The sequence below is a fragment of the Aythya ferina genome (genome assembly GCF_964211825.1).
Source record: "Aythya ferina genome assembly, chromosome: 1".
NCBI classification, from domain to species: Eukaryota; Metazoa; Chordata; class Aves; order Anseriformes; family Anatidae; genus Aythya; species Aythya ferina.
The window spans coordinates 125181492-125310825 of NC_140296.1; the positions used below are offsets into that span (position 1 = coordinate 125181492).

The 129334-nt window shown below is 41.0% G+C and overlaps 5 protein-coding genes across 12 annotated transcripts; all 5 read right to left on the reverse strand.

The window, feature by feature from the left end:
- Nucleotides 1–3503: 3503 nt before the first annotated feature.
- CLCN1 (chloride voltage-gated channel 1) lies at nucleotides 3504–67878 on the reverse strand (the record flags this gene model as incomplete). 8 transcript variants are annotated; one of them, XM_084501899.1, is made up of 23 exons in its annotated part: nucleotides 3504–4834; nucleotides 5655–5741; nucleotides 7910–8014; nucleotides 8659–8697; nucleotides 9430–9512; nucleotides 11210–11315; nucleotides 11427–11653; nucleotides 12161–12294; nucleotides 12988–13201; nucleotides 13335–13445; nucleotides 15088–15157; nucleotides 17551–17700; nucleotides 18123–18207; nucleotides 19353–19454; nucleotides 23642–23726; nucleotides 27111–27236; nucleotides 33695–33788; nucleotides 34573–34650; nucleotides 34981–35114; nucleotides 35217–35345; nucleotides 36841–36972; nucleotides 37473–37626; nucleotides 67691–67878. In XM_084501899.1, 23 exons carry the CDS (start codon nucleotides 67739–67741, stop codon nucleotides 4436–4438), a joined length of 2895 nt encoding a protein of 964 aa, XP_084358025.1. In that variant the 3' UTR covers nucleotides 3504–4435. The 8 variants fall into 8 exon arrangements, with proteins under 8 accessions (XP_084358025.1, XP_084358028.1, XP_084358027.1 ...); XM_084501902.1 differs by lacking the exon at nucleotides 67691–67878 and adding an exon at nucleotides 48660–48779 and having other exon boundaries at nucleotides 12988–13132; nucleotides 33710–33788; XM_084501901.1 differs by lacking the exon at nucleotides 67691–67878 and adding an exon at nucleotides 48660–48779 and having other exon boundaries at nucleotides 33710–33788.
- Nucleotides 67879–73704: 5826 nt separating this feature from the next.
- Nucleotides 73705–90037, reverse strand: CASP2 (caspase 2). The gene is made up of 10 exons (XM_084508515.1): nucleotides 89653–90037; nucleotides 85210–85377; nucleotides 83484–83559; nucleotides 83059–83153; nucleotides 81329–81505; nucleotides 80284–80412; nucleotides 79756–79846; nucleotides 75804–75953; nucleotides 75601–75710; nucleotides 73705–74996 (listed from the first exon to the last, which is right to left on the reverse strand). The coding sequence occupies exons 1-10, from the start codon at nucleotides 89800–89802 to the stop codon at nucleotides 74862–74864; spliced, it is 1281 nt and encodes a 426-aa protein (XP_084364641.1). The 5' UTR covers nucleotides 89803–90037; the 3' UTR covers nucleotides 73705–74861.
- A 918-nt stretch (nucleotides 90038–90955) lies between these two features.
- On the reverse strand, nucleotides 90956–96865 carry TMEM139 (transmembrane protein 139). Its single transcript, XM_084519107.1, has 3 exons — nucleotides 96368–96865; nucleotides 94964–95272; nucleotides 90956–93577 (listed from the first exon to the last, which is right to left on the reverse strand). The coding sequence occupies exons 2-3, from the start codon at nucleotides 95236–95238 to the stop codon at nucleotides 93172–93174; spliced, it is 681 nt and encodes a 226-aa protein (XP_084375233.1). The 5' UTR covers nucleotides 95239–95272; nucleotides 96368–96865; the 3' UTR covers nucleotides 90956–93171.
- Nucleotides 96866–112494: 15629 nt separating this feature from the next.
- On the reverse strand, nucleotides 112495–119791 carry GSTK1 (glutathione S-transferase kappa 1). The gene is made up of 8 exons (XM_084502049.1): nucleotides 119524–119791; nucleotides 118763–118844; nucleotides 117911–118039; nucleotides 117475–117575; nucleotides 117012–117047; nucleotides 114680–114796; nucleotides 114097–114190; nucleotides 112495–112893 (listed from the first exon to the last, which is right to left on the reverse strand). The coding sequence occupies exons 1-8, from the start codon at nucleotides 119587–119589 to the stop codon at nucleotides 112844–112846; spliced, it is 675 nt and encodes a 224-aa protein (XP_084358175.1). The 5' UTR covers nucleotides 119590–119791; the 3' UTR covers nucleotides 112495–112843.
- A 472-nt stretch (nucleotides 119792–120263) lies between these two features.
- Nucleotides 120264–126046, reverse strand: LOC311425969 (uncharacterized protein). Its single transcript, XM_084502037.1, has one exon. The coding sequence runs from the start codon at nucleotides 126043–126045 to the stop codon at nucleotides 123181–123183; it is 2865 nt and encodes a 954-aa protein (XP_084358163.1). The 5' UTR covers nucleotide 126046; the 3' UTR covers nucleotides 120264–123180.
- Nucleotides 126047–129334: the final 3288 nt, after the last annotated feature.

Genomic DNA, 129334 nt, shown 5'->3' on the forward strand with positions numbered 1-129334 from the left:
TGCTCTGTCATGGCTTTTACGCAGACATATTAATTACTGGTCTCTAGCATTGACTAAGTTGTAGAGTTGTGCCCAAATCCTCTTTTATGTGGCCAGGAACAACTTAGTGCTTATTGTGACAGTATATTTAATAGTGTATTTTTAATTGTACCACTACCAGGATTGAAATAATTTGGCAGAGTGATCTTTATTTACTTAGCTAGTTATTGCCCTGGCTTGTATTGTCAGGCTACAAAACATGCACTTCTATACAGTGTTTGCATATCTGGTGTGTTTGTGTGCGTGTGTAGTTATTTTTTATGAACTCTTTGTTCTGTTTGTCTCTTTTTTTGTGTGTATATTAAGTGGTTTTGTCCATAGGGTTAGCAAACTAGATTTATTTTTTTATAGACTGAAATAATATGCCAACCAAAAACAGTTACATGTTGTTTTTTTTTTTCCAAGCACTTTTTTTTTTTTTTGGTTGTCTGATAGTTCATCACCTTGTGTTTTCTCCTTTACTGAAGTCATGACAAAGTCTCTTAGCCTTGTCATAACCACCCAAAGCCCAATCTGTTTTCTTGTTAATCCTGCTTTCCTTATTTTTAATGTATTCATATTTATGACTTTAAAAACAGGACTTCTGCTTTCAAATGTAAATGCCATGTAAAAGGAAGAGTTCAAATTCTTGCTAGATTAGAATTTCATAGATAACTTCTTGCACTTGTTAACTGAAAATCGGTAATCTGGCAATTAGTTGAGATTAGGACTACATTTTTTGTTGAAGATAGAAGGCAGAAGGGTGGTGGGTTTTTGTGTGTGTGTAGTGGTGGTGGTGATTTCCCAAAAATTTCTGCTCTGATAGGGATTTTTAACTATCGTGTTCTTCACAGAGTATTTCCTTATAAGTTAGATACCAAATGTAGTTCAGCAGGTGGTTGGAGCAGAAAATGCTGAACAAGATCAGCTCTATTTTAGTGCTTTGAGTGTTAGTGACTAGCTTAGTGTTACACGAATCTTTGCCCAATAGGAGTGATTCTAAGCAACTGCATAGGTTATTTAAGACAAAAGCAAGTTTTTGTGATTCAAAACAGTCTCAGAGCTTCTTGTTTCTCAAAGCTTCTGCTTGGATTTTTTTTTTTTTGTGTAGAGCTGAGGTTTGATTTTCTAAATAAGTAGGAAGGTCTTATTGATGACACAAAATCTGGGGGGGAGTTTGGTTGGGGAGAAGAATGATTTTTTGTAGGTAGGTAGCCAAGCCTCATACTTTGATAGGATGAGGGATGCAGGTTTTATAGTGACTGATCAATGTCACTTTGTATTTAGGACAAAGGTTTCAAGTTAAAACTTGGGGTGGGAGGCAGAGGATAGGAGTACTGGGTTGCCTGAGGGGGTGCAGGCTTATAGAGTTCTCGACAAAAGTCAGCTAACTGCACATTTCACACTTACTAAACTACTTGGCATCAACTCAGTGAAGATTTTATTAGTAAAAATGGAGGCGGAAACATCTCCACACATCACAAGCTATCTTTGCAGTACTTTTTTTTTTTTTTTTTTTTTTGTCTCCTTCTGGCTCCCTGTACACATTCATGTATGCATACTTTTTCTCTGGTGAGAAAGTGGCACAGATGAATACTGCTTCTGCTTGAAGGGTGGGGACAGGGCATACCTGTAATGGATCTTGAATGATGTCTTAAAAAAGCAGCAGTAACAACAACCATCTTTCTTCTTCCCCACAAAAAGAAGTCCAATTCATAATATTTCCTCTGGGACAGCTAAGGGCAATAGGAGCAGAGGAGATATGTGTGTGTGCATGTGCTTTCATGCATGTTTGTATCCTTATACCTTCAGGTGACAAAACATGAAATTTTCCAGGTTAGCTTGTGGCTTCCTGTGAGCTTCCCAAGCCCTTCCATGTGAATCATTTTTGTTCGAGCTTCATTTCTCCCAGCCCACAATCTGTCTGTCATGACTCACACACTTTCTGGCTTTGATTTAGACTCCATCTGCTTTCTCATCCAGTCAAATCTCTGTTCTTCTGTAACACACCATAAGAGAAGTGAGGAACTTGAGCAGAACATATATCTTTATTCAGGCTAGAGTTGGGGGACATGTATTGATTCTAGCCTCTAAGTTTCTTCCCATCTTATCTGTTTCATTCCAATTGTTTGGCTAAGCTGCAAAATGTGGCAGAACCAAGTCTGTACTTGCTGGTAATAAGGTAGGGGCAGACTTGGAGAAACTTATCCAGGGTGTGTGGACCCTCAGGTCAGATTTGGTCTTGGAGTGTTGTCACTCACTGTGCATTTATGGGTATATAAAAGAAATGTTGTTTCTCTGCTTATACATAGGAATATCACAGTTACCTGGGAAAAATAGAAGTTGTGTTGTCTCTTCTTTGCAGGCAGGGGTAAGTGACACAAAGGTAACAGGAAGGCTGTGTTCTAATGCCTGGCAATCACATACGTGCCCCAAACCACTGGGGGGGGGTGGGGCAGGCAGCTACTGTGAATGAGAGATTTGCCCTCAGATTGCCACTGTCTTCTCACAAGGACAGGGTGAGCCTCAGAGAAGTGAAGATCACTTTGGCAGGGAAAGGCTGTCCCTAGATAGCTTAAACAAAGGAACTGTGTGTAAAAGAATACACGGTAGGCTGGTGGGCTCTGAATTTCAGAGAACAAAAGCAAATCTCCCCCTCTCGAAGAGACCAGCTATGTAGATTTCCCTCTACCATCACTTGGTTACAGATTTCCCCATCCATGACTACCGTAAAAATGAATTTGGTAAAAGGTCAGTCCTTGGAATTAAAGCCAAAAGAGAATTTTCCTAGGGAGACTGGGCTAGATGTAACTATTTTTGACTTTCTTCTGAGACAGCCTTTGGAAAACCATCTGTTAAGGTAAACTGGTCACTCTGAATAAGATAAACTTTTATAAATATCAGGGAAGAGGATGTGACTCACTGTCCAAGGCAATACTCCCAAGAACATAGTCTCAGACACTAATTTTCTCCCCTGATCCTGATAAATGGAAACATATCCAAGGGACTGCTTGGGACTGTGTCTAAGTGTCTAGACCAAAAACATAATTGAAAGAGAAGTAGAATGCTAGAGGAAAGCTGCAGAATAGACAAAATCAAGTTCTGTATACTTACTGAGAAAACCCCACAAGGACATTGAGTTAAAGCAGCATCCTATCTTTGAATGCAAAGGTTTTGCATCTATGAAATGAAGTGACGAGACATCTCTTTGCAGGAAACAGATCAAAATCTCCTCCAGATCTAAATGTGGAATAGAGAGGGATGCTGCAGACAAGAGTTGAAGTCCCTACTTTTAGTACTTGTGGAGACATTGACAAAAGCGAGAGCTGGAATTCTCAGATCTGAGCTATGCAGAAATATGTGGAAAGTAGGTAGGGTTGAATTACCAGCAAAAAGAGCATACTTGAGAGATAACTTGTTTTCAAAGTGTAGAAAATGTGGCTTGCCTCTGCTGTATTTCTTGTCAGCCTGCTAACACTCCATAGTTCTTTATTTTTTATTTTATTTTAAGTTCTTGTATTTTAAGACTATAACTCTGTAAAAATTTCGAACAGTGCTTTAGAGAGACAAACACAGATATTGAAATACAGGCACATACATGCTGTTTTACTCCTCTTCTTCCAAGACAGAGGATGCTCCCACATACAATTTAAAAATTACAGAGATAGGAAAGCAAAGAGTCTTTCTTCCCTTCCAGTGCTTTTCTCAAAGCTGTGGCTGAATTCAAGACATGAGATGTAGACCGAATATATTTCCTCCCACCTGTTTTTAGGGCTTGGTTCAGCTAAAGGACAGAGGAGAAGCTCCTAACTGCACTTTCACCCAGGAAAATCCCAGAGTAAAAATTAAGAAAGAGGAAGAATGTTCTTGATGGGAATGTTTTGGGGAGTGCAAGGTAAGAGCTATCCAAAAGGATCTGTGGCAACATGGACAGAATTGCAGACCGAAGCAGCAATATGCTTTTTGGCTGGAGGTCTGGTTTGCACTGGTGTATGCAGGCCAGGTGTGACTGGAAGGATAACACCAATGGAGAATGAGAAGAGCTGCTACTCCTCCACTTTTTACATAGCAGATTGACCCAGAACATGCTGATTGTGTCCAGCAATATTCATGTCCTCTTATGATCCTTTGTGACACATTGTGTAGACACCTCACCTCAACTGAAAGCAGAGGCCTTAAACATTATGAGTCTGCCCCTTAACCACCTTGCAGTCCACATCTGACTCCTGTGCACACCCATACAGTCCAATAACCCAACTGGTATTTACACATAAAATAGCAAAAAAGGGCCAGTGCTGTGTTTCTTCCCCCAGCTGAATCAATCCTCTGTGGTTACCAAGAGCATCCAAAAGCTTCTGTTTGAGGAGCGTGCACGAGAAGACTGGCTCAACAGAAGATCATGATGGGCTCACGGCAGTTATAAAGGGACATCTTCATCCTCATCTTCATCCTCATACAGATCAGTGGAGCGTAGGCTTATGTCCTTGAGGATGTCTGAGATGTCTTCAGCAACTGGTCTTGTCAGCTCCATCTCTTCCAAATCGGTATCAGTGGCATAATTGGAGCACAGGCCTTCCCCTTCATCATGCAAGTGAGAGGGCTGTGGGGAGTTTGAGTAGGGAGGCAGTGGGCTTTCTGTCCCCAAGTCTGCTGCGTTCTGTGCTGCCACCATGCAGCTGTCCTGCTGGTTCCATGCCTGAGTAGCCTGGCTGATCTTCTCACTGCTGATTGAAGTCCGGTTTGTATCACGGAAACTGGCAAGGGGAGGGCGGAGGCGAACTCCAGAGCGTGTAGAGCCCTCTATTGCCTTCTGAAGCTATTAGAAGAGAAAAAATTCAGAGAAAAATGGATGAGAGGGAGACTGACTCAGCCCTACACTGCAGAAGTTCATCAGCTCTCAAGAATAAAGGGCTTTAAAAATGGAGTCACATCTCCACCTCTGGGGCCTTTTACACAGGTATTGTAATTTTTGTTCTGTGGTAAATAACAAATTCTGCACCACTGAGATAGTAATAGCCACTCAGTTAAGAGCTCTAGTTTCAGGAAAAAGACAAAACATTTAACATGCCTGTAGATCCCTGCTGCCTTCTCTGGAAATCATCCATTCCACTACATGGCTTCCAAAGTGTTGGGGTTGTTTAGTTTGGAGAAAACAAGGCTCAGGGGAGACCTTACCATGCTCTACAATTACCTTAAAGGAGGTTGTAGCAAGGAGGGGATTGGGCTCTTCTCCCAAGCACTAAGTGATAAGACAAGGGGAAATGCCCTTAAGTTGCTCCAGAGGAGGTTTAAGTTGGATATTAGGAAAAATTTCTTCACTGAAAGGGTTGTGAAGTATTAGAACAGGCTGCCCAGGAAAGTGGTTGAATCACTATCCCTGAAGGTCTTCAAAAAACACGTAGAGCTAAGTGACATGGTTTAACAGCAGACTTGGCAGTGCTGGGTTAACGGTTGGACTTGGTGATCTCTGAAGTCTTTTCCAACCTAAATGATTCTGTGATTCAGAACTCAGCTGAAAACATAGCAATCACAGTCCTATTCCTAGATCATATTCCTAGCTGGATCCACAACCTGTGTTTCACAATGATTCACAGGATGATTGCAGTTGATTAGGAGATGAGAGAATGCATACTTACCTCTTCCAAAGCCAACACTCCCTTCAGCTTCCCCATACTGGTTATGTAGGCATGGCTGAGTCCCAATAATGAGAACAATGTATGTGTCTAAGGAAAAACACACACACACAAAAACATTTTAGAGACCTTGGAAACAGGTAATGTGATATCTGGTGCTAGACCCGTGATTTAGAAATGGGAATCCCAAAGGTGTACAATACTGAAGTTACCCCAGTGAGAACTACTACTTCCATTCTCCTTTTGTAGATAGCAAATACTACCCGTTGGTCCTTCTGCTAAGCTGTGAGTTGGGAGTGTGTTCATGATGTAGAGCACATTCTGTTCCTATCCTCTGTCTCCTTGTACACTTAGGGACTTGTGGAGATCCTTCTTCATTTTGGTGCTGGAAGTTGAATATCACATGCACTGTCAGAACATACTTAGGTTATTTATTCCAGTACTTTCCTTACCACCAGAAGCCTTTTTTTTTTTTTTTTTTCTTTTTCTTTTTGTCCAGAATACTTCCTGTCAAAACTTCAGCTTCTTGCTTTTTACCCAGTGCAGTGGGAACACTGGAAACAAGTTACTCCCTTTCTCTTACAAAGACTTCTGAAAAAGACAGGTATCGCACTACTATCACCCTTCTGTTCTTCAGCCTAAATATACTCCATGCTTTCTGAAACTTTCAGCATTCTCAGTGCTCATCTGTGGAATATTTTTAACCTCTAGTTTCTTTAAACTGAGCTGTACTCTACCTGTGGCCTTACATGAAGTGATTCTTTCAGAGCTGTTATTTGCCTTTTTCTTTAGCATCACATGAGATGCTGAATGTCATGTTCAAGTGTAAATTAAGGAAAATGTCAGTCTTCTGGCAGAAGACATTTTATCCTAGCATGAAAGAAAATCAGGCTGGTTAAATACAATTTGATCACCATACGCTGTGCTTTTGATTTTCAGCATTGTTACACTTAGCTCTAACTATGCATACCTCAAGTAGCTTTTTTATTTCTTTATCATTTATTTATTCCTGCGTTTTTTTGTGCATCCAAGTCAAATTATGTCTGTTATTTCAGAGTTTATTTGAAAAAGAGCAAATTGCTCTTTTTAAAAAGAGGTATGGAACCTTCTTCATTTGCACTCTTCAGGTATCCTTTCTTGTAACCCCTAAACTCTCAAATGCTAGTATTTTTCAGATTGCTTCAATCAGTCCTTTAGAAAACACCAAACTCATCTTAAGTATATGCTAGACTGTTATTTTGCTAAAGACTGGGATAATAGTAATTAATTTAATGCAAGGCACCAGCTGACAGTTCACATTAAATAAATATTAATTAAAAACTTGCAGTGTGCACTTTTGCTTCAGTAGACCAATTTCCTTTTCCATTTAGTGAACCCCCAATCATCTCTTACTCCTGATATACTTATGTAATGATTGTTTTTCCTCCAGTCATTCTGCACTGACTCTAGAAGTCTTATCACAGAATACCCAAAGTTGGAAGGGGCCAGCAAGGATCAGAGTCCAACTCCTGCCTCCACACTCAGGAGTTAAGTCATTCGTCTGAGAGTGTTGTCCAAATACTTATTGAACTCCAGCAAGCTTGGTGCCATGATCACTTCCCTGGGGAGCCTGTTCCAGTGCTCAGCCACCCTCTTGGTGAAAACCTTTTTCCTAATATCCAGGTTGAACCTCCCCTCTTGCAGCTTCATGTTGTTCCCTTGGGTCCTATCATTGGACATCAGTATGACCTAGCTTCCTCTTTCCTTGTGCTTCAGGTTGATGAAGAGCCTATAATATAGGCTGGTTTGAAGAAACTTTTCTCACACACTGAGGCAGACTCCACACCCTGACAGAAACACTCTGAGAAATTCAGGAGTGTTCATTCCAGTCTTATGCACCAACAAACCAGGGTGTATTTCTCCAGCTAATATTCTTAGCATTATAGTAGCGTATACTGCTTCTGTTGGTGTAATGTCTGGAAAATCCTAAGTTGTGTCCAAAAGCTATTTTAATAAATGTACTCAAATGTCTTAACCTCTAACCTTTCATTTTCCAGGAGACTAGTGTCACACAGATACTGTATCACACGGAAAGGTATGGGAACAAAATTACTTCTGTGTCTGGATGTTCAAGTAGCTGGTGGTAATTATAATTGGATGAGGAAAAAGTGAGTCAGTTGGAGGTGAAGAAAAGGAGAAGAAATGTCATAGACTAGTCTTGCAATGATAGATGGGGTGGAGAAAAACAGACGATGCCTCAGAGAGAGTTCTGCACCCACCTTGTGCAGGGAAGTTCTCTCCACCAGTTGGAAAGGGGAAGGGTCTATGCGGCAGCAGTCAAAGCATACATCCTTATTCAGCTCCTCCTGTTCCCAAGCATCTATCTGACACAAGAAAGAAAGAGTATCACTCTTACAATAATTAGCAGTGTTGCTGGTTATGTATCCAAACCAGGTCCATTTACCTGTTAATCATTCCTCCACTCCACGTAGATTGTTTACCTGTTTTGCCCATTATATTACCCCTTTCATGTTTCCCACCCCTTCTTTGGCAGTATCTAGTCCCTATGTGAATAGACCAATTCCAGTACCTCTGAGGTTTTCTTGGAAGGTGAAGTTTTGCTCTTTCCTACTTAGAGAGAGTGAACATCTTAGCTTTCTTTTCTGAGTTGACATTTCCCTCGTCATTACAACATAATACTTCCTTTGTGCAAAGAATAAAGGAACAACAAAGACCCATAGATTTAAGTGAGAAGGGAAATATGGAGGTCTCTAGCCCAACACCCTGCTCACAACAGAGTTGACTTCAAAGCTAGATCAGATTACTTGGAGCCTTACTCAGTACATCTAGCAGAACAATCTCTTATTGTGTGAGACTTGCCCAGTGTACAAGTCTCAGAAGAAGAAAATGGCTTTATCTTTGGCTTTATGTGGTAATTGCTGATGTTGTAAGAAAGAATTGCAAATGATAAGGAATGGGCAAAAGGAGCACTCACTTGACATCAATCCCACTCAGCATCCAGTCTTACCTCTTCTGGTGTCATTGTATCAATGACTTCCACTGGCTCCTGTAGGAGAAAACGCTGGTCAGGATAGATGAAGTACACAGTTTCACAGGGTACAGAAGGAAAAGATGTACACAGTCTCCTTACCCATTGTGGTCCCCTTTTTATTCCAAATAATGACTTACTAAGTTATTAGGTTTTCTTCATACTGGTATATTAAAAGGTGCACTCTATACTTGCTCTTCTTCCCTTGCCAAAGAACACTGGTGGAGCAATTCAGGTGCCTAAACATGGTCATGTAATACTGCTTTAGATGCTCTCAGACATTCCACATGGGTTCCAACTACTGCCCTAGAGAGGATGGGTCTCCCATAGGCTTTATATGATATCTACCAACCCTGTACAGACATTTCAAATACATAAGGGCATCTAACATGGCACAAGACAAAAGCATCTTTTCATTTTTAAATACCTAAAACTGTTTGCCAAATGGACTAGAATTGCACTTTGTTCCAGGTTAGCCAAATTATGATTACTTGGAAAAAGATGCCCAGTCTCAGTCATGATGGTAGCCTTGACACCTGAGCACAAATGGCTCATTAGCAAGATGCACACTCTTTTACAGTAATTACATCCTTTCTTCTTGGAGGGAGCTCCCCACTGACACTGTTAGAATTCAGGACCATAAGTATGTACGCTCTTTGGCCAGATTCTGAATGGCTCTGTGTAGAGAGTTCTCTTCCTATTACATCCCTTCTCTCTTCAGGGTATTGCTAGGCTTTCTGTATCCCTAACCTGGACATCACTCTCTCTTTCAAGTGGACGGTTGAAAGGGCACAAGAGCTGCTGGATCAGTTGCCTCAAATTCCAGAAATTGCCTGAAGGATAAAAACAAATGTGGATAAGAGACAAGAATGAATGAGAGACAAAAATACAAAGCACCATGCCCATCTCCTTGCCCAAGGCAGGCTGGGAAATAGTATGAAGGACATGTTAACTGTGAATGACAGGGTTCAGCCAGCCACAGTCTAGCATTCAGTTTGTAAAACGGTGGCTAGGACATGCCAGAATAAACATTTCCATGCAATATCTTTTCCTCAAGGAGAGGAAAGAAACCATTTACAAAATAGCCCTTGTGGATGATAGTCATAGATCAGTGACCCTGAGGAAGAAACAGAAGCAAGACTACCAGGACAGTAAACAATGTGATACAAGGGAGAAACTGCTGTGAGTAGAGGTTTCTGCAATCTATAAGGAAAATGTGATTCAGAGGATGAGTATGAAAAGGAAATTTGAAAATTATTTCAAAGACAAAACATGTCAAAAGGACAGAACGTGACAGGTACAAAAGGGTGAGAAGTGTGCACTGGGCTAACAGTGTAATGGCTGAAATGAAAATGACTGCAGAACTATTCTCTTAGGAAGGGCAGTCAGGAATTAGAAAAGGGAAGAAGATAGGGTTTGGTGCTATTGTGAAGTGAACAAGGTTGTGGAGGAAAATCAGTCAGAAAAAATAACAGTTCTGAGCCAAACTAAAAATGATGGTAGGGAAAGCCTTTTGAAGTCACCCCTTGCTACGTTTCCTCTCGTCACTCCTTGATCCCTCAGCACTAGCTTCACTTAAAGTGTCTCACACAATGTCCTTGTTTTGATGTGATTATCTTTATGATTTGGTCAGGAGGGTGAATGGCTGTTCCACCACTCTACTGCCATGGTAGCATAATACAGATTTTCCTGTGCCTTAAAAGTTTGGTCATACATGAGTGGTGTTAAGAATCCAGAATGTGCTATATGGTACATTATATGTTAACCTTTAGGTGTCTAAAAGCATGAGCCAGAGCACTATTCTCTGTATTTGTTCTCAAGATTTGGCTACACCGCTGTGCTTACTCACTGTCTGCATATTTCAAGACACATAAAGGAAAACAAACAAACAAACACAAATTAAAAAAAAACAACAACACCATCCTGTATCAAATGTACATGATATAGGAATCATAAATGAGATATGAGTACAGTCTTGGAAACATAGGTCATAAAGGTAGAGCAGCACAAAAAGAACACAATACATCAGTATTTGTCCATCAAATTAATGTAGCTGAAACAAAGAGATGTGCATCCAAGGGAGGAGTTGTTCAGTTTTGGAGATGGGTGAGCAACTCCAAAAATAAGTACATCTGGTTAGCTCTCAGGCTTCTTTTCCCAGGAAGATTAATTCACAGGGTGAAGAGATGGGACCCTTCCATGCAGAACCTTCAGAAAAAGTCAAAGGATATGTTATGGCAAATGATGGAGTTGGGAATACTGACAGGGAGAGAGCAGCCTGAGTGGACCTACTTTTGCCATGCTCTCTGGGGGATCACAAACAGAAGATAATTTCAGGTATGTTACACTGACGGTGAGGTACATTAACAAAGTGCCTTTAATATATGAAAAATAGAGAAAGCTGAAAGACCAATTCCTTCTCTCAGTGTCTGGGAAGCCAGCACCTTGCACAGACACCTACACACAGCAAGCTTTAAAGTTTCCATAATCTAACTGACATACGGCTGGGGCATGCCAGAAGTTACCATACCTGGGGGTTGCTGTGGCTCCAAAATTTCATGTGTTTGTTTAACAGGACTTGTTGGGCCGTTGGGCTCCTCTGGGTAACTACAAGTGGGAGTTGGTGGCGGGGGCAGCTGTTATTGAAAGGAGAGAAAATTAGATCCACCCTGTGTCATTTCTTTCTCCGTCTCTCCAAATGCCTTGCTGCTTCTTAAGCAGTCTTTATCAAGTCTCTTTTCCCTCACCTCTGCCTTCTCATCTGTATCCTCATCCTCATCAACATAAGCAAAAGACTCATGCTTCAGCTTTGGCAGGGTTGCCCCTGACCCCTTACTGTGTCCATTGTAAGGTGCCTCAGCTAGCTTCTGCTGCATTTCTCTGTTGAGGCACCGTCGCCGTTCTGGGCTGATATGTCTCTGGAGGAGTGCCTGCAGTTCAGAGCGCTCCACAGACCCCAGTAGGATCATGGTCTCTGCATAACAGAATAGAGAAACAGTTAAACCCCCTCAAGGTTTTGAATGTCTCATGCTACATGCTGCCCCTTCCTCCTTCCAACCTTTTCAGAGTGCTCTGACTAGCACTATCACGAGCTATAAAGGAGGCATTGACCAGCCCTGTTAATTGCTGCTAGTATGCTGTGAGGCTCTGGGAGGCTAACCATCAAGCTATGCTACTTCTCAGCACCACATCAGGCTCTTTACTTATACAAGATCCCTCCCCATCGTCAAAGTTCCCCTACACCTCTTTTACCTGCTATATCTTCTTCACTCCCCACACTCCAGCCTCCCTTGCTGACAAAGCTGAAACAACCTTCTGTCATACATGATACATAGTGGAAGATATTTAGGATTATTATTATTATTTTTTTTTATGTAGTAGGTCACACTATCTTCTTCAAAGTGTATAATTTGAGAGCTAGTTTCTTTGATTCTGAGTTGAGACAGTGTTCAGGAAGGACTAGTTTCTCCACTTTGCTGACCTGGTGAGTCCACCAAAGGCAAAGTCTTAACAGTGGTGCTTTGGAGCAGAGTTTGCAAGTCTCGGTATTTACAGTTGGAGGAGACAAACTTCACATCTTGGACCATAATATCTTCAACAAAGACATTGTATTTGCTGTGAATTTATGGACAACAAAGTTAAGAGTTAGCGTATTAAAAATGTCTAGCAGATAAATTCCTCAAAGAAACACATAAAATGATGACTTCTTTAAAAAGTGTTCCCTATACAGTTGCTAAATATTCTTCTGTAAGAGTAACCAAGGAGGACTTTGCAACAGGATCAATACAGATTAACTAGATTTTCGTTACAGTTGTATTTCACTCCATTACTCCCCATGATAAAATTACATGCCTTTCTATGCACATACATATATGTTTTATATATACATACCTATGTATATTATATATACTATATAGAGAAACATGTATGTGAATAACTGAACTTTGTTTTAAGCTAAACATCTAAATAAAATACTTAAAACATTTTTGGAGAAAAGTATCCTAAACACCAAAACTTCCAAACTGATGCAATTTGGTAATATCTACAGAAATTCAGTAATATTGCAGATTATTCAAACCTGTGCTTTCTGTGAAAAAAGAGCTTTTCTCCATTTCTGTGTATGAACCTTACTTTTACTACACCTTTTTTTTCTTTTTTCTCCTCACCTCAGGTCTATTTTGCTTTTTTATTTTCTTTGTAGCTCAATCTCTCTGTCTCCTTTTCATGACCTTTTCTTCTGCCGTGATCTCACTGTTTTGTTTTACTTCTTTACCACTCCCTACATCCACCTCAGTTTTTCTACTATACCTTATATGATTCCAGCCCAGGTCTGGCAGGTAAGGCAACTTCTTCACCTGGATGATGCTGTCATAGAGGCTGGGTTGCAGACTCTGGGCCACCATGTTGGCAAGAATGACAGCTACCATCATGGGCAGGATGTGAGAAATTTGACCTGTCAGTTCAAAGCAGATCACAGCAGTGGAGACAGTGTGGCTGACTGCTCCCGTCAGAGCTGCTGCACCTTTCCCATGTAGGGTAGAAAAGAAAGTGGGAGAGAAGAGGAAAGACTGTCATATAGAAACAGAATATCAAGTCAGCCAGAAAAGACACAGAGATGAGACCAGGTGAAGAAAGAGAAAGACATAAAGACTCACCAATGACAGCATACCCTCCAGGTAAGATTTTATAAACAATACCATCAAAGAGGATCCCATCAGGAAAGAGTGATGCCATGATTTCCCCTATAAGACGTCCAAATGCAGCACCTGGAAAATATCACCAGCAATTATGGAATTAACATATAAGGAACACCCAGTCTGTGCTATGCAGAGATGCTGGGCAAGCACTGGAGTACTTTCTAACAGAAACAAAATAAAAACTTACATTAAAATGACACCAGGGATTAAAGAGTAGCTTTCTGTTACAAAATATGGAAGTTAAACTCCATAAACTCCTCATAAACTCCAAGGGGAAAAAAAATACTAAGATAAGTAAATACAGTTGAACCCTCATTTTTCCGTGGACACATCAAGTGTGATGGTATTTGTGATTCCCTGCCAGGAGGAAAGATTTTTTAAAAGGTGGTGTATTTTGTGTCGTGTCAGTTAAGATCACAGTTGGGGATCTTCATATACTCATTCTATGAATGTCTAAACACTAAAATAATAGGCTTACAGAAAGGTTTAAGTGGGAAGGGACCTCTGGAGGTCTTTGATCTGATCCCTGCTCAAAACAGGGCTAATTTAAAAGTGGTAACAGGTCACCCAGGACCTTGGCCAGACCATCTTTAAAAGCCTCTAAGGATGGTGATTCCCCATCCTCTTTCTGGAAACCTTAACCAGGGAAACATTCTTTTTCCCCCTATGTCTCTTAGAATTTCCCTTATTACTTGTGCCTTTTACCTCCTGTTTACTATGTGCCTCTGAGAAGAGTATTTCTATCCTCTGTATACCTTGCTGCATTAGATGGTGAATTAGATGGTGAAACCTAGAGTCAGACTTCATCTTGGCCTTCTCTTCTACACGTTGATTAAGCACAATTTCTTCACACTGTCCTTCATTTTGTGCTCCAGCTCCTCAGCAATCTCAGTGGCCCTACACTAGACTCACTGCACTTCATCAAAATTTCCTGCATAAGTGGACACAAAATAACATAATATTCCAGAATTGTCCCAAAAATACTGATTGCTGGGAAATAACCATTTTCTTTGTCTTGCTTTCTGGACTTTTCCTAGTAAACTCTTACTTGTTGTTAGCCTTTATTACTGCAAGGGCATGCTACTGACAGGTTCAGTTGTTGCCTTCAGGAACCCAGAGGCTGTTAACATAGTTCATTTCATTTAATAGCTATGAATATTAATGCTGATCATTATGAGTTTGTGTTTCTTAGTCTTTTTTTTTTCTTTCTTTCTTTTTTTTTTTTTTTTTTGTCTTGGAATTAAAAACTGTTAAAAAACAACAAACCCCCATACATCACCATGTCACCATACTCCAGTCAGAAGAAAGAGAAAAAGGATTATGTGGTATTGCAGGTACTAATTTTGAGGTTGTCTCTTCTCACTGGGCTTCAGGAGCAAAAGGAGCAACTATTACTAATTGTAGTATGAAAGTTTCTTCGTAGGTAGAAAGGCAGAGAAATGAGAAGGCCATGATACAGCATGCCTTTCCACAGCTTGGTTTCCCTTATGTAAAAGGACAGGAAAGTCCTCCTCAGCATTTGGATTTGAGGGCATGGGAAAGGACCCCTTCAGCAGAGGCTCAGAGACTCGTATATGAACTACTAACTGAGCTTGTCATAGGCAGTGATAAGTAGACTCCTCATCCCCTAAAAGAAATCTGCCAGGTACCTCTGCAGTATCTCTCTCATCCTTTTCACCTATCAGACCTATACACTACAACACAAACTCACCCAGAACAAAAACAGGCATGAAGCCTCCACAGGGGATTGGCATTGTAGTAGCAATGACAGACATCCAGAACTAGAAGAGAGGTAGAGAGGATGCAGTTGTTAGTGAGCAGCAATAGCATTTTCAGCAATCCCACCCTACTGCCAAGCTGGTGAATCCATAAGGAGACACATTCTGGGGGATGTGGCAGTTCAGCCAGGAAGTGAAAGGTAAAGGGTCTGTGAGGTGTGAAGGGTAGCTGGAAGAACTCTGACAACACACCAAAACTGATGTAAAAGACCTCTGGGTACTGCTATGGTGACAGGGAAGGCAAATTACCAGGAGAATGAACATGAGAATTCCTTTGCCACGGACCTTTGAAGGTGAGATTTCCTACTGCTTGGTTTTGTTTGTTTGTTTTTGTTTTGATGTTTTATAATAAATAAATACATTTTATTTTATAGAACAAGGTTGTCAACATTTCACAGACTCAGAAAATTTTCAGCGTGAGGGAACTTTAGAGGTCTCTCACTCAACTCCCTGCTTCCAGAAGGGCTAATTCCTAAGTTAGATCAGTTTTCTCAGGACCGTGTCCAATTGAATTCTGACCATTTTGAAGGATGGAGATTCCCCAGCTTTTCTGAGCAGTTGTGTCACTCCTGACTCACACTAAAGGGAGATTTTTTTCCTGAAGTCAACCTGCCATATGTTTCCCTTTTTATAGCTTGTGCTGTTGCCTCTTGTCCTTTCACTATGTTGGGCAAAACAATGAAAATCTGTCTGGATAGAATAGAATAGTTTATTTGGAAGGGTCCTATAAAATTGAGTCCAACTGCCTGAATAGTCTCAGGACTAACCAAAATTTAAAGCATGTTAAAGGCATTATCCAGATGCCTCTTAAACTCTGACAGGCATGGGGTATCAAATACCTCACTAGGAAGCCTGTTCCAGTGTTTGAACAACCTCACGGTAACGAAATTTTTCCTAATATCCAGTCCAAACCTCCTCTGGTGCAGCTTTGTGTGGTTTCCTTATGTTCTATCATCTGTTATCAGGGAGAAGAGACCAACAGCTTCCCCCTCTACTTTTGCTCCTCAGGAAGTTGCACAGAGCAATGAGGTCACCTCTTATCCTCCTTTTCTCCAAACTAGACAAACCAAGAGTCCTCAGCATAGGACATGACATCCAGCCCTTTTACCAGTTGGTTGCCCTCCCCTGCATGTATTTAAGTAACTTAAAATCATTTTTACATTGTGGAGCCCGGTACTGTACACAATATTCAAGGTGAGGCCACACCAATGCTAAATATCGATCACTTCTTTTGACTGGCTGGCCATGCTGTGTCAAATGCACCCTAAAATGTGGTTTGCTTTCTTGGCTGACAGTTAGTGCTGAGGCTGATCCAAATGCTGTCTTAGACCAGCACATACAGTCTTCTTCTGGAGGCAACAGCCTAAATGGGACTCAGGATAGATATACCACATAGTCCATCCTTCTTTTATTCAAGTAAATGAGACCTTATCTGTTTGGTACACCATAATCAGAATTACAACAGAAGCAGAACCCTCAGTTGCCTGTCAGAAATTTGATACAGTGTTTTACTTTAGATGGAATCAGCTTTGACAAACATTAATGCCCATTTCTGATCTACTGAAATATTCAACTGATACTTCAAGGTGGCATCAGCTCTTTTTGTTCTTAAGAAAAATCAGCATTTCTATGATATTTTTACACACACACACACACTGGCCTGGAAAACCTCTTTTTTTTTTTTTTCTTTTTTTTCCAGGATTTGGAATATAATTACTTGGATTTTGGAATATAATGACTACTTTCAAATCTCTTCTCTTGCTCTGTGATGTATCTGTTACACAGTTAATCCTTTCAAAGTCTGAACAAATGCAATTTCTATGGGCAATGTTAGGTCAGAACATTGAATCTGCTGCTGCTTTCCTAGAATTGAGCAAAGCAGGTCTCAGCTACATTTCTCCACTATGCTACAGTACTATTAACAAATCCTTGAGCCTCATTCACATATAGATAATTTTTGTCTCCTGTCTGGAGTCAGGAATATGAAGTAGACAGTATCACACTTTATTTAGGCCAAATATAAATTATCTGAGAATTTTTTTTACTCAATTACTTGTTTTACCAAATCTTGTGAGACTTGTCCTAATGTAGTCTTTTACGGCCAGCCACTACACAGTGGCTCCTGAAACTCATTCAGCAGGATGCTTGAGGATGATAAACTAGGGAGCAGTCAAGGAGGTAAGTGTAGTAAGGCCAGGAAATTATTCCCTAATGACACTGTTAATTTTGCACTCATGGTGGGCAAACATCATATCAAAAGTGTAAGAAGACTCCATTTCAGTTGCAGTGTTTCATTCAATGCCAAGCAGCTCCCCATTGTCAGATAACATAATTTTACAAAGTACAAGGAACACTCACTCTGACTAGAAAAGGCTTAGTGAGCTAGATTTCCTTACCTTCATGAGAAAGAAAAGCAGGATGATGATGAAGACACTGACTTTGGGGTGGATCCAGGCAGCAGATTTACCTAGGATCTGGGGGTCTCCTGTGTGTTTTGCCCAGGTATAGTTATCAAAGAGAGAGCTGATGGCTTCCCGTGGCATCAACTAGAGAGCAAAAAAAAAAACACAAAAAAAACAGGGATAAACTGTGAGATTAGACAGAATAAATATTCTACCTCTGTTCCAAGAAAGTGGAGATGTTTACTTCAGTAATTCATGATTATGAGACTTAATTCACATTTTTAATCTTCAGGAAGAGAAGAGTGACTGGAACTGGTGAAAGGATAACTAATTCTGCACATGGGGTAACATCTTTCTAATTATTCGCTTAGAAGAGTGGACCTTTTGCAAGTTTTATACAAAGGGGATAGCAGAGATCACAAGTCTCAGAGTACAGTCCCTCTTCAGTCCAAAGTTCTCCCAAGTTTTTCTTCCCCTTTCCAGGATGTAAGGTTATTGGGGCATAGGGGAAGGGGACACTGCTCTACAGAATTACACAGAAGTGAAAATATACTTCCCACTCTCACCTCTCCTGCCATGAACTGTCCAAACCCTGGAGGAAAGGTCACAGTTGCTATAAGGAAGGATATAACCCCAGGGTATATGAGGCGGCTGGAAAGAAAGAAAAGTCTGTTAAAATATAATGTCACATTTTTTTTCTTGTAGCAGTATCACTTCAGGATTATAAATGCTATTCCCATGAAAACTCTCTCTCGCATTTGTATCCATTACTTTGGAATTGCGTAACTGACAATTTAATGCCCTGCTCCACTGATCATCATCATTCATAGAGAGTTCAACTGACAGCAAAGCCATTTTTCCCATCGGGATTATTGTTAAGGGGAATAAGGGAGGGATGTACAAAATGCATAGCGTTGAATGTACAGTGGTGATGTGTTTTTACAATTGTGCGGTGACCCATTATCAAAAGTCAGCCTCTTCTCCAGTTGTGTCCTGACTCAGCTTTGCTTATTCATCCCTCATGCAATATATCCTGTCCTAGTGTGTTTAAATATGTTTCCCCTTCCCCCCATACATTTTGGCATGAATCCTTTGTTATATTAATTCTTATGGGAAAATAGTGCTTTACTTTCCTTTGAATTCCTGACCAACACACTTTTTGGGAAGTCTCTGTAAGGCCTTTGCTGCTAAGTGCTTTATTTCATTTTGTATTTATCTTCCATATTGCAATTCACACCTTTCAGTTGCTATCAGTTTCTCCTTCTGTTTATTAAGTATGCAGTGATTGCAATACTGTAGTACATTCTTTACATTGTCTACATTTTGATTTTAAAAGTATTTCAGATTTTAAAGACGCAGTTATATTTCAGTTAAGTTTCTTAAAATATAAATGTTAACTCTTTCTTTTGCAAAAAGAAAAAGATTAAAAACAAACAAACAAACAAACACAAAAAACAGTGCCTCTTAAGAAACACAATTATTGATTTTCTGATTGATTGGACATTTCCTGTCCAATCAGTAGTTTTCTTTGTCATCTTAATAAATATTACAGAATCCCTTTTCAAACAAGATGCTCTTTGAAATTATTGGGGCTGATCTAGAAGAAAATCCAGATTAGAATATCTTCTTTTGATATTTGCAGATATTTTACTGTGATATAAATTCAGTTTCTCTTAGTTTTACTATCTTACATTTGAAATAGTTCCACTAGCTTCCAGAAAGTATTTGTTACTATCCTATATCAGTAGAGTATCCAAATCTGGTCTCTAAAAGACAGCATCTTCAAAGGCACTCACTATTTGGTGAGAAACTGGCTTAGAGCTGTATGACGCCGGATGCATAGGACCACTTGACGATTAAGATAAACAAAAAATGCTCCAAGGAATCCAGAACATATCCTAAAGTGGAAAAAATGAAACAAAATCATACCAAACAACAGAAAACAAATAAACAGCCAACCAAAAACTGAGTTTAAATATTTTTCATCTTCATCTGTTATAACATCTTTTAACTTCATAATCTGCAGTAACTCATTTGAAGACTGACTCCCTGATGAAAGGAGAGAGGTGGTTTTGGATTTCTTTGTCACATGCTGAGATTTTTCTCTCGAATTTCCTCTTAGATGGAGAAATCTCATGTCAGGATATGATGTCCAATTCCAAGACATGGCAAGGTTGCTACTTATTTCTAGCTGTTCCCTTCCTTTTCTATGCCGTGGCCTAGAAAGGCTTCCAAAGATGCCTTGTACAGATGCACATGTACACAGATACACATGAATACATACAAACAGCTGTATCAGTGAAGAACAGTGAATAAACCATGACTCTGTAGGCAATATAGTGTGATAATGTTTTTATCTCAGCTACAATTTGTTGAATAGAGGGTTTCTTGGTAGTTCAAGTGAGAATGAATGTACAAAGAACTGATTAGTACTTGTGTTTCTGTGGCTGTCTCTAATTTTAACTGTTCAAATACTTGGATGACAGGAACAGTATTAGGATCTACAAAGAAAGACTGATAGATTTTAGTGTGGCCTGGAAAAGAACAGCTCATTGAAGACATGTATTGTCAGAACTTAAACATCAGGTTGGAATGGGAAATAGTAAAAAAGAAAAGGAGTTTGATTCAGCAAAATTGTACACCTACATCAAATATAAGAAGTAACACACTAGGAGTGGGCTTGGGAATGGGGGTGAAGTGGTGTCCAAAACCATGACATTTAGATGCAACAGGGCAGATGAGTGCCACTACTAGGGTATTAAGCACACCAATTCTCTCCATAGGCAAGAAACCTAAGCCCAGCCACCTCAAGAGCATGCATACCAATGCACATATTTTGGGCAACAAACAGAGGAACTGGAGTTCTATGTTGAGTCTGAGATTTATGATGTTATAGGAATCACACAAACTTGATGGGAAAACTCACTTGACTGGAAGACCACTATGCATGGCCACTATCCTTTGGAAAGACAGGATGGGAAGAGGAGGCGAAGTTGAACTTTATGTAAAAGATGTTTGAGTGTATGGAGGTAAGCTATGGAGACCATGAAATTGGTCTATTCTTAAATTTTTTGGTCTATTGGTCTATTCTTTAATTTTTTTGAAATTGGTCTATTCTATTATTAGAACTCTATTGAGTTCTTTGGATCAGGATTAGAGGGACTGTTACCAAGGCTGATCTTACTTTAGGTATATTGGCTGTAGATGTGCTCTACCTAGACTTCAGTAAGGCTTTTGACACCATTTCACACAGCATTCTCCTGAAGAAGGTGGCTGCTCAAGGCTTGGACATGTATTTGATTCGTTGGATGAAAAACTGGCAGAGTGACTGGCAGAGAGTCTTGGTGAATGGAGATAAATCCAGTTGGATGCTGGTCACTAGTGGTGACCCCAGGGCTCAGTATTGGGGCCAGTCCTTTCCATACCTTTATCAATGACCTGGATGAGTAATGCACTCTGCACTTTTCCTCATTGAACTTCATGAAATTGTTATCAGTCCACCTCTGCAGCCTGTTGAGATCCCTCTGGGTGGCTGCATGGCCCTTAGGTGAATCATTCACTCCCCCCAGTTTTTGTGTCATCCAGGAATTTACTGCTGGTCCGCTCTACCCCATCATTGAGATCATTAATGAAGGTGATCAAAGGGCTGGAGAGCCTGCCTTATGAGAAAAAACTCAAGGAGTTAGGTCTTTACATCCTGGAGAAGAGAAGGCTGTGGTGGAATCTCATCACTATATTTCAGTATTTAAGGGTTGGCTACAAAGAGGACAAAGGTTCTCTCTTCACCAGGAGACACATTGAGAAGACAAGGGACAATGAGTACAAGCTGCAGTGAGATAGACTTCATCTTGATATATGAAAGAAATTTTTTACAGTGAGATCAATCACTGGAACAGGCTCCTCAGGGACATGGTAGAATCCCCGTCAGTGAAGGTTTTCAAGGTGCAAGTGGACAGGGTGTTAAATAATCCCACCTAGGCTCCGTTTTCACACAGAAGGTTGGACCAGATGATCCCTTTGAGGGATTCAAGGTCCCTTCCAAGCTGGGTTATTCTATGATTCAGTGATCGTATGATTCTTGTGCCTATGATCCTAATTCCTTAGGCCTACGTTCCTGATCCTAATAGAGCCAAAAATGTATAGCATTCTATGATTCCTATACTCTACTTTAATTAGACCTGGGTAAATAGGACATAATACTCAACAGTGAAGTAAAAAAAAAAAAGAGTGCATTTAAATTTGGTAAGAGGAAGTGTTATTTTATGTGGCAAATAATTAAGCCACAGAATACTGACACACAAGTAACATATTCATTCTATTCATTTTAAAAATGAATGGAATTTTTCATTATTTTATGGCCTGCAGTTTTTTACTAAATCTCATTCAAAGATGATTTTAGCTTATATAAAAAATAATAATTGTATTTTGAAGAATTCCTGCTTGGTTACTTGAAATTGCATAGGAACAAGCTAAAACTAAATATAAAACTGCTCACAGGAAAACATTTGTTCAATGAGCTTCTCAAATAGTTCAAGCCTGCACTATCTAGCATTGCTGTTAAAATATGCCTTCTGCAACTGCAGAGTGAATTGAGTTTCTTTATAATACACTATTTTAAAAAGTACATTACTCCATTCCTGGCTATCAATTTGTCAATAAAATAGAGGTGCTCCTTCTGCATGCATTTTGCAACTTATCAACATTTGCTGACACAGAAGAACAAGATCTACCTTTTTATAGCGCTTAGTCTGCCTCTTTTTTTTTTTTTTTTGTGTGTGTGTGTGTGTGTGTGCTACTTGAAAGTGAAGAAGTATGTTGAATAGAAAGGGAGCTCGACTTTGAGAATGAATGTTAAGAGAATTTAGAACATTCCAAGTTGGCTTCAGGACTTCATCCAAGACTGTACAAGTGTCTCTCTTTCTCTCTTTGTTTTTAATAGCACATTGGACACCTAGATATTTGAAAGCATTTCACAACCATCTCATACACCTTTCATAGCCTGTGTGCAGTACTGCAAAAAACAAACAAATACCACCACCACCACCAAAAACAAACAAACAAAGCAAAGCAAAGCAAACCAAACCACCACCACCAAAAACTGAATGGCTGATCTTAACAATTTATCTGTTATCACTGGATCCGATTACAGTTAAGCTATCTTTGTCAGCATATCAAGTGTACCAACTTCTCTTGGAAAGGATACCATTTCTGATCTTGTAGAAAGGAAACTCCCTGGATAAATGTTTTGTCCCATTCCCCCCTATATTCTCTGAGTTTTTTTCTTCTCTGTTTTTCCTGTATGCTTTCAGAGCATTCCATTGGCATGTACTAACTGACCAGGTCTTAACAAACTAAATATAACTTTCTAGATATCAAAACTAAAGAAGTCTAGACCTTGGTTTCAAAACTAAGCAAGTTTTGACCTTGGCAGAGCTGTTCCCAAAAGGTAGAAAATAAAGATGCAAATTATTCTTGACATTTCAAGCAATTCCTTTTATTCGCCGACACAGGCTCTCATAGTATTTCTGCTTGGAGATTGCAGAAACCTAAGTTGCTGTTTTGTTTCTTCACAAATAGACTTAGAATCATAGAATCATAGAATATCCTGAGTTGGAAGGGACACATAAGGATCATCAAGTCCAACTCCTGGCTTCATCTCATCAAGGTCTGGACCCATAAGCTCAAGCTGAAGAAGATAACTGTCAAGTGAAAAGGCCATACTTGGATCAGGTCATTTGGCCATGCCCTCAAAATGGCTAGAGGGCCATTCAGTAAATTTATACCCATGATATATATACTCATTTTTATACACATTTATACCGTAGACCAAATTAGACTTCCTCTTTTATTTTAATCTTTAATTTTATTTCCTGTGGAACTTAATTTTTGATAAAGATACATGGGAACAAAATGTAATGTGGGTAATATCCATGTTTCATTCCTTACCTATTGTGCTACATGGCCACCATTGCTGAAGGAAGAATCCCAGCAAGAAGAGGTCTTTTCAGTGAAAATGAAAGAGCAGTTATTCTGTTATGCAAAAGAATTCCTATCAGAGCTTACTTGAAATCCTTTGGGAACTTACCCTATTACAGCAAATGCTGGCAGCTCTTGCAGATCAAAGGGAAAATCCATGCGAAAGTTAGTTCTGAACAGGGCTGTGATGGTAACTGTGTGAGAAGAAAGAGGTAGAAAAGGAAAGGGAACAATGATGTGAAAAGTTAAATACCATGAAAACTGGGAGTAGAGACAGGAGAACTAGTTGTATATGTGCCCTTGTATGGTTTCATGACATTATATACAATATTACAGATATACAGACTGCTCTGATTTTGTTAGTCTCTATTTTTAAACACTTGCAACTGTAGCACTCTGTAGCACTCTTGATGGTATAGATTTGTTTTCAGAGAATGTACATATATTTTTAGCTACAACACCAGATTTGTAAAGGGCTTTCTATTTCTTCTTTTCTTCTGCCAACCATTCTTTAGGCAGTAAAAGCTCTTAGTGCACTCACTGATTTAAAAACTCTTTACAGAGGCAGGCAGTGCTCACTTATCTGGAGAAGCTTTGTCACAGACAATTGTGATTGCCTTCTAGAAACAAAACTCGTATCATCTCCAAAGTCTTATATGCACAATTTTTGCCTGGTGCCAAAAGAATAAATGTCTTAGGAGTCCCAGGGAAAAGATAAACTATGCTCCATTTTTTCCATCTCACTTCCACTGGTTGTGTTTCACTCCTAAAATTACTCAGATGTCGAAAGCTGTCCTGCTTTTACCTGGAGGTATGAGTGTGGAAATAATAAATAACTATATGCTAATAGGTAAAGTTCAAATGGCCATCCAGTGCAGAATGGAAATGCAGCTCAATGAGTATTGATATAAATAAAAACATGTCCGGAATCAAGAAATTATTTGCACAATCAGAAAAACAAACAAACAAACAGCAAAATTCTAGCATAATATGGTAATTAAGAGAGACATTCATATATATATATATATATATATATATTTTTTTTTTTTTTTTCCCAAACAAGACCAGGCTTAGAGCAATGATTTAATCAGATCTCTGTGGGTTAGCAAGATTAACAGGAATTGTGTTTATTTATATTATTATTAAGATAAAGATTTTTAATTTAGATTATTAAGAGTCTCTGGAGCCATATGATCAAATGGTGAAAGGGAAAATATTATCATGGATCAGAAACTATCTCAGAGAGAGAAAAAAAAAAAAGGTTTATCTTGTTAGATATGTAATGATACATGTCACAATAGACCTGTAATGGGCTGCAAACTGTCGTGTTAGGGCTCTGTGGTGTTGAATGGATTTCTTTAGAGATCAATATTGGATGTGATTATGTTTAACATCTTCATCAGTCTCCTGGATGATAGGGTGGAACTCACTCACCAGTGAGTTTGCTGACCACATCAAACTGGGAAGGGAGAGAAGGGAATGGTTGATAACCTGGAGGACTGGACAGCTGTTCATTCAGAATGGCCTCAGTCATGGAGGAGCTGACAGGTTGGAAGATCACAAATACAACAAAGACAAATATTTAGTCCTGCATCTGGAATGGCAGGTGGATCAGTACAGTCTGGGAACCTAGTCAACAAAAAGAGCTCTGCACAAAAAGACCAGTAGGTCCTGGTGGGAACTAGTGTTCAATGTGTGTCCTTGTGTCAATGAAGGCTAACAACATATTGGGTCACATCAGCAAAAGCACAACCAGAAAATTGAGGTATTCCCTTTTATATGGCACTGATGAGGCCACATCTAGAAAACCTGGAACAAAAGAAATGTTTCAAAACTGGAGACAGTCCAGTGATGAGCCCCAAGATGGTCCAGGACATGGGGCACATGATGCATAGGAAGAGACTGCAGGAACTAGGTATATTCAGCCTGAAAATGAGAAGGCCAAAGGAAGCTCCAATAGCTAACTCTTGCTACCTCATGGGGAAGTTGTAAACACACAGTGAAAGGAAAAGAGGCATTGGTCACAACTTATGTATTAGCCTACCTCACACAAAGGCATTCTAACTGAGTCATCATAGTATTCACACAGGAAACTAGTGCCAAGTCATCATGCCAAGTGCATAACTTTTGACAGCAGACAAGACTAGAGATTATGAAAACGCATGAGAGGGCCCTAATAAAAACTGTTGCATGAACAATGACTGAAAAGACTGGGCTTGTAACTTTCAGAAGAAAATGAGAAAGAGAAGACATGAAAGATAAATCAGAGCAGGCGTGATGAAAGACCATAAAAATAACAGATTTCTGGTATAGACAAAAGTTTCTAATTCTCTAATATGAGGACAAGATACTGACCATATAGACAATGAAAATTCAGAACCTTGAAAAGGAATCATTTTCCATACACAATTTGATCATGGAAATTTTTAACCCAGTCAGCTACTGAAGCAGAACGTAAGGAGCCATTCATATTGGTGTTAAAGCTGCTTGGATGATTTTGAAGAAGGGACAATAAGTAAGATGCTCCAGGATCAAGTTAATTTCTAATGATTTAAGAGATCAGCAGGGGAGTTAGAGTAGATGAAGTGAAGGATAGGGCATCCTGTCATCTGGCTTCAAATTTCTTACATCTTTCTCTGCAAAGAACAGAGAGAGGTGTTCTTCTGACAGATCTGATAGTTGAATACGCCTTAATATGAGGCAGTATTTCACAGACAAAGACATAGGCACTTTCTATAATCAAGAGAGTAGAGTATTCAAGCCAAAAAAAATGTTTTAGCACAGAAAAAATCCAACTCTGTGAAGTCATTAAGTTTCAAGAAAGGAAAGTGACCACATAAAGCTCATACCAGAAAAACAGAAGTGTAAGAATAAAGGAGTTATATATGTTATTAAAACATTTACAAAGTTTACAAAGAGATAGCAATCTTCTACATCAGCTGGAACTTCATTCAGTTTTCTGAACAAACTTCTTCTATGCTTTCTGTCTGCACAAGTATTGCACTCATCCCTTTCAGCTGAGACACTTATTTTTTTTCTACCAGAGCTACAGTTGAAACAAGTACTGTTTGACCTTTCAGTACTCAGGAACTTCAGTCAGACCCCAACAGTTTTGCAGCCTCCTAATCATTCTATCATCCCAGTGTTTGAGACTACTTTTTGCTTTGTTTGCTTCTAGTCAAGAGATGACTAAGGCAGACCATGGTGTTTCCAGTGGACCACAGCAACATACACTGCAATAGGTATTACCTCCTCTGTGATGAGATACCTCTATGTTTGCAACCTCGATGTTATGCTGACTAGATGCAAAAATCCCACCTCAGACACTCTCTTACTTGATGGGAAATCATATTCAGTCATTTTTTCAGTCATATACCCAACACACTGGAATAGGTTATAGTTATAATCTTGATGATATATCATGCTTCTCTTTCTCTTTCCTTCTACACTGCTAGACATTATATGTCATGGCAGAAGTTTCAAACATCCTAAAAGTTTATGGTTTTGAGAAAGATGGAAAATAATAAATTTATAGAACAGCATTTGTACAAAGAGACTAAGAATGATTTTTAGCTTACCTGCATCCTTGTTCCAAACAGCAAGGACTCGGAAAATGAAGGCACTAAAGGTAGCTGCAAAGAAACCTCTCCAATAGTTACGCACAGCAAAGTAAGTGGAAGTGACCTCAATGCTGAAAAGGACCCCTAGAAAGAGTTGGAAAGGGAGAAAAGTTAAAAAGTTAAAATCAGAAGTGTAATGCCAAAAGCACAAGAGAGACTTCTAAATAAGTCTTCTAAAGCTGTGATATCCAAACTTCTTTGATCACGTATCCTATCAGTAAAATATTTTTGAGTATGTACCTCGGTATATGTATATTTATTTATAAATTATAAACATGTCCTACTGTACTAACATATTGGGTACATTATAAAGCATACACAAAAATAATAAAAAAAGGGATAAGATGATGAAATAGAGAATATTTTAAGAAAAATTTATTTCATTCATTAATGGTACAAAAAGCTTTTTGTTCTCACAAAAGCTTTTTGTTCCTGGTTTAACTCTTTGTGATACAGTGATTCAAAGGTCTAGTTCTAAGTTCAGTTTATTTCAGTACTTGGTTTTAATGGTTGTCAGAGCTGAAAAAGATGCTGCTGAAGATTGAAAGGGAAGAAGGGCATCCTTCACTGCACTTACTAAATCATGATATTCATTTTTTTCAATTCCATTTACCACTTAAGCAAAGGTTTGTGCTGAAATCTGGCTAGTATATTTCCATCTTCCCTGATGTCAATCAGTTGTTGCAAACTAATTGGAAGATGTTGCATTTTTATATCTTTAACAAATGAGTTCAAAATCCACTGAAATGTTCCTTTGGAAGACTTTAAAATGTGTTAGAAAATTTTGTTTCCAAGTTTTTTACATATATAGTATAAGAATTTTTATAGGTGACCCAAATAATTTTCAACAAGAAAACCACAAAATCTCCACAATGGTACAATATTCTTTTGAAAAGCACTTCTTTCTCACTCATGGTTAAAATGTCACTTTCACCTTGAAGGGACAGATTAGGTGTGTTTATTTTTCCAAAATTATGTGCTAGGTAGCATAAAACTGACAGCCACTTCTCATCACAGAAAAGGCCAGCAAATTCAGAACACCATTTTTTTTTTTTTTAATAAAATAAAAATGTGTGACTAGTCTTTAAATTTGACAACTCTTTTAAACCCTTTTCCATGAGATAACCAGTGAACCTTTATGTGGTGTAGAAGATTTTTGTGGTCATTCCCCATCTCACTGCAAACTATTGTAAAGATTCTACTATTTTAAGGTCTTGTTTTTATGATATTAACCACATTTAACCACATCGATGACAGGTCATGAACTTCTAGCTCCCATTTCTATGCACCCATTTGTGTAGTCTGGCTCTCATTTCTTAGCTGCAATAGCTTGCCTCTGAACCATGCGGTGAATGAATTTTGTGTGGAGTACTGTCTTTGTAAACGCACAGTAGAATCCTTTTCTTATTCCAGTCAAGGCAGCTGCTCCATCAGTGGTTACATAGAGTTCTTCCATAAAATATTGCTTTTATGAAAGAAGTCTTTTACTGTTGAGAATATATCTTCTCTAGTAGATCTTTTCTTCATGTATTTCACTGTTGAAACAGAATCTAGCAAATACCATAAACAGACACATTAGAAACATCTGTACTTTTATCAAGCTGCATAGCAAGCCTCCCACACTCCATAATTTGTTCTGATACTTGTTGTTTCAAATCTTCAGCAATGTTTTCTGTGTCTTTCAACAGTATTTGCTGACAAAGGAGTGCATTTTAATTTCTTGTGATATTGCTTTCTGTGCATTATGCCAGACATTTTTTACTCTGGCAGGAAGAACGTGTTTCCCCAGTGGGATGTGGCTTTTCATCTTTCACTATGAAGTCAGAAACCTCAAAAAAAGACTTCTAAAAATTATCATTAAGTTTAGTGAGATTTTGTGAAGTACTGGAGCGAGTAATGCATAGCCTGAAAAATCGTTGAAAAAACAGTAGAGGTTTGTCTTCACATTCTGGATGCTTAGTTTTTAAATGTCTTGCTAATTCTGATAGCTTCATGCTGTTGATAGCTTACATGTCAATGCACAAAATACATCATTAACAATGGTGGATTTAAAGCCATATTTCAAATAGTTTTCTTGATAATTTAATTTCTTTATTATTTATTTACTTATTTTGGTCAGCTTCTTGTCAAACCCGATGAGATTGTGACCATTTTTACCTCATAATGTGGCATATGAAGAGGCCACTCTGGGGGTGGAGGTGCCTACTCTGCCATTTTCTCCGAATTTGCCTATAGTCACATTATAGGTATTGTCTTCAATCTGCAATTTTTTTGCAGGAATCTTTTAAAGGCACTTGTCCATTTTGTGAGGGTTATTTTAGTTAACTTAGACAATATAACCCATACATCCATCAACCATGCGCACATAGACTGAAATACATTGCAATACACTGAATGCAAATGAACAAATGAGGGCATTACTGTCAGCCCTCTGCATTAAGCAACAACTGTTCTTCACCCAGAACACCTCACATGCTGTATGTGATGTGGCCATCTGATATATGGATCAAGTGAGGCCACCAGTGTCAATATGTATATTGAATATTAGCAAAGTTTTTTTTTTTTAATTTTAATTTTAATTCATTTATTTAGATAGAAAATAAATACAAATAGACTTTTCAGTATTATCTTTCCATAACCTAATGGACTGTCTATCACACCCCCTGGGGTGTGCACATGTCAATTTGGAAACTACTGTTCTAGAGTATCTTCCCCTCTTGACCTTCAGAAGGCTGAAAACGTGGAGAAAAGACTGTGTCAGAGAAACTGGAGAGATTGGTGACATTAATGGCAAGCCTTTTTGCTCAAAGTAAATGAAAAATCAAAAATAGGGTGCAGGAAAGGAGAAGAGGACTAGGCAGGAGAGGATTTAGGTACCTGAGAAAAAGGAAACAGAACAGCCACTTGCCTCCAAGTGGTGTCCCAAAGCAGCAGCCAACACCCACAGCACAACCCACAGTCAGGACATCCGTGTAATAATATGGCTGCTACTGGTGGAAGAGACAGAGAAACAGAAGAAAAAAAAAAAAAAAAGAAAAAAAGAAAAAAGGAAAGAAAGCAATGAGCAACAGAATTAGCAGGTATGGACACATGCTGTCAACCAACTCTGCCACCAATATTACATCTTAATTCTTCATTCTGGACAGCTTCAAAATATTCAAGGACTGATTCTATGTTGCACAAGACAGGCATATACATTGAGTCACATATTCAAGACACAAGGAGAAGTCAGCATCTCATCTTTCATTGAAACATGCACATATCTTTCACTGTAGAATAAACGTCTCATGAAAAATTCTTCAGAGGGTGGACTACATGTGTGTACTTTATTCCATCTCTTTTACTTTGGAAGGGAATCTCAGGTTGCACATGTGCCAGAGAGTGCCTCAAAAAAACCCTACCCTCTGAGTTTGTATGCACAAGACACATGCATATCCACAACAGAATGTGGACAGCTGAAGGGTCTATCATCCTGGGTAGATGAATAGGTAGCAGCTCATGTAGTAAAGGATTGTGCTTTGCTGGTGAAGACAATCACTAAAATTATAAATTTACAAGCCATTGGTGAAGTTATGAAATATAGGGTCTCTCCTGAGACAATTTTGGAGGACATGGGAAGGAGAAAATCTACTTCCTCCAATATTTGGAAGAGTGGCTGAGAGCCCTGACATGCCTGAGAATGGTGAAGAGCCTTAGGGAGCAGATAGCTTTTTTTCAAGTTGTTGAAATCCTAGTTGGTGTCTAATATAAAGAACAGGAGGGTTAAACAACTGCATATTTGGTACTTTCTGGTACTACATGTCCCTAAAGCAGCCTGTTATATCTTCCATGAGACTGAAGTTTTGAGAGAGGGCAGGCTTGTGTTACATCGGGATTCTGTGTCCAGGCAGAATTCTTAGGGCTAAAGGCCATGAATTCCCACTTACCTGAGCAGGTATTTGAGCCTCAACCAAGAAGTATATCAAGGCTGTGACTGTGCACCCAACAAAGGGGCATGGAATATTCTCTGAGCCTTAAGAATCTTTCCATAATCACAACTTTGCCTCAGGTCACCTCTAAGTCCTTTGTGGTCTTAAGATGTAATCATGTCCAGAATGGGGATGGGTTTCAGTTCAAAGTATCTGAGATAGTATGAGGGTTATATTATAGCCTACCAACATGATGATTAACAGCCTGAAACATACGGTATTTATTACATGGCCCGCATTATGGCAAGAGGTAAGTAGAGCTTAGAGCTGTTTGAAAGTGCAAAGCCTGATGAGAACAGTGTTGAAGAAACGGTATGAGATGGAGAGATCCTAGCACAGTATGGTATTATTCATACCGACTGCTGAGAAAAGTCCATAGCATACGGTATCCCCCAAAACCCAGCACCATGTCAGAGTGCTGATGCTGTGCAGCAACATAGAAATAGCTGAAAAGACCAACAGGAACAAACAAAGAGTACCAGAGTGCACTCAGAAAAAGCAGGGCTGAGCACCTTTTGCTTTTAGAGGGCCAGACTGGATTTTCAAATGCATTTTGAAGGTTTCTCTTTAAATACACAGGGTGGTGTTCACCAGTAACAACATCAAAAAGTTATATTCCTTTGGCAATATGATGTATAGTAGCAAATCATATCCTGGACTAAGGTCAGATAAAGATTACATGACTCCCAGGTAATGGAAATCAAATTCTGCAATTTGGTGTGATTCTACTAAAAGGAACCCAACTATGGCTGCAAAAATTCACACACTGAATTGTCACAGACTCACAGCAAATTTTAGCCTGGAAGGTATCTCTAGAAGATTCTCCAACTCCCTGCTCAGTGATGTCCTAACTCCAAGAGTCAGTCAGAATGCTCAGGATCTTGTCTAGGTAAGTCCTGAACATCTCCAAAGGTGTAGATTCTCTAGACCCCATGGGCATCCATGCCATTGGTGAACCACCCTTGGGGGAGGGGAACATCTTCCTTATACATGGTCAGAATTTCCCTTGTTGCAAGTTGTACCCCTTTCCACTTCCACTGTGCCCCTCTGAAAAGAGCCTGGCTTAATCTTATTTAAAATCCCCCTTTAGGTGGTTGATGACACCAGTGAGACAACCCCCCTTTAGCCTTTTCTCGTTTACACTGAGCAAAAACAGCTTCCTTAGCCTTCCTCATACATCATTACTCCAGCCTCCCAACCATCTTCTTGGCCATCCAAGCTTCTTCTACATGGGGAGCCCCAGATTTTCTACACTGATATTTTTGTTCTCCAGTCCACAGTTGAAGGTAGTTTTCTTTTCATCTTATCACTCCCTGTCACAGTTGTCATCATCTCCTGCTGTTAGATGATGCCACTTATGGGAAGTTTTTTTCATTTCTGTTCTCTACAGCACCTTTATTATTTTCTGGATAGAGTGTGGGGCTCTCCAACTTGAACAACGTCCATGGTAGAAATGACTGAACAAGATGGACAAGAGGATCAGGTGCACTCTTAGTAAGTTTGCAGACAACACCAAGTTGGGCACAAGTGTTGATCTGCTCGAGGGTAGGAAGGATCTACAGAGGGATCTAGATAGGCTGGACTGATGGGCTGAGGCCAACTGTATGAAGCTCAACAAGGCTAAGTGCCAGGTCCTGCACTTGGGGCACAAGAATCCCATGCAGCGCTACAGGCTGGGGAGGAGAGTGTCTGGAAAGCTGCCTGGCTGAAAGGGACCTGGAGCTACTGGTTGATAGCAAGCTGAATATGAGCCAGCAGTGTGCTCAAGTGGCCAAGAAGGCCAACAGCATCCTGGCTTGTATCAGAAATAGCATGGCTAGCAGGATTAGGGAAGTGACTGTCCCTTTGTACTTGGCTCTGGTGAGGCCACACCTTGAATACAGAGTTCAGTTTTGGGCCTCTCATTACAAGGACATCAAGGTTCTGGAGCTTGTCCAAAGAAGGGCAATGAAGCTGGTGAGAGGTCTAGAGAACAAGTCTTATAAGGAGCAGTTGGGGTTATTTACCCTAGAGAAAAGAATACTCAGGGGAGACCTTATTGCTCTCTACAACTACCTCAGAGGAGGTTGTAGTGGGGTGGGCGTCAATCTCTTCTCCCGAGCACTAAGTGGTAAGACAAGGGGAAACGGCCTCAAATTGCTCCAGGAAAGGTTTAGGTTGGATATTAGGGAAAAATTCTTCACTGAAAGGGTTGTGAAGCAAAAGAATAGACTGCCCATGGAAGTGGTTGAGTCACTATCCCTGGAGTTATTCAAAAAATGTGTTGATGTGTTGCTTACAGACATGGTTTAGTGGTAGACTTGGCAGTGCTATGTTAACGGTTGGACCTGGTGATCTCTGAAGTCTTTTTCAACCTAAATGATTTTATGATTCTGTGATTCAAAGATGTTTTATTAGAAAAGTTAAAGTTGTCACTTTTCTTGTGGCCTTTGCAAGATCATGCTCTTCCTTTCTTTCACTGCCACCAGTTACATGAGAAAAGAAAGAACTTGTGATGCTAGAGAAATGGAGAACCTGCTTGAGAGCAAGAGATCTCACAGCAAGAGACTGAGTTTTACATTAAATGTCACATACAGGAAGTCAACTTGCCTCCAAGAGGAGCCCCGAAGCAACATCCAACTCCAACTGCGCAAGCCGCCACCAGGAGTTCGAGCTGCCTGTGCACATTCTGGAACAGAGAGTGCAGCCAGAGAAAGGCATGCTGGGATTAGAGGTAGCAAAGCCAAAGAGTTAGGATCCAGAACAATGAAACAAAGCAACAGCCAGCAGCAAATTCAGCCGTTACAAATAGCAGGCCCTGTACATTTTAGTCCAGTCTTTAGTGACTCCGTTGGTCTCCAAAAGTGAGATTTGGTCCTTATGCATAGACGAGATCAAGTAAAACAGCACCTGCTATTGTATTACAAAGCCAGTTACTGCTAGGAGTTTGTAGGTAAAGCAATTCCTAAATGTATTATTTTTTTGCAACTAGTCAATACATCATTCAGCCTCCAGAGGCCGTTCTGCAATAGCAAAAGCCTACAGGCAGTGTCAGTGGCTATAATTAGTAATGCTTTACACATTCTATCTTAAAGACAAATTGATCTTTGTCTATAGCTACTTAAGAAGGTTTTTTATTTTTATTTTTATTTTTATTTATTTATTTATTTTTTTTACACAGATGTTGGTCACAGTGGAAAAATATCAGCATTGTGAGACTGAAAACTTGTAAAATGAGTATTCTTTATCAGCCTCTGTGTAATGTGGTAGGTAACACACCTGGTTGGGCCTGCACAGTTGTTTGACTGTATATTTGTCCTCCCACTACCACTTTTTTTTTTGTCTGTTCTCTTACTGCTCTATAACAGCATGTTGCATTTCAATTCATATGTTCCCTCTGTGGTTTGTCGCCTGCCAATGTGTCTTAGGAGTTCAGCCTGTGGAAGAGCTATATGCAGAAACATGTGCCTTACCTCATACACACCACAGAAGATTGACATAAACTTGCTGAGTACTGCTGCACAGATACTGGCAATATGCACGAAAGGACCCTGCAAGAGAAGAGGAAGAGAAAATAAGAGAGGGTTATCCTCTGTCACTGATAACCAGATGCAGATCTCATAATTTTTCTTTGGCCACCACAGACAGTTCTTCAGTATTTTTTTTTTTCCTCTTGAAAGCTACCTGACTTGAGTGCTTTGATTTTTTCTATATGAAGTCTTTCAAATGGACAGAGGAAAGTAGGTGTTGCTTGGAAGAGCAGAGCTTTGTGAAGAGGAAAGGTGCCAAAGAAAAGGAAAGACTCTTCTTGTACAGACAACTCCTCCCACTGCCTAGACCCTACCCTGGCCACTACTGCATATGAAGATAGCAATATTTACCTCTTTCCCCACAGGCAGGCCACTTCCAAGTCCAGCTGTGAGGCCCACAACTTTGGCCACAAAAGCTTTGAGAGTGAGATATTCTTTGAGGACCACTCCCCTCATAATTGTCTTGAGCTCTGGGATCCCAGACCCTGAAAACAGCAACAGAGCAGAGGATGTAGAAAACGCACAAGCAAATGGAGTAAGAAAAAGAGACAGACATAAACCGATTATGCCATGCCTTCTGCCCTCACCAACAGCCTGTGGAGAGACGAGGTGGCAGAAGATGGCCGCAAACAGAATGAGAACAAGTGGGTATGTGACCCATGCCAGATACTGCATAGGAATATTTGGGTGTAGCTCTTTGTACATCCACTTGTAGGCTGTAGATAAACAAACAAAAAAGTTGTCATTAACCACAGCTGCTCCAAGCAGGCTGATAAACATTAAAGAATCACAATCAAAAGCACACACCTGCCAAACCTGTCCAATCTATTTTTTTTTCTGAGAAATGCTATCTATAAATCCTAATTTTATAGGTTAAGTGGGGTAAAGCCTTGTTGCATTTTAAGTACAAGATCCCAAATAATATATGCATTCTGCAGGAATGAATAGAAGTGGTCCTCTGCTCTTAGGCACTATTAATACCTGTGCCATGATGTGGCATTAGAAGAGGTGCATTACTTTGCACTTGTGAGGGTGAATTTCCATGCAGGGTCTTCTCATTTTGCAGTTGGAGGACTATAAGTGGTCCACTAACAGCTAGTGTCCTCTTCTCCATCTCAGTCCCAGGAAAATTTGTTCCTTCTTAATATCTACCTTAGAAGTCGTGCTTATGCTTTGCCTTCTAGAGCATCAGCATGAAGGGAATGGTGCCAACTGTTAAAACAGCAGTGGTACTGCTGCATAGTTGGGTCCAACAGCGTGAACTGCCCAGGGAGAAAACAAAGAATCCAAATAATTCACTTGCAGGAAGTATAAAGGGCAAGGGGCCTCTGAGATCAACAGGGTAAGCCTGGTATGTGGGGAAGACATAAAGGAAGGAACACTGGGCTGAGGAGATGTTGGGAGCTTTGTCGAAGTACAGTGTCTGGTGGACACCAGCAGCAAAGAGCACTGAGAGGAAAGGATTTGGTGTGTGTGTGCAGGTTGGGACTAGGGCACTAAGGCTAAGGACAAAGGAACACTGGAATTAAAAGGATGAGGGCAATGCTGTATGTGTGTGCACAGATATGGGGGGGAGGGACACTGAAAGATCATGTAATTGTTATAGCTGGCAAAGGGGACAGGAACAACAGGACATTTGCAGAGAAGGAATATTACCCAGTGATTAGGAAATCTTTGTGAAAAAAAATACCTAAGAAAAGAGCACTATGGGACCAGGTAGCAGAAAACTGCAGAACACCATATAAATAAAAATTGGGAACAATAATCAAGTTAAAAACAGGAAAAAAAAAATAACAACACAAAAACACAGTATCAGGTGGGCATCTAAGGACCCCTTTCCCTTCCCACCCACACATGCTCAGCAGACCTGAGGAAGTTGGGAGCCAGTATAACAGAAGTAGAGTTGACATCTCCCTGTGCCCCTACACATACAAGAGAGCAGGAAGGAAAGGGAGTAAGAATAATGGGTTGTCTTTTGCTCATACACATATCTTTTGTTCCCTTCCCACTTACACTTCCAAATTTTTGCCTATGATCCCTTTAAAGAAGCTTTTCCTAGCTAACCTTTTCTCTACTGTGTTGCAAGTAACTTCCTAGGCAGCTGGGGGGTGAAGATGGGACACTGATGTTAAAGGAGGAGGAATGTTGGTCACAAGGCTTTGTAAAACATTCATACCATTTATACTTTTGCAACACCTGAATGAGACCCACCCTGTAGGCTCTTTGCACTGGCATAGTCCATTCCCCAGCTCACCAACGCCATGACCAGTCCCAACAGAACCAAGAAAATCCAGTCCTCTCCAAGCTTCCTGGTGATGTATTTCTGGATGCGTCTAGCACAGGCTGTGTAGGGAAGAGTGAACCAGAAAAACTGAGGCAACATAGATGAAGCCTGTATCTCCTATGCAAAGAACTCTTTTCTCCTATGCTGAAAAATGTCTATGGTAATGATTTGTTTGGGCTTGGTGTTGAAGGACCATTACAGTCTTACAGTCTTGCAAAATTCTTTGAACTTTCAAATACTAAAAATGAGGGGGGGAGGAGTGCTTAATTTAACATCTTGTACACTAGCAGCTAAAGTCCTTTTCCTCCTGTTATAGAGATCTGTTGTCGGAGAAAAGATTAAATTTGGAACTGGTCTTTTTTCCAAAGAGATCTTGGTTAATCCTAGGGTGAAAGTTGACATGCAAATCTCTTTTAAATCCAATGTGATTCCTTTTCCTTTCTTCTCTACTTCTCTCCTGTCAAAGTTTCCTTGTCTTTTTGCCTTGCTTAAATTCCATCTCTCTGGCTGGTCCTCCCAATATCTGTTCACAGAGTAATCACGGATAAATTGTTCCCACCTTGACATTTGGAATAGTGCTCTTCTTTTATATCTACTTGACTCTGACGTTTCAGGGGTCTTTCCGTGTTCTTTTGGCTCTGCCTCGTATTCAGTAGTTTTGCTGCCTCCTTCTCTGCAAAGTCAGTTATCTGGTCTGTGTATTGGCCATAAAGCTAGAAGAGCAGAAAGCAAGAGAGATGAAAAGGTAAGGCAAATGCTCCTTCACAAATATCATTAAAGATGAAAAGACATACCTACTAACAGTCGTAGGTGCAGACTTAAATGAAACCAGGCAGGGAGACAGAGACACAGAAAGTGTCAGACAGAGCAGACAGAGGCAGCTTCTTTTCTTTATATATACATATTTCTTTATTTTTTTCCTTTTCTCATTGCATCTTTTTTTTTTTTTTTTTTTTTTTTTTTTTTTCTGGGGGGGGTGGCGAAAAGCTATGATCACAATACTAGTTGCTTTGTAACACCATCAGAAAGAGCAGGCTTGGGTCTGAAGGGAAAGAGATTGATCAGACTTTCTGGAAGCAAAAAAGAAGGTCAAAATAGTTCACATGAGGCTGCCAGCCTTTGAGTTATCTCATATACTTCAGCAGCACTGCAAAACAACTCTGAAGGTTTAGAGAGGTATCACACTACCAAATAGGTTGCAGGAATGGCCTGCATCTGTTCATCCTGCTGCCAAGGAATGCTTAGCAGGGCATGCAGCCACTAATGATGCCTGCAGTAGAAAAGCAGCAGCAGTAGCTCAGAAATATCAGACGGTACCACATACATCCCATTATTTACCCAAACCATCCTACCAAATCCCCAGGTATCTCCAACTCATGTGAATTTTATAACTACCTAATCTAGTCTTTGTCATAAAATACTAATCTTGAAATGCATTTGGTAATATGCAATGCATAAGTAGCTACATGAGCTTACCAATGACATTTCATACATGGATCTGTAGTAAACTTGACAGTTGTGCCAGCTTGTCAAAAAAGAAAACTCAAGGAAATGTGAAAGATACTGGCAATGCCCACTTCTTTGTTTATCAGATTCACCCAGGAGCAGCTATTCTCCCTCATTCTTTCATGGTGTAGATGGGAAAGATGTGCATTTGAAAAGCTGAGAATATTTCTCCTCTTCATATGTCATTCAATGAGCAAACTTTGACTTTTCTAGAGCTCAGGTTCCTACCTGATGCTGGGCCTGTGATCTAGGCACTTCCCACCTGCTAGAACATGACTTTCTGCTTCCTACCCAGCATAACATCTGCTTCTCAAAGATTTTTGGTGGCAGGAGGAAAGTCAGCAAAATTAGACACTTCAGCTGGAGAATGACTGTGCATATGAGAGATATGGAGCACTACCATGTGCTTAGGAGGTACTTCTATTTGACAGCTTTGCTTCTCCTCCTTTTTAAGTAACATAGGAGATATTTCTCCTATTCATTTGGGATTTCCATGAACTGAAACTTCATCCATAGAATGGGGATAATGCAGCTGACTTATTTGTAAGAGAATTTGAGATCAGATAGACTCAGAGACTCACAGAAAGGTTAAAGCCATAAGGCACCTCTGGGGGTTTCTCATCCAGTCCTCAACTCATAGCAAGCTAACTCCAAAGACAGATCAGGCTGCTGATGACCTTGTTTGGGCAAGTCCTAAGCATCTCAAAGGATAGAAATTCCCCAGCTTCTCTGAGTTACTGTATTTCTAGATATCAAATATGACTGAAAATCCTGAGTAGTTTATTGCCTACAATCTGAAATAGTGCCAGAGTCCCAGAGAAACAAAGCATATGTATCAAGCATTCTTTAAGTGAGTTGAGACTAATTTGTTTTCCAGGACAAAACCTTCTTCTTTGTGTCTCAATAGACACTTGAATCATGTGCAATAACTCCCTTTAAAATCTGTAGTGTTTTTTTTTTTTTTTTTTTTTTTTTTTTTCACAGAACACACATCTAGGCTTTCTAAATTATCCTGTAACTGTAACTGGATTGGAAACTGATATATTTTAATGTAATTATTAACCCCATTATTATCAAAGCAGCATAGACAAATAAAGTGATACATACTCTTACCACTGAAGTATGGCCATGCTCTGATCCCCATAATATACACAGGAAAGTGAAACACCAGTTTGAAGGACTTGCCAGCCATCATATACAGGGTAAGCTATCACATATAGAATCCAGTCCTAAATAGCAGACTTCTTGTTTCTCTCACTGTGTCTATTTCAGCCAGCAATGCCAAGCACTAACAGATTTTAGTTAAATGCATCATTATATCACCTTAACTAATGTTTCATTTCCTTTACATGCTCATGAGGGATGAGTTTACACCAAACAGTGCTTAATCCAAACTGTGAATTTAAACCAAACTATGAACTACCCTGCCAAGTATCACGTTCAAATTAGAGTCTTCGACCTGCCCAGATGGAACACATCATAACAATATAGTAGTATGAACGGTAAAAGTCCTCATATCATATCCTAGTTTACTGATCCTTTCTGGCTGGAAAATGACAGACTCAGGATGTGGAAGTAAAGGAACTAGTCTCAGGACACAAAGCTGAAAGTTTTGTCCTGGAGAACAGATTAGTCTCAACTCACTTAAAGAGTGCTTGAAACATATGCTTTGTTTCTCTGGGACTCTGGCACTATTTCAGATTGTAGGCAATTATGGGACAGAGAAAGAATCAAAATAATCAGAGGATGACCTTTTAGAAAAATGACATTAGGCAAGAAATATTCTTTCCATTAGTAGACATATAAAACTAAAACTGCAACATGGTAGTGCTTACACTGTCCTGTTCTTCTGATGCTACCTCTCCGACACAAGGAACATGGGGTTTCTGAGCACCACAAAAACTGGAAAGAATTTTAAAAGATATCAATTATCACCTAGACAGTTGAGCCAGAAAAGGTACTATTATGTCTAGATTGGCTAAATTCTGAGTGAGAACATGAGAATGGTGAAAAAACAAAAACAAAACAAAACAAACAAACAAAAAAACAACAAACAAAAACAACAGAAGGTGTAAATACTGTTGGGAGAGAGAGAGAGAGAGAGAGAGAGAGAGAGAGAGAGAGAGAGAGAGAGAGAGAGAGAGAGAAGAACAACAAAAAACAATCCAGGGAGAAAGCACAACACAGGTATCATTCATTTTCAGGGAGGAAGGTTTTACATAAAAACAGCAGGTTTCTCTTCCCCAAAAAGATGGAGAAGTTTCATTGCCTACATAACTGAGGAAAAGATACACAGAATCTCAGAGGAAAAATATGTACAACACCAGTCTCAAAAATTTTCTGTGAGCTATTCTGATGCTCAGCACCCACTTAAAACTGCACTCCCCTCTCGGTCCAAAGCCTAAGTTATTTCTCATGCCATTCAGACTCAACAATATGTTCTCCACAGCATACTCCAGTCCTAGAATCCCGTATCTTCCTTCTTGGAGATTTTCAGAACTTGCTTGGACAACCTGCAACCTTGTAGTGAGCCCTGCAGTGAGCAGGGTATTGTCCTAGAGACCTCCAGAAGTCCCTTCCCACCCACATCTTTCTGCAGGTCTGTGTCTGAGAAGTCGGGTAGAGGTCTCAGTGGTAGGTTCAGTAAGATCTGTGTTTGGGGAAGGGAAACTGAAATTAGCAACCCACCAAGGACCGCCTCCAGAGATCCTTTCCCACCTACATCTTTATGTGAGTCTGTTACTCTGTAATACTGCATTGCCAAAATAATCATTACACACCCCTCTTACCACACCCGTCTGTGTATTGCTGAGGGCACTCTCTGCCATTAACACCCTTTCTACAGGCACAAATAATGTATCTTCTAAATACTTCACTGGTTTGAACTGCTTGAGGAAAGGCTCTTATTTCTCATGCAGAAAGAAAACAAAACCCTACAATGTACAAGAATGTAATTTTTCATCACTGTGTATTATATCATCTAATATATATCTACTGTTATCTTATTTGCACCAAACTGTGTATATATTATAATTACCAATTATTATTTTATGTTATCTACTATATTATTTTTGACTATCTATTATCAGAAGATCCCAGGCCGAAGACCAAGTTTCCACTGTTCTTTGCCCTGAGAAAGCCCAATCAAATCACAAATCCTGTCTGAAACAGCTTCCATCCTACATATAAAACAGAAGGCAACAGCTAGCACCAGAAATTGACACAACAGAACCAAAATCTCTCTCTACCATTTTTTCACATCATAGTGAGGAAAAAAGTCTTTGTGGGTATTCTACATGGAAATGGATGGAAGCATGCACAGCTTGTTGCTTGTCATGTTAATAACGTGTGCATGTTTTTACAAGATGTGTACAATAGTATGAATGTTTATACTTTAGTTGCATGTGCATTAATAGCTAGCAAAATACACATATGCACAGGAAGTCTTGTTTTACAGCAATATACCTGCATACAAAGTTTCGTACATAAACCTACATGTGTAAATATGTGTTTATATAACAGGATTTTTAGGGCATATTTTCAGTAAAATGGTGAATGTCTGTCTTCCTGAAGACAGATAGTAACTGATTCCTGTATACAAGGTTTCATACTTAAATCTATATGCGTAAATACGTGATTGTTTATATAACCGTATTTTAGAGCATATTTCAGTAAAACTATAAATATGGCATTCTATTTTCAAGATTGAAAATTCTGTTCACAAATGCATAATTGTTGGGGATGTTACTTCCTGAAGACAAGTATGGGAATGCATTTGATGGTCTGCTTGTTTGTGCTGGAGATTGTCTACATGCATTGATTGGCATGTCTCTGGAGATGAATACAAAGAAACCCTAGTGCCAGGCAGCAAGAGCATGGAGGTAGGTTTTACTGCCTCACTATGTCATCTGTGCCAGCTTGTGAGACTGGTGTTAGTCATATGGGAATAGTGTGTGGGGTGGATACATATAAATTGGTATATTTTTGTGTATGCCAACTGAGGAATGAGATACATCTATGGGTCCTGAGGGAACTGGCAGATGTTGTTGCTAAGACACTGTCCATTGTAAGAATTAAAGTTGTGTTTTTGCAGCGGAAAATTCCACTAACACTGCATATTCAAAAGTGACTGTGCAGGCATAACAGTGGGGGGTATGTTAAGCAGATAAGGGGACAGTGGAAGGTTCCACTGTCTCAAAATAAGGAGGATGGCTAAGAAAATCAAGACAAGCAGTTGCGGAATCAGCAAAATCAAGAAGCTACAAAATCACGGGCCCCTCCAGTCTCCCCCCTCCCTTTACCTCCCCCAAAGAAAGGAGAAATTAAAGGTTGGACAAATAAAATTGTACATACAGGGCATAGTAACAAGCATCAGGTAGTCTGTGAACCTGTAGTACTCAGCCAATGAGGAAACAGGGGAGGAATCAAGCTTCAGGTAATAGGGGACCTAGGGCTATGAGATGCTTCTGCTGTGTGCTCCTGCTTGCAGGATGCCCACCACTGCAATCGTGAATAAAAATGCTACTTCACTGAGCCTGGATTATTGGCTGCAGATTTTTTCTCACACTATCATATTTGTGAAGTCATGGCAGTCTGGTGAAGTTGCCACTGACTGGAAGAGGGGAAACATAACCCCCATTTTTAAAAAGGGAAAAAAAGAAGACACGTGGAACTACATGCCAGACAGTCTCACACCTGTGCCTGGCAAGATCATGGAGCAGATCCTCATGGAAGCTATGCTAAGGCACACGGAAAATAAGGAGGTGACTGGTGACAGCCAACATAGCTTCACTAAGGGCAGATCATGCCTGACAAATCTGGTGGCCCTCTATGACAGGGTTACAGCATTGGTGCGTAGAGGAAGAGCAAATGACATCATTTACCTGGACTTGTGTAAAGCATTTGACACTGCCCTCCATGATATCCTTGTCTCTAAATTGGATAGACATGATTTGATGAACCACTTGGTGGGTAAGGAGTTGGCTGTATGGTTACATTCAAAGAGTTGTTTGTGGTCAATGGCTCAATGTCCAGGTGGAGATCAGTAACTAGCGGTGCTCCTTAGGGGTCAGTATTGGGTCTGGCACTATTTAACATCTTTGTTGGTGACATGGACAGTGAAATTAAGTGCACCCTCAGCAAGTTTGACAATGACACCAAGCTGTGTGGTGCAGATGACATGCTGGAGGGAATGGATACCACCCAGAGGGACCTGGACAGGCATGAGGTTCGCACAGGTGGGCCTGTGCGAACCTCTTGAAGTTCAACAAGGCCAAGTGCAAGGACCCACATCTCAGTCAGGGCAAACCCAAGCGCAAATACAGGCTGGGTGGGAAATTGATTGAGAGCAGACCTGAGGAGAAGAACGGGGTGGGTAGGGGAGTGGATGTTGGTTGATGAGAATCTTGATATGTGCTGGTGATGTGCACTTGCAGCCCAGAAAGCCAACTGTATCCTGGGCTGCATCAAAAGAAGTGCAGCCAACACATTGAGGGAGGTGATTCTCCCCCTCTACTTTGCTCTCATGAGACCCCACCTGGAGTACTGCATTCAGCTCTGAGGCCTCCAGCACAAGAAGAACATGGGTCTATTAGAACGAGTCCAGAGGAGGGCCACAAAGATGATCAAGGAGCTGGAGTGCCTATCCTATGGAGACAGGCTGAGAGAGTTGGGGTTGTTCAGCCTGGAGAAGGCTCCAGGGAGACTTTATAGGGGCTTTCCAATACCTAAAAGGGGCCTATAGGAAAGCTGCAGAGGGACTCTATGAGGCAGTGTTGTGATAAGACGAGGGGAACTGGCTTTAAACTAAAAAGGGGTACATTTATACTAGATATAAGGAAGAAGGTCTTTACTATGAGGGTGGTGAGCCAGTGGAACAGGCTGCCCAGAAAAACTGTGCATGCCCCATCTGTGGAGGCTTTCACAGCCAGGTTGGATGGGGCTTTGAGCAACCTGGCCTAGTGGAAGGGAGCTGGAACTACATGATCTTTAAGGTCCCTTCCAATTCAAACCGTTCTATGATTCTGATTCTGTAATGGTTCCTGTAACGAAATGGGCATATTTCTTAGACTCGGTGTCCTGGCATAATCCACTCACCAGCGGGAGCTCAGCTCTAGCGGGGCGCATGCACCTCTCTATCACATCATGTCCCCATTCTTACCCTGCTAGGGTGATTACTGCAGCCAAACCATTGCTTTGTGTTAATGTAAATAAAGCATGAATTACTCAAGTCAGGCCTCCGTCCGGACACCTACCAGTTTGGGGTGTTGCATCTGAATCAGACAAGGAATGTTTTTGGAACAGTTTGGTAGAGGAAACATTTGCAAACTTTCAGATGTTTTAGACAGTTTCAGAAGAGAAATTCTTGGGTATGGCCATGGCACTGATTTCCGTCTTTTGCAACATGGCATATGCAATCCTTGTCAGGATGCTAATCTATTGGAAGAGATTTTCTTGGTGACAAATGTGTCTTTTGTCCTATCACTGGCTCACAAAATTATTAGGGATATTAATCATATTAATGATATTAATCAGTTATCTCTACCATCCCTCAGTCACTGACCTAATTATTTGTGTAGGGGTATTTGAGAAACTTCCACTCATATTTTCCCTGTATGAGTTTCACATTCACACATTCTCTCTCCCTCTCGTCACTGGACCAAATCCTACATTGCTCCAAGACCTTTTATGTCAGCTTAGTCTGAGTAGACTGGTAGGAAATAAGACACCAGGACTCTGCTGTAAAACCTCCTCTTTGCAGAAGGCTGTCCCAAATGGAGAGGTAAAGGAGATACAGAGGGCAATGAAACAAGAAGTCTTAACCAGAGTACATCAATGTAATAGATATTTTTCTGAGCCACTATCTGTATGAACCAGAGTGAGAGTCAGATCAAGCTTAAAGGTTAGAAAATCCCTCACAGCTCCTAGAGGAGCTACTGAAACTACCATTATACATGCATGGGTCTGCAAGCTTGATTTACTCTCTGTTCAAAACAGAGCTCTGCATGACTGTCCATACAGCTGTGCAAATGGATACCCGTCTATATACATCACTGTTCTCTTTGTTTTTATTTCTTCTCCTGCTCTACTTAATATCACTATGCATCTGAAGGCAGGTGCAGTTTCTCTTTGCATTTACATGTACATTACTGATCTGACTGATTTTCCCCATCCCAGCTTGCCCATTCTAACTTTGTGGTCATAGCAGATGGAAATAATCCGTGACTTGAAATGCTGATTTCATTCAAAATTCTAAGCAAGACCTTGAAAATCAATGCCTTATCTGGGAGTCAACAAGAAAAAGGGAGAGTTGGTAGGATTGGGAATAGAGAGGGACATGATCTCTACAGCACCGTTCTAGGAGCCCCAGGAGCCTATGTGATCCCAGTGAGACCTGAGCTGCCACAAATATCCCAGATGTCCAGCCCTACCTGTGGGTGGCTGAGGGAGTTCTCCAGGTAGTGCAGGTCGTCCCCTGTCCCCCCGGCCTCGCGTCCTGCCTCCAAGGGTATCCCGTAATGGGTGCATTTCTCAAAGCAGACATAGTCGTATTGCGGTGTGCCCCCCCACAAAGCTGACTTCGATCTGGATTCCTGCGTCATACTGTCTGAGCTCTCCATGTCTCTACTCTTTCTCATGCTCAGCTGCCTCTCTGGTCCTTACCTAGAACCACCTCATGGTCTAGCCAGAGAATAGTCTCTGTACTTTCTTCTGTTCCTTTCTTCCTTTCTTTATCTCATCAGACCACTCTGACTTGTTCTGTTCCTGCTCTCCCTTTTTCTCTGGCCCTCCTTCTCTTCCTCCTCCTCCTCCTCCTCCTCGAATCTCTCTCACTTTCTCCTCCTCCTGACCAAAGGCAGTGATTGCAGGGTTTAACTATATTTATAGCAACCTTCCTCTGTCACATGATTCCCCAGTGCCAGGTCTGATCTCAGCAAAAGGCACTAACTCTACCAGGATTGAATATCAGGTGTGGGTAAGAGGGGAACTCCTGAAGGAGAAGGAAGGGGAAGGGGGAGGGGAAGAGGAGAAAAGAAGGTTGTAAGAAAGAGATAGAAATACAGATGCAGAAATAGACAGGAGGAAGCCGGAATGATTATCCAGAGGATCTCTTCCTTCATATCTGCCCATCCTGAGCAAGCCATATTTGTAATGAAAACAATATTCAATGGGCTTCTCTTTCTCTCTCAGGGTAATAGTTGTCCAAAAGACTAAGGAACAGTCATAAAGATGACAATGCTATTAACTATGATGAGATAAAAAAAGATGGGTGTACAGTCTGTGTCGCAAGACACTTTTGCTAAGTCAATAGTCCCCAAGAGAACCTGCAAGCCCTAAGGGACAACTCCAGAATCCATTTAAACTACAGAGCATTAGAGCTTAATCTCAGGATGATATGCTCCTGAGCCTTTAAGATTTCCTTCCTGAGGAGTGCCCAGCCTTCCTGGACTCCTCTGCCCTTCAGGACTGCCTCCCAAGAGACTCTGCCAACCAGTGTCCTGAACAGCTCAAAGTCTGCTCTCCAGAAGTCCAAGATAGCAGTTTTACTGATCCCTCTCCTGAGTTCACCAAGAATAGAGAACTCTACCTTGCCGTGGTCACTCTGACCAAGAAGACCTCCTGACCACCACATCTCCCACCAGTCCTTCTCTGTTTGTGAACAGCAGGTCTAGTGGGGCACCTCCCCTGGTAGGCTCACTAACCAGCTGTGTCTGGAAGCTATCTTTCACACTCTCCAGGAACCTCCTAGACTACTTCCTCTGAGCTGTACTGTATTTCCAGCAGGTATCTGGGAAGTTGAAGGCCCCTACAAGAACAAGTGCTGATGGGGCTGGTCACTACACTTCTCTGGCTGAGCCCTGCACCTAATCACCACAGTTTGTCCTATCATCTTATTTTTCTAATTTAGTCTTATTTTAATGGTGTATTTTATTTTACACTATGTATTAACACTCTCCTGTGTGTGTGTGCACTGCAAGGCAGGCCTAAGTTCTGGGCAGGACTGCTGGATGGACATATGGGCTATTCCAGGTAGTCAGAGGATCTGTGAATGTGTGTTCTTGTGAACCTGGAGAGTGCTCTGTGTGTGTGTGTCTTAACTAATGAACTTGTATCTCTATCAGTCAGAGAGGTGGAAAGGGTCTTGGCTGTTTGTATCTGTTTTACTTGAGTCCTGTGCATAAGTGCTGTTGAAGGAAGCCCTTGACCAGGGCAGTATTTATGACTGGTTGTGTCAGTGTCCTGTCTCTGGGATGCATGCTCAGCTTTGCTACCAGCTGAACCTGAAAGACAAAAGTGGCAGCCGCATTCCCAAGGTCCCTGGGCACCTGTCTGAGCCACAGTGTCTGGACAGGAATGGTCCTGGGCCAAAGCAGCTATTGGAGGCAACCACTCTCTTGTCACTCTTTACCTCTCATAACACAGGGTAGCTACTCTCAACTTGTTCTGAAATCTTCTGTTTCGGACTCAAAGAAGAACTTGTAGGTCCAATGGCTTGTTTACTTTATCCAGATGGCACAGTTGATCTAGTGTAACACTGCTCCAGCTCTACCCATTGTCTTGCCCATGTTTTCAGATTACTGGAGTCCCAAAAGAACAGAGTACCGAGCATACCACCAAAAAATCTGCCTTTGCACTGCTGCTGCATAGTAACTGCTGCCAAACCTCGCATCACATCACCTGTAATTTCATGCCACATTTGCTCTTTATATATTTTCTTTATTGCTCATAAATCCTAGTTTCCATTGCCAAGGCCTAGCACTACCTTTCTAGCAGGACACAGCAATGTAGTACTACTATTGTTCAGGAGGTTACCAACAGATTCAGGAGACTTATCACAGAAATGTCAGAAGATGTTAAAGAAAAAAAAAAAAAGAAAAAAAAAAGAAAGAGGAAGATATAATAAGCACCTTGTACTAGTCGCAAATACAGCTAACCTGTAGATGTAGCTTCTCTCAATTCCCTATGTGCATCTAAGCATGCTGAAAGGACTAACAAAGGCTTTGAAGGCCTTAGTAGGACAGTTTCTAGATTGCCCCATAGCATGCAAGGGGACACATTTTCAGCCTGCTCAAATACTACTTTCTTCTTCATGTATAACAGGCCCTACAGGTACTCCAAAGTGTATTTCTGTGGTAATTCCTTCAAGCGTGACACTTGCCTGATGGACAAAACTACAGCTACAGCCCAAAGGATGGTCTAGGTGAAGAAAAAGAAAAGAATATGTTAGAAGAACTCTCACCCCAGACAGGTTTCTCCTCCAGTCAGCCATCTATCTCCCTCCTCTTCCCAGTTTTCTCTTAGGTCTCCTTGTCTTTCTCTGCCTTTATTCCTTTCTTCTGCATGCTTTTCATGATGTAGAAATTTAGTCCCCAGCCTTTATAGCTAATGCTCTGACATTATGGGGGAAGGGATGATTGAAGACCCACACTTCTCTAATGGTCCTGTCTCAGGGAGATTTATCACCTGAAATCCCAGTGCTATTAATCAACAGTGACAAGGTTAACATTTTCCCCTGTGCCCTGCCCACAGAGATATTATAATAACTTCTAAGATTTCTCCTTACACTAGAACTTTTTTTGTTTCTCTAGTAGATCTACCCAGATCACAGCCTCACTGTATATGAACCTCATGGCCCACCAACAGACTGCACCTTCACAGAATCACAGAATCACAGAATCACATTCCTCTGGAATGAAAGATCACACCTCTTGTTTGGTTACCATCAATACTATGTATACAGAAATTATAGGAGATGGTGATGTAGAACACTCTAGCAACCCAGACTGAGAGAAGATGACTTTGCGGAAGCAGAGTTATTGTTCCTCAGAACTGTCCATGCAGAATAGAAAAGCAGTCATTTATGAATAAAAGAAAAATAATATTCTGTGCTTCAGTCAACTTAGTCCATGAGGTCCATACGGCTGTGAAGCAGACAATATAAAAGATAGGTTATAAGACAAAATAAACTGTAAAGGTGAAAGGAAAAAAAGTAGTTTTAAAAGAGGAAGAGGAATGTGACAAAAGGATTACTACTTAACAGTAACAAAATCTACAAGAGATAAACCTGGAGGCAATAGGAGACAAAGAAAGCATGGAAAGACATGAAGGATGAGATGAGGGATAGGAAGTTAGCCACAGCAAATGTACATTGCCTCAAACAGTAGCAACAGATGAAGAAAAAAAAAAAAAGAGTGAGAAGGTAGGAAAAAGACTACAGTGGCCTTAAGACTTGTATGTGAGAGCAAGGTGTTTAAATGGGACATTTTATTAGAGAAGACACTTGTGGAGGCTTTAAAATACTATAGATTGCAGTTGGAACTCCGGGAGAGAAAGAATGCTTTGAGTTAGGAAGAGAGAGGGAGATGGAGAAAAGATGCTTTTATAGTGAAAGAAAGAAATATACCATGGACTAGGGCTTGAACAGCAGAAAAAGTGAGACATTTAAGCTGTGCAACAACACATTGTAAACAAGACTGAATATGGAGAAATGATGACAGGGAACTCTCAAAGATAATTGGAAAGACAGGTTCAGTTTATAGTGAAAAGTAAAAAGAAGTTGTCCAGAAAGTTTATGGGCTTTTATCACTGAGAGGTGACAAGCTAATATGAAGATATTTAAGAGGACATGGACTGACTAATACCAGACTGAACAGAACAGAATTGACAGAAACTGGGCAGATCTTGAGAATTATCATGTGATAACTTAAATAGGGGAATGATGGAGTTACCAGAAAAGAGGCAGAATTTAAAAAAGATCTCATGATTGTAACCAGGTAAACATTTAAAGGAAAACAGGGACATGAAAGTCCCACTAAAGTAAATGTTGAAATAGATGAACCTGGAAGGAAACTTGAACAGATCATGATATGCCATGACTTGGCAAAAATGAAGTGAGATGGGTAGATAACTTGTTAATTTGGGATTGTCTTATCTTACATTGCAGTATGGTCACAGTTTGGACCTGAGTGTGAAAAGAACAAGTAGAGAGAAATTAAACAAACCCAGAAGCAAGAGTGAGACACAGAAAACCAGAAGAAAGAGAAGACAGCAAAATTAGGTTTCATAAACTGACCCAAACTCACCCAGAACTTAAAGACAGATCTGTCTAGATGTCCTGGTGAGCTCTCCAGTTAGGCTCAGCAGGGTTCAAAATTCAAAAAACACACTAGTCTTTACTAGAATAAAAACAAGATTTTTTTTTTTTTTTTTTTTTTTTTTTTTTTTTAAATAGAGAAAATTCCAAGGATATATGTCATGCAGTACAGCAATAAATTTATAGCTTATACAAAACACTTCCCCACCCACTATGACTTTGCAGGGTACATTCTTGCTTCCAGGTCCAGCTTGGTTGCAATTAACATGGTGACTTTCTGAGCTGCTAAAATTTTGTGCTCCCACTCTGTCGCCTAGGAGATTGTTTTCACACTTCTAAGGCTGGGCTCCTTTCTAGGGCTCTTCCCCTACAGCTGCTCCTCTTAAATTGCAACCTTCAGTTCTGTCTGAGACTCTTTACCCTACAGCACCATATAGCTTCTATTAAATCAAAATGGCTCTCCAAAACAAGAGGTACTTTGCTGATGGGGGAAGATCTGATTGCCTTGCCTTAGAATAAACTGAGAACAAGTATGCATAGCATGTATGCAAATATCAAAGAGGTATATCAAAAATAAGAGATTAAAATTAAAAATAGACTACATGGTGGTGAGAGGCACAAAACTTTTTACAACTGTATTATGCATTCAACAGTGGCTAGTCAGTTAGAATGCTCAATGCACGGTTTGAAGTGGGTTCAATGGATCTCTGCTTATTTTCTAGAATAATGCTGCATTAACAAACATGATCTGAAGTATCAGCTTGAAGGCATTTTTATGAGAAGAGACTAAGGAATGTCTAGGAAATGCAGGTTCATCTCCAGTGATCAAAACTCATTAGGAATGTTTCCAAGCCTGTGAATTTATTGTTCTAGGATGGAGAGTCTACAAACTCTGGGCAATCGCTCTTTACATCTCCATCTAGATGACAAGCTCTGATTCCAAATAGTGAATATTCCCTAATAAGCCACCTGCATCATGTCCTGTATTTTATTGCCAAAAAAAAAATAAAAAAATCCTTCAGAGGTGAGAGGCAGGCCATGCTCCCATAGATAATTTATGCCTTTCTTCCCCTCTTCCCTGCAGATTGCTTATTGCACAAGTAAAATTAATAGACACACATTTAATCTGACAGTCATGCAGTTATACTGGTTGAAAGCAGCATGACTGACATCATAAGGGTGGGAAGAAAATGCAGTGATGAGCTGTATAGAAATGGGCTGGCACAGGCTGTGCTAGGACTCTTGATTCTGTATAGGACTTGGCTAGTTGCAAGAGAAGACTTCTGCCTCCTCCATCAACCACAAACAACTAGGAAAAAGTGTGATCATAGCTGAAAGGTTTAGGAGGAAGACAGACTTATAAAATAAAATTATTTGGACTTTGTGAAAAGGTCCAAATAAAAATAAATACATGTTAAATATAAAATAAAAAAAAATAAAAAAAATACATGTTAGGAGAACATTGAGATGTGTTTGGGCAGGAAGAAGAGGTCTTAAGTATGGACAGACATCTCTGGGAGGCCATGGCTAGGATTAGAGGTATACAAGAAAAGCAAAAATAGATTTAATTTTCCTGATTCTTGTTCAAATTTGAAATGCTTGAAAAGACATTGCCATGAGCTCCAAGAATCTGTTAATGTCTCTGAGAATGTGATCACACTACTGGCATAGGGGACCTAAGGAACAGGCTGGTTGAAAAGGACAGTTTGACTTTGTTAGATACTGGAACTAATGATCAAGAAGCTTATGCAAGAAAAAAAAAAAAAATAATAATAATAATAATTTTCAGGCAGGCCAGCTCTTTGATCTAGCTGATGCATGGCCACAGGAATGCTAGGAAAGAAAGAGGCAGGAATGCATCTAGAAATGAGGAAAGGGGCTGTCTAAAGCAACTATGAACCTTTTCTTTGTAATACTAGTGTCTTGCCTACATTTCAGAATTTTCCCACTTTTATTGTATTACTAGTGCAAGTGATATAAATTATTCATGAATTCCATGGATGTCAAGTACTATTTGCTTTGACTGTACTAGTGTGTCCTGTCCTGTCTCAGCTGAGATAAATGATGTCAATATAGAAGTCATAGCTGAGATAAATGATGTCAATATAGAACTCATAGCACAGACATATTATGACTACCATTTAACATTTTTAAATACCATTTACTATAAAAGCTAGTCTTTTAAATCTTGTACAATTTTGACTATGCTTCCCATTTCTGTTGTCCTTCTTCCGTCCAAATGCAGCTACCGATAAAAGCACACATAAGCTTCCTGCACACAAGTAGTCTTGTAGCCTCAAAGCAACAAGTCTTCCCTGTTTCCCATACAACAATCCTTGATAATAATATGAGATAAGGATGAAGATAAACAGAAGGAAGAGAGTAGTTCTTTTGATAGCCAAAACAAACAAACAAAAAAAAAATCCATCACAAACAAGGACAAAGCAATTCCACTGTGGAAATAACCTTTCTTGTTATCACTGGCTATTGTTACAGGGATGACAGTGAGAGCCAGCATGACAGTCACTGGACTCCCTCCCTCTTTTATCAGCCCTGTACTTTGATTTTTAAGAAATTGTTGATGAAAGGGAAGAACTGCATGTAGCAAGTGCACCCAGGTTGAAGTGCTGAGTCACTGTCATGAAGGCTGCAGAAATTTCTGTGGAACTCATTAGAACAAAGCTGCTGTATGCTTACCAGTAAGAATCAATTTTGACTGTCACAAGTGGGAAGAAACAATATGAAGGGTGCAGAGATCAGAAAGTGTTGTTGCTACTCACAAAGAACCCAGAAGACATGATGATCATATGTTGTCCTTTGTGGCAGGACCACTTGGACACTTAGGTTTCATATTGAATTTTGCCACAGTGATCATTACAGTCCTATCTCCTCTCTTGACCTATAGTCTTGAGTTTTGGGGAACATGATCATTCTACTAAATCAGCTACTGCACATTCAGATCTGATTGGAAGTGCGCTAAAGCCTTTAGCGCCTGTGTTCTGATCCCAGGTCTGCAATGTTATTTTTATGAAGAGGCCTTCGACAGAAGTATCAATACTAAGGAATGTCTGGCCCTGGCTGTGAATTTTACTTCTGTCCTACACCAAAGAGTTGCATTAGAAATGTGAGGCTGATATCATGATGAAGGCAGGAGGTCAGCCCTCCCTAATAGATACCTGGTACCATCTCCAACCATTCAACAGTATTTCTTTCACCTGACATCCAGAGGAAGGAGATCAGGTTGAGCCATTCCTGACTAGATAGCGTCTGTATCTTACACTGCAACTTCTCATGGACAGCCTCTGACACTGGACTGTTGTCCTTCCCATACAACCATCTACTCTCTGTGACGGCTGCTGTCACTTCTTGTTGGCCTATTGCCCATTCTAACATGGAAACTGTAGTTCCTGTGGGAAGACTAAAGAGAAACTTTACTCTCAAAAGTAAACAGTCAGCTGTTGTACTGTTATGGAATTGGCTGTGTCAATCCCATAGTCCTCAAGATTCAATACAAAAATGTCATCAGTTAACGATTGCCTATTCTCTTTAAATAATACCCATTACTACAGACCCAAACACACTGATCTGGGAAATTGAGAAGGAGATAGAAGACTACACTCACAGAAAGGGGTTGTGTTAGAAATAAAAACAACTAAAGGTTGTGAAAGAGTCAAAAATCTTTGGGAAATGATTTGAAAATGGTGTGCCAGAGTATCTAAGGGTGTTTTGTTACCACATTATACTAAATTGTACTACATACTTGCTATGATGATGCCATGTTTTGTAAGGTATCAGAAATTAGATGGTTGAATAGAATATAAAACCAACAAGGCTGGAAGAAATATCACATCAGGAAATAATAAGCAGGTTATATTTATTGAATATCTTGCTGCCAACTGAGGAAATATAAATTCCTTCCTTTTCTTTCCCAGGACTAGCTCTTTGGAATGAACGAGGTCAATCCAGTACCTGCCTCACCCCTGGCATTCTGTTCCTTAAGATATTGCTGATAAAAGAGTAGAGCAGGGCTCACAGATGTTGACCCAAGGGGGTACACTGGGCAGTTCTTGTTACTGCCTCACAAATTTAAACTGTTGTGATTGATTGGCTCTTCAAGAGTGGTGTTTCTTTGACACAGTTATGCCTGCGGGTAGCTTTATAGCCTATGTAGTATTGGAACAGTTTCCCACAGTGATAAAGCAGTTTGTAAAGAGTGAGGGTGACACGGATTGGTTCAAGGCTAGTGATGGAGAGTGAAAGATGCCTAATTATTGCAGATATTTTGACTCTTCCTGTGGGCCTGTGTTAAAGAGCTACCAGTTGGGCTTGAATAACCCACACTACCTGAGCCTGTCCTGGTTTCAGTTAAGCAGTAAAAATGCTGCTTGACACACTGTGCATTTGCCTAATCAAAAGTCAGTAATGTGTAGGATCTTGGACCTAATCTCCCTTATTCTTTCTCCCTTTCTCCTTTCCTGTTTGGAAAGGTCTTCCCTTTCCAGACAATCTGAAGTCTGGTCATTTATCGTTCTGTATAAGGGCAGTATATATAAAGTATATATATAAGCTGTATGTACAACATAAGGTGTAAGTCAAAAGGAAAAAGGAACTCTTTAAGGGTCACAGGGGTAAGAGTAATCCAGACAACTTGTGAAAGATAGAGAAGAGAAAGAACACACAGCAGTTCAAGATTTTTCAGAGTTGACCTGAACCTTCACAGCTGACTCACAGCTGTGAGTGGCATAAAAGGCCAGTCACATTCTCTTCCTTGCACCAGCTCTGATATGTGTGGCCTTAGCATTCTGGAAGGTAAACTGATAGAAAACATTCATGTCTTTATGTGGTTAACTTCTCAAGTGTCATGCTTAGAATGTGTTCACAACAGGTCAGGGAAGCAGCATTAAGAAGCTCCTACATGTGCTAGTCAATAGATCATCTCAGCTATAATACACCCTCAAATGAAGAATTAAAACACATGCTTAGGCAAGAGAAGAACTTCACCTTTAATTAACCCTTGCTTTCTATTCCCAACAGAAAGCTTTTCATGTAACTATGGACTAAACCTCTTTTACTACACTGGCTGTTTTCTTTAGTCACTAGTATGTAGCAGAGCTGAGATCTGTTTAATATTGCATTTGACTTTACCATTCATGCAAAGCTTAGGTGAATCTGCAGTTCTTTTACTCTATGGGCCTGGGGCATTTATGTATTTCTAATTAATAGAAATGAGCTTCCCAACATGCTTTATTTCTGTATGGAATCAGAACTAAAAGCAGAGTACACAAAGTGTACTGTCCTGTACTACTGATTATAAACTTGATGGCAGCAAATTCAGTTTCCCAATAAGTCATTTAGAATTAGAATAGTTCAGTTGGAAGGGATCTGAAAAGAGTTGAACTGCCTGACCACCTAAGGGCTAACCAAAAGTTAAAGCATATTATTAAGGGCATTATCCAAAAGCCTCTTGAACATCATCAGGCATGGGGCATCAACCACCTCACTGGGAAACCTGTTCCAGTCCTTGACCACCCTAACTGTAAAAATTTTTTACCTAATATCTAGTCTGAACCTTCGCTGGTGCACATTTCTGCCATTCCTTCATGTTCTATCATTGGTTATCAGGGAGGAGAGATCAACACCTCCCTTTCCATTTCCCCTGCTCAAGAAGTTGCAGAGAGCAATGAGGTCACCACTTAGACTCTGTTTTTCCAGATTAGTCAACCTAAGCATCCTCAGCCTAGGACATGCCTTCCAGCCCTTTCCAACCAAAGACTGTAAGTCTTTGCTGCCTTCTTCTGCATGCATTCAAGTATTTTAATATCCTTTTTATATTGTGCAGCCCAGAACTGCACACAATATTCAAGGAGAGGCCACACTAATGTTAAATACAGTGGGAAAATCACTTCTTCTGACCAGCTGGCTATGCTGCGTTTAAGGCAATCCAAAATGTTTGCTCGCTTGGCTGCCTGGGCTCACTCGTGCCTCATGTTAAGCCTACTGTCAGCTATCAGCCCCTTTCTGCTGAGCCAGCCACTTGTCTCCCAGCCTGTGCCTGGGTTTGGTATTACTATGTCCCAGGTGCAGAACCCATCACTTTCCTTTGCTGAACTTCACGCTGCTGATGATTGCCCAATGCTCCAATTTATCTAGATTGGAGGCCTCTTTAAGGTCTCTTGCAAGCCCTCTGTAAGGCCTCTTGTTTCTCCACAGAGTCAACAGCATCTCCCAATTTAATAACATCAGTGAACTTGCTAAGGATGCGTTCAGCTTGCCAGGTGATCAGCTCCAAGGCAGTCCTGTCCTACAGCACAGTGGGGAATTGCAGTGGGCAGGTACTTTTCTGGCATCGAGGCCACTTGAGGCAGCCAAGGGAGCCGCCAGGACCCAGCAGCCCTTGTGAGGGCAGCTGACGAGGCACTGGTGGAGCCAGAAGCCTCCCTCCTTGTGCAAAGGCAGCCCCTGGGGAGCATGGGTGGACAGGGCAGGCAAACAGGGCATGGTGTGGCAGTTTGTGCAAAGAGGATGCCACACCCCAAAAAGTGATGGACCTACTGCCCTGTCAGGCAAAGGGAGGGGACTTGAGAGGTGCAGAAGAATGGAAACAGGTCCCTGCTTGGTGTCACAGGTGACCCCCTCATTACATGCCTTGCCTTTCCAGCTGCCCTTACACAATAGGTTTGAGGCCCTGGAGCTCAAGGGACAGGGTGGTGAGGATGCAGGGGAAAGTCCACCCAGGATGTTGTCTAGGGCAAGGAAGTCGACTCCACTCCTCAAGACTTCCTCCACCAAGGAAGACAGAAGGGTAATGGTCATAGGTGACTCCCTTCTGAGGGGCACAGAGCACCCCATATGTCAGCCAGACCCTACCCATAGGGAAGTCTGCTGCTTCCCTGGGGCCTGGGTCAGGGACATTAATGGGAAACTTCTTGACCTTGTTCACCCCTCTGATTATTACCCCTTAGTGATAATTCAGGCTGGAGTACTGAGCTTCCTGACCTGGAAGTCTGGGATGGGGAGCAGAAGATACCCCTGCAGTTCATCTGGAAACAGAGACCTGCTGCTCCACCTGGACTGTCACAAGTCCATGGGGCCAGATGGAATCCAGCTGAGGGTGTTGAGGAAGCTGGCGGATGTGATTGCCAAGCCACTTTCCATCACCTATCAGCGGTCATGGTCATCAGGGGAGGTCCCAGATGACTGGGGACTTGCTAATATGAAGTCCATGTATAAGAAGGGTCGTAAGGAGGACCCAGGGAACTACAGGCCTGTCAGCCTAACCTCGGTGCCAGGAAAGGTAATGGAACAGGTCATCTTGAATGCAATCATGCAACGTATGTGGGACAAGCAGGGGATGAGGCCCAATGAGCATGGGTTCATGAAAAGAAAGTCCTGCCTGGCCAACCTTATCTCCTATGACTGGGTGACCTGCCTGGTGGATGAGGGAAAGGCTCTTGCTGTAGTCTACCTAGACTTAAGCAAGGCCTTTGATGTGGTCTCCCATAATATTCTCCTGGAGAAGCTGGCAGCCCATGGTTTAGACAGGTACACTCTTTGCTGAGTTAAAAACTGGCTGGACAGCTGGGCCCAGAGAATAGTGGTGAGTGGAGTGAAATGCAGCTGGTGACCAGTCATGAGTGGTGTTCCTCAGGGGTCGGTGTTCAGGCTCATCCTCTTTAGTATCTTTAATGATGAGTTGGATGAGGGAATTGAGTGCACCCTCAGTAATTTTGCAGATGACAGCAAATTGGGGGGAAGTATTGATCTGCTGGAGGGTAGGAAGGCCCTGCAGAGGGATCTGGACAGGATGGGTCAATGGGCAGAGGCCAGTGGGATGGGATTCAACATGGCTAAGTGCTGGTTCCTGCACTTTGGCCACAACAACCCTATACAGTGCTACAGGCTTGGGGCTTTGTGGCTGGAAAGCTATGCAGAGGAAAAAGATCTGGGGGTGCTGGTTGATGCTTGCCTGAACATACATGTAAGTAGGCAGTGTGCCCAGATGGCCAAGAAGGCCAATGGCATCCTGGATTGTATAAGAAGCAGTGTGGCCACCAGGGCTAGGGAAGTGATTGTCCCCCTGTACTATGCTCTGGTGAGGCCGCACCTTGAGTACTGTCTTGAGCTTTGGGCACCTCAGTACAAGAAGGACATCGGGACCCTGGAGCATGTCCAGAGAAACTGGTGAAGAGCCTGGGTCTTATGAGGAGTGCCTGAGGAAACTGGGGTTGTTTAGTCTGGAGAACAGGAGGCTCAGGTGAGACCTTATTGCTCTCTATAGCTACCTGAAAAGCAGTTGTGGGGGGCTGGGTGTCAGCCTCACCAAAAAAGGCTAGTAGGCTGTGGGTGGTCAAGAGGAGGGGAGGGGACATAGCCAGCACAGCTGACCTAAACTGACCAAAAGGATATTCCATACCCTATGATGTCATGCTCACCAATAATGGCTGGGGGAAAATAAGGAGGGAGGGGCACACACTTGTTATGAAACTGTTTGTCTTCCCAAGAAACTGCTAAACATATTGAGGCCTTGCATCCCAAGAAGTTGGTGAACATCATTTGCTGATGGGAAGTAGAGAATATTTTTCTTTCTCCTTTTGCTTCCATGTGGCCTTTGCTTGTTTTTCTTTTCCTTAATTAAACCTCTCCTTATCTCAAACCTGCAAGTTTTTTTTTCTTTCTTTTTTTTCCCATGTTTTCCCCTCCCCCCCTCCCCCCACTCCCAGTCCTACTGAGGATGGGAGGACAGGGAGTGAGAGAGCAGCTGTGTGGTACTTAGCTGCCTACCAGTTTTAAACAAAACAAGAACAAGAAATAAATTGTCAGTCAGACAAAATGCATCTTGTTATATTTAAGTCACAGCTTCTTGGAATTTAGATGCAAACAGTTTTAATTTGTTGTTCTGTAACAGAAGTAAATAGTTTTTTTGTGAGTCCTTTAAAAATAAGGGTAGATAAGACAGTCTGCTACAGATGAGGAATGCAAAAAAAATCTGTGTCATATTTAGAAGACAGTAATGTTGCTGACTATTAGGTAATTTACACTACCGATCCTCTGAGCACTTTAGTTAATCACAAAATATTTGAGCTTGGAGGGGTCATCTGGTGTCTTGTCCAACACAAGGATGATGCCTGGTTAGGCGATCAGGCCCAATCAGCATGGGTTTATGAAAGGCAGGTCCTGATTTATAAGCCTGATCTTCTACGACAAAGTGGTGTGCTTAGTGGATGAGGGAAAGGCTGTGGATGTGATCTAAATGACTTCAGTAAGGCAACCCCAAGCATCACTACAGGCTGGGAGATGAGTGGTTAGAAAGCTGCCAGGCAGAGAAGGACCTGGGAGTATTGATTGATAGTTGGCTGAATATGAGCCAGCAGTGTGCTCAGGTGGCCAAGAAGGCCAACAGCATCCTGGCTTGTATAAGAAGCAGTGTGACCAGCAGGTCTAGGGAAGTGATCGTACCCCTGTACTTGGCTCTGGTGAGGCCGCACCTCGAGTACTGTGTTCAGTTTTGGGCCCCTCGCTACAAGAAGGACATGAAGGTGCTTGAAAGAGTCCAGAGAAGGGCAACGAAGCTGGTGAGGGGTCTGGAGAATAAGTCCTACGAGGAGCGGCTGAGGGAGCTGGGTTTGTTCAGCCTGGAGAAAAGGAGGCTCAGGGGCGACCTTATTGCTCTCTACAGGTACATTATAGGAGGCTGTAGCGAGGTGGGGGTTGGTCTTTTCTCCCATGTGCCCAGTGATAGGATGAGAGGAAATGGGCTAAAGTTGCACCAGGGGAGGTTTAGGTTGGATATTAGGAAGAACTTCTTTACTGAAAGGGTTGTTAGGCATTGGAATGGGCTGCCCAGGGAAGTGGTTGAGTCACCATCCCTGAAGGTCTTTAAAAGGCGTTTAGATGTAAAGCTTATTGATATGGTTTAGTGGAGGACTTGTTAGTGTTAGGTCAGAGGTTGGACTAAGTCACCTTGGAGGTCTCTTCTAACCTAAATGATTCTGTGATTCTGTGACAATGCTCAAGCACTGTCAGCTGGAACTAGTTGCCCTGGACTATGTTCAGACAGCTTTTGAATATCTATAAGGATATAGATTCCACAAGCACCCTGGGCTACTTGTTCCAGTGCTCAGTCACCCTCACAGTAAAAAATTCCTTTCTTATATTGAAACAGAATTTCCCATGTTTCAGTTTGCTTCCATTCCCTCTTGTCATGTCACTGGCCACCACTGAGGAGAGTCTGCCTTGGTCTGTTTCAGCCTTCCATCAGACAATAAGAGTTCTCTAGGCTAAACAATGCCAGCTCTCATCATTTCCTTATATCAGAAATGCTCCAGTATGTTCATTATCTTTGTGGTCTTTTGTTGGACTCACTCCAGTAAGTCTATAATTTTTTGTACTAGAGAGGACACAGTACTCCAGGTGTGGCCTCACCAGTGCTGAACAGAGGGGAAGGACTACCTCCCTTGATTTGGTGGCATCCTTCCTCCTTAAGTAGCCCAGGTTACCATCAGCTTTCTTGCAGCAAGGGAATATCGATGGCTCATGTTCAACTGGGTGACCAATGGGACCCTTACATCATTTTCTGCTGGGCTGCTTTCCAGATGACCAGTCTCCAGCATGTACTAAGGCATTGGGTCATTCCTACCAAGGTGCAGGAGTCTACATTTCCTTTTTTCAAACATCATGAGGTTCTTCCCTGCCCATTCCTCAAGCCTATTGGGGTCTGAATGGCTGTTCAACCATCTGATGTATCAACTACTTTCTGCAAATTTATTGAGGATTTACTCAGCCCCATCATCTAGATCATTAATGATGAGGCTGGCATAACTTGAGGGTCCACAAAGTAATTGTCTTAAACACTGGTAATGTTTTTACACATAAGGTAATATTCTTAAACACCATGCTTCCTTGCATCAGCAAATTAGAAAAAAATATACTACCTATAGTTTATTGTAGTTTTCAGAGCTGCAGGTGATCACTTTCTTTGAAAAGATCTAGGTGTCACACACACTTGCATTAACCCTGTGCAATAAATAAAGTGAAGTTGCTGTGTATTCTTAACCACTTTTAGAATCTACTCTCATGCTCATGACTGAACATGACTCAAACATGCCTGAACCTTTTATAAATAAAAACATTCTATAAATATACATATTCTCTTGAAGTGAATGACTGTCAATCTCAACAGTCATTTGGTTCCTTTAAGGTCACATAAGAATCAATTACTTCACCAGGCAGCAGAAATTTGTTGTACAGATGAGTGGTTTAGTTGTAACAATGCAAGCAAATCCATTAGTCGAGTTATATCCTTAGTAGTGTCCACAGACTATGTGTTGCTATAACAACTTGTCGAGGATCTCTTTGCTACTCATATGTAGAATGTGGAGATTTGTATCACTTGCATCATCATCAAATCCAAAAGCATAATATGCCATCATGTGCAGAGAACCAGCAATGAAGTTTGGTTCCCCAGGTCACTTAAGAGTAAATCACTTAGTGATTAGTGGGTTACTCAGTGGTAAATTAAAACAGTGTGAGTAAGCAGACTCAGATAACTTAGTCTCCAACATTAATAGTCTGTGCCTGTCCTCCCTCTGCATTAACAAGACAAGAGAGTTATCATTGCATCATGGAGGTATCTGGGAACTGTTCTATCAATACTAACAACAGCAACTTAAGTAGCAACTTCTTGCTGCTTCACTAAATGAAGTATTAACACAATAACTTATTTTTATTCAGTATTTACCTCCAGAACACCCAAGTTGTTTGCTGATTTATATAGATTCACAACAGTAGCCAAGCTTACCTGGAAAATTTTGTATTTACTGTGCATTTCTGAATTGGGGAATTACTTCTCATGTACTGTACCTCTTATGCCATCTGCTGTACAGCTTGGGTAGTAGTATCTGTATTCCAATTTCACCACTTACTATTGTTGACGGTTTTACTAGAAACTGGTCTAACTTTTTGAAATACCGGGAATGCTAATAAAAGTGGCCTTTCACTCGGCCCCATAAACTTGTCTGAAATGCTTTAATCTGCTATACTGCTAAATTTTTATGCAAGTCTCAGCTGTCAAAACAATGATGCATTTTCTTTGACCATGTAAAAGAGCTTATAGAACGTAGCTACCATATAGAGATGTTAAACAAATGTGGGATGCCCTCTTATGTCATTTACACACAAACAGGTTATTTTACTTTTGGTAACAAAAGATCAGTGTAAAGGATTAGATTGATCAGCATCCTGCCAGCCTGTGACATTTATTTTCTTGGGCTGGAGGTCTGTACAGTTCTTGGATAAGCTTAACTTTCATAGCATTATAAGCAAAGAACATGTAGCCTGTGAAAAGAAAATGAAAAAGCTGTTTTTTTTTTTTTTTTTTTTTCACCTTGTTGGAGGATGATGGGGCTCTCTTTGCTCTGACTCCACCTAGAGAGAGCGTACAGAGAAGATGGAACCAGACTCTTCTCAGAGGGGCACAGGAAATGCCCAAGAGGTAACAGACATAGATTGCAACAGGGGAGATCTGTGACGGAGCAGGGGTGTGGACTGTATACTGCAAGAGGCCCCTTCCCATCTAAATCTTTCTGTTACTTTTTTTTTCTTCTTGGATGGAGATAAAAAAATACTGCCAGACTTATTACTAAAACTGTAAAGGTTAGGTCTGCTAGCAATGTAAACTGGAAAAGATAAATTCTTCAAGAAGCACCTGCTTGGTCTCACAGTGGAGCTTATAGCCACAGCGAAGTATATGAGAATTTCCTATCCCTGTATTTTACACAGGTGGGCGCAGATCTAAATATCTCTTCCATGCTGAGATAGACAGAGCACTATTTTGTTGTTTGTGGAAGAGGTTCAAACCGTGTGGATAGGAGAGCTATAAACAGTGTCTCATGATATGTCTCTAGGGTCTGGCACTGTAGAGAAGTAAATCTGCACTCCGACCAAGCTTGAGCCTGCTAATAATCCAGGATCAGTGAATGCCATGTGTATTCTGCCTTATTAAAATCTTAAAAATAAAGTCTGTGTTATTTTAAGAAAAAGCCAGTTGTTTCTGGGCCTGTTCTCATTTCTGTCTTCCTCAGTCTTCCTACTGGGATGTCAGATCACACTGGAATCATTCTGTTACTTGCAGGGGTTCTGAAAATTAACCCGTCCCTTGAATAGAAGATGTCCAGGCACAATCCTACAGCACAAAAAGAGGAGATCTGTTTTTCCAGCAACTGACTGACAGTTAAGTATAGAGGAACACTAGTATGTCTACATTGCAGGGGAATGTTTTTTAACTCCCCAGGCATTTGTACCATGCAGCCTGGAAAAGATCTTACCATGTATTTCTGTAGCAAATTTCTGATAAGGCAAGATTTGTGATCCCATTAATGGGAAGTAGGGAGAGAAACGAATGCCAACCTTCAAACATACCTATAGAACTGATTCAGTAGATGCTGAAACAATTGGAAGTAGAGGGCAAGATGGATATTGTGGATAAGTGAGTAGGAAGCTCTTAGCTTCAGTAGATATTAAATTCCAGTTTCACGGGAAGATGACAAATGGACCTCTTCTGTTCACCTCTATTAATTTCAGTAGAGGCTGCCCTGTGAGCCAACAAGTATTGCCAACATACAAGAAGTGAGAAGCTAAAAATTGTTTCCTTATAATAGTAGGTGATACTTCTCTAAATGCCTGCATTTTTAATCATGCAGCAAGTACTTGAACACTTTTTTTTTTTTCTTTCTTCTTCTTTTCTTTTCTTTTTTACTGTCATTGTCAGGAGCTTATGTCTTGCCTGGTAGAGCATGACCCTATATTCATCTGCCTCATCTGCCATCTCCAGCTTTGGAATTAGCAGTACAAATCTGCACAAGTGATCTTTCTCATGACCTCAGATCTCCAGGTCTCCTCTTCCTTCTAACATTACTTTGTGTATGATTGACAATAACTTCAGAAAGCAAAAGAGGAGGAGGGGCTGTGGAGGATCCCCCCACAGCCTTGGGACAGCACAGGGGAAGAGTCACAGGGGATATTTTTAGAAAAGAATCTAATGGCAGTGACGCGGGGAAGGCACAGAGAAAAACACAGCTGTGAAACCTAACACTTGGCTTCATATATACTGAGAGCAGGAGCATCAGAGAAACAAACTGAGGAGACACAGCAGAAGACAAAAGTGGGAGAAAGGTACGTGAAGATAACAAGAGAATGACAAAAGAGTAAATTACAAAAAAGTAATAAAAACAGAGGAAAGAAATCTCTTAAAGGGAACATGGGAGATAAATGGCTAAAGGACTGAGCCAGTATGTGAGAAATTGAATACAGTGGCCATGTTACATAAATGAACAGAGATGCTTTAGTCACAGATGGACAGGAATTGGTCAGTTGACTTATCAGATCTGTTATTTAGATGATTTGTGACCTGGAATGCTCACCAGCAAGTACCCTGTCTACTGTCTCACCTCTTCCCAAGGTATAACGACTTAAATATTGGACTGTGACACTGCATTAGATTTTATAAATCAGAGGAAAATAGCAGCCATTTCCAGTCTTTAAAGCCAGGTGATGACCTACTCTCTGACTACAGGCCAGTGTGCTCAGAGAGCAGTGTTTAATGTATGAAAACTAATGTCTGTAGTATTAGTTTTGCAGCAATCATACGCCTTCTGCTACTCTCTCTTCACTAAACAAGAAAGAACTAACAGAACTGACTATGTGGAGTCGATAGTGATAATGATGATCCTTTATAAGAGTATGTTGCTAAAGGTAGAATTCTCAAACATAAATTGCTAAGACACTCAAGTCCCCAAAGTGTCTAGGATCCACTTGAAATGACTACATCCAGAATTATAGTCTCATGTTCAACTGCTACCTAAGCCTTATGACTGTTCTTCATTTCTCTTGTTTTGAGTAATACTTTATCCTTCATCATAGTGATTGAGCATCTACCTTGCACTGATGCCTGAATAGATCCAGTAACTAGCTGCTCCTCTTGATCCTAAAAGAATCAAATATATGATCATTCTCAAAGAATGCCTATATTTATAGCCCACTCTTAAATGAAATAGATTGTAGTATAGTCACCTTCTGATCCTAAAGCTTATCTGAGGTGTGGGTGACTTGAATTCAACTAATATACTAAGTTATTTGAGTTTATCCATGCAGACAATTGAAAGATCAAACAGCTACCATTTACTACACAATCCTATCCTGTTGAGACAATGAAAGCTCTCATTGACAAATGTTTGAGTCACATTTATGAATAAATGCAGACCTATAAATATACTGTCTTGCTTTCTCTCTTGAATAGCTGCTTAGTAACCTACAAATGTTTTGCCAAAGGAGACTTGCCTTTTCTCGAATTATACAGATTATGTTCTTTGAACTCAGGAAGTCTAGTAGCAGTTGTGTCTTTCCACAAGCTTTCAGGAAAACTAGCACAAGTGTGAACACTCTGAATAGTCTCCTTCTAAATTAATGAATATAAAAGTGAGAAGTCCAAAGGTTCATGAGTTTGTTACAGTTACAGAAGAAATACAGCTATTTTCCCCAAGTAGCATGCTCTCTGTTTCTGGATCTTTTGCTATCTCATGCTCCCTTCTTTACTAATGCTTTTGTTCAATTTTGTAGCATTTCCTTACAGTTCAATACCTCGTGCAATTTGATCAGCTCAGAAACCAACGCAGTTTGAATTTTTTACCTCAGAACTCAACTCTTGTTCTCCTTCCACAAATCTTACAAGTTTGTATACTGTGCGGGCAGGCCACTGCAATCCCATTGTGTTGTACATTAGGTCCACAGTCTCAGTGTTCTAGTATTCATGCAATTTAATCATGACACTGAGGAAGCTACTTTCAGTGTTGAGCTACAGAAACACAACGACAGACATGAAATCCATCCCTTCCACTGTAGTAACTGGCTTCTTCAGCAATGTTAGCACTTAAAAAGTGATAAGCAGCATTCTTAGTAAAACATAGTTGAGCTGAAATACCAAGAGACTGGGTGCTTGTGGTGTGCCTATGCAGAGCACTGAGAAACTTAGATCCATTATGTAAGACAGGATTTAAAATCAAGCTTTCAGTCTTAAAGGGCTTTAGGGTCACATTAAAGATCATAACATTCTTCATTCATCTGCAAAGCACTAGGTTATGCACAAAAGCAGGGTCACTTAACAGCATAAAAAAAAAAGGTACTATCTTGATCTTTGCCTCAGCCTTCTGTTCCCACAAGCAACTGTACAACTCCCTTAATACACCAGGTGTGCTATCTTCTATGAAGAGGGTCTCCGCGCTTCTTTTAGTAGCTCAAAAAAAGTGAGATTTCATGCTTGGTGCAGCCCCAATAGAGTCTAATTGCTCTCCAAACATTGCTACAAAAACTATGGATGCTCAGGTAGGAACAGGTCACCATCATACATTTTTAGAGGCTGGGATTTCCACTCATGCTGTTCATGAGATGATTTGTACTGTTTGATGCTAATTTTCATTTCAAACACCACTTCCTTGAATAGAGGATGTGGTTTCTTAGATGCTGTACAAACTGCTTCCTCAACTTGTCCAGAAAAGTCTGAGAAGACATGAGGGGATGCAGTAATTCTTAGTACCACAGTTGGCAGGTACTTAAACCAGGAAAAGGAGCAACAATCTCCATCTAAATATCCATAAAGCAAAGCAGTGCAAGACCCCACTGGGATGTGCCTAAAAGATGCAAATGAGAGCAATATGGTCTTTGCTCTCACAGCATGCATTAACACTTAGCATGGCAGAATTCTAACCACCTCTTCTGAGAGCCATAACAGAGGACAATGAAAGGTTTCAGTGGTTCTCTGAAAAAAAGGAAACCAATTTGCAATGAACAGATGCATTTCTATGAAGCTCTGCAAATCAGGTATCCCCATGGACTCAGCCCTGAGTCTCTCCAGCACATTTTTCCTCATCTGGTGAATTCAATGATGTACATTTTTCACCCATGGGGATTAGAAGCTATTCCTAATTTCATAATGAGAAAAAGAGAATATATTCTTGTTTTCTCTTGGCACTTCTGGGGCATGTGCTCATGCAGAACTTTCACAAATTTTTCCTAATACAAGCAGGGAAGGATATTTGTAAGCAAAGAAAGCATTTAGCCCCTTTAGCAGAGAAGGGAACAGCTATTATGTAAGAAATATTCTGTCCTTCTGCAGGTATTGTACTCACCAGAGTTTGTTGGTATCGGAATGCTTTTGTTGGAGAGGCATCCCTAGTCATGTCCCCAGAGACAACCTTTTGTGGAGCAGGGGTTGTTCAGGGCAATGTCTTCCCTTCTGATCTCCACTGCAAAATCATGGAGTGAAGCAGACACAAGGCTTCAGCTAAAATCCCACAGAGCACCCTGAGAGAGAAGGTTACTGGTGAGGGAAAAGACGGAGAGGGAGAGTGTAACCAGAGACTCCCTGCCCCCTCCTGTTCAATCTGTGCTTGGAAATGGCAGGCATTTCCCTGCTTTAATATCTCTGCTGCCCTGGCACTGGGACAGCTTAGTAAATTAACAGGAGATAAGGTTTCCCTCTCCTTTCTCAGGCAGTATCACTCTTCACTACATTTAGAAGGGGTCAACAGTGGGACCATTCAAAGAATGGGGGCTGATGACACAGACTTGAGAAGAAGAGAATGGAAATAAAAAATGACCAAAATTAGACAAGAGAACCTTCCTGCAACTTGATCAGAATTATTCCTGTGATTTCCTTTAGAAGCAACTTTGTGAAGTGTTAAGCATCTAAGAGGGCAAGTTCTCTCAGCATTATTTGGAAGACTATTCCTTACATAAATTACATACTGTCCTTACATTTAACATAGTTTACCTTCAAGCATACACATTATTGCTGGTTTCCTGGCCATGATACCTCACCACAGATAAACCATGTTCCTCCTACTGTCTGAACATCCCTTCATGAATATTCATTCACTGATATAACCAGCACTCAGTATCATTTCAACTACTGAAAGTTCTCCTCTCCATTTTTCTTCCTTTTAAAAAATTTTGCCCATCATCCTCTGAAGTGAATTTCAAGTTTTGAAACACTTAGTGATAGATGGATAGACAAAAAGAATGCACATTCTAACATCTAAGTATGTCATCTAATTTCAGAGAACTACCTTTAAAAGAGTTCATATTTTTCTTCTCTTAGTGGATTTTCCTCTTAATCTCTGACTAGAAATGGCTTTAGAATATAAAGACAACCAAAAAATTATGCTGACGAAACACAATTCATTATATTCAAAATCAGTCCAAAGCTACTCAGCACAGTCTGGAAGGGTTGATAGGATACTGAGAATGCAAGAACATCAGCAGGGGTGTTAAAAAGGGAGGTCCTCCTTTCTGTGTTTGCTGTGTTTACTGTGCCTTTACACCCCCCACCCCACAAAGGAAAAATAATAATGGAGGGAGGAACTAATAAGGTAGAATCTAGTGTCTCCCATAACCTGAGGCAGCAGCAAGCCCAGAACTCTGTAGGGAATGGAACAGACAGGTGCGGTGCTTTCACACTGATGGCTAGCTAAACTCTACCACATTGCCTCTCAACCCTCCTCCTCAGAGAAAGAAGGGGAGAAAATGAAAAAGGGCTCAAGATGTGAGATAGGACAGAGAGATCACTCACCAATTACTGTCACAAGCAAAACAGACTCAGCATAGGAAGAGTAATACAGTTTACTGCCTATTACTAGCAGACTAGAGCGGTGAGAAATTAAAAGCAAACTAAAACCACCTTCTCCCCAGCCACCCACTTTTTCATCTCCCCCCCCGAGCAGCACAAGGGAACAGGGAATGGGGGATGCTGTCAGTCCCCAGCACTTCATCTCTGCCACTCTCTCACGGTCACTTTCTGCCCCCTGCTCCACATGGGGTCCCTCCCACGGGATGCCATTCTTCCTGAACTGAGCCTGCGGGGGCTGCCCACAGGCAGTAGCTCTCCAAGCACTGCTCCCACGAGGCTCTGTACCACAGGATCCATCCCCCAGGAGCAAACTGCTCCAGCACGGGTCCCCCACGGGTGGGCGGCAGCTCCCCCCAGACTCCCTGCTCCTGCGTGGGCTCCTCTCCATGGGCTGCAGCTCCGGCCCAGGGCCTGCTCCTGCGGGGGCTCTCCATGGGCCGCAGCCTCCTCCAGGCCACATCCACCTGCTCCACCGGCGGCTCCTCCATGGGCTGCAGCGTGGAGATCTGCTCCATGTGGGACCCATGGGCTGCAGGGACAGCCTGCTCCACCACGGGCCTCTTCACAGGCCACAGGGGAACCGCTGCCGTGTGCCTGGTGCACCTCCTGCCCTCCTGCTGCACTGGCCTTGGTGTCTGCAGGGCTTTTTCTTACTCCTCTCTCTCCCAGCTGCTGTCACACTGCATTTTATTTTCCCTTTCTTAAATATGCTCTCCCAGGGGTGCAACTAGTGTTGCTCAGTGGTGGGTCCCTTTTGGAGCTGGCTGCAACTGGCTTTTATCTAACCTGGGACAGGTTCTGGATTCTTCCCAGAGGCCACTCCTGCAGACCCCCACAACCAAACCTTGTCATGGAAGCCCAGTGCAACAGGTCACAGCTTTTTTCACAGACACCTGCTGTTTTTTTCCACTGCTATCTGTAAAGTTTTTCAGGGAAATTTATGAATTCTATATAACTAGACAAAGCACAGTTACTTAGGGCAACACCATGACTTTCCAAGCTATTTCTCCTACCAAATAAAGATAGGTTTTGTAAGGCTATGTCAAATGTGAAAACACTTAGTTCATTAAGGTTATTCAGTCGAAGATCTTTCTAGTGAAGAAGGTGAAGCCACAAACAAAACTACATAGACTATCAAACCTGACAGAGAAGGGATAATGGAGATGATGAAACTGTCCAAAAGAGTCTAGTCACTTAATTGATTGGCCATTAAGAAACTACATAGATAGCTTATGGAGAGAGCCAGCCTAGACTTTGTAACTGATAAGAAGGACCATGGGACACAGCCCACGTGTCAGATGCTGGCTGCTGAGGGGGAGCATCAGTACCTTCCTCATACCTGGGCTGCTTGGGGGTGTGTGTATGTAATTTGGTGGTGAACTTTAAATTGGACTAGTCAGTGAGTAGGAGGACCTGTGTCCAGTTAGGGGTACCAGGAGAGCAGAGGGGCTGTGTTGGTGTTCAAGGAGACCCATGAGTGTGAAGTGCCTGTGAGTGTCCGAGTGCATCTGTTTGCAAACAAGTATTAAGCTGGACTAGCCAGCAAATAGCAGACTCACGGAATAGTTAAGGCCAGGGATGGGACTGGCTAGTTTGTGTACATTTGTTAACCTGAAAATAACAAACCGTAATCTATATATTTTCTCAATGCAGCACAATATTTACCTTTGTTAAAGCACTGTATCAATGAAAGGTGATTTCTAAGCTGATTTCCACTTATCTTGCTTCTGAAGATCAGAATTTTCAGTAGTGACAAAAAGTCAATAGCCTAAACACAGTAATTCCAGTCATGTTTCATAAATTATGTAAGTCTGAATGTAACTGAGGTCTTCAAAAGATGCACTGAATTACACAGGAGGTTTCTACTTAACAGTTCATGCAAAAATGTGGTCTGGAGACTTCAAGTGATACATAACAGCAACTATAAACAAGGTACGAAATGCAGATGAATGAAAAAAAACAACCCACAACCTAGAGCTTTACAAGAAAGTTCTACAAGTAGAATTGGCAATAGCAGCAGCAGTAGGCCAAACAGCACCATGTAGGGCTTATTACTTGTTGCCAGTGAAGCCCAGCCTCACCAAGACTACTCCTGTGACAGTTTGATTATAACTTCTCTGGAGATTTTTTCATTCTTCTCCTTTAAAAGAAACCATTTTCTGTATACATACTCTGATAATATCATCACTTCATAATGAATATTGTTATTACATAACAATATTATCTTTACGTGCTTTTCCTTCTCCTAAACTTAGTAATTTAGTGATGTAATGTAGTGAAAAACATTCTTAGCTTTTTCTTCAGGGTTATGAGCATACGGGTACAGTGTATGTTAGGAATCTCAGCTTGGTGAAAATTTTATTTTACAAGATGTTTTACGTATTTTCAGCCACATCTTTTGATGTTTTGAAAAGCATGTTTTCTTACAATATCATTCTGTACATCCTAACTTTTAAGGAAAGAACTATGACTTTTTACAAAGTCAGATACTTTGAGCATCTATCACTTTTTATAAAGGCAAATAGGGAAACAAAAACACTTTAGAATTATTATAACTGTAATAATTTAATGAATTGTTCCACAAATTAAAATGTAACTTCAAAATTTTCATGTAACTTAGATTTGTATATATACCTTACCTACATCTCATTCACTGTTTTTACTCCCCTTCCCACATAACAGAACAAAACTTTTGACCTTATTTTTTTGGTTTTAAGCCAAAATATGAACCAGTCAACACTTTCTTGCTAACCCAAATATTAGTCATTCATTAAACTATGCCAGTAGCTTATATTTATTTCTCTAAAAATACAAATATTATATTTAGTTAATCTCTTGTATTACTAGAAACATTTTCTGCACAGATAGATGTTAATAATTCCACTGAATTCCTACTGGATTTTCTGTATCAGAATTAGGTACTATTGAAAAAACAGTATACTCTTTTCATAAAAAGATACCTTAGCCTTCTAGATGTCACAGCTGAGAGAGTGAAACAACAAACTTTAGTGGGTATGGATAGTTTGTTTTTTTTTTTGAGCTAACAAGAATGGGACTTTAATCTTCTTATTTTACATACACACACACTAGCTCCCCCCAGGTGCATTACCTAGGTCTCAACTCCCAGCAGTAAGAGATCACTGTTTATTTCTAAAGGAGGGCCAGAAAGCTGCGTTAGCTCTGTGCTGCACAGCTACTTGGAGTTACCAGTTTTGGCCACTATGGGTCAAGCTCTCCGGGCATCCCTTCACACTAGTTTCCATGCAGCTCTGAGCCCATGGATCTTCCCCAACACTTTCAGGATTTTTTCTCCAGTTCTTATGTTCACCTCCTTTTTGGGTCCTTCCTCTTTCCAAGACTCTCTCTCTCCTCTCTCCCCCACACCCCCTTTTTTTTTTCTGGAAACCTTCTGGCATCAACTCTTCCTTCCGGAACACCAAGCCCCTGGCTTACCCAGTCTAAGTATTCTACGTGCTGAATGACAATATCAGCCTCATAATTGATGGTTCTATCTCGTGTATCTTTATCGATTTATTAAGTTCTTAGTTCAGCTGTTGCCAAACGTAACAAGTAGCCCATACTGGATCCAGCTAGCAAGAAGCAGGATTCTGCCTGAGAGTTCAGAAGTACCTCTGGGAGGTATTATCTTAAGAAATTATGCAAAATTCTCCTTATACGGAAGTTCCATTTCTGCATAGAGGTACAGCTCTCCAAATGGAAGATACTGCACAGATTAATTAATCAAACAAGAATTCTTTATTTTGACACCTCAAGGCAGTAAAATACAAGTATACAAAAAGTATATAAGAAAGTGGCAGTGATAATGCATGTTGATGCAATCCTACAGAAATCTAAGCTTCCAGAGTGGACTGCTTTGTCAATTTACGTATCTGTAAAATATTGCACCATTTCAAAGAGGGAGCACTGAGGAAGGAAGTGTTTCTACACCAGGGAGGTACAGCTGCAGGGCCCTATAATGGTATCTTCAGACTAAGGCAACAATTGGCAGGTATGATTCTTCTTCTGTTTATCACATGTTGTGTGTAAGGTAAGTGCAAGATTCATATTAGTGCTACACCTTTGTTAGCTGGAGAAAACACAGCCTTTGTTTTCCTGTGCAGAACAATAAAAAAGCACATGCCTAATTTTCCCGCCTCCCTTCATATCTATTTGTGCTTTCTATTCATAATTCTATCCTCAAAGAAAGATAAAAAAAAAAAACAAAACACAACAAAAACAAAACAAAAAAGAAAAACAAACAAACAAAAAAACCAACACACACATAAAGAATACTCCAGGAACTATGCTAACTTACTGCTGCAGAATGGAGAAGACAGGGACTCAAGTGTACAGATTGTAGCCCATACATAACGCAGTATATCAGATTTTAAGCTACTGCAGAAAATGTTAATGCCCACCTCCCACCATTACATCACATGGGAGTAACTGCACCTGGATATAGGCAAGAGGCAAATTACAGTATGAAGAGAATGAATAGGAAACTTCCAGACAAAGTTTTGGATTATAGCACATTTCTGACTGACCAGTTGAAATGACACTTTGCAAACAATATTAGCTAAACAAACAGCTTTAAAATGATCATAGCTGAAAACTCATTTATCAGGGTATTAATGTGAAACTCTACCCTTTTAAATGAAAGGGAAACAGACTGCAGTGACCAATAATATAAGCAACATGCTTAGACTGTAAAGAGCTGCCTTGAATATTTTCATTAAAAGAGATCCCTTTCCATAAAGCTGTAGGATTTCAGGGATTCAGTTATACAGTGCAATTTATAGACTCCTGAGAAGTTGGTGAAGTGTCTGAATGCTATGCCTGTTGTGGCATATAGGTACTATAGCAAACAAAATCATCAAAAGTAATACTCTATACAGTTGTTTCCACTTGGACTACGGTGAGCTAATCTAGAATTTCTGGATTCAAAATTATTTCTGGGGCATTTTAATGAGACTCATCTGTATGAGAAATACTGGATTTCCATTTGTTTTTCTAATAACCTAGGATGTCTTGCATAACTCTTCTAGAGTTCTCTTGATAACCTGACTACAGAAAAAATGCACAAAAATAGACTTACAGTGATCAAGATGGTAGTAGTGGTAAATGTCAAGTACTGAAAACAGTAACACTCCATTTTAGAGAGAAGGACTCTCCTTCGCTACAGAGTTCTTCTCTAATGTACACAGAACCTGACTGTCATGCATGAAGAACCAGGCAGAAAGTACTTAAAAAATAAAAATAAAAGCATAAGTAGCATTTTATGAAACTTTTTCCTTTTAAAAATACTTATCTTTTCCAAAATTGGTATGAATAGTCTGTTTCCCTTTTTGCATTCACATTTCTAACAAATGTCCTTATGTCTCATTCCAAAGGATGTTCCCACATTTTCCTAGTTGCAATGCTGATCTGTTTTCAACAATGTCCATACATATGGAATAAATCAGAATATTAGAATTTTAAAACCTGAACTGAATCAGATTACAAAGAGTTGCTAAATTATCTTAGAAAAGGACATCAATAATTGGTCTGGCCAAACATAAAGATGCGTTCCTTGCTTGGGCATCTGATGCCACAGCCCGTAAGAATAGAAACATAGACATCCATATTGAGAGTTCAGTTTTGGCAGTATCTCTCTTCAAGTGGAGCTGGCAGGGTTATTTGCCTGGCAGATAACCAGGAAATAGGTAAAGGTCCCGACAGAGTGTACTACAATATTCTGACATTTCCTTGCAGCGGTGGAATTCTGTGCCTGGGGCATAACCTTCTCGTTGCTTGATTTGTCTATTCACCTAAAAATAAGATTAAAAAAAAAAAAAAAAGTGACTGTAAGGATTAAGAAAATGGAAGTAAGGAAAGTGTCATCGCTTTCCTTACTCGCAAATTATGCTGCTTATTAATTAGTTGCTGGTATACCAGTTTTCTAAACTACAGGAAGGATAAAGAACTGGGGTGCAGTTTCACAGTAGCTCAAGTTACTGTGGTCACACTGCAGTCTTCACTCTGTCCTCCCATTTTCTTAAATCTTTCCCTTATGTAAGTACAAATGTTGGCTGCTACGTACTGAGACAGTTCAGGCAATGAAATCCACCTGAAAAAAATACTATTTCTATCTAAGAAAAGTAGTGCTTGGCAAGTCAGATTAATTCTCCTCCTAAATTCATCATGTGGCCACACAAGTGTAATGGGAAGAGTCAAACACTGCATTTTTACTTTGATTAAACTGATGTGGAATTGAATATAAATACATATTTAAATGGGAAAGGAAGTAATAATTTTGCTATGAATGGAGCAACAACACTTACTTAAAGATTATATTAGTCCTAGCAAGCTGAAGCAACAGAAGGTTCTTCAGAAACCAGGTAAGTGTGGGAGTGGAAAGGCATTATATCTCACCTTTACCAACATGTCAGCCACATGAGTGTCGCAGGAGTCCTCTGCAAACACAGAGGTGAGTGCCTCAATATACCAGGATCCACGTCTGGTGTTTCGCATGGCTGCAGTGCCTGAGAACAAAGAGCGTATACAATGAAGTTCCTGTGGAAGACAGACACATATAAACTCCTTAATCTCTAAGAATTAGTGCCTCTCCCCATTACCTTTCAGACATGCATATCCACAGATCATATCTGAGCATGTAGGCAGACGCAGCTTGACATTTTCTTCCTTGTTTGCATCACTTTCCTCACAGCCTGGGGAATCTGACCGTTCTTTACCATCTCTTTGATCCACTCCCCGGTCTGTCTCATCTAGGGGGGGAAGAAGGAGGGGAAGGGTGTGAGGGACAACAAATAAGAAGGAAAAAGATGAATTATAAGAAAAGAAGAAATTATCTGAAGAAATTACTGGATGTAGTTTTCCTTACTTTTGGGCCCCTGTCAGCAACGCCACAACTAATGTCAAGCTGAAAGCTTCTGTGTGAACAGTTAGCTTTTTCAGCTGTTTTAAAAACTCATCTGAAAGTTCTCCTGCACAAACTAGCACAGACACCAACAAGTGCTGAACTTGTTCAGTATAATGCAACTGATAGTCTACACAGCAATTGATTTTTTTTCTTCTTTCCCATGCGGATTAATATAGATAATTGGCAAAGTAAAGAAATTTCTGAGAGTTCTTCATGATCGGTGGAAGGATTTGATACCTAGCCCTAAAAGCTTCTATTTTCAACTTTTGCCTAACTTAGAAATTCAAAAAATGACTAGTCTAGTTTGCAGTGCTTAGTACCTACTTATTGCAGTATGCAAACAAGAGCTGTAACGTTAGTTGCTATGGTTTAACTCCAAGAAAACATTGACCAAATATCTCACCTTCAAAATCCTGACTATAATACCATTTGCTTCAATCAAAACCATAATATGTGTAATAGGAAAATACAAAAATATTTTGACTCCAAACACTACAGACAGACATCTACAGTACATAGACTTTAAAACCTGGAAAACATTTAATACCCTTTCTAGGATTCACTAATATGTATTGTGACAATTCTAGATAGTCTCAATTGTTTGTTTACATGATACAGATTTTCCATTGTAATCTAGACTAACAATAGTGGCAATAACATTAAGAGTCCAGCTATGTTGCAAGAAAAATAAAACTACATTTTTACAGGCTTTCTATGTAATTTTGCCCTTTTGTTCTTGTATTATAAGACAAAAATCTACTGCTCTACTTACTTCCTAACAGTGTGAATTAGATTCTAGATCTAGGAAGCATAAGCATCCATTTCAGAGGCCTTCCTGTTATGATAGTGCTAGGTCTCTGTTGCTATGTTGTACCTAAGAAAAGTGTTTGGATTTCTAACCCTTTTACAGGCAGTGGCACTAGTTGCATCTTGTAAACACACACAGGAGATGGTCAGTTCATAATGCAGCAAGATGGTTCTTCTTTTCCTCCAAAATGAAAACAACAGCAGGAGAAGTGTAATTGTCTACATAGGCAATTACAAAAAAAAGGCTACATATAGTCTATGATTATGGTTCCCTAGCTCAAAATTTAGTGAGTACTCCATTATGTTTCTTCCTCCTCTCTTTAAGATAGCAATGCATTTTTTTTTCCATTTTTAACCACACTTTTTCCCCATGCCTTTTATCACTCTTCTCCAATCCATTTTTGTTCTATGTGATCTTAAAACTTCAGTGTACTGTTTATAGCATGTTACTTCAGATAAGAAGGTAATTTTATAGTCAAGCTGTATTATTCACGCTATCATCATTCCATATTCCAGTGTATCAAATCAAATTTTTTTTTAATTAAAAATCTAGAATTAGAGGGGATATAGTTTAGTGGGGACTGCTAGCGTTAGGTCAGAGGTTGAACTCGATGATCTTGAGGTCTCTTCCAACCTAGAAATTCTGTGATTCTGTGATTCTGTCTTCTTTATGCATGTCTTCAAACATCATTCCAATCAACTTACTAATGTAACTAAAAAGTATAAAGCATTAACTATGTCAATATATTACTTTGCATATTCAAGCTCTAATTTATATCACCAATAACTGCTATCCAAACAGATCCAATCTGTTTAAATTTCTCTCAAGCTCCTAGATTTCACTTTTCCCAATTGATTGCAATAATTGCCAACTGCACATTTGTCAATATTTATCACAGTTCTTCACTTTGATGAACCAACTATATTAAACAGAGATACTAAACAGCTTTAAAGCCTCAGTTGATGTAATGGTGAAATCTGACTAGTTATCTTTTCTCACTGATTTTTGTCACCATTGTTTTTTGATCCATGACAGTAACTGGGCTACAATTTTTTAGTAGACTCCCTCCAAAGGTCCTTTGGAAATGAAGTAGACCGTATCAACTCTTCTTTATCTACATTTTTTCATACGTCATTAATAGAAGAAAGATGAGGCTTATTACATATAGTTAGGGGAAAAATATCCTCTGCATTTCTCATTTTACTTCAACTGGTTTCAGCTAACTTGCAAAGCATAGAGGTATTGATTACTAATCTACTACTTGTCCACACTACTTGGACAGCCTTTTAAATACATTTTTTTCCTTTTTTTTTTTTTTTTTTTAAAGCAGCATTGCCTAGTCTAACCTTTAAATGTGAGCATCAAAAGGCATACATTTTGTTGACAGCTCAATTGCTTCATAACTAGTATTCCTCTCTGACTATTAATCAAGCTTTACACACAGGGTTAAAAAATGTATTTAAATAAAATAAAGTTGTTTTTCCCCTTTCATTTGCTCAAGTCTCAGTCCTTTGCCTATTGCAATATCCCAGTTCTGCAGCATTCTGCATAGCAAGCTTCTCACTCTTTCCTAATTTTTTTTTTGGGAAGAAGAAGGCCAAACAAGATGTCTTAACATGAACAGATCCATTATAGTAACATTACAGTCAAATAAACCTAATTACCTAATAGGTCAGCACTCAATTCTGGCTTATTACACTTATTTCTATACTGTTAAGAATCTGCATGTTCACATTTGTTCAAGAATATTTAAACATTCAATAACATAAGGAACAGAAATGCATTGAATACATAGTGTAAAGATGCACATTAAATATTCCCAAATGCTTAAAGAATCAAATATTTTTGATACTCAAATATACTCAAATATTTTTGATACTTTACCTAGGCTTTATAGTTTTTCCCATATTAGGATGAAATATGGTAATAAGTGAAGGAAACATGCTCTTGCCTAGAGGACAAACTATAAAGCTCAGCTTAAAATGGAAAAAAAAAAACTAACAGAGAAAATTAAAAACAAACAAACCAAAAAAACAAGAAGGGGAAAACGCATACTTGTTAGAAAAGAGAACTTTTCTATCATAAGAGAAAAAAACAAAGCTTTTTAAGACAGAACTTCTCTTTGGAGCACTTGTGGTTTCACAGCTATCCTTTTAAGTCCACTTTAGGGAAAAATTTGGCCATTATCAGATCTGAAAAGCAGTTTGTTAGACATATGTTTAGTTACAACAGGAAGAAAAATGAATAGCAAAATTAAGAAAAAAGCAATAGGAACATAAAGAGTGATAAAAGAACAAATTAAGAGAACAATTTTATAATCACAACAGTATGTGAAAAAAAGATTGAAAGGACATTTGTAAAAGAAAACAAAACAAAACAAAAAAAAAGCAAGTAACAGCTAACTTTGATAGCTCATGAGACAACAAAACAAGAGACAACATATCCAGGATCAAGTGAAAGACAAGTATTCAGACAAGACTCCAGTGCTAGTGTACCACGCCATGCTGTGCTGTAATTTGATGCACCGTAAGCCCCACTCCCCCTATTGCAGATGTAGCAAGAGAAAGTTTCAATATATGAGTGGGCTGTGATAGAGCGTTACATCTGAGGTGCTCTGGGGTCTGCAAGTCAATGCACACACCTCATGCAGAGCAAAAGACACTTACAGAGCAACAGATGCAGTGGCAGCAGCAGGGCAGAGGGAGGTGAATATGGATCCCACTTACACCTGAGAGAAGCAAAGAGGAGAGTTGACAGCAAGTTGAATGTGAGGGTGTGTGTGTGTAAAATGAGCCTTAATGGCATGCCAAATCATGGCTTCCAGTATTTGGGCACTCACCTCCCCGGCAGGCTTGAATAAAGAACATTTTGGGCTTATTCTGGAGATATGGGCAGTTTGCATTATCGAAGAGCCGGAAAGCTTCCTGCAACTGAGAGAAGCAAAAAAGCTAAGTATTCTTTATTGCAGCCTTCTGTGAGCCAAACTCAGTGTCACCTTGTTTCCCTGTATTTTAGTTATTACCTCACTGCTCTCGACATTTTATCCTTTATCTACTAACTCTGTGACAAATATCCACTGCACCCCAAGCTCCTATTAGTTTGAGATCATGTGCTCTACCTAGTACATGTAACAGGAAGAGAGAATAGGGTAATAACTTTCTTATCTGGCATGTATCTATGTCATTCCTTATCTTACAGACTTCTCATAGCTCTCTCTGCCATTTTCTTCCCACAAGCTCTTATTTTTGCTTTTTTAAAAATGTAAATCCTCAGCTTCCCTACCAATTCACTTTCCTTTTTTTTTTTTCTCCTTCCATTTTTACTTTCCAAGATGTAACCTACAACACAACAGGACAAAGTAATATACCTGTAGCAGTTTGCCATCAGTTCCGTAAACTCCACCCTCTACACCGTGGGAAAGTAAAGCTACTACACAGGAATCCACGTCTCGATGATCTGGCAGCTTAGAGAATCTCTCCAATGCACTCTGCATTTCCTGGAAGAGAGAAAAAATGCTTAATCCTTCCCAGAATTACACAGGGAAAATGGGCTAATGTGAAGGGAAAAATAAAAATGGCCCTCCAGTTACAGAATAAACTACATACATCAGATTTACAGGACAAAAGACATCTGTTTCATAACAAATAGCAAAATGTTCTTTTTCGTTTGTGCATTGTTCAGTCCTAAGTATAACACTGTTTAGTAGGAATAACTTAGGACTTCTGCTTTTCCATACTGTCCAAGAGGGGGACAAAGCAAATACCAGAGTTGGTATATGTGGATTTAACACAGGAGAAAGCAAGTGATACTTTACACAGGTTTTATACTGACACTGGAGTCTGGCTGGGATATTGGACCATCTTAACAGACACATATTCTGGTACTTTAGACATTCAAATATGATCAAAACACATCAACTATTTAAGGCAGAAAACTTCAGGAAATATGATAATGTGGCAGGTGTGGAAGACTCAGAATGTTGTAAACGCTGCCTTCTTGAATAAAACACTCTTTAACAGGTTCTGTACCACTTAAATATTTGCAAACCATAACTGTTAGGACAGCAGAACACTGGAAAGGGCTACCTAGAGTAAACTGGAGCCTGTTCATTCTCAGTATTAACACACATGGCAGGTGTGGTCTAGATATTCTTGCACCTCACACTACAAAGGCAGTACCTCTTGTGGTCCTTTGTGATCCTATTTGATATATGGTAACTCCTTTGCCTTCCAAGTTTCTTATTTTTGGTATGCTAGCAGATATCATCCCACTTAGCTTCCTTTTCTATTTAAAAGTGACTAATCATGTCTTCCTGATCAAGCTTAGCTAGACCAAAGCAGACTTCTTAAGATGCTCATGTAACAGCTACAAACTCAGCCATACTGTTTGTGAAGTACTAGGATCCCCCTTACCTCTGCACTTTGATCATGAAAGACAGTCACTTGATACCCAAGATTCTTGAAAAGCAGCTCCAGGGAAGTACAGTCCACATCTCCACCTGAGCGATACTCCAAGTCCTTCTCACAATTGAAATTGACATTACTGAGAATAAGTGCTAAGCCTCGGGGCTCCGATATCAGTTTATATGCCTGAGAAGAAGATTTAAAATTGGTGAATTTAGACTATACAAGGAAATAATATAGTCTCAGAGTAGAACACTAAGCCCTATGTCCTAGCTTGATTACTAAGAATATGCAGGATTTCTACTTTGAGAAGGCATGGTAGAGGTCAAAAAAGTGTGGTTTAACATAAAAATGTTTATATTGCAAAGGGTTTCAAAGGCAACTGTTTCTGCAAGACTCCACAACTGATGATCTTACAAAACTATTAATAAAATGTTGTAATACCTTCCCTTATTTCTTATTTTAAAAGGAACACAGCTTACACATTTCATACTGTGAATTAACTCTTGCTAACGTTTTTCTCCTTCTTTCACACACACACCAGTAGGACCACACATATTTTCATCATACCCATTGAAGGCCTAGCACAACATTAGGAAAGACTGAGCTAACATTTCTTAAATTTGGTTGGGACCAAGTAGAGATACAAAATACCATGTGAACGTAATGGTAGCAGAAAGGGACAATGAATCGCTGGTTCTCAAAGTTATGAAGATGTCAAAAAATGTTAGTAGGGAAAAGAGCTAATTTAGGAAGGGTGTCTTCAAAACAAGCTTGCCTCTCCCACTCTAACAACGAACCAATAGTAAATAGCAATAGCAAATCCCTGTAATCCAGAAGTAAATTTAATACTGAAGGACCTAAATTGGAAGTAAATTTTAATACTGAAGGACCATATCAAATAGGGTGTAAACAGACACAGATATAAAAAGAGGTGAATTAGGCTCACACTGATGTTGCCGAATTGTAACTTTCTGTTGGGGAAACCTAAATAAAGCAAAACAAAACCTGCTTTGCCTTGTGACAACATAGAGCCTTTAACAGAAATGTTAAGCATTAGCATGTAGTGTAACCCTAGTAAAGCGTCTGCCCTATTATATGAAATGCTTAGTTTTCCTTAAGCCTATACCATCACCACAACCTATGCTTTACAAACAGAACAAACAAGAAAATAACTACGACTATCTACGTAACTTCTGCAGCTAGAGAAAAGGATTAGAAATTCAGGTTGTTCTACCCAGGGCTGCACAGAACTCTGATCTAATTTTTGTGCCTAAGGAGACATTTCCCAATACAGTTAGCAATTAAAACAGCAAAGATTGTGACAGTGTACTGAAAAACAGTTCTAATATTGTGCAGACATTTGCAGAGTGTGTCAGCACACAGAACACAAGAGAAGGTAGATGGGGATGCAAACAAATAAATATGAGGTAGTAATATAGACAGCTTACAAGCACAGAGCAACAGAACAGAAGGCATTCCATGAAGTTCTTCATAAACAAAACCCAGAGACAGAGATTTGTACAGAATAACAGAACTTCTCAGAATTTCTTATCACTTGTAAATGAGAACTACATCAAATCAAATGTGATTGGTAAGAGCTCTCAGTTACAGCAAGAGCGTAACACTAATCTGCATCCCAATGAAGTACGTTTCAACTCAGTTGTAAGTAGTACATGTTCAGTTGATATATTCAAATACCTCACATTTTAAAGAGATTTCCTCTGTCAACTACTTACCAAGCGCTGGTGATCATGATAGAATTCTGGAGTGCAGTGCTTCACAGGAGGAATCGGTGGACCATCTCCATTATCCAAAGAATGCTCCACTGGTTCTATGCAAAACAAAAATGCCAATAACAACAACAAAAATACTAACTAAAAAGGTAGTAATTTGCATATTCATAAGTACATATTTATGAATGTCTACAGGAACATTCCTGTATTATTCTATCCATATGTCTAAAGATTTTGTTTCATCAGGGACTGTACTCACACAATGAAACACAACAGGAAAAAAAAAAAACAAACATACTGGTACAGTATACCTATTTATTGTATTTTTAATTGGCAACAAATTTTTTTTGAAATAAGAGAGTATTAATAAATTAGAGTCAACCAACCAGATAGCCAAGCAGGTATTCATGATGTAACGTGTGACTCACCAATCCAGCGTGGCTTCTTTGAATTACATGATTCACTTGAAGGGAGTGGTAGATCTGATCCATAAAAGTGTTCAAGCTACAAGACATCCAATAAATCCATGAAAAGACTAGCAAAAGACATCTATTTTTTTCTCTACGGTACAATGCTGTAGGTGTCATTGAAAAAAGATATAGGTATTTACATACACATATATGACTTGCTGTAATATATTCAATATATATTACATACAATTTAACATAAAACACTATACTACGGTTTACATCCAAATAAAACAGATTATGAGAAGATAACAGCAGCACCTTCTGTTATTGCAAAATTCCTTCCTGTCTTTGCTCATCTTTACTTTTACCCAAATGCCATTCTGGGACACCTTACTCTTATTTTTGCCAAAACTTGGTTTGTTCCATGACTCCTCTTTTTGGTTGCTTTCAAAATTTCATCGTTTGCCTAGTCTAATAAATTATAAATTTTGATAAGGCAACATCTCTGCTCAGAAGTATCTAGTCTTTCTTCCTCAGTATAAAGCATGCTTACTGAGAGTTCCCATCCTTCTCAATGCACTGAGAATACTGAATCTTTATTGAATTCTTCCTTCAGTCTGGTGTTAACAACAGCAGATGGTGAAAAGGTGAAAATAAAGATAACAAAATTAGGAAAGGGAAGTCCCTCCCTTCAGCAGAGAAGACTGTCTTTTAGTAGCTTTCTACTTGGAAAATCTTTGAACACTAAATTAAAGTATTCTAGAGAAAAAAAATAATGCAGCTTTTGTGTTCTTGATGACACATCAGTAAGAACATGTTAAACGTAGGAATGTGCAGGAACCTCATGAAATTTAATAAGAAGTGCACAATCCTGCACCTGGGGAGGAACAATCCCATATGCCGGGAGCTGACTAGTTGGAAAGCAGCTTTGAATAAAAAGCCTTGGGTTCCCTCGTAGAAACCAAGCTGAACATGAGCCAGCAACGCGCCTTTGTGGCAAATAAGGCTAATAGTATCCTGGGCTGCATTAGGAGTCTTGCCAGCAGATTAGATAGGAGGTGACCCTTCCCTTCTACTTAGCTCTGGTGAGGCCACACCTGTAGTATTGTTTCCAGTTCTGGGCTTGCCAGTGCAAGACAGACATGCACATAGTGGAGGGAGTCTAACAAAGGGCCACAAAGATGATTAAGGGACTGGAGCATCTCTCATCAGAGGAAAGGCTTAGGACTGCTTAGCCTGAAAAACAGAAGACTCAGGGAGTCCTTATCAATGTGCAAAAATATCTGAAAGGAAACAGCCTCTTTTCAGTGGTGTCCACACAGGAGAAGAGGCAATGGGCACAAACTGGAACACAGGAGATTCCGTCTGAACATCCCGACACAGCTGGGTGACTGAGCACTGGCACAGGTTACCCAGAGGTGTTGTGAGGTCTCACTCCTTAAAGATATTCAAAACCTGTCTGGACATGGTCCCAGTCAACTTGTTGTAAGGGGGAGGATTGGACCAGATGACTTCCAGAGGTTGCTGCCAACCTCAACCATTCTCTGCTTCTGCGTGAAACTTATCTTCATCTCAAATTATTTTCACTACCTTTTTATTCTAAGGCTACTGCAAGTTTCAGTTTGTAACTAAACCGCATCCTTTCCACTATAAGCATTTTTCCTAAACATTTGAAAAAAATGCCTGTGTGCCCAACCCAACCCCAAATGCAGCCCATCCATTTTATTTTTTAAAACTGACATACCTGTGCAATCCCATTGCTTAGGTTGGATTCTGTCTTCAAGATTATTTCCTCCAGATGCTGCTGTTTGGTTTCTCGTAGAGCTTCACAGAAGGCTGAGAAGGCATAAGGGCCTCTCTTGGGCAACAAATTGAGGAATTCCACGTTTTGGCTGAAGCTCCCAGACTTGGCCTAGATCCAGAGAAGAAACAAATCCAACACTCAAAGTAACATGCCAACACAATTCATTTTCATTTCAGTTAAGCTTCAGAACAACTCAGTCTTTTTCCTTCATGTAAATATCCTGTCACCATGCTTTGCTGTGCTATATCCTTTTTTACAGCTTTTCCTAGCTGATTTCACTCCCACCCCTCTGTTCCCACTATCTCAAGGGGGAGAGCATACGACAATGAAGCAAGCCAACAATTCATACATTTCCACACACAGTAATACACCCTGTTCTCTCTAACCTCTTATTTCCAGTTACTGTCTGAATAGTAGCTGCTTATCCTCTTTCAATACACCAAGTCCAGAACCCGTTTTCACTACTGTTCAATGTGTTTATGGTCTCAGGCACTAATACACAAATGTCTTGGAGAGTGTGAATGAAAATATTTATTTCACACAGTCAATTCCAGAAAGACACTATATATGTATAATGTGTTACATTTATACAAATGAAGCAATATATGGTAGTATACAAGAAAAAGTAACAATCAAAAATTAAATTTACATTTCTGTAAAACATTCACAGGAAGTTCTAATTTTTAGCATGTTAGCAGAACATCTGCTAACAAACTGTCTAATTTATAAGAGCCTTTCCTGTGTAGAAAACTGAAACATCACATACTAAAATATTGGCTACTGAAAGTATGTTTTATGGGTTCCATGGAATTGACCTTCCATTTTTAAAGTTATCACTGTGATCCAAGATCTCTTCATTTTTTAAATGATACGAAATGACTGGTGAGTTACACAGAACCAAACACTAACACTGCACGAGCAATCATAGGAAAATCAGACAAATCACTTTAAGGCACATGTGTAAATCCTATGCTGCACAAGATTTTCGCGCCATTATGTTTTCTTTCATAAAATATATTCAGCTTGTTCTTCAAAGCAGTTTGGCTTTTGTCCTGCAGCATTGGAATGATAATGCAAAATCTTTTTGATCTAATGCTACTACTAAAATTTCAAGCTATGTTCATTCATGATTGGCTAATAGCTCTTATCTTTGTATCAACAATGTCCCTGGACTTCAGTGTTCTGTCCCTTTCATTACTTAACAAACTTCTTACTAAAATCAAGTCTATATTTGCTGGATTGTCACACTCAAAGATTTGTGGTCAATGGCTCAATGACCAAGTGGAGGTCAGTAATGAGTGGTGATCCTCAGGGTCAGTATTAGCACTGGCACTGTTTTAACATCTTTGATGGTGACAGGGGGATCGAGTGCACCGTCAGCAGGTTTGATGATGACACCAAACTGTGTGATGCAGTTGATACACTGGAGGGAAGGGACAGGCTTCTAGAGGGTACCTGGACATGGTTGAGAGCTCGGCCTGTGCAAACCTCATGAAGTTCAACAAGGCCAAGCGCAAAGTCCGGCAACGGAGCTGGGGCAATCCAAAGCACAAATACAGGTTGGGTGGAGAATGGATCAAGAGCAGCCCTGAGGAGAAGAGCCTGAGGTTGTTGGGTCCTAAGAAGCTCAACGTGAGCTGGCAATGTGTGCATGCAGCCCGAAAAGCTAACCATATCCTGGGCTGCATCAAAAGAAGCACGGCCAACAGGTTGAGAGAGGTGATTCTCCCCCCTCTACTCCACTCAGGGGATCCCATCTGGAGTGCTGCGTTCAGCTCTGGGGCCCCCAGCACAAGAAGGACATGGAGGTATTATAACAAGACCAAAGGAGAGCCATGAAGATCATAAAAGGGCTGGAGCACATCTCCTATGAAAACAGGCTGAGGGAGCTGGGGTTGTTGAACCTGACAAAGAGAAGTCTCTGCAGAGACCTTATAGCAGCCTTTCAGTACGTAAAGGGGGCCTACAAGAAAGCAGGAGAGGGTCTCTTTTCCAGGGAGTGTAGTGATAGGACAACTAGTAATGGCTTTCAACTGAAAAAGGGTAGATTTAGATTAGGTATTAGGAAGAAATACTTTACTGTGAAGGTGGTGAGGCAATGGAACAGGTTGCCCAGAGAAGCTGTGGATGCCCCATCTGTGGAGATGTTCAAGGCCTGGTTGAACGGGGCTTTGAGTAACCTGCTCTAGTGGAAGGTGTCCCTATCCGTGGCAGAGGGGTTGGAATTACATGATCTTAAAGGTCCCTTCCAATCCAAACCATTCTGTAATTCTAAATTCCATGCTTCTTTCACCTCCCTTAGCTCTTTGGTTTATTTCACTTCCCTTAGATAACAAAAGTTTGTTTATTTAAGATATTTCCAGAACCAATTTGTTTATTCTTCCATTTTATTTTAAATCAAAGAAAGATATCACCAGCATATTCTTTTTTTAAAGACAAGATAATTTAAAACAATTATTTATCTAGATCTTCATTCTATGACATTTTTTTTTGAGTGGGGTAAGGTGTGCATAGAAATTAGATACTGACAAATCCAGGAAAACCTATGCTCTATTGTCAATGGCATTCCTCTCCTGCTATTTCCACAAAGGTGCGTGACAATTAGTGTTATGATGCATTTTCAAGAACAGTCTGCCTAACAGTTCTCCTAAGACCTTAGCACACATTTAAGCCAGAGAGTGTCACACAATTGCAAATTCAAGTACTCCAGAAAAAAAAAAAAAAAGGACAAAGTGCTTTTTGGCTCAGAAGATCTTTTCTTTAAATGCCTGTTACTTTTTATTCATCTATTGCATTCTAACGAATAGTACTATTCTGCAAACATTCCTGTCTTTTCTATCCTGTAAATGCAATGCATACTTTGCAGCATTACTGTTTCAGTTGTGAATGTTGTCCTCTTGCCCCTGTCAAATTTCTGTTTTTGCTGTAGTTTCCAGCTTCATATCCTGCAACAGTAGTTTAAGTCACTCTGTTCTCTTGATCAGGCTGCTATTTCTATTCATGTACATCTAAGCTCTCACTTTTGTGTAGAAAGTGTACTATTTACCTGACTTTTCCATCCTAAAAAACTTTCTCCTAACTGTTTATCCATTAGTAAGTATCTCTGCATCTTCTTTTCCTTATTATATCCAGAAGGGAAGATTCCCGTAATCTTCCTCTCTGTCTTAGTTTAAAACAACTTGACTAGAGCAGGATTTTCTAAGAGACTCATTGTCATTATACTGACTTTGAGAGGACTTTTTTTTTTTTTTTTCCTCCAGTGACTAACTGCAGGTCAGCAATTGAGCATCTCTAGTAACCACCCATACTTTATAAGTTCCTGAGTCACCCTTTGACTTTCAACACCTTCCTACTGTCTTTGTCCTCTTTCACTAGGAATAGGAGCTACTTCAGGTAAGACTGCTTGCAACTGCCACGACTTGGCACAAGTATCCTTGATGTGTCTCAAAGAATTTCAGATTATCTTTTGGTGTACACCAAGTCAAAATTCATCAAAAAGTTTTTTCCTTATTCCTTGCAAAAACATTGTCAGTCTCAGGTTTGTACCATCTGCAGTAGCACCCAGCAAACAGCTCATCATTCTTGTTTTTCAGAATCTGTTCTTAAGACAGGACCATCAACCTTACTTGACAAAGAGCCTCTTGGTTGCTTACATGACCCTTAGGATGTACTTGACTTGCACCTGCAGTCATTACCATCAGTGTCCTTTCTCTTTGAAGACCTGCATCTCCTTTCTGCAGTCTTCAGTGCATTACTGTATGCCTAGGGCCTATCCCAACCCACTTCTAATGACTTCTTTTCCTAAGTACCCACTGCTCAGCATAAGTAACAAAAGCTTATGAATGATATTTGTCATCTTCAGAGCCTTGGGTCATGCAAAATTCTTCATGAAATTTACAAAAAGACATGAAGTACTTGAAGAATGTGAAAGGCGTGCAAGTGCCAGAACATACTTGTTTATAATACGTTTATTTATTTCCTCCCACGGGGTTATTTTGGAAATTGGTAGTATTTCCGCCTTTACAAAAAAAAAAAAGAAAAAAAAAAGAAAAAAAAAAAAAAAAGAAGAGAGAAGCACAAAATAACAACAAAGGGCTGGAAGATACCAACAGACTCATGAAGAACAGTCTACTGCAACTACATGCCAGCATGCAAACTAGCAGTTTATTAAATTTCAGTCAAAATCAACATCACCCAAAGTAACTTACAGTTCTTGTGCATGTTGCAAACAAGCCCTACCTGTTTGGTGCATGCTCTCCACGCGTAATCACACAACAAAACACAGGCAGCAGAGCACAGGCAGTAGTTTTGCTGTGCTGCCACTGCCCGGAGGGGCACGGGGCTGGGGCAGAAACACAGCTGACAGCGCAGCGAGCCGCCTACCTGGATCATTTCCATCATCTCGGCGGTGATGATGTCCTTCTCTATCATGTGCTCTATCAGCTCCTTCAGGACCAGCTGCTTTGCCAGCATCACCCGGTTCTTCTTCAGCGCTTCCTGGTGACAGCGCTGCATGCCGCACGCCCCCAGCATCCTACCTGGATGCCCCACGAGGGGCCTCCCCGGCCAGGAGCACGCTCCACAAGCGGCGGAAGAGGCCTCCAGCACCCGCCCCGACGGGCCCTGCCGGGGAGCTGCGCGCTCCCCCTCCCACCGCCGGCTTCCGAGGCCGCGCAGCGCGCGCGCGCGCTCCCGCCTTCCCGCGCTCCCGCCTTCCCGCGCTCCCGCCTTTCCCGCGCTCCCGCCTTCCCGCGCTCCCGTCACCGAGCGCGCCGCGGGCCCAGAGATTCAAACGGCACCGAGTCACGGCGCCTGCGCATTGCGCGCGCCCGCCCGCCGGCCCCTGCGCTTCGCCGTGCGCGTGCGCCGGCTGGCGCGCCCTCACGGGCCGGCGCGTGCGTGCTGCCCGCAGCGCGGGAAGGGCTGTGGGGAAATTGGCCCCCGGGGAACGGGGTCCCAGAGCGCCTAGTGGGGGCAGAGAAACCCGAGTCGGAGCAAGATCGGGTTAACGGAAGGGGTTTCGTCAGCAGATCGGGATTAACGGGTGTGCTTTCTTTGCAAGCATACCAGTTCTGTGATCCTTTTTTTTTTTTTTTTTTTTCCCCTTCTATTTTAGCGCTTTTGTTATTAATGTGTTGCAGCAGAAATAAAGGCGAAGGGCTTAATTAGCGTTGAGTAAGAAAAAAAGGAAGAAAAGTAGCACGCAGGCCGTACAGACGATACTTGAAAGAGATAAAGAAAACAAAACTATCGTGTTCATAACTGATGGCTTTCTTTTTGTCTTTCTTTTGGCTGTTTATCTGTGCCAGTCAACTGAATTTCTTCCTGGCACTGAGAGAAGTCCTGGCTGCCTACCTTAGGCGTAACTCTATTCCCATGTTATATACCTGTATTGTTGTTTATTGTGGTTTGTTCTTTTGCAGATGCAGGAAGCAGAGGACACCTTCTGAAACATGCAGAAAATGATTGATTTTTTAAAAAAATCACCAGCAAACTTGTCTCATATTGCTTTTATGACAGGTTCATCATTAATGGTAATAAAGAGATCCAGATGTAGACTTAGAAATCAACTCATCACTTTTTTTCTAAGCTAAGTTTATCAAAAATGCATAATGTAAACAGGTATAAATCATGGCTTTGTGAAATACATGTTTTGAGAAGAAAAGTGAACAATGCCACTCGGTGGTTTTTATGTAGTCTTGTTTATTAATAAACAACATACAAAATATTTTCATCTATAAAGATTCAAACAATAAGAAATAATTTACTTGCTTTTAGCCTATGATATGAGTTAAAAATGATGTACACATATGAAACAATGCTGTGATGATTGCTGCCTGCAGTCATAAGGAGATCTGGATGACCATGTTTGTTTTTTCTTGTTTGTCTTTTAATTTGGACATTCACTAGACTTGAGTGTCTCTTTGCTCACTGCAAACTACTTTAACAGGGTCTAACAGTTTAACTTGCCCATTTTAAAAGACTGAACAGCATCACTAATTGATGAAAGCTAGAACCTGGCTCCAAACCAGAACTGTCAAGATGAAGACCACCTGTGCTTTGTGACTGTTACTCTCAGGTGCTCTCTGCTACAGTCACAGCCTTGACAGACAGACTGCCCCTCTCCAGGTACCAGAGAGAAACGCCTATGCATGGGGTTATGGTGAACTTGGAGTATTGACCTTTCTACACAAACATTTGTTGTGATGACAAAATATCTCAAGTGATCTCTTTGGGCCAGTACTATAACAGAGTAATAAGCCCTCCTGTACAGCTGTCAAAACTGGTGGTCCACAGAATCACAGAATGGATGAGGTTGGAAGGGACCTCTTAAGATCATCTAGTCCAACCCCTTGGCACATTGCACAGGATGGCATCCTGGTGGGTTTTGAATGTCTCCAGCAGAGAAGAAGGCTCCACAACTTCTCTGGAAAACCTGTTCCAGTGCTCTGTCACCCTCACAATAAAGAACTGCCATCTCATATTGAGCCAGAACCTCCTATGCTTCAGTTTGTGCCCATTGCCTCTTGTCCTGTCACTGGGCACAACTGAAAAGATGCTGGCTCTGTCCTCACCCTCCCCTCAGATACTTATACACATTGCTGAGGTCTCCCCTCAGTCTTCTCTTTTCCAGGCTAAACAGGCCCAGTTCTCTCAGAGTGTCCTCGTACAACAGGTGCTCCAGTCCTCTAAGCATCTTCGTAGTCCTCCTCTGGACTCACTCCAGTAGTTCTATGTCCTTCTTGTTCTGGGGAGTGCAAAACTGGACTCAGTACTCCAGGTGTGGCCTCACCAGCACTGAGTAGAGGGGTTAGGATCACCTCCCTTGACCTGCTGGCAACACTCTTCCGAATACCAGGATCCCATTGACCTTTTTGGCCATCAGGGGACATTGCTGGCTCACGGTCAGCCTGCTGTCCACCAGGACTCCCAGGTCCCTCTCTGCAGATCTGCACTCCAGCAGGTCACCCGCCAGCCTGTACTGGTGGTTGGGGTGATTCCTTCCTAGGTGCAGGACCCTGTGCTTGCCCTTGCTGAACTTAATGAGGTTCTTCTCGACCCAAACCTCCAGGCAGAGGGTATGTATATGTGTTCCATTGTTGACCTCTCACTGGAATAAAAAATGGTGGTGTCTTCCTTATGTTCATCACCTGCAGGCTGTGTAGGATGAGAACATTATAAATAACATGTCATTTCATAATGCCACAACTACTGTGAGGTTTTCAACCTCAAGCTGATTGGCAGCAAAATGATAGGTATTAGGTAGTGCCAGCTTCCAAATGCATACAGCCACCCTCCTCTCAAGGTTAGCACAAATGAGGATGTGGTGTGAGTGCAGCAGAGGCGTAGCAACAAGCAGCACAGATCAGAAATTTGTGTTGCTGCCAAAACTTTTATAATCAGGGAACTGCAGTCTCAGTCTCTCAATAGGAAAGTTAGGGTGGTTGATTATCACAAAACTCTCAGTGATATTGTTTGCACAGGCAAACAGTAATGCACAGGCAAACAGTAATGCACAGGCAGAAACTACTCAGAGCTGTTTCTGTTCCTCCCCTTTCCAAGGCAGCTTGTCTTTCCTTATGATTCGCTCTTCTCCCCCATAAAGATATATCTCCAGTTTCGGTTGTTGCTGTATGTCACGCAATTTTCTCTTCAGTGACTTTGCTTATTTTGTGCCAAGATGAAGCATCATGGTATTGCACTGTATATATGTAAATTGTGCAAAGTTTGTAGTGAATGTAGATACTATGTCTGTAGTTCAGCTCTGGTTCAAGGAATGATAAGACAAACTTCACCTGTTTGAGGCATGAAAAAAATCAGCTCTTTCACCTTCCCTCCAGGAGAACCATGAGGTTCAGCCTGGTGGGGGTTTGGTCCTGCCTTCATAGAAGGTAGAATTAATCATACTGTGGAGGGCTGGAAGACATCTTCAAAGACCTCATCGTTGATGGCAATCTCATAAGCAGGTGGAGGAGTGAGCGGCTCCAATGGCTCAACCCTGTCTGCAGTACCTTTCACTTCATGGATGTCTGAAGTAAATCGCAATCTTGGGGGCAGCACCAGCTGCAAGTGCATCCTGGAGCCTGTGTCTGTCTCAGAGGTGCTCCTTGTGTCTGGTGCCACTGAGACCCTGAGGGTTTCCATCACAGTCTCTTCCTGGGCAGGTGATTCAATAGCTACATTGTAAGGGGGGGGTTCACTCAATGGTGAGGGCACTGAGCCTGGATTGGATGCAATTGTCCATATCGCTGGAACTGACATAGTCATCACCTCCTCGTATGTAGGTGCTTCATAGGCAGCATTCACCCTATGCACAAAAGCAGAATGTCAGTTACACTGATTATTTTACTGATTTTTTATTTTATTTTTCATGTAGAGGCTTGTAGTTTGAATAATGTAGAATAGGGGCCATGCTAGAATCAGTAGATGGAACTGAGGCAGGATATTTAATGTGGTATTATTGCATGTCATATTCTGTTATTGCATCAGTTCACTTATCCAGCCAGCTTAATACCTTGCTTCCTAGTCTAGAGAGTGTCTTATCTGACCATTTTCCCACACTCACCAGAATAAGTTAAAAAAACAAAACAAAAACAAAAACACACTGTTCAATTCAATGTGTTAGGCTTAGCTTGATATCTACTCATTTAAAATGTGCCAGCAGTTACAGTTTACTACAAGGAGTTACTGATTACTAGTTATTTCTCTGAATAAAATAAGACTTTGCTTTTTATCTCTGTTTTAACACATTAGCTCAACGTTCATCAGTATTTAAGAATGTAAGTGGAGAAAAATAAATCATTTCATTTAAACAAGGATTTGCTATTCTGTCTTAAGAAGAATGTCTGCAGAGAAAATTGTTACTTTAGAAATGTTTTCCCTTTTAGGACATATGTTCAAATAAATAGATACTAGTTTACTTTTAGAATGCCCCAAAACTATCAAAGACAACTACAGAATTTATTTCTCTCTAATCTTTCTAAAAATAAACACAATAACATTTTTGCATTCTTACAACACCGTACATTTCAGAACATCAAGCAAATTATGCAGCTGGATAATGATTGTCTGGATTATAGTGACAAGGAAGCAAACATAAACAAACTCTTCAACTATAGTACACAGATTGTGGGTGAATTAGGTGATAAAGTGCAACCTGCAAACATACATGAATCCAAAAAGCAATGTGAGTATTCAGAGACTCTCAAAATCAGATCCTGTTAATGTGAAATTGTGTTTTTAAGACTGGAAACACACCCAGTTACAGGTTCTTTTTTAAAAGTTTGCCAAAGAACAGTTGCTTCGGAGGTCAGGTTTATAGAACTAAACCAAGCTAACATTCAGTATTACCTCAGCATTTTTTCTTTTTCCTTGTCTGACTCATTGGCAGCAGGACTTGATTACTCAAGGGGAGATAAAACTAGGCCTGATCTGTTTAACCTTGGTAACCTTGGAAATAGTTAGTGAATCAGTTCCCAGGAGGAAGAAAATATGTATTGGACAGGATAAAGGAGATTCATAGCACAGACATTTGTAAGCTATACCAGAGTAATGAAGGAAAACAACCTAAAAAACCTTTTGTCTTCTGAAATGGTTTCTGTGTTTGATTCCCTAGTGGAAGGGCAGCAAAACAAAATGATTTTAAGGAGAGAGAGAGAGTGAGTCACAGAGGAATAACTGAGTTGGTGCTTACCCTGCTTGGCTTTGTCTGTTTGGAGGTATCTCATTTGTGTCATGTCGGTGTCGATTCTTCAAGTAACACTCAACAAACACACTCAGCAAATAACCAATCAGGCATACTCCACCTACCCCTAGGAAGAAGTAGCCTATTGGGTTAATGTTAGATGAAATGGCTAGCATGGTGACCCCAATGAGAAGAGCAGCAGTGAAAAGAAGCAACAAGGCTTGGCGGATGTTCTTCCAGTGTGACTCTAACCACATGGTAGTATGGGTGGTGGTAGCGGACATTTGAGAACGGATAACCAGTTAAGGGGACAGACATCTGTGGAAGATAAAAATATTTTTTTCAGGTTGAAATGTGGCTATACAAACACATTACCAGTATCATGACCAAAATAACATACATGCACGTTTATTCCATCATGAGAACAGGCAGCTATAGACTGTATGTTCTCATGATGGAATATTACCCATCATGGAATCCAGTAGTAAGCCTGCGAGATCTGTGCATAGATAGATGCCAATGTAAATTTACTAGAATTTCCTGTGTGGGTGCACACTGAATAATGGGAGTGCTTGGACTTGAAGGCATGAAACATAAAATGCTTAAATCGACCATTAGCACTTACTCTCAGGCTTATCTAAAGTGGTAGAGTTACCTATTAGAGAAATCTAGGATGCAAATTTGATTCTGTGCACTTTGCATAAAAGTAATAAACGGAATAGATGTAAAGGTTTATTCTAGGACATTTTAAAATTGCATAATGAACATTCAGGTACTAGTTCAGATCACAGAATAAACGTAGCCAAAGGTGCTCTCTGTCCCAGTAACTGAATGCCCTCTGTGTAGCATTTTAGCAATAACGTTATATTAGGTTCTAGATATAGCTTCAGTATGTCTGTTTTTGTAAAATGTAGACACATTTTAGTACAAGTCTATATCTTCAGTTCTTTTCTTTTGATCTACATTTTTTTTTCACCATTCTATTCTCACCAGTGCCCCTCCTATCCTTAGTTCCAAACCACGTATCTCTGAAAGAGACAGTAGTTGTTGTGTACAGTCAATATGGAATGAATACCAAGGATCTGTGGTATTCAAGAAATACAATCATTAGTCATCTAGTATGTGTTACACTACACTAGCATATATCCCACCGTTTTGATGACGACTGCTTTAAATGAAAAAAGTATGACAAAATAGGCATGTTTTAATTACTATAAATATCCAAACAAATACAGTTTTATATAGTTCCATGTTACATTGTGTGCTTTTGCACACTAAATGTATTCTCTAGTTACAGAGCAAAAACATGTAAATTTTTATATATATATAAATGCCAGATAAAGAAACACATTATTTCTGAACAGGTTATGTTCTTAGTACCTTGTTTACTTTCAGCTTTAAACATAGACTTACCAGAATGAGGCTTTGGTAGGTAGGAACAGTCATGTTTTCACTTCTATCTTCATCACAAGGAGATTCATACAAGCTCTTCTGTTCCTGCTTCTTCCCTTTCTGATCTGAGGGCAGGATACTAGTAAAAACTTTCCCTTCCTCCTTTTGAGTCTTCTTTCAGGGAGACGAGGAAGATTTATTTTGAAAGTAAAAGCTGGAAACTAGTGAATATGGGTAGGCACAAAACCACAGGGAGATCCTGTTGTGCTAGTCTTGCGTGGGAAGGTAGAACCTCAGCTTTCCAGGTTCTGATTCTGAAAAAATTTCTGGACGATCACATACCTTCTGTACTTTCCCAGCTCTTCCAGGTCTGTCCCACAAAAGCAGGAAACTCATTAGAAAAGAGGGCGGAGTAAACAGAGGGGGAGTGCTTACCTGCGTCAGATATGTTCTACTTTCATAAGAGAAACTCTGCTCCGAAAATTACATTCTCTCCATACAGCAGAAGAATCTTGATCTCTGCCTCACAAAGCAGGAAGGACTGCAGATCCAGCCCACATCTCATGGCCCACATATAAATCTGTTTATGAGTTCTGTAAAATGTAAATTAGTACATTTTTCTATCCTGATTGGGTGCTGCAAGTCAGGTATTTTTTTATGACCTCTTTGATTTTACAGACAAAAGGAAAAAAGGTTTCTATTTTATGGAGGGCTGCATTAAAATCCTTTTTACTTCCAGGTGTATCTGGGAATGAGGAATATTGGTAATCAACAGAGCAGGTACAGAATTACTTTTTGAAGTCTGTTACCACCTGTACCTTTATGTCTGAAAATCATTGGAAGTTCTCAAACACTGAACATGAGTTATGTCAAGCGGCTAGCTGCAGCTCATGTTTATTTGTAATAGGAATATGTCCTGCCAACTGTTTTTTAATTAATTTTGAGGTTACAATTCACCATGGGCCAACAAGGTATGGTATGGAGTTTAACAAAGATAAACGTAAAGTCGTGGATGGGTGGAATAATGTCAAGCACGTTGGGGTCTGGAATGGAGCTCTACTGAAATACGCCTGGTGGTCATGATAAACAACAAGCTATGCAAGAGTCAGCAGTTTTTGCTAGAAGCACTGGAAGCAAACTGTCCTGAGCTGCATCAGTAAGAGTATAGTCAAGAGACCAAGGGTGTGATTATTTCACTCTACTCAGCACTTGTTATGGCATACCAAGTCTATTGAGTACAGTGTTGGTCCTTCCAACAATTGAACAACTGTATGAGATCCAGTGAACTGCCACCAAGATTTGAGTGTTGGAGAACTTGAGAAGTTAAGAGAGGTTGAAGGAATTGGGTTTGTACAGCCTAGAGAATGGAAGGCTTGAACAGGTGGGGAATGCCTACTCATGGTTTTCCAATACTTAGTAGGTAGTTACAGAGAGGCTGGTGGTACTCTTTTCACAAGGATGCATGGTGACAGGCAGGATGCAATAGGGAAGAGGGGAGCCTTCTTAATGTGAGAAACAATTTTCAATGTGAAAACAAGTAAATGTTGCAGTTACTTGCCCAGAAAAGTGATGGAATCATCTTGGCTGGAAATAGTTAAGACTCAGCTGAGTTTAAAGCCCTGGTTTCAGACTAGATGGTCACCCCTTCTAGCATAGACTTGTTTATGCTTCTGTGTTTCTATTATTTTTACCTTTAGAGTTGCCTTTTTGGCTGGTGACATATAAAGACGTTCAGCTCTCTGGTTGTTGCCAATTCTTTGCTTTCAAGAGAATTCCATTGAAGATGCAAGACTTAACATCCATGTAAAGAGGAGGAAGTCAGGCTTCTGGTGTGAGCATCTCATTCTGCAGGACTATCATCAAAATAGGAAAAAGGATTTGTTTCTTATAGCCTTTTCTGTTTTGGGGTTGCCTAATGTTGAGAACACCTTAACTGATAAGGACGATTTGACAAAACTGTTTTCACAGTTTCTCTGCACAGAAAGTATGACTGAATGGTGGTGGAGTCTGATGCCTGAGTACAAACAGCAATTTCCTTCTAACCAGGTAGCTAGTAGGTTGGTAATTGTTAGAACTGTTTCTTAGAAATAAAAGATTTAAATCCTACTTGGTTTAGGAGGGAATAAAAATACACATTAGACCTTGGCTAAGTGTTCTACTTACTGAGCTATTCTAATAAAAGAGCATCACTATCAGAAGAATTATTTCTAAAGAACATATTTCCAGTTTTTAAAGTAGGAAGTTAAAGTATGATTTGACAAGGCAGCTGAATAAAACTAATAGATAACTGCTGTGGACATTGGTAGCCCTATCTCCTTTTGCCCTCTTCTCCATCTGCCATCTATCAAGACCTGTCCTTGCAGGGATTCTAGCGATCAGCTGATCCCTCTCGGAGCCAGCTCAGCTGTCTAAGCTAGCCAGAAAGTATTTACATTTTTCCAGAGTGGATTATTTGCCAATTTATTGGGCTGAATCTGATCTCCAAAAGATCATCTAACCACTAGATCCCCATTCAAAGGAAGCAACACAAATGCATAACTGGAGTGGTGGAGGGCAACGGAGGAAGAGCAGGAATATCTCTTATATTTGCAGTGTGCACCATTTGATCAACCCAGCCCAAACTATTGGAGTAGAAGGAAGTTCTTTGACTGAGTAAGCAACAAAGCCCTGCAGAAAGGTGTAGAAGCTGATTCACCTTGCCTGTTAATTGTATCAGGAATTTCTAGCACAGACTGATAACTTGAGGCAACTTCCAGCTCTGGTATCTACACTGACTATCAAATCCCATCTTAAAGTACTTATCTTTCTACAAGCTTCCTTCTGCAGAGAGCCACAGCACTGCAGTCATCTGCACGTTTTCCTGTGGGAAGTAGAAACGTAAAAACTGCTTAGGTCTTTTTGCCAAGTCGGGAGAAAGTTATGAAGGTGGGAAAATCTTCATTATTTGATGGAAAACTACCTATGCGATTGGAAAGGCTTTGTTTGATTTGTGGAAAGCCAAAAAGAAATAGCTTTTGTTGAGATTTTTTGTAGTGGTTTTGAGTGGTGCACCATTTTTAAAAGTATTTATAGACATAGTTATGAAATACCAGGACAAAAAAAAAAAAATAAAAATAAAAAGGCTAGAAATGGTGGGTATCTCTGTTGCATTAGTTGTTACTTTTATTACTTCAGTTTATTTCAGTTTTTTCTGGGTCTGGCTGGGATGGAGGTAACTTTCCGTGCAGTGGCCCATATATAGTGTTGTGCTCTGCACTTGTAACTAGAAAAGCACTGGTATCACACCAGTGTTTTTTTCCATTGCTGAGCAGTGCTGGCACAGCATCAAGACCCTCTCCAAACCTCTCAAAGCCAGGAGGCTGGTGGTGGGCTGGGTGGGGAGGAGACATCACCAGGGCAGCTGACCCAAACTGACCAAAGATATATTGCGTACCATATGATGTCACACAGCAATAAAAGCTGGGCTAGGGGAAAGAGAAAGTGTGGGGGGTGGGCCCTCATTATGAAGACATCTGTCCTCCTCAAAAAAAAGGTTTTTGTGTTAGTGTGTTGAGGCCCTTGTTCAAAGGACATGTCTGAACATCACATGTTGATGGGAAGTAGAGAATAATTTTATTCTCTTTGCTTTTGCTCAGCCTATGCTCCTTTTTTTTTTTTCCTTTTTTTTTTTTTTTTTTCCTTTCCACTCTTTCTTTTCCCTTTAATTAAATTATCATTATCTCAACCCATGAACCTTTTTTTTTCTGTCATCATTTCTTCTCCTCCTTTTCTTTTGAGGATGGGGAGTGGGAGAATGGTTGTGGTGGAACTTAGCTGCCTAGCGGGGTAAGACCACAGTAACTACTGTATATTTAATTCAAGGAATTTTAAGGATTTCTGAGATGAATATTTAGGAATGATTTTTATGCATTTACAAGAAAAATACTTTGTAATGCATCTGTGAGTGCATTAATTCAGCATTTCTCTCAATATGATACAGACTGCTGTGTGAATCTAAAGATATAATGCTGTATGAACATTTTGCATTTTTGAATGATTTGTGAGATTTCTGTGTCTGCCATTCTGATTATCTCCTTAGTTGGGTTCAGACTGACGTTGCTTACAGTGTGTCACTATCCATAACAATGAAAATTCAATCACATGACCGCATCAGGAAGTTTGTGGTGATACCAAGATTTAGAGAACCCAGAGTTGTTTGGGAAAGGCCTGAATAGGTATTACTATGCCGTGGTTACAAAACAAGGGGTGCAAGTCAGGGAGAGTAAACAAGGACATTTATACTATCATCCTAAACTCTCTCCCTTTCATGTGAAGTAGACATGCTTTTTATAAAAAAGAGTTTTCTATTTGCGTTCTCTATTGTTCGGGCATGCTGTGGGGATCAGTCTTCATTTGATAGCAGATCTCCTAAGACCACAGGTCTTGTTTTTCAGTCTTTCTTCCAGTACCTCTTTGTTGATCTTTGTTCTTCATTCAGTCTCTAAGTATCAGTTCACCTTTCCCCTGTTTCTTCTTACTATCTATTTTACCTCCTGCCCAGGCTGCTACTAATTAACTTAGTACCTAGTGTAACCTCATTTATCAGGTGGGTATGCAGAGAACTTGCTTTATTCCAAAGGGCTTGTGACGTAGGTACCATGGCACCATTAATCTCTCTGTAATCACTAAGTCTATAACCTTTTCCTGAAGCAATTTCTGAGAGTCTGCACAAGTATTATGAACAAAGTGGTACAGAACCACCTTTTCCTGTCTTGTCTACTACTTGTTTTGACTCCCAGATTCTGCTTAGTCACCTTTGTAAAGCATGACTTCATTTTTTTCTGTTGAGACTACTCTGTGTCAAAGGCATTATTATGTTGTATCTATGGGGCTGCCATGACCTGTGGTCGATACAGTTGTGGTCAGTCTGATGTCTGGATTATGAGGAAGTAAAACCCCAACAAAGTTACACCTGTGCTTGGATGTTCAAAAATGTGTGTAATTTTGAGAATGACCGTTATGCTTGAATGTTCATGGTTGAATAAACATTCGTTTCTTGGGAACCAGCAGATTCTTTCCATCTTCCAGCTTATTCCAGTTCTTATTGGATCAAGGTGAAAGTCGTTTTATGTGTAGTCACTGTATGGTGTTTTGTTGGCATGTCTATCTTCTACCTGCAGTGACTTTTCTGTATCAGTCATGGTAGAAATTTGTTCACAGAAAGACTCATGTTGCAGGGATAGCTTCTACTGTTGCTAGTAGCTCCTGATCTGTCTCCGGAATACCTGAAAAACATGTAAGAAGTGTTTTCAGGGCTGCCTACACATTTGAAGTACACAAGTATTTAAAATTAGTGAAGCAGTGCCCCCTTTTATGTCATGAGAATGGCAGAAGAGTAACAAGCATTTACCAAGGCTGTGGTATTTGAGGATTTTATCTCTTATTTCAGCCTTTTGTATTCACATTTTTAGTGTTTTCTCTGAAATAAAAAAAAAATAAAATAAAATAAAAAAGAGGAGGTCTAGAAACTTCCTCAGCTTCTTATTTTGCAACTTGCTTATGACAGAAGCTATAAACCTCAGATTTCATTTGCACCGGTAAAATTTTCTGCAGCTGGTTATGTTTTATGACAGAACCTAGTCTGGTCTGTATCGTTTGTCTTTTGTTGGAGGACTTTCCATACTTTGTAGGATCTCTACACATGCAATAGTTGTATTGCTGAAAAATCAGATGTTGCTACATGTAAGATGTAAATTGCCAGTATACGCTCTTTTGAAGGAGAGCACCCCAGTCACTGTAATGCTACTAAATGGAGTATAAGGGTCACTTCTCCTTTCATGCTAATTGACATCTCCTAAAGTGGATCATAAAGAGGAGGAAAGAACCTGACTGTGACCAGAGGCAAGGAAGGAGGACAGTTTTTCACAATATTCTACCTAACTGCTAGAATATTGTGAAAGAATCAAGTGGAATATGTATTGTGAAAAGAGGAAGTGAGAAGAAATTGTTTTAAAATGAAATTAAGAAATCAATTGAGAATAGTTAAAAGAACATGGGAAGATCATGTACTCTTATACTAGACTATATTAGGTCATGCTAGAAATAAGAGAGAATAAGACCTGAATATGCAGAGCAACTTTATTGTAGGACAGTGTTTGCATCCCCTTTCTGCAGACATAAAGCCAAAGCAGATGATATGCAGTAAGAAAAGTTAACATGTATTTGCTGCATATTTCTTGTGCCCTTGTCTTCGTCTCTGCTCCTAGCGAAATATTCTTGCTGCTTATGTTGCCAATACATAGGGTTGTCCTCCTGACATGCTCTAAATTGCTAACAAGGCATTAAGCTAACAAAGTAAAAAAGAAAAAAAGCACAAGTTTTCACTCTGTTTTGCTTCAGCCATACAATAGAAGCAACTTACCTCCGAGACAAGAAGCTAGAAACTTTTTTTTTTTTTTTTTGCCTCTGGAAAAAAATGAGCATTACATTTCAGTTACATCTCTTCAAATAGGCATTTATATGTGTCAGTGAAAGAGCATTTTCTTTGTTACACTATGAAAACAAGAAGGTATGTGAGCTAAAAAGGGTGCATCTTTTAGCTTGTCATGATTTGCAAGGTGTGAACTGTCAGTTTACTTGGCTCCATTTGGTTGCCAAGGCACAGTGCTGGCTCATGTTCAGCTTTCTGTCAACCAAAACCCCAGATCCCTTTCTGTGGGACTGCCCTTCAGCATCTCATCTCCCAGTCTGTACATGTAGCCAGGGTTGCCTCTTCCCAGGTGCAGAATCCAGCACTTGCTCTTGTTACACTTCATATTGTTGGTGATTGCCCAGCTCTAGTTTCCCTAGATCTCTCTGCAAGGCCTCACCACTCCTGACAGAGTCAACAGCTCCACCCAATTTGGTATTGTCCATGAACTTGCTCAAAACACCTTCAAGTCCTACAGCCAAATCATTTAAGAAAACAATAGAAGAAGAAGAGGACTGGTCCTAGAATGGAGCCCTGGGGAACCCCACTAATGACAGGTCATCATCCCAATGTAACCCCATTTACAAGAACCCTTTGAGCCTGACCCATCAGCCGATAGTTCACACATCTTATTATGCTTTTATCTGACTGTATTCTGGTCATTTTGTCCAGAAGGATACTGTGAGAGACAGTATTGCAAGCTTTGCTGAAATCCAGAATGATTACATCACCTGGCTTCCTTTGGTCAACTAGACGGGTGATCTTATCATAAAAGGAAATTAAATTTATTAAACATGACTTTCCTCTTGTGAACCCACATTGGCTTTTACCAATGCATTGTCCTTCAGGTGTTTTTCAAAAACTCACAGAATAATCTCCATAATTTTACCAGGCACTGAAGTGAGACTGACAGGCCTGTAATTGGCAGGATCTTATATCCTGCCCTTCTTGAAAACCGGGACCACATTTGCCAGTTTCCAGTCAAGTGGACCTCTTCAGATTCCCAAACCTGTTGAAAAATCATTGAGAGAGGTCTCGCCATGACATCAGCCAGCTCTCTGAGTACCCTGGGATGAATTCCATTAGGCCCAATGGACTTATATGCATCCAGGTGGAGCAGCAAATCCTGCACAAGTAAGTTTGGGGTTGACTGTGAGTTTATTGTTCCCACAGTCATGGTCCTACTCAGAGCAGCTGAGGTTCCAGAGCCTGTGATTGTTGTTGAAGACAGGAATGAAAAATGCATTAAAAGTCTCTCTCTGTTTTGTCTATGTCCCTGTTTGTTAGGTGACCACCCTCATCAAGTATGGGACCAATGTTTGCTCTGGTCCACCTTTTCCTGTTAAGATACTTAAAAAAGCATTTTTTTTAAATTGTCCCCTACACTACTGGCAAGCTTCAACTCTAATTGAGCCTTGGCCATTTGAATTCTCTCCCTACAAAGGTGAGCAGCATCCCTGTAGTCCTTCCACGTTGCCTGACCTTGCTTCCACTTCCATACACTTTCATTTTCTGCTTATGCACTGGAAGATCCCTGCTCAGCCATGCTGGCTTTCTGCCCATCCTGTTTGTCTTCTAACATTTTGGAATTGCCTGTTCCTGTGCTCTTAGAAGATAGTGCTTGAAAACTGACAACCAGTGATGGACCCAATGTCTTTAAAAGCAGTTTTCCAGCAGACTGAAGTCTGCTCTCCTCCAATCCAGGGCTGAAGTTTTGGTAGCAGTTTTCCTTCAATCACCAAAGATTTTAAACTCAACTACCTCATGGTCACTATGGCCAAGGTGGCCACCTATTGCCACTTCACCCACAACATCATCCCTGTTTACAAGTAACAGATCCAGGAGTGCACCTTTTCTAGTCATCTCTCTTTGTATCTGTACCAAGAAATTATCATCAAGGTGCTTCAGGAATCTCCTGGGCTTGCTTGTCTCAGCTATGTGATGTTCCCAGTTGACATCTGGCAGGTTGAAGCTGCTCATAAGAACAAGGGCAGCTGATCTAGCAGATCTCTAAAGATAAGTTCATCAGTGTGGTCATCATGGCCGGGTGTTCTATAGCAGACTCCCACAATGACATTCTCTTTATTTTCATGTCCCTTGATTCTTATCCAGAGGCTCTCAATCCCATTGCTGCCGACTGCAAGCACTGTACAGTCCAGTGCCTCCATTATATACAGAGCCACCACCCTCCTTGCTTGCCCTGCCTGCCCCTTCTGAAGAGCCTGTAACCATCCATCACAACATACCAGTCACAGGTCTCTTCCTACCAGGTTTCACTTATGCCAATGATGTACTAGCTCCGGGACTGGGCCAAGACTTCTTGCGCCTCTTGACTGTTTCTCATGCTGTGTGCATTTGTGTAGAAATGTTTCAGATGTGCTTCAGTGAACCCAGGCCCTTGTGGGACAGACTGAAGGCTCTTACTAGAATGCAGTCCCTCAGTTTTTGGCATGCAGTCTCATAGCTTATCACTGGCAGGCCCATTTTTGTCCCTTTCCCCCTTTGAATCTAGTTTAAAGTCCTATTAATCAGCCCTGGTAACTCTTGGGCAAAAATCATTTTCCTCCTCTGAGAAAGCTTCCCATAAGGACCCAGTAGGCCTGGTATTATGTAGACCTTCCCATGATCAAGAAACCCAAAATCATGTTGGTGGCACCAGCCTCAGAGCCACATATTGATCTGCTGGGTCTGCCTGTTCCTTTTAGTGTTGATCCCCACTACTGGAAGGATAGAGAAAAACCCTACCTGTGCACCTGATCCTTTAACCAATAGCCCCAAAGCCCTAAAGTCCCTTTTCATTGATCCTGGACTTCTCTTTGCTACCTCATTAATGCCAATGTGAAAAACCAATAAAGGGTAATAATCAGAGTGACATTCCAGGCGAATGACTTTCTGAGCAATGTCTCTTACCTGAGCCCCAGGTAGACAGCAGACTTCCTTATCCCTATGGGTTGGGTCTGGATGACAAATTGGGCCCTCTGTTCCCTTCAGAATGGAGTTTCCTATGACTATAACCCTTCTTTTAACCTATAACCCTTCTTAACCCATACACCACTTTTGCTTTCTCTGGAATTCCTTGTGTTTTTAAAGGGAGCTCTCTTTTATTAAGGCTTCTGAGAGATAGCTTTCTTGTTCACTGTAGACTACAAAAAACACGACATGCAACATGTGGAATTAAGTGTATGTCTGGTTGAACAGATAGCTTTGACAAAATTTACTACAGGTGGTAACTGTGCATGGAGTGATGACTGGTTGCAAAGGGTCTTTCTGTGAATATGAGAAGATTGCCAATGAAGGGGGAATTGCAGGGTAGAGTGGACATTGTTCATGGACATCTGTATTGGACTGAAGTCATATTTGATGCCAAAAAGGATCTGCATGATAATTCCACTGTTTATTGAGAAGAGCTGCTGAGCCTGATGGCAACCTCTGATTAGTAAGACTGTTCTGTGACCTTACCTGCAGTTGGAAGACATCAGAGTGATTCAGGAAACATTGTTAACTCTTTGAAAACCTCTCATCTGAGTGCTCTCACTTTGGGTATATGGAAGGTCATAGTTCAGCCTGCAGAGACTTGTTAAAATATATTGGAACTACTGATGAGGTATATATTCTCATCTGCTGTCTCCTCTCTTCCTCCCAGCAACCTCCAAATTTTGTCTTACTTGATAAAAAAGGTTTAATAGCCTCCTTTCAGTCAATAAATATTTGTCAAAGCAAGTATCAAATGCTCTCTGCTGCCACACATAGTTGTACCACTAGACCTACTTTATTTTTATGTGTCCTTATTTCACAAACAAATAAATGACCCTTGGTTTTATTTCCTACATATTCCTATGCTCTACATAAACCATCTTTGCCATTCTCCTGACATCCTGTCATTGTGGGATACTCCTTGATCCAAGGTAGGTGCTTTTTGATAACATTATCTTGAGGAAGTAATTGTAAACACTTTGCATATGGTTTGTTTACTGTTCTCATTTAAGTAGCAGTGTCCATCCCTTCCTGTAATTAAAGAAAGGCACTTTTTTTTTCTTTTTTTTTTTTTTTCTCTCATTATTTTCGTCTATTAAGGAATAACAGCAAGAAAAGGGAAGCAAGGAGATTGTTCTTGTAGCTAAAGAACTGGACTGTGATTCAGGTAAGGAGTTAAATTTCAAGTTCTAACAAACTACCTTTGGTGTGACTTTAAGCACACAAATTCCTTGCAGGTCTCTTGGAGAACAAGTATTTTTAGGATGGGGACTGACTCTTATTTAGTGCTTTGCTAACAAGGTCAAGAGCTTACTAAGCTGTCTTTACAGCCTTCCTCAATACCTCTATCTCTGTCTCTGTCTCTGTCTCTGTCTCTATCTCTATATCTCTATCTCTATCTCTCTCCCTCTCTTTCCCTCTCCCTCCCTCTTCCTCCTCCTCCCCCCTCACCCCCGAAACAGTAGACATATTTCACTGAAACATGTAATTTCACAACATTTCAAGTGTTGATGATGTAAGAGATTAGCACAATGAACATCCTCCCTGCCCAATGTATTTAGAAGTGAACTTCTATACCTTGGGGTCTATGCCATGTTGGATTTCCCTAATATTTTTAAGGCACAATAATTTGTGGATACTTCTTGTTTCCAGCCAGCTTGTACATTGCAGTGGGTTGTGCTGTCTGCACTAATAAGCAGCTGCTCATGCTTTTAAAGGGCCATCTGCATCTTTCTTATTTCCCAGAAACGTGCCAAAAGGAGGGGATTCCTGCCATGGAAGAGGGCTCTGGACTGGTTGTGTTGTACCCCTAGGGGTTCCCAAACTTGAGGGAGCCTAGCAGAGGTTACTCCCTACCACCGTTTGTACTTCAGACTCTTAAACATGTCCATCCCTATCAGAATATGAAAAATTCCCTCAAAGTTTCAGAGTTTCAGGCTGATAGGAGATGTTTGTGAGAAGTAATCCCAACTGGTTCAGATTATCTGGACAGAGAAAAATTGGAAGCTGCTTTATCTGTAGTTTTGAAAAAAGAACCTTAGCTGTTTGATTGCCTTTCCATCCAGGTATTTTCCCCGAAAGTGCTCCTAACTACACTACATCGTTCTGGGTCTGACTTCCCTCCGCATACGGTGTATGTTTCTAGCAGTCCTACTGACAATTTGGAAAACCGTAGGTACATACATAGCACAAAAACTTTGCATATGTACCATGTCTTTCTGTTTGGATTTGACTGCTCTAATCCCCCTCCTTTGAATTCCATTTCATTGCTGTAAACTTTTTAACTTGTTGATCCAACTGAGACAAGGCCCATGCTTTCAGTTTTGTGCTCTTCAGTCTATCCTCACTATAATGACTTGCCTCTCTGCTATCAGAGAAATCTGTCATTGCTGTTTTAACGTGATCCTGGCAATCCTTTCCTTTTCTGCTGTCATTCCATGTGTAATTCACTGACATGTACTGGCTTTGCATATTGTGAGAAAAATCTCAATAATTTTATTCAGACAGGATCTTCTGTGAAGCTATTTTATTTGTGATTACAATGGCGGGCATCCTGCAAACAGGAGCGCACAGTAAAAGTTTATCATAACTTTATATGCCCTATTACCCGACACCTGATTTCTCCTGTTTCCTCATTCACTGAGTACTACAGGTTCACAACCTACTTGATGTGTTTCTATACGATATATGTACAATTTTATTTGACCAACTGTTAATTTCTCCTTTTCCTTTTTTTTTTTCTTTTTTTTTTTTCCTTCTTCTCTTGTAACTATCCTGTTACAAGCTTATCCTGTTTTTCTTAGCTATCCTCCTTATTTTAGGACAGTGGGACTTTCCCCTTATCTGCTTAACATACTCCCTACTGCTGTGCCGCATAATCACTGTTGAATATGCAAGGTTAGTGGAATTTTCCACTGCAAAAACACCTTCTATTCCAAAATCACAGCTTTGTTTCTCACAGTTCTCCCCTCTTCTTTTCTTACTCCTGTTGTTTTTGCACCTCTTCACATACACCACTCTTGAGTTTTTCCAACATTAAGGCGCAACATTCTTCTTCGGATGTCACAGGGGATGGCAGATACACAATGCCATTATTATTGTAATAACAACAAACAGTTGTTTGAGCCAATTCCATTTGGGCAGGCTCTCATCTGGTCCATTCCTTGGTGAGCATATCCCCCCCTTCCCCATCAGCGCCACCCAAATCCCCACACAATGCTGCTCACTGTTGCTCAATCACCACTACATATCAGGTTGAGGTGACATAAAACTCGTACTGTGGCCTAAAGCTTCACTAAATTTACTCTACTAATGTGAAACAACAGCTACCTAAATTCCTTACGTACCAGCAGCTTGTTACCCTTTCAGATAGATGACTTTGGAGGTCTACAGAATAGTAAGGCAGAGCTTTTCTCATCTGATGTTTTTCTCAATGTCTTCATCACCGATATAGTTTTCATCTTGTCTTGTAGAATGCAGTTTTGTGTTTTCCTGCTGGTCAAGGTCATCAATGCTTGATCACCATGATCAAAAAAAAAAACAAACAAATTCTTGCAATGGCACCAGCCTCTCAGCCATGTATTGATCAGCTGGGCCTTCCAGGTGTGCTCAGCACCTGCATCCATAAGGATGGCAGAAAAGAGAGAGACTTAATTTAGGAGGCTTTGCTTGCTGAAGGTTGGAAGGACAAGAAATGACAAGGAGGTGTTTGCACGAGGTTAAAGAACTATCTCGTTCTGCAAGCCTCTGTTTTGTGCTGTGTGTGAGGTCATTGCTGGAGAACTGTTTCAGTGCAGGCTGGGTAAGAAGCACAGGGAACTGACATGGAACAGACCCATAAACCATGGAAGCAGGCCTCTGGGCCATCCCTAGCCTCACTGAAAGAGTGCAACAAATACTGTAGAGCTTCACAGTAAATACAGTTAATCCTATAACTTCTTCCCCAAATGCTCTTCTGTGGCCAACTGACTCTGGCCTGTTTAGTCTACTTAAGCTCTGCCTTTTTTTTGGTTGCCTGCTCCCTCTCAGTGAACGTTTTCTCATTGAGACACCTCTGACTGCTCAAATCAATGTTCAGTTTTATTCTGTTCTGTTTCTTCCATTGCTGGGTTTCCTTTGCTCAAGTGCCACCTATCTTTCTCTGTGCCTATCCTGTGCTTCCCATGGTTTCATTATTTTACTAAGCCACTTTCTTTTGCTTATTTTCTACCTTCATGCCTATCTCTATCTTTGTTTGCTTGCTTTTAGTGTAGCATTGTTGGCACCTACTCTTCCATGCCAGTTTCACAGATTTACCAGATGTGGGAAGTGAGACTGTATCTCCTTTAGGTCTGTAATAGGGCAGAGGGGAACACAACTCCAGGCTTGTTCCCTAGAATTCCAAGTTAAGTTTTTCCTGCATCTTTCAGAGTCTCTGTTTTGGTTCAAAAGTCCATCTCCTTGCTTGGTATTCTCTGTCTTGACAGCTAAATATCATGCTACCTTGAAAGTGATGTGGATGTAAAGCTCTGAAGAACTAGTAATGTGTATGTAAAGCTCTGAAGAACTAATTTAGTAGAAGAGATATCAACTTTACAGAAAATTCTTCCAGCTATTTCCAAATAGCTGACAGTTCTTACTAGTGCTTAGCACCGACCCCTGTGCCTGGTAGAAGACAGCGGTTTAGGTCCTCAATGTTTTTTAAAGTAATGCTCAACTTTTAGCTGCCCTGCCACCTGGTGGCATTAGAACATTCAGATAAACAGCTGAATTCCCACAGTGGATGTTACCAGGCCATTGGTGTCCCAGTAAGCTAACATATATAGAGAGAAGATCAGAAAGGGAGGGCAGGTAAAGAAGCTAGTACTTAGTGCTTAGACTACTTAAATGCCTGCTACCTGAGAGGTATAGTTGCCAGCCAGTGTTTATTGGGGTAGTCACAAGAGTGTGTACCAGCTCCTGGTACCATGCTCATGATCAGGTCTCTGTAACACAGGAGTAATGTTGCCTTAACAAGAGGCAAAACTTGCTCAAACCTCTACTCCCAAACAGGCAAATTTCGCTCAAGGTAGGTATAGGGACTGGCAGCAATGTGCATGTTCACTGACAAAAATGCAAAAGATATAATCATGTACTAATGGTTATCACAGACAATAAGTCATATAAGGAAAACAACTCAGTTCAGATTTTGTTAATCTTCTCAGTACTGTTTAAATATTTTAGTACCTAAGTCTTTGAGCATTTAATTTCCACTGATTTCAAGGTCTGAGGGCCTTGAAGATAATTTGGGGAAGTACATAGCAGACTCTAAAATCCATCTCATTTGATTCATCTGCCACATCAACACATTTTTGCCTCAGAGGCTGTTTTTTTTTTTAGTTAAGCTCTTTCGAAGGATAAAGTTTCATGAGAACCTGGCTTTCACCATGAGATTAATTCAAGATGTTCCTTGCATTCTCCCTTCCCACCAGAGTTCATTACCTCCATTAAAAAAATGCATTTTACCTGTTTCTGAGCAAGTACTGTAAATCAAGTCACTGGAGTGTTCTGAATTAAAGCAACGTCTCATTCACTCCATTTACATCAGAACCTCAGAATCAGTTTTGTAGCACAGATTGGAGAGTAGCAAATTTCAGGGGTGAAATGTTAAAAAACGAATTGGTCCCATATGAATGTAGCTTTTTATATCTCACAAAGATTTCCTTAAATTCCAGGCTTGATTTGCCCAGACTAAGGGGTGCACTGGTAGAACGGAAGAAGGAGTTCTCAATTTATAGGATATTCCCTGAACAGGTAAAAGAAGTGTAAGAAGGAAAAATAGTGGATGGGGGAACAAATGACACTCCACAACACACAGAGCTAAAAGAACATGAAGGATACTGGTCTTTTTCTGATAATTTGTTCCAGGACTTGCTGATTTGCTGTTCAAGTGACTGAGCATGCCTATGCTTTAAGTTCAGAAAGAGACAAAAGCAGAATTCCAGCTGCTGCTAGTCCTTGTTCCTTCAGTGATGCATCAGAGGCAGCAAGGAATCACAGAAAAATCAAGCCTTACACAAATTAATTAAAGAGTTATCCCAATTAATCTATTACAGGGCCAACTTCAAACTATTTCAGTGAAAAATTTCTAACTAACGTAATCAATCAGAGAGTGAAAAGTTACATGTTTTGGTTTTAATGTTGTTGTTTGCATATCTTCCCCTCTGCAGACCACACAACATGAAGTTCCCTAAAGCCATATCCAAGATTACCTTTGGATAGGCAGCAATTTGGTTATCTTTGAGGAAGCATAATAGTCTAGTTCAGTTACCAAATGAGTTTACATCATATTTACCACTGTCCTCCAAGGACCCTACTGTAAAACTGGCATTAATTAAAAACCCCTGCAAGGGCTGGAGCTGGTGTCCAAGAATGCATGTGTGTGGTGTCAGTCTCTTCTCAAATGTCAGTCACTACAATGCAAAGTGTATAAAATACTGTCCACGTTGGGAAACAGTTCTTTTTGAAGTACTCGATTGATTTCCCAGATTTTGCTTTGGGCTTGAATTGTCCCTCTCTCTTCCACTGGTCTCTCTGGTGTCCTATCCAATTGGCATGCTGCAGGGTAAAGAGAAGCATGAATGTCTTGTTGTGTACTTCTAGTGTCTTTGTTGTAAAAGGAGAATATAACCAACATTTTTTAGGCCATATGTGCGTGTTTCTAAAGGACAAGCAGGAAGATACAAGAAATTTCTGAACCATCAAGACCTCAGTCCCATAATAATTTATTTTTCATACTTTTAGAGTAAGGGAAAAATATAGTCAGGGAAGATGTTTAATCGGTAAGTAGTTAAATCTTTAATGTTTTATCTTTACTGTTAATCATTGATCTTTGAAAGAATAATATTTTTACGAGTTTGTAAAGAACTAACCAGACTGGTAATACTGGCAAACCTCTAACTTCTTAACTAGAAACAAGACTGATCTGTAGAGTTAAAAGATAAGGAAGAGAAAGCCATCTCACCATAAAATACATTCATTGGATACATTCAGATAATCACTGAAGATAGACCATATCTGTGTAATTCTTTCATTCTTATGTATTTTCCCAAGACTTTTCACATCTTGGAGCTTGGAACTGAAGGAACTGGCCCCAGCCATTTTTCACCTGCAAGACAAATCAGAACAAAAGAGAAAGTTAAAATTTAATACAGAAAAGTGATTGGCTGGTTGCATTTCTGTAGCAGGGTGACTTTTCCTACTTCTCTTTTGAAGGGTAACTACTGATGATGGAATACTGATATTTATCTTGTTTGGCATGCTGCAGCCTGCTTCCTACATCCTTTGCTGTCTAGTTACAACTGCAGCTGTACAGAATAATTCTTTTCCTCTGTTACAGATGAGAGGTTCTGCAAGTCTGGAACACTCTGCATGAGGGTGAAATCAAGTGTCTTTAGGAATACTTTTCTGAGGGGCTGGTGGTAAGGAAGAGAAAAAGGGTAGAAGTCTGGGGAGTCAGAGAAACAAAAAGAGAATCTGTTTAAGTCCTTTCCAAGTTTGGAGTGGAGACTAGAAACCAGGCAGAACATTCCAATTAGGATTAGTTACTGTGAAAGCGAATCTTCCTCACTCTCATTTTCATCAAGAACTTTTTTATACAATCAGAAACCTATTCAGAACAAGTAAATAAGTGTTCAAAATTCCCTTCTGTTTATCTTATGACCAAATTTAATTTACATTAATGAAGGTTTGCTGCTGAAAATTTTCCACAAATGCAACACACCTAATCATATACATAAGTCTTTCTAGTTACTGCTCTCCTCTTTTCCAGGTGCTGCTAAATGTGAGACCTGTAGCCAAATTCCATTTTGTATTAGTTATCACAACTTAACCCAGTTCTGTTTAAAAAATTAAAATTTGTCTTCTATTAATACAGAAAATGAAAATAAGGACATTCACATCCAAGAGGATGGTCAATCAATGAATTTCTATTAAAGTTGTGTAATTTGGATTTGGGTGCTCTGATAATGTTATTTATTAAGAAGGAACAGACTTAAAATAAAAATGTTAAAATACAAAAAAAAAATAAATCAGTATCAGCCATACTCTTAATCTTAACCAATATCCAGTATCAAACAGTTAAATATGAACATTCTAAAAACTAAAGAACTCGGTAGTACTTTAAGAATGGCATGTGGAGTGCAAAGCCTTGAAACAAACCAGTGAGAGAGGATGGAGAACTCACATCTTTGGTCACTCTAACTGTATTGAAATACATTCCAGTCAACATTTTAAGAAGTATACTCAACATTTTTAATATTTGAAAGACATTAAGTATGTTTTGTTTAGCTGTATTATTAGGTACACTCACCGATAACGTTGGCTAGCAGCTCTAAACGATCAGAGCCAAAAAAGAGATGAGGTTTCCCATTAAAATGTGCCACAACAGCAGGCATCCCAAATGCCTATTGACACCATGGAGATTAAACAGAGAATGTTATCAAATTTTTGTAGGTACATGATCAGTCTTCAGGAGTAGAACCCCAGAATGCTGACTTTTTTCCTCCCCTTCATTTCACCTTCTTCATTTTGAAAGATGAATCTAATGGAGCCATCAGAAAGTAGGGGATTCTGGATCCAGACTGCGTGCCCCTTTTCAGTGAGCTAAAAAAGCAACCTGACAAACTCAGATTTATCTCAAGTAGAGATAAGCAGTATCACTTGATACTGGTCCCTTAGTTGCCCATCTTTGTCAACCAAGTGGAATGGGCTGAATGTGTTTCCCAGATGACAATGCAAAAAAATCCTAATAACAGGGAGTTAGCTTCCACATGTTCAAAAAGCAAAAGTGACTAAGAGAGATGATCTATATAGATCATGTTCCTTGCTTCCTATTTTTCTTAATAGAGAAGAAATGCATAGCTGTGATAAAAGAGGCGTTGGAAACATCTCACCCCATATTTTATTGCTTCCTCTGTTGTCTCCTTCAGACGATTCTTCACTTCAGGGGATGAAATCATGTCAAGTAGCTTCTGGGTGAACTCCGATGATAGCCCAGCCTGTCCTGCAACCTGAGAAAAGACAAGTTAATTAAGAGTGCTTTACTAGGAAGCATTCTAATTCTTATTATGGACTAACTAATTTAGTCTTCAGTGTTATCACCCAAAATCTATTACAAAAACATTATAAAATGTCCTTGAAGTACTTCTTGCCCATTGTCTTGCTGTATTCCCAACCCATTCACCATTTATCAACTCTTAGCCCCTAAAGCCCTAAATCTGCAATTTTATTCTATTTTTTTTCATGATTTAGAGAGAAATAGAGGGAATGCTGAGTTTAACATCTATTGAAATAATGTAACTTTAAAATTAAATAAAAAAGTTGTTCTGAAAATGAAAATCAAGAATCTTACCATATTAGTACGCCAAGACACAGTTTTTACTACAAAGATGGCCACACAGGAGCTGTAAATGATACTTGTAAACCAGAGAATTTTCACAGTTGCTAGTACTATTGATCTATCTTTTTAGTCTCCTCTGTGCCACTGCTACACAAGCAGTAGAGGAATGAAATAAAGGTGCCAAAGGTAAAGGTCAAATGTTTATTGGGTAATGCTGAAGTTACAAATACCTATTTTTAAAAATTATCTCACAAAGAATGTTAACTTCTAGTCTTAACATCTACTGGAATGACATACAGTTTTTTGTTTATTTGTTTTTGCTTTTAAAAAAGAAGAAGTATTCCTGAAAGAAAACTCTCTCAATCACTTTTTTTTTTTTTCCTTCTTCATTTAGCATCCACACTTTTTTTGTACCTTCTCCTCTTTCCCCCACATCAGAACAATCAGGAGCTCTTTCTGACGCTACTCAAATGGGAGATAAACAAGTGTAGACTGATAGCAGTACAAAATGCTGTGCAAGCAGGGTAACTAAAGTGTTTAGACTGCAGTCTTTATGCAGAGACATAGTATCTGATCCTCATCATTTTAGGGCAGGAGGATTTAGGAAGACTGAGGCAGGATTCAAAGACTACTTTGCTTCTATACCAAGTTATGAGAAATTACTGCTGACTGAAAACTGAGTAAAAAAATACCACAGACACAACGGAAATGTATCAAGTAAACAATATTTTTCAATCATTGTGTAAAATACGTTCACCTACAAATACTCAGAAGAAAAGGCTGAGGACACTTTGCAGCTTTGGATGGTATATTTCAACATGAGAGGATGGTCTAATACTTGCTGCAGGAGTGAATGAAAACAGACAAAAGCAAGTGAGAAGATACCTACCTGTCTGCCTTGCTGAACATGGATATATTCATAGACTTCCACAGAATGGCTAAATTACTTACAGATCTTTTTGAGTATTAAGTTTGTTTCTCTGAAGTTCTTCGTGTCCTTGCTTTATTTAAATAATGATGGATTCATAGGCTTAGGACTTTTTCACTGGATGTTTAAATATGTCCTTCAAGTCTTGCCTTTTGAAAAGGCAAAATGCAAACTTTTTCTGAAATTCTGGTAAAAATATGTACTAAGATGAAGCTAAAGTACAAGGACTAGACTCTGGGAAAACAGCTGGACAGCAAGTTTCAAGTTTCAGATAGGGAAGTTGGGCAGTAGAGACTGTACCCCTTAGCCATGGACAATTCTTCTTCTCTTCATATTCTAAGAATTTAAAAATAAAAGAATGTAGAAGAGATATCCCTTAAAAAGGGTCTTACACAGAAACCGAGATGCCACTATAACCTGTAAAAAATCTCGCCAGCAAAAGAAAATACATCGAGCAAGTACAATGTCTAAGCATATAAGGGTGCAATACTGCACTGAATTTAATAGTAAAGCTTGGCTTTATCATCCCACTGGGAGTTAACTTCCACAATGAAGTGTTGCATTTCACCAGAAGATTTCATATGTAGCAAAATCTCAATGCATTCTGGAGACTGTTTATACTTTCATTACTGTTAATAAAACAGTAGTAACAAATAATTCATTGTCCATTCTGGGTATCTTGCCACATGAGTTAACAAAAAGGGAGATTCTGGTTCAAAGTATTATTCAAAGCATGACAATAAATAAATAAATAAAATAAATAAATACAAACAGAGCAGCTAGAGAAATTAAATCTTCATTTTTCCTAACAGAGTTTTTCAAAACTCCAAGTGATCAATTGACAAATTAGTAATTAGTAAGGCCACACTAAGCTGTTTCCATGGTTATTACTGATACAAGCCATCAGTAAGAATCTGTACCAGAAATGCAGAAGCACCAACAGAAAGGAGACACTTACAGCCACTATACTCTCCATCTGACTGATATCTTCATGCTGGTAAAAGAATAAAATAAGTAATTCAGTACATACGAACAAAAGCTCAGTTCTGGACTTGAAAACAAATTTTCTACAAAAACAGGAATAAAAACAATGTTAGTTGATACTACTGGAAAAATTTTCTCAGAAAAAGTTTTAAGACACGTGATCAAGGAACACATTGTGTGTTTTCTGACATGAACTACTGATTTGCTCAGCCCACAGAACTCACTATCCATACTGAAAATAAGAAATGGCAAATTAAACTGATTAGAAGCTAGTTCTTTTCTTGTAGTGATTCCTGAACCACTATCACTTTATGTTTCCTGCCATGACTTTTAATGAAAAGACTTTTCCTTTCTCTTGTTCACATTCAACGTTTGAATGAAGTAGGACAGGAATGGTGACAGACAGGATCGAGATGTTGGCTTCATAAAATACCGACCTGTGACCAAAAACGCATCCAGAACTCTCTAGATAAGGATTCTAGGTATTTTGGTTGTGTCATATCAATGGCTGTGATAAAACGCATGGCTCCAAGACTACCTGTGTTTAGTGGAGAGACAAAGAAACATGCTGAAACAAGGCACAGGACCAGGAAAAGATATCGACTGCAGAAGTATTACCTAAAACCAGTATGATCGTCTATGTAACAGTTCCCAAATGGTAAAGCTTATGTTGATTCACAGTACCTTCAATGTTAAATCATTGACAGGTATATTTCCCCAGAAGTTCCCTTTTTATGGTTAAGAAAAAACGCACAGACTTCATAGTGCTCCCAGATAAAGGAAAGGGCTGTGGTAAGAGAATTTATCTTAACCTTTACTGTCATAGAAAATTTGAGCCAGAGTTGAAAAATATCATTTAAGTCTCTTACTTACTTTTACCAAAGATACGTTGGAAGTCACTTGCTGAAATTGATACAGGCACCTGGTAATATTTTCCCATCCTTTCTAAATCCTTCAGCATGTATTCTGCACGCTTTGGCAACATTGCTGGGGGCTTGTTACCTTTCAGAAAAAGTTCTACTATAAGCAGGAGATTTCGACTATATTATAAAAGCACTGGACAAAACAAAATTTGATAAATTAGACCTCATCTATATATATGCCTAAGGAAGAGTACAATCTCATATCTCCTTAGTGAAACATATGCAGATTTTCCAAATATAATACTATGGTTTAAACGTTATTTATTTTGGTTTTGCACAGATCAGCCCTTTAAGTTAGTAGAACCAGTTTTAAACAAAGGAGCAAATCTCCTGGCAGAGATTTATATTGATTTGGATTGATGACCTTTAAACTAAAAAGCTACACATGGGTAAATAAATGCAGAGACTTGTTAATTTCATGATTTATAAATCTCAGTGATTTATTTCTATGACACACTTTGATCCTTAATGTATATTAAGAAATTGTAGGTGTTCCATGGGTTAATTCTAGAAAACCATTCCATATCAAATTATTATTATCCTATTTTAGAATGGAACTTGGACAGTAGGCAGTATTTTCCACAGAGAGTATAAGCATTAGGGGCAATGTCATAACAGTATGAAATGCCTTGCAGCTGATTTCTCAGTCACTACCGAATTCCACAATCCTATAGTTACTTTGCTGATGGTGCCAAAACTGAGTTTAAAGGTGGCTCTGTGGGTTCAGCACTCATCGAGCTTGCCCACAGGAGCTAGTGAAGAAAGTAATTTCCCACAGAGTTAATTTTCACATATTAGCTACCAGTTGCTTGCATTATGCCACCAAGGAAGGCCGGACGAAAGCGCAAATCAATGTTCCAGATGTGCTGGTACCGGCAGAGTACCTGCAACATAGAGAGGCAATGCCAGATTAACGGTCGGAGAGGTCTGTAGATCTCCATGCAAATAGAAAATAAGCTAAGGCATGAAATAAACGCTGCAGACAAATCCTTTGTTATTAGCAATGTCCTAAAATCCTTTTTCTGGATGCTGCCTGAGAAATCTCATCTCAGAAAAACTGAAAAGACCACATCTGGGTTTTGACTACAGAAGTCTAAGCAAGGGCAAAATAAACAAGAGATCAGGCTCATGAGCGGGCACTTGTTTAACATCAAAACTTTCACTAAAGTAAAATGTTCAGCAGTAATTCCCAAATCAGCACAGGCCATGCTGCAGTGAGGTTGGGATGTGCTTTTTAAGCATTCCCTGCTTTTCAAAACACCCGGAAGAAGCTGAAGTATCTCTCACAAGTGAGGCAAAAATAAAATCTGAACACAGCGTGGGTAAAGCAAATCAAAACCAACCAAACCAAACCAAAACACGGATCTCCCGTTAGGTAAACCGGCTCTGTAAGGCCGCTGCCTGGGGCAGGGCGGGCACGGCACGCGTTGCCCTTCAGCCTACTCCTGACCCCGGCCGTGCCAGGCCGGCTCCCGGCGGGGAGCCCCGCGGAGAGGACGGGGCTACGTGGGAACCGCCGGCTGCAACCAGCCTGCCTCCCTTCATCTCCTCCCCTCCTCTCACCTCAAACCCCAGCCAGGAGTACGGGGACACCACATCGTAGAACAGCTCCACAAGCGTCCGTCCCATCCTCGCCCCGATCCGAGCCGAGCAGAGCCGAGCCGCAGCGCCGTCACCTTTCTCCCAGTGCCCCAGCGGCACCACCCCCAGACCGGCCCGCGGCGAGGCGGCGCCTGGCGCCCTTCCTCTCGCGTGGTGCTGTTTTGCTGGCTTGTGTGTGGAGCCTGGCTTGGGAAGAAGAGGGAGGAGCTGGGGAGGGAGTCTTTGTTTTTCTCTGTGCTGGGGCAGGAGGAGAACCCTCCCAAGGAGGAAAGCTGGGAGCTGTCTTAGGCAGAGAAGTGCAGGATGTTTTCCCCAAATCCTCCTACTCTCATCTCTTCTGCCTGGTTTCACTTACTTCGTGCATGATTTGTTGCTATAGGAGTAATTATTGTTAAAGGACTTACATGCCTTTTCCCTTATTTACTGATGTATGCTTTTTACTTTGGTACAGAAACATTTTTCCCCAGCATGAATTTTGCTTCAAGAAGTTAGTTTCATCTCTCCCCTTTGTATTATGCTCACTTCCAAGCTCAGATCTCCATTCTGAGTAGTCATGTTGTTTCTCTGAAATTTTTGTCCTTTCAAGTGCTTGTTCTGTATAGTTAATTCACATGTCTGGCGATGGTGGGAATATTTGGGGAGTTAATCATACTCCATTTTGTTGCGAAGCACGGCCGAAAGCACGACAGACACCAGTTGAGTCAGATCATGGTGCTCCATTTTATTGCCCGAATAGCCTAACTTTTATAGTGAACTTTACAGGGGCGGACAGTGTTTCACACAAGATTATTGGTCAAGAGCACTCAGACAAACAACTATAAGAAAACAACCCCACCTGCAAGAAAAGAACCCCCCTTTTGATTAGCAGTCAGGAAAACAAGCCCCTTTGTGATTAGCGGTCACGTAGACCTAGTCCTTGAGGCCAGCTGCTGGTAACAATATTTTCTGAGTTCCTTAATTGGGCGATGTGGGAGTCATTGCCGTGGGAGCTTCTCACAGTTACTCTGGCAGCTTGGTTTGCTCAGCTACAGCAGGCCCTGAGATTTCTAAGGCCTACCCCTGGTTGCTTAAAGCAAGCTCAAATGGAACAATTGTTCCACGAGTACATGTCCACGACCTGTATGCTAATTCCCAACAATTCCCCCGTTTTCTTTTTGTACAAGCAGTACTTGGTTTTACATCAGATGTTGAATACACAACATAACACAACTATACAACTTAACCCTAATAACACTATAATTAATGTAAGCACTTAATGGTAACACAATTTAATAGTAAGTAACACAACTTAATAGTAACACACTTAAGCCTAATCAGTTGATGGTGATCGAAGGCTGTTCTAGACAGTCCTTGAGGTGTCACAGCCCACGTCATTGTCAGAATGATTATCAGGAACCTCTTCATGGTCGTCTTCGGCGTGTGCAGATTCTAAAACTGCTTCAGTCCACTTTGCAGTGATCCACTGGGTACCTGTTCCCGGCACCACTTCAAAATCCCTATAACATTTTTGCTAGTAACCCTTTAACCACATTTATCACAATACTACGTGTAATGATGATTGACACCACAATGAACAGAATCCTTAATCCCCCTTTGACTAATCCCAGTAACCATCTATGCATTGTTTCAAACAAATCAGTGAACCATTGATTGAAAGGATTGATACCATATTGAATCTTTCTCATGCGCTCTTTCAGGAAAGTAATCGATTTATGAATTGACTCATTATGATCAAAAAGGTTTAAACAGTACATTCCCTTAAATTTCTCCAAGTGGCTACTTCAAACAATGACTCTGTACTTGTGAAACATGATTTTGCTTGACCGATCGCAACTTGTTCTGCTAGTTGCTTACAATTGATTCCCCGTTTTTTCTAAAAAGCGCTGTAATAAATCCATTTTTCTATGATTTTTTGCCGACACCAATTTCCTATGCTTTTGGCTCGCACTATGGCAATATCCCAGAATCCTGCACTATGGCAATAATAACCTGTACTATGGCTATATCCCGGAATCCTGCACTATGGCAACAATAACCTGTACTATGGCAACCTGCACTATGGCCATATCCCAGGATCCTGCACTATGGCAAAAGCGCGCTCTCACTCACATAGTACACAGTACAATCACACATACAGAGCACAATCGTATACCCAGAGGCCTCTGGCACATCTCACTCTCAATCATACCACAACCTCAATCATACCACAAGAATATAATTTAGAATGATAAGCAAACAAACAAGTATTGTCTCTCATTGTGTTCCTCGTGAAGTGACTTGCAACACTTTGTTTTAAAACCTTACCCTTACACAAATACTTTCAACACAAAATACCTGGACATTTAAGAATAACATATACAATTATTAACACTCCAGTTAGTATCCCTCCAGCAGCTGAAAACATACTGTTTGTCTGCAGCTACAGGAGATCTTTGCCTGCTCCTGCGGTGAGCAGCTGAGAGTGGAGTCCCCTCCGAACAAAACGCTCAGGGTGCACCTAGGGGCGTCCACACCGCAGCCAATCCCTGCAGCTGAGCAGTTGTTACGTGTGGCCACAGATGCCACTCCAAGCACTAAAATTGCCAATGCCGCTCTAGCTGGAACCCCGCACAATTCAACATTATCATTGCAATCCGGTGCAAGCAATGCCCATTTATGTCTGGTGATTTCATGCAACTGCAACAAGCTAGAAGCAAATACAATGAGTTTATCTAAGTAACATGGACTTCTGATAGCATTTGCAGCGATACCTTGCCAGGCCCTATCCCCACAAATCAGAAAAACATCAGGAGGTAAGGCCAAAGCTGTACAATTGTTCCAAACACTGTAGTTGTTACCCCTTGTCTCTGTGCCATAAACCCCTAAACCCTGCTTAGCAGTGTCATTGTAATCACAGGTGTTATTTGTATTTCTATACCCATATGGCCCTTTCCAGGTTCCTGTAGCAGGATTCATCTGATAGGCACGGCTACATTCACATTTGTAGCCACCCTTCAGGTTGATACAGATTTGACTACAGATACCAGGGTTTTGGCATTCATCGATATCTCCACAGTTTCTCTTGTTTACAAACTCAAACCCAGCTGGACAGTCGCATTCCTTTATGATGCATTCCTTCAGGGGCTCATCACCCCAGTCCTTGCAGTCTCTCTGCTGGTTACACACTTTATTGATATCTATGCATTCTCCACTTTTGCACTTGAATTTACCAGGTCCAGAGCACTGAATAACATTGTTAGAGTTTGCTTCATCAGTGCCATCCAGACAGTCTCTCACACCACTGCACTACCTACTCCTATGGACACAGTTCCCATCTTCACATCTGAACTGGTCTGGCCTGCAGGTCTGAGAAGGGCAGTTAATTTGATCACTTCCATCCTTGTAATCAGGATCTCCGTCACATCGCCACTTCTTGTGGATACATTCACCTGAGCCACACTGCACCTTACTCGCAGAACACTTCACCGGAGGTGCAGGCTGGCGGCCACACTGCTCCAAAGATTCATCCGAGTGGTCGGAGCAGTCACCTTGACCATTGCAGACAAAGCTTTTGGAAATACATTGCCCACTACTGCATGTAAATTCTGCTGCACTACAAGTCACAATGCCACAATTCTCTTAATCTTCTGCACTGTCACAGTCCTTTTCACCATCACATTTCCAGGACACTGGCGCCCACCGCCGCCCCGCACCTGTGTCACTTATACTACTGCTATTACCCATGCCATCAGTGTCAGTGGCATCCTCCTGGTACCGTTTCTGTCTTTGCCGCCCCTTACTCTCCCCCTTTTCTTTTTGCCACTGACCATTCACCACAAATGGATGAGACACATGATTACTAGTTAGGAAAGAGAGTGTAACGTCTGCTATACGGCTGCAGGCGATCTGCTGGTTTTGGTAATACTCTAGCTGCCTCTCCGCCAGGTCCACGCGCTGCAGCAGGTTCTCAATGAAGTGCTGGAGCCTGGCTTTTCCCCACAATTCTTTTTCTGCCGGTTCTTCGAGGAAGTGTTTGAAAGTAACAACTTCTTCCTCTTTCCTGTGCAGCTCTTCCTTGGACTCGCTGAGGCGCTGCTTCAAGGCCGCGATCATCTCCACCGCCACGTCCACCTGCCTCCTGAGCGCCCGCTCCCTCCGCTGCACCTCCTGCTTCTTCTGAGAGAGCTGCACGAAGGCCGCCTGCACCTCCAGCAGCTCCGCCGTCTTCTGGGCCAGCTCCCCGGTCAGCCTGTCGAGCCGTTTCTCCATCGTCTTGTCCACTGCCTCCACCATCCTGCTGAACTTTGCCCTGACATGCGCCTCCAACGAGGCTTTGGGGTCGGCGGCGGGCAGGTAGCCGACGAGGCGGGGACCCAGCCCGGCCGCCTCCGGCTCCGGCTCCGGCCGCCCCTCTCCGGAGGCGTCGCAGAAGGCGGCGAGGGGCGCCCCGCGGCTGGAGGGGCTGCCCCGGCCGCAGGGCTCCGGCGGCGAGCCCGGCGCCGCGTCCCGCAGCGGGAGGAGCGGGCGGCCCCCGGCCGGCGCCCGCCGCTCGCCGCGGCCGTGGCCGTGCTGCTGGTGCGCCCGCAGGGCCGCCAAGCTGTCGAACCGGCCGCGCTCCCCGCGGCGCGGGCAGCGGAACGGCAGCGCCGGGCCGGCCACGGGCAGCGGCTCCGGCCACGGGAAGCCGCCCTGCTCCGCGCCGTCCTGCTGCATCCTCCGCCTTGGCGGGGCGGGCGTGGGAAACTTCGGGCACAGGGACCGGGACCGGCCCCAGCCGAGAGGTGGCCGCCCGCGGCCGCGCTGCCCCGGCCGGTGCCGGCGCCGGAGCCGAGAGCGGAGCGGCTGCGGGAGGCGTTTGCGACTCTTCCCGCTGTTCCGGCCGTTTCCCGGCACGTTGCGTCGACATGCCGCTTCATTGTGATTGTTCGACTGACAATTTGAGCACCATACTGCCCCAGCTTTGCAGTATCGTCTCACGTGTCCAAAAGCACCACAACGATAACATCGGCAGCGGTGTGGTAATTGGCTACTAGGGGGTGGTACTTGACCACCAGAGTGTGAACCGGCGGTTTGCAAAGGAGCAAGAGCTGCAAGGACCTGGCTCTGTGTAGACTGAACGTGCTCTTTCACAGCCTGTGCCTGTTCTCGCATGCTGTCACCTAATTGCTTTACTGCCTCTACTAACATAGCCTGTGGGCCTACTGGTACCTGAGCCATTCTTTCCAACCCTTCCTCGATTGTCCATGTCCCGGGTAAGGAAGCTAATATAGTGCGGGTAGAGGGGTTGCTATTCTGAATTGCACACTGTTTTAATATCATGCCCTTGAGGTAATCGGGCACCCCTGCCGCCTGTATGGCGTTTGCTACGCGATCAATAAAAAGCCCAAATGGTTCCTCTCTACCCTGTTTGATTCCCATGTAGGAAGGTATTCCCCCTGGCCCCTTTATCCGATCCAATGCTCTTCTGGCCGTTCTCATTGATTCCTTGGCTTTACCAGGTCCCTGCAATGCCTGTGCTTCTGTCCTAAAATACGGTCCTATCCCCATCAACTCTTCCAGCGTGACCCCATGTAAAGGGTTCCCCGGTGCTCTTATCACTGCGACTGCTTCTTGACAAGCAGCGTGCCAATGGGCATTAAATAAGAGCTGCTGGTGTTGGGTCAAAATTAATTTCATTATGCTGTGTATGTCTCCTGGAAGCAAAATATTTGTTCCCCAAATGTAGTCCAGCATCTGTCTCGTAGGTTCACCTTTCAGACCTGAGTCATTTACTGTGGACCGCAGCTGAGTTAACAATTTCCAGTCCAAATTCAGTAGATTAACCGTAACATTACCCTGGGCGTCCGGTGGTGAGTATATTACCGGGAAGGCCTCTGGAACCAATTGTGCAGCTATCTCGTGTTCACCCTCGCGTAGGGCCTCATTTGCTATTTGGTTCCACACCCTCTGCCTCTGTTGAACACCGTCTGTAAATGGGCTTGTGTTTTTTCTGTCTGGTTTTTGCTCTCTTATTTCCTCGTCCATCTCCCCACTTTCGGGAGTAGGAGTCGGTAGTGCTGCTGGTGATGGCAGGAGCACCAATGACGACTCTGAGGATGGCAGCGTTATCGTTCTCACTGAAGGCGGCAATGGGCAATCCCCAGCTCCCTCCATCTCTCCCTGTTGAGGGTTAACAGTACCAGCTCTTCCTGGCAATCCCAGTCGCTCTGTAGCGGCAGCAGCGACTCTCTGCTCAGCCTGATGTATAGCTAAGGCGTTAGTGACTGCTTTCCAAGGCTTTGATAATTTTTTAGCAGTCTTATTGTCATTAATAACTTCATCAAACAATTTGTCCCCAAATTTGCGCCATTCTGCTTGTTCAAAAACTGTATCCGGATTGATAAAACAACCCTGTGCTACTCCATATGCTAATAATCCTGGTAAATCCTTTTTGCAGTCTATACCCTGCGTGCTCCGCTTTTCTAAAAAGCATTTGAGCAAATCATATGCCGCTTGTCTCTCCATGCCTTTATTTATGCTGTTGCAGCCTTTGTGAGACACGTGACTGGCAGGGACCCTCTATAGGTGCTCCTGGGTGCGGGGATTCCGCGTTTATGTCCCGTTACGTCCCGTTCACCTGTCAGACTGCGGGTACGGGGATTATCGTCCCTTTCACCTCCACTGCGTTACTTCAATTTCTTGCGCGGTTCCGTTTCCCGCGTCTCTCAGCGTGAGTCCCCGCGTCCCCGCGTCCCACCGTTTCCCGCGTCTCTCACCGTGAGTGCCGCGTCCCACTGTGAGTCCTGTATAGAGTGGTCCCGGGTCGTCCCGGCTGTCCCGGCTGCGTTCCGATGTCCCGGCTGCGCTCCGATGTCCCGGCGGCGCTCCGATGCCCCGCGCCGCTCCGATGTCTCAGTCTCGGCGCTGTGATGTCGCGGCGCCGCTGGTCCCCGGCGCCGCTGGTCCCGACGCCGCTGGTCTCCTGGTCTCCCTGCGTTCCGATGTGCCGGCGCCGCTGGTGTCCCGCTGCGCTGGTGTCCCGCTGCGCTGCGATGTGTTTCCCGGCGCCGCTGCGATGTCCGTGCTCGGCTGCGATGTCTGCTCCGGTGCTGCGATGTCCTGCTCCGGTGCGATGTCTGTCCCGCTGCGATGTCCTGTTCAGGTCCTGTTCAGGTCTCAGCCTGTTCGGGCGCCATTTGTTGCGAAGCACGGCCGAAAGCACGACAGACACCAGTTGAGTCAGATCATGGTGCTCCATTTTATTGCCCGAATAGCCTAACTTTTATAGTGAACTTTACAGGGGCGGACAGTGTTTCACACAAGATTATTGGTCAAGAGCACTCAGACAAACAACTATAAGAAAACAACCCCACCTGCAAGAAAAGAACCCCCCTTTTGATTAGCAGTCAGGAAAACAAGCCCCTTTGTGATTAGCGGTCACGTAGACCTAGTCCTTGAGGCCAGCTGCTGGTAACAATATTTTCTGAGTTCCTTAATTGGGCGATGTGGGAGTCATTGCCGTGGGAGCTTCTCACAGTTACTCTGGCAGCTTGGTTTGCTCAGCTACAGCAGGCCCTGAGATTTCTAAGGCCTACCCCTGGTTGCTTAAAGCAAGCTCAAATGGAACAATTGTTCCACGAGTACATGTCCACGTCCTGTATGCTAATTCCCAACACCATTTTAACCAGGTGGGTTGACAGCTTTGGTTGTATGATCAGTCCAATAGTGGGCAGTGAAACAGACTGATCTGGTGAATAGCTAGATGCAGGTGTCATTACATGAATGTGGCATTGCCATAGAATAGTAGAACCCCAGTAAGGTGGGAAGCATGGGCTAAAAATGCTTTGAGCTGTCCTACACGAGATGAATCAAGAATGAATCAAGATGGCCACAAGGATTTGGGTATAAGAGGTTGAGATGAAACTAAAATTGCAAAGAAGAGTAAGAATGCCAATAACAAACATACTGGTCTAATTTCTGTGGGTGCCGGCACAAACAAGAGTAAGAAGTGCCAGGATATTGCACTAGGAGTGGTTAATCACATTGGGACCACTGAGTGGTATCTGCAAGGTCTGAGCTCTGTGGACATGGCTAGAAGAGATCCTCATATCCAAGATGCTGCTGCCAGCCCTTCACAAATTTTTTGGTTCGTGATAAGGTTGTAAGATAGTGAATGGCATATTTCTATTTAATGATCGTATGCAGTGACTGCCAATTAAACACATTCAATTAGGGCTACGTCTAGAAAGACGCGTGTTTGAGCACTACACACAGCAAAAGAAGTAGCTTTCTTAGGACTCAGGATGTTGATCAACTTTTGGGGGACAGTGCTGGATATGTAGCAGATACCTACAAATGAGAGGTGTCTCAAGAAGTGACTCAGCTTGGCATCATCCACAAACTTGCTGAGGGTGCACTCAATCTTACTGTCTATGTTATTAATAAAGGTATTAAACAGTTCAGGTCCCAGTATGGGCCCCTGAGAGACACTGCTCATCACTGAGCTCCACCTGGACATTGAGCTGTTGACAGCAGCTCTCCAGATGCAACTGTCCAGCCAATTTCTTATCCACTAAATAGTCCGCCTTTCAAATCCATGTCCTTCTCAGGACCATCCAGTGGTGAGGCTGAGGACATATTCCCAGTAGGCATATTCACACAGAGTGCACATATGCACTATGTATGCGCATGAACATTGCTGGCCACACAGATCACAGATCTGCTCAGGGTGCTCACATGAATGCAGACAGCACCAATGGCCTCATTCTGCTACCCTCTTTGGCTGAGCAAAATGGAAGTCCACTAGTGAAGATATATACAAGGTGGATCCCTCCAACAGCTGGGCTCAGACACTCAGACTGCTCAAGATCTGCCCCTGGATCCAGCTGACACCTGGACATAAGAACCCTTGAGGCTACAGCCTCACTCCAGTTGCTGGCACAGACCGTTGTCCATACACACACACAGGCACACAGCTGGCCAAGATATCCCTCATCTCAGTAGCTGATCCCCCCCCACCCATGCTAGTGAAAAAACACACCATCACCCTCTAAGATTCACAAGCACTTGCACATTTGTAGATCCCTTGAATATCAGCATGGAATGTCAGTCCATCTGCTGCTCATGCCCTGAGCCCTTTTGCCAAGTATTTAGGTCTCCTACTTAAGAAGTATTACTTTATCTTATTCAACTCAATACCTGCTAGCAGAGGCATACAGTTAGACACCTATTTCACAAGCACTCATGGATCCCTCTATGCTCAGCAAAGGCTCTTATCTTGGACTTTGAACTGTGCTCCAAGCTCCCTTAGCCACTTACAGCTCAGATTCAGTCTTTCTAGAAGCAGGTTTTCCTCCTACTCACCGTGTAATGCAGCCTGAAGTTGTTGGGTGATCTCATAAAAACCCCAAGTGCATATCCAAAAAGGAGCAGAAGAGAGAAAATGGGGGCATGGGGTGGGTGGTGGGAACGACAAGTAATACCCTGCCCAAGTAAAAGGTCTGCTCCCAGGCTCTTCACAGGAGCCTGTCACAGGTCCATCTCCACAAGTCCAGAGGAGTTGAGGGGCACAGTAGCAGGTGGGAACCCAAACTCCATCTCCCTCCAAGAGCTGGAAAACACTTTTCCAGGCTCCTCACAGGGCTGCCTTAGGACAACCATCAGCCCCATTATTCAAGGATAAAATCCATCAAGTCAACAGGAGAGGGACTGAAAGGATATTACTGCAAAGGGATCTGGGATACCTTATCAGATGCAGAAGAAGAGCATTTTGGGATTGCACAAAATTCATGGGTTTTTATGGGAGGAACCAAAG

What these genes read in the sequence shown, in the direction of transcription:
- CASP2 (XM_084508515.1), bottom strand. Translation starts at nt 89,802, where the DNA reads ATGCTGGGGGCGTGCGGCATGCAGCGCTGTCACCAGGAAGCGCTGAAG. An exon ending in AGATGATGGAAATGATCCAG is followed by an intron (nt 85,378 to 89,652) that starts GTAGGCGGCTCG and finishes CTCTGGATCTAG; the next exon opens with GCCAAGTCTGGGAGCTTCAG. An exon ending in TAAGCAATGGGATTGCACAG is followed by an intron (nt 83,560 to 85,209) that starts GTATGTCAGTTT and finishes GATGTCTTGTAG; the next exon opens with CTTGAACACTTTTATGGATC.
- TMEM139 (XM_084519107.1), bottom strand. Translation starts at nt 95,238, where the DNA reads ATGTCCGCTACCACCACCCATACTACCATGTGGTTAGAGTCACACTGG. An exon ending in AACAGACAAAGCCAAGCAGG is followed by an intron (nt 93,578 to 94,963) that starts GTAAGCACCAAC and finishes TTTTGTGCATAG; the next exon opens with GGTGAATGCTGCCTATGAAG.
- GSTK1 (XM_084502049.1), bottom strand. Translation starts at nt 119,589, where the DNA reads ATGGGACGGACGCTTGTGGAGCTGTTCTACGATGTGGTGTCCCCGTAC. An exon ending in ACTCCTGGCTGGGGTTTGAG is followed by an intron (nt 118,845 to 119,523) that starts GTGAGAGGAGGG and finishes TCTATGTTGCAG; the next exon opens with GTACTCTGCCGGTACCAGCA. An exon ending in AGGAAGCAATAAAATATGGG is followed by an intron (nt 114,191 to 114,679) that starts GTGAGATGTTTC and finishes TGGTGTCAATAG; the next exon opens with GCATTTGGGATGCCTGCTGT.
- LOC311425969 (XM_084502037.1), bottom strand. Translation starts at nt 126,045, where the DNA reads ATGGAGAGACAAGCGGCATATGATTTGCTCAAATGCTTTTTAGAAAAG.